Raw genomic sequence first — 144,179 nt, 5'->3', positions numbered from 1 at the left:
AGGAAGAGAAGGCTCTGGCACAGGTGGCGTCAGGGAAGTGAGAAGCAGGGGACCCTTCTCCAGCAGACCCCAAATGAAGATTAGGTGAGGGATGATGCGGGTTAGGGAACGCTCCGAGTCAAAATCATTCTGAGATTTAAAAAGGCTTATGTGACTAAGAATGATGGTGCTGTTCTGAGAAATAGAGAAATCAATAAGTGATTTATTTGGGGGGGGAGGAGAAAACTTCAGTTCCCGAAAGGTTGGCTAAAAGAGATAAATTGAAGGTGAAGGTACGTTGTGAGCTGCAGTGTGTGCTCGGATGTGGGCTGTTGTTTGCTTTTCAAGTTGCAGTGGGCTATCGCATGTAGTGAAGTGTCGAATTGAGGTGACCCTAAGAAATCAAAGGAAAGTTGGGACCACCTTCAACCCAGAATTCCTCCAAAGAGGAATTCTTTCTCCCAAGGCACACCTGGTTGTCTTCCTGCAGTATTCTGCCGGTGGACTCAGCATATCTAGCAGGCGGAAAGACCCTGGCCTGCTTTGAGTGGTGTGGACATTCCTGAGCCAGGAGCAGTATTGACAGTTACATGAATATCTGCAGAATAGGAAGTAAGTGCTTCCTCAAAGAACATGAGCAGTGTGTGCAGAGGTGGAGGTCGCTGTGGAGCGGCAAACCCAGTAAAACTTGAAGAGTTATTTACGTACAGGAAGTAGTCAGGGCAGATGGCAGCAACTTGGGCAGACTTATGTGAAGATACAGGTGCATTAATAAAAAAATCTGTGCAGAACCATGCATGTGGTATGGGTCTCTAATCTTAGCACTTGGGAGGTGGAGATTGGAGGATGGTAGATTGGAGGCCAACCAACTTCATAGAAAGATCCAGTCTTTCTCTCTCTCTCTCTCTCTCTCTCTCTCTCTCTCTCTCTCACACACACACACACACACACACACACACACACACTGCCTCATCTAGATTCTTCCATAAATGTAGAGGGGAGAGAAATTCCAAGCCCCTTCTCATCTTTTATCTGAGGGTCCATTTGAATTGTAACTTTACCAGACACCGTGGAGAGGCAGGCAGACTGAGTTCAGGTGAGTGGTTACCAACCAACGCAAGTTAGGCCAGACAGAAGCACCCGGCCTGTGAGTCCACATAATTTAGTCTGCATAGCACACGCAGCTGCTCTTTATGTAAGGGCCTTGGATGACCAGCTCCAACCTGAGTGAACACTTTGATAGTTTTATTGCACAGTCCTAAGAACCCCGAAGACACTCAATAAATGTTAATTGGAAGAGTGAATGTGCCATTACCTGGTGCAGTAACATTTTCTAAAACAGTCTGCTCTGGCTTCTCATTATTCAGGACAGAGGTTGCTATAAAATCCCTGAGTGCCTTTTGTAGAATTAAATGTTTTAAGACACTTTTGTCACAGTAATGTAGAATTTTTTTTAACCCACCACTCATAAAATTAGACATTTAAACCCAACTTGTAGGACTCTCTTCCCCTCATACCTTGCATGTGATTGTCTAGGTGAAGTGGGTGTCAGTGCTGCATTCTTGGGTCATTGAGCATCTGTCATCCTTCCAGATTCCACCGTAGTGTTGCTCCTTTCAGAAGCCTTTGTTGAACCCTGCCTCTCCCCCTCGTGGTCTCCTGCATACTGCTTTATCCTCTTGGATCACCATCCCTCAGCTCTAGGCAAATGGCTCTCAAGCAGGGATGAAGTTTGCAGTCTTTGTTGACCAGTGTGTTTAGGAGCTTCCTACACCACAGATGCTCAGGAATGTGTAAATGCATGAATGCAACGTGTGAGTTGAACGACTCACTTATTTGTGTGTGTGTGTGATTTTTCTTGTAGGTTTATTGTTTCCTTTAGCTTGACACTCACATTTGCATGTTGGAATATTGGATCTGAAGGAGGACTGTCTGGCTGCTCAGGTGTTTTCTTAAATTTTCCTAAATGTTGTATGAATGTTTTCTCAGTTGGTCACTAACAACTTCCTTAAGAAAGAGGCTGAAAAATACCACTGACTTAAAAGTAAACCTCTAGGCTAAAACCTTGTGGTTTGGGGGCCAGATGAGGAATCATTTTTTTCCCATCAAAGACGATATTTAATAGTTACTATTAATGAGGTACTGTGGGTTGGGTGTTTGACCAGATGCCTTGCAGTTGCTTTCTTATTTCGTTCTCACAGCAGGCCTAGGAAGGAGGTGTTATCTGCTATCTGACTATTTGAGCAGTTAGGTGGCTTGCTTGACCTGAAGCTCACTCTCTCTGGAGATTGCCAAGCTGGCAGCACTCGTCTGAGTAGCTGAGGAATAGAAATAAACGTCAACTTGACTCTCTTTGTTCATCTAGGATCATTTGGGGATGGAATCTGGGACCTCCTACAATCGAGGCATAGGTCTCCCACTTGAAATATGTCCTTAGCCCTAAAATGACTTTCGTTGGTTTAAGATGAAGTGGCTATGTTAAAAAAAAAAAAAAAAAAGATGATGGGAAAGATGTAGAGAAGCCCTCCAGGTCTATAGCTGACCTAAAGATGAATTCTGCCTTAAAATTCTAGCCATATTCCTGTGATCCTATTGCTTCCAGGGAATAAAGGCTGCCTGTAGAGGGAGGTTGTACCCCTGGGGACAAAACTCAGACATAGCAGCGGCGTGTTTCTGAGCCATTTAGGGAGATCCCGTGGACATGTTGGGGCAATCCCAGTTACATTGGGAGCCCCAGAAGTCCTGTGGTACTTAAACCTGTTTTCAGGATGAGACTGTGTTGAGGCTGCCTGTTCTTCCCATGGTGAAGAAGGCGTGTGCAGGCACAGGAACATCCCCCACTTGAAGGCGCTTTCAAGAGTCTACCGTATCCCATCTTTGGATTTCCCCCAGACTCATGGATACCAAGTTAAACAGCTCTTGAAAAGCCAGGATCCAGAAGAAAGCTAATAGTCAGGGTTGAGTATTGACCAGGAAATCCATTACTGAGCATTTCCCACTTGTCAGCCCCTTTTGGAAAGCATGTTCCAGCCAGTCCCTCTCCAAGAGAAGCACCACGAATCCTGTTTTCACCTGTGGAGAATGAGGTTAAGAAAAGGCGTTGTGTCCAGCTGACGAATGGCAAAATGGAATGAATGAAGAACCAGAGCAGTGTGTCTGGGACTGTGTGCTGCTGCCTCTGTGTTCACGTGGCCCACAATGGAGAACAGGACTTGGGCTGGAGACCTCTGAGCTTCTGACGGTTCTCCCTCAGCCCCCACAGCCCTGCACAAAGTAGGTTGAGTGTCTATTTCACTAGAATAGGTTCGGTAGGAGTAGTCAATTTCTGGGGCTAGAAAAATCTCAGCTCACTCCACTTGCCTTGTTAACTTTCTCACACAGAGAGACGGTAATATTATTGAAGGCGGGACTTCTGCTTTGGTCATGCTAGGTTAAATTCCTGCCGCATTGCTGGGTGGTGTTTACATGTTCATTGAAAATTCTAACTCAGTAGGTACTCATCAGCCGAAATGTCCACAGAGTCTCCATGTGATCTTTGCGCAGATACCTGTGCTCACTCTAACACAGACATAGGTCCTGAACTTGTAGCACTTGCAGTTATTTATATCTTGCCAGGAAGAACCGTACATAATTTAAATATCATGTACATTTTATGAAAGAAAAAGTAGAAATAAATTTATCGTGCTGGGCTGTGAGTGATGGGTCATGCCTGTAATTCCAGCACTTAGAGGGGTCGGCAGGAAGATGCCTGGACTGCAGGGTAAAAGCAGTCTCAAACACACACAGGCGCACAGGCACACACACACGCACACACACACGCACACACACACAGGCACACACACACAGGTGCGCACACACACACACACACACACACACACACACACAGAGGCACACACACATACTTCTACAGAAGTTTCTCAGTCCCTGGCAGGTTCAGAATTCCAGTCTCTGCTCCTTTAGCCTATCCTTTTCATTCCCCAAGATGTCCAGGATGCTCAGGTTTCCAGACATCTTGACAGAATCAGGGGAACACAGAGCAGAACAGTTCATAAGCCTTGGCTTTGCAGATGAGAAGGTGTGAGTAGCCAAATGAGAGCCACAGATGGAGAGTTACCTGTCTTAGTCCAGTGTGTGCAGTAGACCATTGCTCATTAACCACACACGGCTTCCGATTTGCTTGAGACGGTATCACTGTGCTCTTTATGTTCTGGGCCCTCTTTGCTGCATATCCGGCAAAGAACCTTTGCTCAGAAAGCAAAGTTGTCACCATTCTCTGTTCTCTCTCCCCGAACATAGCCCAGTGGCTGTGTTTTTGTCTTGGTTACTCTGTACTTCCCACCGCTCACCCACCTCCCTGCTTCAGGACATTCTCCCAGGTTTTTCTGTGTACATGTTGTCTGTGTAGCACCGGTGAATAGCGATAGAAGGATCTGTGAGCGTCACCATATTGGTAATTGTACATTCTACATGAAAACAAGGGACATTTTAGTATATTTTATTTGGCCCAATACAGTAACCTGCATCCAAGCCTTTCCATATCCAACCAATATAACAGAGTAGACATTCTTTTCATTTCCACTCTAAGGTCTTGGAAATTTGATGTGTATCTCCTACTGAGACCAGCCACCTTTCAGTGCTTCCCAGCCACGTGTGGCTAGCAGACCCATGGAAGAAGGTGGCAGGCTTGGACTCCAACTCCTCAGGAAGAATCCACGACCATCTCCTCCCTCCCTCTCACCAGCCAGTGCAAACCTTGGTGGTTGGCTCCCATCGGAGGTGGACAAAGCCTTCTCTGCTCTCTAACCTCGGCCTGAGAGTGGGGCATGGGTATCTGGTCATCTTTCTGTGCCCAGTGAAGTCCAGAGGTTGATAGGCACACGGTGAGCACTCAGTATGGGGCAAATGAATTAACGAATGACAGAAGGTTATTAGGAATACCATGAGCTGAAGGGAGGGCATACAGAGGCACACTTCCCCAGTGTTCTCCCCTGTCTCAGTCTCCCATTTGCACCTCCTAGCCCTACCTGGAGCCCAAGAACCTAATTGGGCCAGACTGCATGGATACAGGCCTCCATATTCACAGGGCCAGAGCTCTGCCCAAACACTGCACTGAACCTGTACACGACTTGTACAACTTTGGCTTCGCATCTTTATATCCAACACTAAGGAACCTAGAAGCAGCCTAACACATTGTATTGTAATAGTATTGTAGCAGAGTGAGGAAGCAAACAACAGGACAGACCAAACACAATAGCTCAGCCATCGAACAAGCCTTGTGGAGAGATCACCAAAAGGCCAGCTGACATACAGAACATTAACTTTTAATGTCCAGGGAAGGGAAAGGCTGCAGCAGGGAGCTGTTAAAGTCATCATGATGAGCTTGCTGAATTTCCAGGCGTTTCAGAGTCAGCTCTGCTTGTCCTGAGAGAACAGGAGATTTATATAAATCCTGAGTAAATTTGCTTTTTGCAATACAGTCGTTAAATGTTTGCATGTCCTTCTAAACAACTGTGCATATTTTGCTAGTCTACCTCCAGTGAGAAATCCCATTTGAAATAATTCGTATAACAAAGATTGGCACCCCCATACTAATCACAATTCATATAAAATCAGAGTTGGAAATTGGGAGAAAATATTAGGGCGTGAGCTGCTAAGTCATAGAAACATTTTTTTTTTCACTTATGCACATCCTTGTAAGTCATTAAAAGTGAGTGTGACACTCCTCTCATTCAACCATTAGAGGGAATTTGTATGCCAAGTGTCTGCTAGTTCAGCTGTCTAGATCATCTGTAATTTTACAGCTCGAAACTCTTATTAGTCCATTAATTTATTCTTTGCAACAGGCATGGTTTAATTGAATTTTCTGGTCAAATTGCCTTCCACTTGAATTAAAAAGACGTTCTTTTGTGTCTATGCCAATCCTAGAATTGGAACTCCTGGTCACTGTCCCTGAGCTCAAGGCAAGTGCTCTACCAATGGAGCCGCAGCTCTGCTTCTGACTTTTGGTTGGTTAATTGGAGATAAATGTCCCATGGACTTTCCTGCTTGGGTTGGCTTTGCACTCAGATCTCCTGAGTAACATGGCTGGCATGAGACAGCAGCACTTAGCTATATAAACTTATATTTTTGTAGGTCCTGAGCCCTGAACACGGTCTGAGAGCTATTGCTGAGCTTTTCTGCTCAAGGCTAGCACTCTATCACTTTGAGCAACAGCGCCACTTCTGGTTTTCTGGTGGTTAATTGGAGATAAAAGTCTTGTGGAATTTCCTGCCTGGGCTGGCTTTGAGCTGTGATCCTCATACCTCAACCTCCTGTGTAGCTACAGTTACAGGCATGAGCCACCAGCACCCAGCTATAAACATTTTTTTAAGGCAAACGAGGCAATCAGAATCCTGTTAGACAGGACAAATGAGTCTGATTTCATCAGGGCGCCTAGAGAGTGCACTGGAATAGAGCATGGAATTAGGTCTAACCTCAGTTGGCCATTGGTGACCAATTTTGACCTGAAGAGCTCATTGGCCTGCTTGGGAATTTTTTTTTCTGATTATGTATAAGAAAAGTAAATCTCGCTGTCTCATGCTATGTATTAGAGGGATGAATGATGTTGGGAGAAAGTTTGAACAATTCCTCAATTTTCTGGAACAGTTTGAGGGGTGAGATGCTTGCCAATATTTTTTTTTTACAAAGTATATTTGTTAAAGCCAGAAAAGAAGCTAACATCCTTTGGTAAATAAATGAATATTACTCATGCTGAACTAACTTGAGGATCTTGTCTTTAGTAAGATAAGGATGGTTCAACCTAGACAAAGCTTCATGTCTGTTGGCTTCAGTTGGGACAAGGCTGCTTTCATTTGGATCGCTTAAAAAAAAAAAAGAACTCATGTTTTTCTGCAGCTAAAATATACTTCTTCAAACACGATGGCTCTGGTGTGCTGTGTTGGTGTAATTGAAAACCTAAAAAAAGGCTGAGAGCTACTTTTGAATTGGCTCAGTGAACTTGGACTGGATTTGTCAAAGTGGTGAAAGGTTTAAAGGAATTTTCATAAATGAGGCCTCCAAGCTGTGTTTTAACCATAGAATTCCAATCACTCCAAGGCCCGAGAGAACAGCGCCTTCGAGAAAGCGGCCGTGTCAGGATGGAAATAAATGATTCATTTTCAGTCCTTGAGTTTCTGCAGACGTAAGCACACTCAGCCACTGATAATCATAATTTAGCAAAACTGTAGTGCACTAAAAATACAATTGAAAACTCCAATCTCTAATTAAGTTGAGTATTCACAGATTAACATGGTTATGAATCTTGGGCATTGGATGTAGTACAATGTTTACTCATGTTGCTAGGAAATAGAGCAGAGCTTTTCAAAATGTGCAGATTGATTTGGTGAGAAGGGAGACAAGCTTTTCCCAGCAAGGGACTTGATCACTGCTTTTTTTCTTTGAGGATGTTTGTAGATGTATCTCCTGTAGCAGGTTCTCTGTATTCAAAGCCATTGTTTGCAATGGGTGGGCAGGTGTACTCAAGTCAGTGCTCCATCAGAGGACATTAGAACTCCTTCATGAAATATGCATCACGAAGTATTTGGGGGAGGTGGTGCTGGGGCTCAAATGGTGATCTGCCAGCCTTGAGTAGAAGAACCAAGTGGCAATAAGAGGACCTAAGTTCAAGTCCCAATTTTAGAGCAAAAAAAAGGGGGGGGGGCTTGGGAGAGTAGAGAGAGGGAAAGAGTTGGGGATTGGGTTTTAGTGAAATAAAAATTTCCATTTGTTAGAATTAACAAGAAAATAGATAGCTCTTTGACATCTAATTGTCTTGCGGATAATCAGTGGTTTTTCCTTCTTGCTGCTACTGGGAAACTGTCAGATTACTATAGAAATTTGATCCAGTTTTATGCAGTTTTCCAGAACCATTGAAACTTGTGTCTAGGAAGCAGCTCTGCTCTGCTTTCCTTTCTTCTCATCCTGCTCTTGGCAACCCTCCCTGCGTGATTCATTGTACACTAGGGTGTTTTGTAAAACTATCATCAAATGCAAAGCTGGTGTTGGTACATCATGAGAGAGAGAGGGGCTATGCCAGCTCATTTGCCTGACCCTGAGAAAGCTGTGAGATTGTGGCGTGCTATTTCAATCAAGATCGGTCATGAAAAAATGTCCTGCCCAAATTTAAAAGCAGAACTAAGAAAAGATGCGCCAGGACAACTTCCTGTTTGATCTATGTTGAGGTCATAGAGGGACTGCTATTTCAACGCAGGGCCCCTCCCTAAGAGAGGAGTGCAAAATGCTGAGGGGCTCGAGGAAGGGAGTTGGGGTGCTCAGTGCATAGTCCAGGAGCAGGACCGTGGCCATGCTCCAGCTCAGGTGCGGGTGACCTTGCTCAGCCACACTTGCGTGGAGGATTATTGAGCCAGTCGCTACTTGCGGTAAGAAGTGTTTTCTCAAGTCTCTGCAAGTGTCTAGCACAGCGTCTGGTAGTCGCTATATTCTTATATATGGACTGAGCGAATGAATCTTTCAGATTGTCTTACACATAAGCATGTTCAGATCTAAGATGGAAGGTTCACGGAATTACAGTTAATAGGGCTGAGGAGCGGTGGTTACAGAATACAGTGTGCTACTTGTATCATTGTTATTCGGAAAAACCAAGCCATCTGGTGGACGTTGTCACTCCCGCTAGCTATCAGGGGTTTAGGGTGAGCTTTGATAGAGCTTGTGACATGAAGACAGAATGGCCGGGGAAAGTAACATAAAGGCTGGATACTGGTAGTTCATGCCTGTAATCCTGGCTATTCAGGAGACTGAGATGGAAGGATAAAGTTGAAGCCAGCCCAAGATGACAAATCCAGTGGACTCATATCCATTTAACGAGCAAAAATCTGGACGTGTAGGTGCGACTCAAGGTGTAGAACACCAGTCTTAAGGGAGCAAAACTAAGGGATAACATGAGCCCCAAACAAAATGAAAACCTGCCGCACCAACGCCAAGCTTCTTGGGGTGTTTATTCTAGTCATTTCCATTCTCCCACACTCCACACAGCCTGGGCAGGGCAGGAGGTATGACCACAGGCAGGCATTGATCATCCTGCTTTTAAGCTTCAGCTTGAACCTTAGAGCAGGACCTAGCCTGACTGTTAGCGCCAAGTGTGACTCAGGCCTGGCTTGTTAAACCACATTTTAATACGTTTTATTCCTCATTAACAAGTATTTATCATATATCCGAGGTGAGTTTTAGTGCTCGGCATACATCAGGAATCACAGATCAGAGCCACCCCACTTTCTCTGCCGGGTCTGCGTGCTGAGGTACCTGCAGGGCCTACAGGATGGGTTGAGGAGCTCCTCTGTCCTCTGCTTCTGCTTAGCTCTTGGCCCATGGGAGACTTGAGCAAGACGTTAGCCAATGAGTGTGAATTACTCATTACCCGGACACACCTGCACCTATACTGTAGGCCACAGCTCCTGGCAGTAGTGGCCGCTCCAAGGCTACTCTGGATTCTGAGGATTGTCACTCTTCTAGACACTGGGGGCTGATAGCTAACTGCTCCCTGAAGTCTTAATATTTAGGTCCCACACTGTCTTTTATAGTTTCTATAAACATTGCTTATAAACACCTTTGCAAATGTACTTTATTAAACTGTGTTCAAATTACATCTGAGTGTACTACCTGTTTCCTCATGGGAGCCTGAATAACACAAGCAATTAACTGTTTTAAAAGGCACTGTGCGCTGGGCCCTGGTGGCTCAGGCCTATAATCCTTGCTGCTCAGGAGACTGAGATTTGAGGATCGTGGTTGGAAGCCAGTTTGGGCAGGAGAGTCTGTGAGATTCTTATCTCCAATTAACCACCAAAAAGAAAAGGCAGAAAGTGGATCTGTGGCTCAAGTGGTAGAGCACCAGCCTTGATGGCAAAGCTAAGAGAAAGTGGCCAGGCCCTGAGGCCAAGAAGGACTTTCATTAGATAAAATTTAATATAATAATTGGCTGTGAATATACATCCCACAAGGGGTACATACATAACCACGGGGTACATACCGGGAAGTGCACTGTTGGGTGATTCAGTTCTTGTGTGACTGTCATAAAGCATACTTCAAATGGCTACACAGGCAGTGTAATGTTCTGGGACTACTGTTGTATACACAGTCCATGGCGATTGAAGCACCGGAAAGCGGCTATAACTGCGATATTATCATCTTTAGGTAGTGTGAGTACATGTGTGCACGTTTACATATTTGTGTGTGTGTGTGTGTGTGTGTGTGTGTGAGTGTGTACTGGAGATGGAACCCAGGACTTGTACACAGTAGGCAACTACAGTAACTACAGTACTGAATTGCTGTTCCACTGAGCTACACTCCAATCTCACCTCTTCTTTTCCTTTTAACAAAGTATTTGATTTGTTGCTTGTTTTTTTTAAGTGGAGGAAAATGACTTGTCTTGCAGAGGAGAAAAGAATAATAGAGTTCAAGGACCGAGATCATACAGTGCTCCAATGGCAGAACTGAAATACAAAGTAAGGATTTTCAACCTTATTTCTTAGCACAGCTATAACGTATCTGGAAGAAAAAGTTGTGGCTTAGTGAATTACAAAATAACCTACTAGGGATAATTGTGGAGACACATCAGTGACCACTCAATAAATAATCATGAGGTTGAATCATAAACAGTGTAGCGTCTTCAACTTCATTACTGTAAAGACGGAGGCTAAAAAGCTTATCACATTTTTATCTTCTTAGTAGTAGTTTCAAGATAGATGACCCTGAGGGCTGACTTTTTATTTTTTACAAGCTCCTAGAGGTCAATCTGTTTATTTTTAATCATCCCAGCATTCTTATGGTTGTGGAGTGTGTTATTTTACCTAAACTGTTTTTCTAGCCTCTTTCTTTTATTCTTGAGCCACACAAAGTAGCGATCTTTAATGTCATCCCATCCATAATGTGTAATATCCTTGTTAGCTTGTCAAGAATGAAAACTAAAAAGAATTCCTATATTAGTAGCCAGTTTGAAAGATAAAACCTAGTACAATCTCTTTCCATTTGATAATACATTTGTCATCATTATTGAAAGTTCAGACTGTGTGGATGCATCTTTTAGTGTCTTGGGAAAATTGTCCATGTTATTCTCCAACAATCTAGAATAAAAAGGAAATTTCAGAAATGTCTTTGTTACAATTAAGGACAGTCTAGGGAGAAATAGCAATTTAAAAGGTCTTTTGATGTCAGTCCAAATAAGGATTTATGGATTGCCCCTTCTGAGCAAGCTGAGCAGGCAGACATGAGTACCTATTGCCAGGTGACCACATGCTTCTAGAAGCATTATTTTCAGTTAAACATTTGAATCGCTTTTTTTTCCTCTTTTTGCACTAGCATTTTCTTTAAGAGCAGTCTCTGGTCAGGTCTTTCTGTCTTCATACAAAATATGTTTTCATGTATTAAAAACTGAACTGAGCAATGTTCTCAACTATTATTGTCCTTGAAATTATCCTTTTGAAAACAATTTGCAGTGCTGGGAATGAAAGCACCCAGCCTTGCGTATTCTAAGCACGGAGCTACAGTACCATCCCACAGCCCAGGCCCATAATGACCTTCCAGTTGACCTTGTAAGACTTCTCCCAGAGGCAGCCAACCCTCTGCTCCTGTTTAGATTCCATCCTAGTGTTGGCCTTGAAACATCTTTACGAAGAATAATTGCTATGTTCACAGTAATGATCACTCTTAAGTGATTGATAGCACTGTTTCCTCATCTGTCGTGTTGGCACAAATACCAGTAGTGTGAGAAGAAAAGAAAGTTCTTCGTGGATCACACTGAAAACATGACATTATGCCCAGGACCGTGTGTGACTGCTTGCCAAACAGTAGTCATAGTTTCTTTAAAGTAGAGTGATGGATGCTATTTGCAGATGGAGGATGCATTACTTCCCTCATTCTATAAACATGCTTTGGGATATTTCTGGCATGGTGTGGATGCAGTCTTCTCCTTCTAAAACTATCAAATGGAAAAGTTAAAATATTAATAGTAAGGGAATGGATTGTGATCTATAGTATGAAGCTGGGAGGTTGTTGGGTGACCAAAGTGTCCCCCACAAAAGTAACATTTGATTTAAAGGCCAAGTGAGTGTTCACCAGACAGGAAATTGAGGAGAGACTATTAGGGGCTGACAGAACTTGGAAATCCCATTTTGATGTAATTTCAAAGTAAGGCAAATGGGATAGAGTTGCGTGAGACAAAGCCAAAAGGTTCATTGGCTATTGTAACCAAAGTCTGATCTGTTTCCCACTGTGGAAGAAAGGAGTTCATCGATCTTTTTCAATGGACAGTACTGATAAATAACCCTCCATAGATTGTGTCATCCATTCTCAAGGTGTATGCTGCTGCTTCTGTTGGTTTTATTTCTAGTCTAGGCTAGAGATCCTGTTAGTCTTCTGGCCATCAGCATCTTAATGTTTTATCCATTCTCATAATGTCTGTACCCTCAGAGAAAATTCATCACCTTTACTTCAAAATCTTGGCTCTATCTCAGTTTCTTACTGTAGTAAATGGCCTCAGTTTTCAAAGAAATTACCTAGCTAGGTGAGGTGGTTCATGCTTAGAATCCCAGCTACCCAGGAGGCTGAGACTTGAATGATTGCACTGGAAGGCCAATCTGTGTTAAAAAAAAAAAAGTCTTCGAGACTCCATCAGCAAAAAGTTGAACTGGAGGTATGGCGTAAGTGGTAGAGCACCAACTATAATCACAAGGCTCTCAAGTTCAATCCCTGATACTGGGAACAAAAATTATGCATAATACTTTGTTGTGCACACCCTGTGTCTCCCAGCATCCTGAGAATCACATATCTGGCTATGTGTATTAAATTGCTCTCAACCTTCCAATCTCCTTCCCATCCCCAGTTCTAGTGCCTTTATTGAGACAACTGTCACTTACCCCTCTGCTGACTGTAGGAACATCTTCACAAATTGGGTTCTTTTACTTCTTTCTTGTACAACTTCTACTATTGATCAGTGGTTTTGCTGTGTAAAATATTAGCAGCTTGGATGGTAATAGCATGAAAAAAAACCCCAGAGGACATATTATGAGACAGTAAACTGACATAGATGCTGAACATTATAAAGGTTCATGTAAAATTATTAGTTATTACATTAGGTCCAAACCAAATGTGCTAGTAAAAATAATATAAAATATGTATAATATATAAATATATATAAAAGTAGCAAAAATAACAGTATGCTGTACACTGGGAATTTGGTTGTTTTTTTTTTTTACTTTCTCTCTCTTTCTCAAAGCTGGTATTGGAACTTAAACTCAGGACCTCGTGTTCCTGCTTAGCTTTTTCTACTCAAAGTTGGCACTCTACTATTTGAACCACATCTCCACTTCCTGCTCTTTTGCCGGTTAATTGGAGAGCAGAGTCTCATGGACTTGCATACTTGGGCTGGTTTTGAACCGAAATCCTTGGCTCTCGGCCTCAGTAGCTAGGACTATAAGCATAGTCCAGTGATTGAGAATTGTTTTTAATTACAAAATGAAGCTGCCAGTGGAAGGACCATAAATTAGCGATCCATCAGCAGTCACTTGTTAGTGGAGGGTAACCGTTGGAAGTGTGGGCCCTGGAAACAGAGCCAGTCTTAGCTTGTTAAGTCCACATTCACCAAACACCACTTGATGCTTCTAAATAACAGGCCGTTACTTGGTAAGCTTCCAGAGGCTGCAGAGTCCAAGCTCCAACAGCAGCGCATTCAGCTTACAGAGAGGACATACTTCTGGCTCCGACAGCACATGCGTGCTGTGCCCTCATATGCTGAAAGACGGCCAGCAGCCCCTTGGAGCCTCTTAGGACGCGAATCCCAGGGCCCTTTCTTAATGCCACTCAACTGGAGGCTTCAACAAAGGAATTGGAGGGGACACAGATGTTCCTTTAAATTGTTTCCTAACAACTAACAAGAATTAAAGAACGACAGGCACCTGTAGTGTTAACCTTGCCATACCTTTTGTTTATGGTTTTGTTACCTTTTTTTTGTTTTTGTTTTGCCAATCCTGGGGCTTGAACTCTACCACTTGAGCCACAGCGCCACTTCTGGTTTTTCTATGTGTGGTTCTGGGGAATCGAACTCAGGGCTTCACGCATGTGAGGTAAGCACTCTACCACTAAGCCACATTCCCAGCACCTGTTTATGTTTTTATCTTATTTTCCTTCTTGGTTCTGTGATGGATCTAGACTCAACCCCTACTCTTCTCTCTGCACTTTACCTTACTTGTAAGATTTTCTAGTCATGGCTCTCACCGCAACTTCACATAATATTTGGCTTGTTTATTGTATATGTTCTCACCAAAATAACAGCTGGCAAGTGTACAGCTTTCCTTTGTTCAATGCTGTATTCTTGAAACCTTGCAAAGTCCTTGGCTTGTAGCAGAAGTCCAGTAACTATTCGTTGTGTGAATAAGTGGACAGATGTAAGTGCTTAGTAGAGATTATCCTAAGCAGATGTGCTATCATCTGAGTGGCTTTTTTGTAAATATTGTTCAATCATCATTATAATTTAATAATTCTTCACTGAAAACACAAAACAAAATGTTGGAAATATAAAGATATATCAGCAGAAAATCCGCGGGTCACTCTCCAACACTTTGGTATGTTTTCTTGCTTTGTGTATTTCATACCATGATTCTGCATACTTGGATATATTATTTTGTATGCTGTGGGTTTGATAAAATATTCAATCATCAGCATGGTTTTATATTTTTACAAAAATATGATGGTTTGTATTTAAAAGCAATGGGTTAAATATGAATTTCTCTGCACCCTTCAGAATAGCAGAAATGCCAAAACACAAGGAAAAATAAAACCTACATCTGGAATGGACAAATCATTGGCAATCACCCCAGAGCACAAAGCTTGTAGCACACCTGCCAAGTTTGAACAGTTTAGATACAGGTGAGGGAGGATGTAAGAACCTACACTTACCTCTTTGGACCTTGAGCAAAACACTGTTTTCTTTCAAATTAAGTTCACTGCTATGAGAGACATCTCCAGTGTCCTCTAATTTATGTGTCCAGACCCAGAGCTGTGGCTCGACTGGAGAAGCCACTGGAGGAACTGTAAACATCCAAGTGTCACCATGTAAAGACCGGCAGGATGGAACTGGGGAAAGCATTCTGGTGTGCCATTCTAATCTCCTCTCCTTTGCTGTCAGGCTGGGGAGCTGAAAGGGAGGTGGAGAAAAGACGCTATCAGGCAGAACCGATGCCTAGCTGGGCATGTTAGACTGAGCACTGCAAGGAGCCGGGACCAAAAGCAAGGGCTTCCTGGAAGACCTAGCCAGGCTCTAGGGATATACATCACTTCTTTCCGACTTAACACAGTAAGACACTAATAGTATTCAGTGAACTGAAAGAGTGAACACTTTCTGACTAATCTATTTGGTGGAGAGACCCAGCCACTACCGAGAAAATAAGCCATTAAGATTAGAAGGAAGAACGAAATAGCTGAGCTTGTGCAAACTTGGTGTAGTTTAGAGAAAGAGGTTACCGTGCAGTGCAGAGTCATAAATCAGAGATGAAGCGACGTGGCACAAAAGCGGCATGTGTGTCTGCAACTGGGAAACGGGCTTCGCAGCAAAAGGTGAAGCTGAGCTTTTCAAATTGCTGAACTGTCACTGTTTATTTATGAGCCAAGATAAAACTCATTTTTAGATAAATGACTAAATTGAAATACTATAATGTGGACCATTCAAGTGCTGTTATGGTTAAAAAATGTGACTATAAAAACGTCACATTATTACAGAACCTATTTGTTGGCTAGGTGTTTTCCGAGTTCTATCTACTGTGTTTATTGATTCCCACTAGGCTTTTACTGCCTGTTCTGCACAGCCAATATGCAGTATGTAATGTCGAAGTGGAAACCAGCCCTTTCCACCTCACAGAGTCCCCCAAGTCTCAGAACCTTAAGCCACGGTTGACGCCGATGCTGATGGCACTCGATGAAGTAGAACTAAAGGTATGTTGTTGGAAAGATAACACATTTGCAGGAGAGCAAGTGGGCTTCTTAAAAATCGAGTTCATATTGAACTTGAAACTACATCGTCTAGCCATTGTACCAATTTCCCTTGAGCGTTAAAGCTATCAACATGAATTTAGTGAATACTTTTTTCCCCCCTAATTTGTTAGAAAGATGTGGCCACCACAGCTGCTCTTAACAAAAGGATCCAAGGTATGACTTGCTATCTAACCTATTTAAGAACCAACAGTGGCGGCAGATTACCCAGCAGGGAACTTTTGTTTTATGTGCCTTGAGCATTGTGCATTCAATGTTAGTAAATTACAATTTTTTATCTGAATGTGTATGCTGGCACTGGGGCTTGAACTCAGGTCCTAGGCATTGGTCTTGCTCAAGGCTGACACTCTACCACTTGAGCTACACCTCCACTCCTGGCTTTTTGGTCTTTTCTACAAAAGACTCCCTGGGATCTTTTCTGTTGGGGTTGGTTTTGAACCTTGTTAGATGTTACCCTCCTGAGTAGCTAGGATTATAGGTGTGAGCCACCAGCACCCTGCAACATGTTACATTTAGAGTAGTTAAGCCGCAAAGTGGGTTGAAATGTTTGGAGATGGACTGTTAAGTTACCAGAAGTTTGGGAGAAATGGAATATACCCTGTAGTAGAGCTGGAAGAGATTAAAGCCTTAAGAAAGAGTAGATCATTTGGGAAGACTTAAGTTTTTGTGAAGAAAAGTGAATCAAGAGAATGAATCAACATCAAGCTGACAGCATGGTACAGGGGTGCTCAAGTTCTCCAACCGGGTTAGAAGCAGCACTGGAAATGGAGTGACAAGCTGATAATACTACTGCTTCCATAGACATAAATGCCACACACATGCATGGCTGTATGATATTTGCACGTGCTAATTTATATTCACAACAACCTGGTGAGGTAGGATTATTAACCTCTCCATTATGTAGTTGGAGGGGAAAAAGCCTAGGAAGTGTTAAGGTGACTTGCCCAAGTCACAGAGCTAGCAAGAAGAGATTTAGACCCAGGGAACTTCAGGTCCATTTCTGTACTCTTGATGATTCTACTGTTGAGTCCTTTTGCAGATTTAGGTAACAATAATTTTTTTTAATATATAAGAGAATAAATTGCCTGTTGGGTCATTGTTCAAGGTTAACGTCTGAATGATTCCTACTAAGAGGCTGGGCAGGGGCTGGGAAGGTGTCTCAGTGGTAGAGTGCTTGCCTTGCATGCATGAGGCCCTGGGTTCGATTCCTCAGCACCACATAAGCAAAAAGAAAAAAGCCAGAAGTGGTGCTGTGGTAGAGCGCTAGCCTTGAGCTGAAGAGCTGAGGGATAGCACCCAAGGCCAGAGTTTAGGCCCCACGACCGAACCACACCCCCCCCCAAAAAGAGGCTGGGCACAGTTCACGCCTGTCATCCTAGCTACCCAGGAGGCTGAGATTTGGGGATCACATCAAAGCTAGCCTGGGCAGAAAGTTTATGTGACTCTTATCTCTAATTAACCATCAGAAAACTAAACTAGAACTGGAACTATGGTCAAGTGATAGAGTGCTAGCTATAAGTGAAAAAGCTAAGGGGCAGTGCTCAGGCATGTACCCCCCCCCCACACACACACAAGGCATCACTGTGAGTGGATGGTAAAAGCAGGTGAAGAAGCTATGGGAGGGAGCCATAAGGTAAGTGTAAAAAATATTTAATGACAAACCCTAGCCTGGGACCACTGGATTCATTTATTGATTCACTCAATTATTCAGACTCTGTTTGAATCAAGCTTTTTGCATAGGAATAGAGTATAATATAGTTACATACTAGTTATTGAGAATGGGGGAGGTATAGCTTGTGTGTGTTGCCAGATGAATGGGTGATAGTGTGAAGTACTTAAATGTTCTTCATTTAGTATTTGAAACTTCCATGCAACGTTCATCCCATTGTTCTGATTCTGAAGTAGACACATCAGAGCTGTTAAGGGATTTACTTGAGATCAGTGATTGAAATAGACATACCCAAACCTGGCCATGTCCCCTGTTGCTAGTCCTAGACCTTGAACATTCGCTAGAAATTTTCTGCTTTAAAGATAACTGTTGCCTCAGTTGCAACAGTGTTTTCTCAGCCAGTACTTTGTCTTCATGGATCTCTGAAATTGGACATTTAAAATGAAAGTTGAGGGCAGCTGAGCACATTGGACCCTTGCTGCACCCTCTGTTTTCTCCCGTGTTAGCTGGACTGGCCGCACTACTGGAAGTGTGTCAGGTGCGAATCAGGAGAATGGTGAATTCCAGGTGATCCTGAGCTACATAGGGAAAACCTGCGCCTTGGTCTTTGTTTTTAAGAACAGAGATGAAGAAAATGTGTCATTCTGGAAGGGTTTCGGCCTTGTACTTCTTCTTTAAGTAGAATTTTATGATCTCTAAGTGATTGTTGAAAAGGTTTATCAATTCAGCACGATGCATCGAACTATGATGATCACCATTCCCTCCCAGACCCAGTCCCACTCATCTCCTCCATTTTCCTAGCTGTTTTCAATCTGCCCTGTCTTTCTAGAATGAGTGGAGAATAAAGTCTATGATTCATGGTGTGGTAGGGAGTAGAGGTGAGCATGGGTTACTGATTACCGCTCTGTGGAAGGTGAAACCGTGAGTATACCCATGTCCTAAGTACAGCCTCCAAGTGAGCCTCTATCATAATTCTCTAATTTATGATGAGGTTATTGTGGAAGCAGTAGAAAGAAATCATTTGACTGGCCATTAAGAACAATGTAAATATGTACTCTAAGTATGTCACCTAAGTGAATTTGAACTGAATTTAAAGCTCATTGGAATCTGAGTAATCTCTAGAATGCCTAAGTTTGGTTTCTTTCTGAGATACTCACTGAGTCTTCCCTCCCTTGCCCATGAATGGTGTTAGCCAAGAGACCCAGAATCCCTTTACTCTGTTCTGGTGGCATTCCTCTGGCTAATTGTAAACAAGGTTCTTTTGTTCCTTTGTTTATTTTGACAGGATACTGATAACATCAGATTTTTAAAAAATGTATTTTATCTTCTATAATTAAAAAGAGGAATAAGTTGTGATATGTTCAGTTGCCTATTTGTTGACAGAAAAAGTAAAAATGTCAGGTAATTTCAGGCTGAAGTGTTTTAATGTCTTTTTCTCAAGCAGATACTGCTTTTTCGTGTCTTTTGTTCAGCTCCAATGTTAAGTTAATGGAAGATTTGGAGATCAGTCGGAATGCACAGCTATTTCTGCATGATTGATACAATGTCCCATGTATATCATATGACTGCATTATAAATTATTTGGGCCTTTCATATTAAAAACAGATGATAATATGTTTTCCATCTGAAATACAGAAAGAGGGATTCTGATATATACAGATATAAGGATTTTAAAGTATTGAGCACGTACACTTACATGCATATTTATTTTTAAAAGTTCTACCAACTTAAAAAAATTCATCTCCAGGAAATGGAAACAAGAAAAAAAATATATGTGCATGATTTATCAGTACTAACTTGAGTGTCTATAAATTGAGGCTGTAAAGCCTAAGAATTTATTTAAATCAGTTACTCATCATTTAACAAGATTTATGCATGTGCATCAAGTTAAGGCAGCCTTCTGAGTTCTCTTTGACTATGTGAAATGAGAAATCAAGTATTATCATAGTATCTTGAGAATTTGTGGTGATTGAATGAAGACTTACGGGTTTCATTGTGTTTGAAATCCCCACAAGTTTTGTCTGTCATTCGAGGCTGCTGGCCGAGGTCTAAATGCCAACTGGTCTAAACATGTCAGCTCGTGGCAAGCTTCAGTCCGCTCACCCTGCTTGTAGGCCAGGGATCCCACAGTCTTCTGCATCCAGGGGACTGTGCAGACTGGCACGTTGAAGGATAGAAGAGGCAGGCCTCTGGCGAGGGTCACTTGGAACTTAGTGCTAGTTTCTCTGCATGGCCTTGTTTTCAGAAGGAGAAAAAAAATACGGATATTTTGCTGAAAGGTCCCAATTTCTTGAAAACCCATTGGTCAAGTCAGTTCTTTTTGTGGGCTACATATGGCTTATTGTCCCCATTCCTACCAAAGTCAATGAGAGACCAGAGCCCCGGATGCTCTTCTGTTTTATAACATGCAAGTTGTCAATATATTTTGGGCAGAAAATTATTTCTTGTAACAGAATCTGCAAGTCAGGATCAAAACTAACCTTGCATCCATTTGTTTTCTTCTTCAAGTACAGTAACTCTCTAGGTTCATGGTTCAAGCTGTGTCTATCATTTATCAAACAGGAGAGGAAGTGACTGGGTTCTTATTTGTTATCTTTCCTCTTATTATTGATTGGCCTCAAACTGGATACTGATTTTCCTCTTTTCCACTTACATCTCAGCATGAGACTTCTTGTCTTGATTCAGAACTTTGTGATCAGTTTCTATGTGATTATTTGTCTGGGCTATTCTTGAAAGTTTCTGTAACATTTTAAACAGAAAATGTAAGTGCTGTTTATAGAACACAAGCTGCAGGTGTGAAGCATCTCCTGTGATTTCTCAAGTTGTTTTCCCATTCAGCTGATGATGACTTGTAGAACTGAAGTCTGGGAACTAAGCATTAATGTTAGCCTATTGAACACAAGTTTTCTTCCTTTATAAGTCTCTTTTCCAGGGCAGAGGGAAAAGATGAATGAAAATGGAAAATAAATGCATGTAGATGCGCAGGGGGTTAATTCTTTTTATTAATATCAGACTCAATGCAACTTGAAGACAATATAATAATCTGTAAAATATGGAATACCAACAAGAAGCCAAACAACCATTACCTTTTTCTTTTCAAGAGTACAATGTGTTATAGTCATCAGGAACTCATAAATTGCCTTGCAAGCACGTTAGAAAAAGACACTGTATGAAACCTGGACTGGACACTGGAAAGAGATTTTTTTCCCTTAATACTCTTGAGATATTTTTTTCCATGTGTTGATTTCATTTTGGTTGTTGGGCAGAGGATGTGGGAATTCGCTCTGCTTCTTAAACGTGTGTTAGATGAGGAGAGGTCAGAATGCAGTGGCATAGTCTTGAATCGTCAGAGACAGATGTAAATGACACCGTGCAGTTCCATAGCCTGGTTGGGTGTGTGCACACCGAGACCTGCCACCTTTCCCCCTCATTTTACTAAGCTGTCTGGTAAGAATTACTGAGTGGAAGGTGGAAATGTATGGAAACAAGTGACACAATATTCTAGCGTCCTCGGCACACACCTCTTTCCTTTCTCCACCAGGAAAGCTTCAGTTCCCTTCTCTCGTCAACAGTCCTAGGAATTTCCAAGTGAAGTAAGCCAGACCCAAAGAAACAGGCCCCATGGTTTCCCTCATCTGTAATAATTATCATATGTCTAGGACAGTCCTAGCAGAGGATCACAATAGCTCAATAGCTACGTACATATGACCACATAAAATGATGCTAATTGAAATGATTTCCATGATATGGAAAACAAGAGGATTTTTTGGTGGTGGTTTTGTTTTTCTTTTGTGTACCATTTGGAGTTGTATCTTTTTCTTTTTTTTCTCTCCTCTGGTTTATTCTTCATGGTCACAATCTCTGATTTTGGTACCCTTTGTCTTGTTTATAATTTTATCTGATTTGGGGAAGGGAATCCCAGAAATGGTGGGACAAAGGGTGAACCAATGCAACAGTGATACTCACTAGACACTGTGTAAGAAAGGAACTTAACAAGGTGAGGGAGAGGGAAGTTGGGGGAGACAACACAGGAAAAAAGAGGAGGGGTAACCCTGCTTGAAAAGAAGCATCCTCAGTACCTGACTTATGTAACTGTAACCCCTCTGTACATCACCTTTACAGTAAACTAAAAAATAAATAAATAAAATCCATTAGATACCAGTGGTTTATCCTGTCATCATAACTACTCCGGAGGCTGAGATCTGAGGATCATGATTTGGAATCAACCCAAGCAGAAGAGTCTGTGAGACTCTTCACCAAAAAAAAGTAGAAAGAGGAAGTATGCCTCAAGTAGTGGAGCACCAGCGTTGAATGCTAAAGCCAAGGGAGAATGTGAGACCATGAGTTCAAGCCCCAGTATTGGTGCCCCCCCACATCCATTAGGAGTTGGTGACACCTCAGAAGGAAATGAAAATAATGTAGTCAATCTGACCTTTAAGAAAACAATTTTGTCAATACCCAAAGTATTTCCCTTATACAGAAAAAAACCAGTTATTTCATGATCTCTTTTGTGAACATTTACATTATTCAACACAGGGGTGTATAGTAATTCCATGGAAAATATAAACGTTTACTGCCCTATCACCTACCTGTGTTTAGACAGATTTATTAGGCCCTTGCCCATAGTGAGTAGCATCTATTTATTAAGGTGATTTTTCAGCTTCAGACTTTTATAAATTAGCTTTAGTGTCTAAGAATTTAAGCTTAAATGGAATTAAGCATCCACACATTGAGGGAAGAAAAATGGTTTTTAATGCATTTCGGGAGCACCACCCCTCCTTGGCTTTCTAGCTTAAAAGCCTGATTTAGTAAGGAGAGACGTATTTAAAGTTAGCCTCTCTCATGCCAGAAATTCCTGCTTCACATCTTGGCTAAGCAGTGAGGATAATCAGCACCTTGTCTCTCTTAAAACTGACAGGGAACATGTTGAAAGTGTTGAAAGGCAAGTATACAGAGCTCACAGGTTGGACAGCCTCAATTCCCTGGCTTTGCGAGGGTTTGGAAATGTAAGTTGTGTTCAGGTGTCAGAGTAAAAGCACTGTGGTCAGTTAAATAAATCATGTACTTCAGTCACTAACGTTTTCTAGCTAATATATAAAAATCATACATGGCTGAAATATAAAAAATGTGTTCATACTGGTTTTTTTATATACTTTGTTTTGTTTACGCAAGGAATCAATTTGTTTCTCGGTTGGGTATGTTGATCAGCTGTCTTAGTGTATTAGAAAGTGTGTTGAAGATTTAGGTTTAATTCTTTGGAAATTAATCCACTTAAAGATGGCACTAGCCACCAGTCTAGGTTGAAAGGCAGAGGCTGCAGTACTGAGCCGCGGGGGCAGGGCAAGAATGGACCCGGCAACAACTCCTCTGTTCATTCCTGGAGAACCAGTGATTCCAGGACACGGAGGCTCCGGCGTGGTTCACGGGGTGAGAACTGCAGGCAATCCTGCAAGAAGAGGCTCAGCCTCTCCTCACGTCGATGCCTTTATAAAGACACAGACTTGACGGGCTCGTTTCCGTGCACCTGCGGCCAACCAGAGCCGCTAACACACCTGTCAGTCGTGAAGTAGACGTGCTTCCAGACATTGTCTCACTTAGTCCTCACCTAGTCCGAGGTGTGGACCTGTGACCAGTGTCCCTAACACATAGGGGAAGCAAAGGTCTCACACCGAGGGGAGGAGCCGCCCGTCCCTCTTCCCCGGGTGAGCTGTGAGGAAGGGACTCCATCCCCGCTGCCCCCCTTGCCTGTCTGCGGGTGCTACGTGTTCCCTGGCTCCCATTCCTTTTCCTTTGCTTGTTTTCCCTGTGACTGCAACAAGCAGACATTGCTCTTTTCCCAGAGTGTTGAAGATGTATCGGTCGTGTGGTGTGTGACGGATATTGCCTACGAACCACTCTCTCCATGTTTGTTTCAACTGAGAAACAAAGTGGAATGTCCTTTCCACTTCCCTTCCTCTTGCACGTGTTCTGGTTCTGGAAGCGATGCCAGGGCAGATGGCATCTTAAACAGTTTCAGCATATATGTTCATAAGTTAAATTTACGCCAAGCAGATTTCCCCCTGGCGATGAAAGCAACTTCAGTGCTGACACAGAGGTGCTTAGTCTCACACTAAATCCACTCGGTCTTTTACTTACCGCATACCTCAGTTACAGATCGTTCAGTGTTTGCTTGCAGAGTTGACTAGCCTCTTATTCACCAGAGTGTTCTTCTCCCTCTTCACCTCACTTTTCTTCTTAACAATTCTTACTGTCTGACGTCCTTTTTATTCGAATAAGAGCACGTCACTCAAGTTGGAATACAATTTTAAAATTTGAATGGTTAGAAATGGAGACTTGTGCCAGGTGCTGGTGACTCATACCTGTCACGCGGCTGAGATCTGAGGCTCACAGGTTGAAGTCAGCCCAAGCAGAGAAATCATGAAACCCTTTTCTCCAGTGAAGCAACAAAAAGCTGGAAGTTGAAGTGTGGCTTGAGTGGTAGCGCACCAGCCTTGATCGAGAAGGTCAGTTGAGAACGTGGCTCTGAGTTGAAGCCTCAGTACACACACACCCCGATTAGAGTGAATTATAGTTTCTGAATATGTGAAACAATAGCAGTTTTTTAATGGAAGTACTGAAATACTAGTAATTGCAGTAATTATGTGTTGGTTTAATGAATCAGTAAGAGTGTTCTGTACATAAACCTGCTCAGATGCTAAGTAGATGTCAGTGCTTTCTCTTAGGAAGAGAGGGTTTGGGACAGGCCAGCCATGCCTTTCTCTTCCTGACAGGGCTCTTCAGCTTTAGTCCTATAGAGTAGTTGGATTAGATCGTTTGTTGAGTTTGAGGGAAGGCTGACTACACTGTAGAATGCTTAACAGTATCTTTGACTTCTGAGCTTTAAGTGAGAGTAACAAAGTCCTTTCAGAAGTGACGGGTCAAAAATGTCTGCACTGTCTCTTAATGTCTGCACTGTCTCTCAACGTCTGCACTGTCTCTTAGAAACAAAATCATCCCAGGTTGAGGAGCCTTGTTTGGGGGTTCTTAACTAGATGATGAGGCACAATCGATGTCCGCATGTCAGTTCTGTGTGTCTAAGCTCTGGGGCTGAGTGTTGCCTCTTTCCTTTTCCTTTTAGACACCTCTGCCCACCTGTCATCTTCTCAAGCCTTCTAAGACTGCGCATTAAAAAAATAACAGAACCAGTGTCTGTCTTCCTCAGCCCAACCAGCCTTCACCTCCTCCAGAAGTTATAAATAGCATTATTATCCTCCATGAAAATGCAAGCTTCGTGAGAACAGGCCATCTTTCTTTTATTCGCAGCAGTAATCCCAGAGCATGGACCAAGGCCTGGCAAGTAATTTGCAATCCAGAAGTAATTGTTAACTAAATGACTCAATTATTTACTGATATTTTGCTGTAAAAAAAATGTAAGAGCGCACATATTAAAGATCACAAATGTAGCTGAAAATAATTGGTGGGGAGAATTTTTTTTTTATCAAAGAATAGCTTTAAATGTGGCTCATCTTCCTAATAGCTTTATAATTAATTATTCCATAATTGGGATTTAGCTTTTTCCCTCATTTTAGGTAATTCATTTTTACAGGCTATTTTTCATGTCCAGCAAACAATGGCTTCAGAAAGGAAGACGCTCAGTGTTGTGAGGAAATGAGGAATGAAGGCCGATGCTCAGCAGACCAGGCCCACGTGTCTATGTGCTTTACTGGGCGGTTAAGGGACAAGCACCGCCTCCTTTGCCGCTTTGAGTTTTACAACCAGCTCTACACACACACACACACACACACACACACAGCACACACACGCACATACACGCACACACGCACATGCACGCACACGTTTTGGTGGTGGTACTGGGGTTTGAACTCGGTGCCTTTGTTAGGCAGTTGCTCTACCACTTAAGCCACTCTGTAGTTCCCTTTGAGGTAGGATCTTGCTTTATCCTGAGGCTGGACTAAACTTGGGTGACCCTCCTCTTCGTGTTTCCGTGAGTCACTGGGATGACAGGCTTGTGCCATGGCACCCAGCCATGGGTCAAGATGGAATCCTGAGAACACTCCCTGCCCCAGGATTGCCTGGAACTGTGGTCTCTCAGCCCTATGTCCCAAGTAGCATGGATTACAGGCTTGCACCACCTTGCCTAGACTAATTATTTGTTTTTGTAAGTGTCTTCAAAATATACATTGTTGAAGGATTTGTCTTCAGTAAGAAATGCATGCTTCATATAAAGATGAAACACAAAATCCTTGGCTTAGTTACAAAGCTTAGGAGTAAAATTGTTAGATCCTGTAAGCTAGGTAAATAGTACAGATATACATCCCACCACCTGTGTTAGGTCTTGAAGAATTATGGGCATATTAGCCAGGAAGGTCAAGAATGCATCCTTTACAGCTATATACTGGATAGTACTAACATTTTATAGAACAAGGATGACCAGGCAGAGTGTGGTGGTTCACATCTATAATCCTGGCACTTAGAAGGCTGAGGAAGAGTCACATTTTGAAGCTAGCCTGGGATCCTTATCAAGTTCAAAGCCAGCTTGGGCTATAAATATCATGGGTTTGGGACCATAGTGGGATAGGTAAGTAAGACCCTGTCTCACATTTTTAAGTTAAAATAAAAAGCAAAAAGAGTAACCAGTAAGGCCACGGAGTTCTGCCAGAAACATGGGGCTGAAATAAGAAATAATGCTGGACCTTGGCGTGTTTTCCTTTCCCCCTTACTGCTTTTTGGCACATATGTAGAGAGGCCTTGGGAGGCTGAAGAAACCCTATGACTGGGGAATTGACGTTTTCTTATTAAACATTTGTTGCTGAACTGAAAGAACCAGTGAAAATTCTGGGTTCTTTCTGATTGGCTGTGTCTTGGAAAGGAACTGATAGCCACAATCTCAAAGGGCATTAGTGGTAGATGGTGCCTGCAACTCAGGTCCTCGTGATCTCTGTTAGCCCAGCCTTCCTCATGGTGTATACGACAGTTTCTCATCCCTTCTAGGTTTTCTGTGTAGGTTTATAATGATGATGATGGTATGAGTGGAGATGGGAGAGATTAAGGAAAAAAGTAGAGGGCTGTCATATCCCCAATTCTACCTTGATAGGATAACTCCTTGATCTATCAGTAGACACGTTAGGTTTCCATTAAGGGCAGACATCTTACTGTAGATAAGGTGAGAGTTATAAAGATGAACATGAACTGGCCCTCCCATCTAGGAAGGCAAGCTGTCTAGTGGTTTGCTTCCATGGGCTGGTCGAGTATAGTCCAAAGCCACAGATCTCTCAAGGAGTGCTAGACTCCAGGAAATCATGTTTCTGTGACTCTTAGATTCCAAACAGAAAGCTTACTCCAGAGTGGATTAGCTAGTAGCATTTTTACTATTCTTTAGAATTCATCTCTCAGGGATTTCTTTTTAAATTCCCAAATGTATTTTATCTTAGGTACATTAGTGTCATTGATGCATTAATTGATGCATTAACATCATTAAATGATCTTATAAGAAGGATTCCAGGGGTAGGTATGAAGGAATAGAGCTTGTCTTAAATAGCTGAAGATTTTTTCCCAAAGTCAAAAATTTAAAAAAAAAATGACTTAATTCAAGGGGAAGGAAGTTTGACCAATTAATTAGAACATGCCTGCTGCAAAGAGTGGACTCATGGACTGATAGCATTTTGGAGCTGTAAACCTATAGAGGATCTAGACAGCGGAATCAGTAGACACTTAGCATACATATTCCCTCTAATGGTTGACTAATAGGATTGTCACATTCATCTCTAATGACTTATTCAAATTCGGGTAAATGAAAGTAGGGTTGAAATTATCTGTTTGTAAGTCTTTTGACATTTCCAGTTCATAGTAGTAAAAGCCAAGAAGCCAATTTTAAATCCTTTTTCTGGCCACATAAAAGTAATGATTTTGACTACTGAGATATTTGAACTGTGAGGTTATGAGACGCTACTGATAGAGTGTAATGATGGATATAATGAAAGCACGGGATGGGGTAGGGCCTTGCTCTGTCACATTAACTATATCGCCAAATAATTAAAACAGAGTTTGAGGGAAGTGCTGCAGGAACGATTCCTAGATGGTGAGCTGATTTTTATCATTGCATTAGAGATAGCCCAGTGTTTTAATGCTGATGGAGCACAATGCATGGTACTTTGGTAGGAACTTCAAGAAGCCATTATTGTTTTCCTGGCTCCATGTTACACACAAACTATGTGAAAAAAAAATAGACTATGAATTTTTTTCTCTCATCCTTAATATGTTGCAGCTTCCTGGAAGGTCTGTGGGAGAAATGCTTCACAAAGCTTGCTGGGCTAAAGTGGCCGTCTTAGCATCTTTAGTGTGGGGAACATCTGTGCACCAGCTCTGCTTTCTTTGACCGGCTGTGGGTGTGCTTTGGGGAATCATTTCTTTCTCTCTTGACATGCTTCTGTGCTTAAAGCCAGACTGCAGAAATAACAATAGTATGTGCATATTTGTGTAAGTGTATGTGTATATGGTGTGTGTGTCCTCATGTGAAAAGCATGCTAAGCCCAAGAATGTGCTCTGTATCTCCAGATAATTTCAAAGTCATTCCACAGATATGTAGATGTGATTTTTTTCCCTTGCTCTCTTGATTAAGGTTTCCGTTTCTACAAATTCTTTCATTTTTTAATTACAGTAATTACATTACATTTTAATTACATTTTAAATAGCACTTTATTGAAATAAATCTAGGTCTTGTAGAATGCTAAGAAACAAAGAAGCATCTTATATTTGTTTGGGGCCTTTTTTGAGGGGGGGTTGGTTTGGTTTCATTCCATCTGAAATACACCCATGAAGCTTTACAAAGGGGAGAAATATTGTATCTGGGAAACATCCTGCGTTTTCTTCTGATGCCATTTTTGAATAACTCAAAAGTAGCATTTCCCCTCTTATTTCCCATTTTTACAGCCCTTTGTACATTAAACATTATCCAGCATGTTGTGAGAGAACCCAGCTATAGATATTTTATTTTTATCTCTTGAATCAAAAGTTGTTTTCCATGCTTAAAAAATGCTACCAGTAAGATCCTACTTAAATTTTGCTAAATTACTGGCATATGCCCCTTCATTATTCCCGATTTTTATGTTCACTAATTTTCATTCAAAATATTTTAACAATTAAGATAACAATTTGAAAATCATTAATCCCCAAGTACTTTATATATTGCCCTAACTGAAAAGAGCCACAGAAAAAAACTACTTATGAAATGTTTCGTCATCTTTGGAAAGCTCTTTGCTCATTGAGAGAAGGGTATATAAACCAATGTCACTTTGTGGAAATGGTCTAGACAATTACTGTTGCTTATTGCCTGTATGGTCTTGGATAGACAGCATGGCACCCTGTCCACATCATCATAGCCCCATAGTTAGTTATAAGATGAGTTGACTTAGAAGAGTATATATTTGGAGGTGTGACTCAAGTAGTAAAGTGCCAGATATGCACAAAAACACAAATATTCACTGGTGAAATTGCTACTTATTATTTTTTTTTGCCAGGCATGGTGCCTGAACTCTGGGCCTGGGCACTGTCCCTCAGCTCTTCAGCTCAAGGCTAGTGCTCTACCACTTGAGCCACAGCACCACTTCCAGCTTTTTCTGCTTATGTGGTGCTGAGGAATCGAACCCAGGGCCTCATGCATACAAGGCAAGCACTCTATCCACTGAGCCACCTTCCCAGCCCCAAATTGCTACTTATTAATGTAGTTTGTTTCTAAAAGCCACTCATGTTAATGTTTCTGTTCATCAGTTTGGAGCAATTATAATAAGATATTTTCAGCTGTGAATGAAAAAATACAATGTTATGTATATAATAAACACAACATCCCTGTAACAAAGCAAACTGATTTGCCAGAATTTTGTTAACAGAAGGTGATGTTGAGAAACTGCCTGAATCATATATAAATCCATTGATAATTGAGGAGTCAGCAGAATTAGACCAATGAACAATTGAAAATGAGAGAACAAAAACTGGTGAGGTCATCAGTAGATGTTCCGTGTGAGAATTACTTCAGAATCAAGGATAAGAGAAGCGCTTGGGAAAAGTGTGGACAGTTCTGGTCTCACCTGATCTGTTAATACAGTTTTGTATGAAAGAGCATGTTCTGAAAAAAAATCAACACTTGATTCAGTCTTTACTCACGGCGGCAATTGTATTTCAACTTTGTTTCTTATGACATACTATTTAATGACTTCGTTTAAGTTAATACACCAGTGTGATCTTGCTCACTACTTCAAGAAAAATTGTATTGACTGTTTCTTTGTTACCAATTAGTTTCTAAAGACCTTTGGAATGCAGCCACAACCCTGAGTTTTCAAGCACTATAAATTATGAATATAATGTGCCTCACTTGGCCGCTGTATTTAAGCCTCGGATTATTAATTTATCTCTTTTCAAGTTTAGAGCAGTGATTTTCAATTCTGGTCATATATTAAAATTACCTGAAAAGTCTGAAAATACTGTAGCACAGGCTTCCTCTAGCACAACTGAATCAAAATCTCTGGCTAAGTATGGCTGGAAATGAACAATTTTTAACGCCTTCCACCAAAGTTCACAACAGAGACAACATTTGCACCCTGTCCACACTGTTTTGATATGTTGAAAAACACCCAGGTTTTTAGGTTTTCCTTTTAATAAATCAACTTAAAAAATAACACACACAGATTGTCACTGGCAAAAAAAGATTTTTATTTTTATTTTTTTTGGTGCCAGTACTAGGGCTTGAACTCACGGCCTTGGGTGCTGTCCCTCAGGTCTTTTGTTCAAGACCTAGCACTCTGCTCCTTGGGCCACAACTCCATTTGTGACCTTTGTGATTCATTGGCGATAAACATTTCTCAGATTTCCTGCCTGAGATGGCTTCGAACTACAATGTGTAGATCTGAGTAGCTAGATGTATAGGCGTGAGCCACCAATGCTAGGCCAAGAAAGCGAAAAACCTTAAGCAAGATAGCTCATTTCTGTCTTTTGAACTAGGTATATCTCCCCTGCAACAAATGTTGGTTGTAATTACTTGCTAATTTGAGAAAACATCGTGTTGCTGTTGTGTATGCTGCAGAGAGAGGGTGAAGATTGGAACAAGGGCCTTCCTTACTCTTGCAACATCTTGTGCTTGTGAATCTCCTCCAATCTCCATCTCTTCTAATCTCTATCACATTGCACATCCTTCCTAATCACACAGACATACCGTTGGTAAGAAGTAAATGATGATTAATCAGCACATAATGCTTTGGACAAAGCTCCATGCTCCCTTGGCTGTTCAGGTCATATACCTATCGCACATGGACCATCCTGGTCAGTCAGAAGACCATCTCTGGACTGGTGTAGCTTGGCTTCCTTTTTAATGAACAGCTTCAGACCATTCCTCCCTTTATGCCTGTTATAACTCTCCCACATTGTATAAATGTCAATAAGGAAAAGGGGGATAATAGTGGAACGAAGCTCTTAATTTCACCTCAGTGTAATAAAAGTTTATGCAGATTTATTTCAAGAATTGCATTTTCTTGGCCATGTCACAATTTTACATGTGTAATAAGTAAAGCCTGGTCATGTCTAAGTGTATTAGTCCATCTGAGCCAAAAACATGTGTAGCATGTAAACAAGTTTGCCAGTCTTTACGTTCAGAGGAAGAACACACCAGAAATAACTTGTTTCACCTAATTATAGAAGATTCTGTCTCCATACAGCTCCCAGAATTAGTTTCGACGAATGGCCAGTTAAAACTTGGGTGATAATTATGAGTTTTCAATATTATCTTAGACACTACGTACTAAGTAGGAATTATAGTTTGGGTTCATGCATTTCTTGTGTGCACAAATAACACATCTCGAAGAATTTAGAAGGATTGGAGTTTTGCACGAATCAACATTGATTACTAGAAAAGCCTATAAATGACTTCTTTGGGTATTAACTCAGACTGGGACTCACACAGGACATGGCTGATCAACTTTACTTGCAAGCATTTGGGGCAACAATCACATTTTTGCTTGTATGTGTAGCAGAACCTAAAGGTGTGGGGAAATCATGAGACAGGTTTCCAAGTCACCGGCAGATCGCTTCCTAGCAAAGTCTGATGAAAAAGTAGGATCAGATGGAGAGATGGAATAGAGGAAGCAGAGAGATTTGAATATTCTTCGTGATAAAGTGAGAGACTAGACATGGGCTGTCTTTAAAACGGATTAGAATATCAAAGACGTTTTGCTAAAATGACATCTAGGCCATGCTCTTTTTGATAGTCTAGATTATATTTGATGTGCGTAGCATACATCAGTTATTATGACCACGATCAGATTTTACTCTGTGTATACCACGTAACATCTGATGTATAATCCTAGCATATGTATCTGTATATAATCTATATGATCTCCGCACTTTTCTAATTATTCAGCTCATTTAGTTTCTGATCTCTTGCTTATAAACTTATTACCCCTCTTTAGGCTCTTTCTGCCCTATTAAATTCTGTTTTGTAATGTATTCTCTCCTCATTTTACATCTTTCCCTTCTTAAAAGATGTGCTTCTTTGATTCCCAAAGAAAATTACAAAGACGAGCTGATTAAAGACATGTTTTCTTCCTTCTGGGGTGCTGCACACATAGCATAGCCAGTGAGCAGCTTTTCTTTGTTTTGCATTTAATGTCAGGAGGATCTAGCCAGGCCTCAACAAAGAGCAGTAATCAGCAACATGCAACATTTTCTGTCTGTGTCTGCTTCTAGCTTTAGCTAGGATGTTTGTGCTAACCTCATCTGGCACGGCTGGCTGCCTAACAAGTTTGGCCAGCTCTAACCAAGACCAAGTGAATTTGTACACAATGTGTCAGCCACATACCAGAAGACCAGATGATAGCCTTGCTGAGGAGGGGTTTGCCAGGAGAGCTCATCTCTTGGCTGCTCCAAACTCAGCCATGAATAGCTGTCCTCCAGGAGACAGGTCTTTGTCCCATTGGCATCATGGCTATCTTCAAAGCAATAAAATTGCGAGTGGTCAATTGTTTGTTTTCACAAATGGATTAAGATAGGAAGGGTGGTGGGCATTTTAGGTGAAAATCAGTTCTCTTTTTGTCTCTGGCCCTCTTATCAGACTTCAGCCAGAATCTCCCAGAAAATAATTCCCGGTGTTCCCAGTGCTGGTTATCAAAGGAGACCACCACAGCTTGCCGAATCAACTCAGAGGCCTTTACCAAGCTGCCAGCAAGTATGAAAAACCCCATGTTTCAAATTAAGCCTTTTTGTGTTTAAAATATCCAGTTTTCTTGCATATTATGGGAATCTCTATTAAACTCATTATTGGGGCTAAAATTTACTAGTTGGCCTAAGTTATTTTCTCTAATTGCTGAGTTTTCTACTCTTGCCAAAGAACAAATTGTAAATATGGAATTTTCATTAGTATTTACATGATTCTACTGTATCATAACTTTTCCTTAAGCACTGTGTGTGTGTGTGTGTGTGTGTGTGTGTGTGTGTGTGTGTGTGTGTGTGTGTGTGTGTGTGTGTGTGTGTGTGTGTGTGTGTGTGTGTGTGGTTTTAAATATGACTAGCAGTCTTTTTTTTTTTTGTGGTTCTCCAGTGCAAAAAAAGGTTCTTGGAGGGTTTTCAATGTTTTATGTTTTTAACCTATGGAAAATTTTAGATTTTTCTAGTCCACTATCAGTCCTGTGTACAAAGAGTCAGGCTTTTGAATCCTCACAGTTATAAAGACAAAAGAAAAATATTGTTAATAGTATGAACAAATAACACCACATGCGAATACAATTTGGAATCCATTCATATGACAGTTTGCTGCTGCTGTTATCTCCATGCAGATGAGTTAAAGGCAGTCGAAATCACCTTGTTTCTCAGACACATTTTGTATTATTCAAATGACATTCCATGACTCCTACTGAGTACATACATCAGAAACTGGAATCTTTTAACTATAACAGGTCTGGATTCATCACTGGCTTCCAGCCACTTGTTACCAGTAGATACAGAATTCTGTCAGGTCTACCTGCCAATGGTTCTGGTCATTCCTGTGAAGATATGATTGCCCTGAATGTTTTATCTATTGGGTGAATTCTTTACAGCAGTAGAATGTAAGATCTTGAAGGAATCAACAATTAGGCACAACAATGTGGATGTCTTCCAAAGATTATGTTGAGTAGGATATTTTTAAAGGTATAAGACCGCATCCTGTGTGGCTCCATTGACGTAAAATTAAGGGAAATCACTGTGTTAGATTGAGATTCACGTTGGCCTGTCTACCCTTCTGGAGAAGGAGGAGAGTGATTGAAATGAAGCATGAAGGAGGCAGCTTCCGTGTGTAGGAATTCATTGAGATGTGCAGTTAAAAATCGTATAATTCTTTTAACAAAAAGCTTGAAGTCGTAACAGTTCTGAGATACTTGGGGCGAGGGTACCGAGTCAACCGAGCAGGTACATGAGGACCTAAGAGTAGAAATAGGGTGGAGGGAAGCTAGTATAAGAAATCACAGGTCAAATAATTCTGTTGTGGAGCTGAGCAAAGCAGAGCTTGCCAGAGCTCGTGATTAGCCAAACTGGCACAGCTACTTGATGAGAGCACTCTGACTGGTGTGCTACATGTGCACCGAGCACACTTTTGTATGTCTCAGACGCAGCACCGAGTTCCTGACAGATTAGAAACCAGGCCCATGTAGCCAGACCCTGAGCACACTGGCTAACTCGTTCACACGACCTGTCGGTTCACACAGGAGTTCGTACTTCTTCCGTGTACATTCATCTTCCTATTTCAGAAAGGCAAGCGTTGTGTTTGGGGAAGGTGCCGACAGGACTGTCATTTCTTCCTGCTGCTGCTCGGCTGTTGCACTGGGTTCAAGGAGGAATGTCTTGAGGATTGAGTATCATTTGATACACTTTACGAGAGACCCGAGTCTTGCAGGGAGTTCCATGGGAACAGAGAGAACTCTTGGAGTGCTCCTGGGGGCTTGCAGGCTGGGGTGGGCAGCTTTCGGAGTGGGTAGGTTGAGTCACAGTGCTTGGCTCCCAGGGTTTTCATTTGATCAGCTCTCATCTGCATGTCAATGAGGGTTGAAGCCCAGGAAAGACATTCACTGGCTTGGGATGTTTATGCAGCTTTTCAGCAAGGGCAATCTAAAGGAACATTTGCCCTGGCTGAGCTGATTGTCTTGGAGCACTTACATAGTGAAGGAATCAGGTTCATAGTATGTGTCTCAAGTTATATGATATGTTCAGTGATCAGCCTAGTAGGAGTTTAAATCTGAGCAAAAGACTAATCAGAAACAGTAAATGAAACATGCCTTTTAAAACAGATCAATTGGCCTTTATTTTTATACCTTTTTGCTCCGATTAAAGCCAAGTCCAAATTCACTTTTTTCAGTATATCCGAACAATGCTTTCAATTGCCTTTTTAAGCCATATTAATTTCCAGTGGTACTTCCTTTCCTTTAGGACTAATTAAAAAAAAACATGTTTGTTTCTCTAGGCCTTATTCCCAAATCTGCAAGTACCAGGATATAAATTCTGATTTTTAAATTCCAAAAGACTTTAGGCTTTGAGATCATATAATCTTTAGCAGAAAAAAAATTTACACGAAGGGGGTACATGCATTTGTTCAAGTATCGTGCCAGAGGGCATTTCTACTAAATTCCTCGCAAAGACTTTCCTACTTCTTGTCCACATGTTGTATAACCAAAGACCTGACAAACATTTAGATTTGTTTCAGAGGACAAACATAGGAAATTCAAGCTAATTTCTTGTATTAATCTCTCATATATAAGATGACTCAATCATATAACTTGATTTTCAAGTTCTTTCTACAATACAGAACTGTAATATCATGTCCTGTTTTCCTTCTGAGTGAAGCTGAATTAACTCTACCGACAATGATACTCAATCTCAGATCTTATAAGACTAGTAAGTTATAAACTCACCATGTAAGGAAAATTACATCTAGTTCAACCTGACCTTTGAAAGCCTATGAAATAGACCATAAAATCCACCTTCCCATAAGCCCAACATTGTCAGGTTTCCTGCTGTACTGGAAACGTTGTGTCTTTGAGCATTGGATGAGGTAGGACCACATTATAGGAGAAAGTACATCTTTAAACACTAGAAAAGCATCCAGGATGGTAAAATCCCCATGCCAAGAAATAAGAAGAAATCAGATCAACAGAGGGAGCAGCTTATGTGTTCTCTCATCGCCATGTTCTTTATCAGGCCTGTTTTCACTAAGGGGAGCACAAGTTGAATTCCCTATGCTACACCACTGGTTTTACTACCTGCCTCTCTCCATGTAGTTGAATTTCAGTTCAGTGCAGGGATACTCCTATAACTGTGAAGTCCCTGAACACCTTTGCCAATGGACAAGTCAGGAAATGTACTCAACTTCAGAGGGAAACCCTAGGAAAAAACACCACATAGCCCAGACCCCAATTCTATAGCTATATTTAGTTATGGTTTAGAATAACTGCTTTTGAAGGTAGGTATCATTTATTCATGTTTAAATATATGTAGATGGTGTTTAATACGACACTGAAGCATAGTTTGGCAACAATATAGTGTTCTAACCACTGATTTTCTTTTTAAAGGATCATTATACTGCTTACACTGCTAATATGCCTAAAGTTAAACAGAATTCTTTTTTATCCAATTGCAATAATTTGGCACATTTTGCTTAAACTTTTTTTTATACCCACACCTGCACCTATGCCCACACACAGATGCTGGCATCCTTTCTAACATATTTGTAAGAGGCTTCTGGTTTGACTGTTTCTGGGAACTTGTGCCCCTTTCTCTTGGCTGCAAGGTCCGGGCCTGGCGGGCTGACACTGGGATAACTTGCAGGCTAGCCTCAGCCACTCTGTTCTATTCCTCTCACAGGTATGTTCAAGCCTGATGCTTCTGTCCTCATCGTGTTATGACTTGCAGTTGGGTCTTGATCCTGGTCCTTACACCACAATTAAATAATTGAGCAGGATACAAACAAGGGCAGCGAAATCAGTTTATTGAAATCCAAAGTCCACTCCCCAAGAAGAGTACAGGAGGAGACTGAGCCCGTGTTACAACCTCAGGAGTAACGCTCCTCTGTGCCTTTGTGCATGATGCAGGAAGATTGGGTGGAGCTGGACCAGTCTTTCCCTGGCATCAGCTCTGATGGCCAGGCATTGACAGGTGGAACTTGTGTAGCAGATGGAGGGGAAGGTTAAACCTGGCTGGACTTCATGGGATGAATGTGCATGTGGTTCCTCTTAGAGACTGTGTAGTCTCTAACTGGGGTCCTGGGCATTGCAGTGCTAAAAGGTCACTGTAAGTGCCCTGTCTCTGTCTCTTGTGCATGTGCACTGGGCGAGGGGTCTGCTTTGTTGGATGAGCATTGTGGTGATCATAACGTGGCACCTGTTAGGCCGGCCACAGGGATTGTATCGGGACTTTGTTTTGGAGGGGCCTTGCGGCCTTCCTCAGGCAGAAGCAGGTTCAGGGGTAGATCTGTCGGGTGGTCTTGCTAGTGGCTTGGCAGCCAAGGGTCTCCACTGCCTACCTGTCACCAGAGCAACCACGGACCCTGTGCTGTGTGCTTGCCCTCACATGATACATGGCGAGTCTGACCACAGTGTTGTTTGCACACAGCCCTGGAGCTGCTGGCCTGGACACATTGTACCTTTCCTCTCAAAACATTCCCATTCTCTGGCCCTGTGGCCCCTTGTTCTACCAAGCTCAGCCCCACGTGGGGATGTGCTCTCTGCCTTCATCCTTGTTGCCATATTGTTCATGGCTTGCTCTCTTCTGTTGCTTAGATCTCTGCTGTGAATTCAGCTCTAAAATGCCTCTGTGTGTGTGTGTGTGTGTGTGTGCACGCATGTGCGAGCATGCGTGCCGGCACCTGGATGTGAACTCAGGACCCTGGGCTGGCTCAGCTTGCTTACCCTCAGCTGGTGTTCTATCACTTGTGTCACATCTCCTGTCGGGCACTTTGCAGTTATTTTGGAAATGGACTCTCGGGGATTTCTCTTTGACTTTTGATCCTCTAGGACTCTGCCGCTTGATTAAACAGGGTCACAAACATGAGCTACTAGTGCCTGATTTAAGAGATCTTTCTTGGCCTTTCATATTTACCTCACCTTCACCAAGCTGATTTTGTTTTCATTTATCTAAGATCAAAAAGATTTTGTGTACTTACTTACATATTCCCTGATTCATCTATTAGAACTATATTGTCCCATACGGCACTCACTAGCCACTAGTAAGTAGCCAGTAACTACTTACACTTTAAGAAATTAAAATAAAATGGATAGTACTTGCCCACATTCTAAATGCTCAGTTATCTGTGACCATGTTGCTGGATAACACAGATGCAGAATATTCCCTTAAGCCAGAGAGTTCTACTGATCAGATCTGTGTTAAAATAATAAGAGTCCCCTGAGGGAAGAGGACCTATTGGTGGTTCACAGCTAGATGTGACATGGGGCATTCAGACAACATTGAATAGAATGAATGAGTAAAGGAAGAGAAACCTTCACGCTAATATTTGTCTTCAGTCCTTCCATATCCTAGAATAGACATATTTCGCGATTTAAAAAATTAAGTTTTTATTTTTAAATAAGAAAGCGGGAACTTGGGGAATATTTAATCGTTGTTGAGGGACATCTTCCTAATGCAGTCTTTCACCTTGTCTCCTTAGAATCTCTTTTCTGGGACTATGTATTTGAAATAAAAGCCCTTTTCCCCAGGCTCTGTTTGGGTTGATAAGCCCTTGCCTCCAGGTATCTCCATATGCACCAGCAACCACTGAGGCTTCAGTTCCCAAAGATTAGAAATATGAAATGCTTTGCCTGCGAGTTACTTGTGCTTTTTCTCAAAAAAAAAAAAAAAAGCTTTCCTGGTGAAAAAAACTCTACTTTTCTCAAGTGCCCTTACAGTGTATGACCTGACCGCCCTGTGTGGTGTGGGACTGGTGGATGCACTTTGCTCTAAGCTCTGTTGCTGAGTGTTGATTAAAAGCATTGCTTTTACTCCAGCTAACTTCAGAGCCAGTAAAGCCCTTATACATAGTTACTGTGAACTTTTGAACTCAAGAGAAACTTCTGTCTAGGAGTCACAAGAAGTAAGTAATCTTGCTCTGAGAATTCGTGTCTTCTCTGAGGCAAATCACAGAGATTAAAATGTGCAAGCTTGATTCTTGGCTTGATTCTTGGTTTCTTATAAGTAAAGGTTTAAAAAAATTATCTATGCCCTTTAAACATTATTCATAGAAGGTTCTTTAAAGAAGAGTTCTTCAAATTCCTAGATTAAAATACCATTCCATAAAGTAGATATGAAAATTATTTGGAAATAAGTTTCAGATACAGTAAGACAAATATTTAAACCCCAAATAATTTATTAAGTCATATTCTGAGGTTTGGTTTCTAGAAATGTTTAGATTTGAACTATCTAAATAGAGTGCTAAAGCATTTTTTTGGCTTTCATTATGTAAATTTCATTTTATTGAAAAGATGCTATACACAGTTACATGAGTAAGGCAATGAGTACACTTCTTGCCAAGCATTGTTTTAATTTTATTACTAAGTAGTTGTCACAATTCCATTAGTCAGGCTATAAGTACAATGCCCCTCATTCTCCCATTTCTCTCCCTCTCCCATCCTTACCCTCCCTCTAGTTACATGATTAAGTTTTTATATAGTGCACATTGAATTTGTTTTGGAATAGGGTTCATATCTGATACTCTATCATCTTGAGAAATGAGATTTCTGTATTATATACTTTGGAGACCTGTTATTGTTGGTGAACACTTATTTAATAGGAGATTACGAGAAATCTAATAGCCATTAGTGGAAAGGGGTATTCTTTTTATTTAATTGGAAAAGGTAAAGTGTGATTTGTCTCTAAAAGCTGAGTGATCGGCAGCCCGTGGATCTGTGTACTTTGAGATAAGAATGTTCTTCTCTCACATGTACTGCTACTCATAATTCAGGCGTCAGCCTCTCCAAGGAGGTTCCGAGTATGGACCATGCTGCAGCCCAGGGGCTGCTGGAAGTTAAGAACCTCATTAGGAGCCGGATGCGGGTGGCTTGTGCCTGTAATCCTAGCTCCTCAGGAGGCTGAAACCTAAGAACTGACGTTCAAAGCCAGGCTGAGCAGGAAAGTCCCTGAGACTCTTTATGTCCACCTTAAAACAGCCAGAAGTGGAGCTGTGGCTCAAGTTCATAGAGTTACTAGGCTTGAGCTAAAAAGTTCAGGGATGGCGCCCAGGCCTTGAGTTCAAACCCCAGGACCAGCGCAAGAACAAAACAAACAAAAGCGCCTCTCCTGCTGTCGGGGTTAATCAGCCCCACTAGGTTGGGGCTTTTTCACACAGCAATAGGAAGGCATTGGTTCAGGGAGCACTTGGAAGCACATCTGTTGATGTCAGCATTGTTTGGGGCTTGTTGACACCTAAATGTTTAGCAACATGACCAGCATGTCTACTGAGAGACTACCCCACCGCAAGCAAGTGCTTGGAAGAAGCTGACAAATGCTTCCGAGGTTTGGAACAGCACCAGTTGAACAGATAGCCTACAGCGTGCTGGGGCCGGGACTTTCCATCTTCCTGACAGACGGCACATTTCAGTTGCTTTCTGAGTGAGACTGGCGATGGGTACGGCGGGATTGGCCACGGAGATGAAAACCACCAGTCCCTGCGATGTCCAGGACCACACGGATCGTCCTGGCTCGGAGGTGGATCATAATCCTTTCTCCACCAGTCATTTGCTCTGAGAATTAATGAAGGCTACTTCACCCGTGCCTCAGTTTCCCTATCTCTAAACTGGTTTTTTTTTTCTTTTAGGGAGGTAAATGGGGATGCAGAAAGGCAGGGAGGAAGGGTAAATAAATGCAATCGTGCTATTCAGTATACACACTATGTGGAAAATGACCAAATGACCTGTGTAACTTGTGGGCAGGGATAGGAGGGGGAAACTAAGGAAAACAAAAGAAGGATTGACATTGTCCCAAAATAAAGGTACTCAGTGCCCTCTTTACAGCACCTTAATATTATTACTATTTTCTTAAAAGAGAAGTTAGTTATGCTAACTTGGCATAGGATACTTGCTCAAAAAGCGGTAATATCTCTTCTAGCTTTCCCCAGCTAGCTGGAACTCTAGCTGGGAAAGAGGTCAGCTCAACCTTTTTGGACTGCTTTACATGGCACAGTAGTTTTATTTTGTAATGTCTCTACGTGTACTCCATAAGAAATAAACGTAATTCTGTATGCTAAAGGTTCTTATTACCTATGAATAATCAGGAGAGGAAATCAAAAAACACTTAAAAAATGAAGCCAGTATAACTTGGAACCATGTTTAAGAGTGAAAAGTAAAATACTAAGCAAATAACCTGATTGTAATTCTCCCTGAAAAACTAAACTGAAAATAAGTCTATTGACCCCTAGGTTCAATAAAATTTCTATTAGATCTACAGAATGAATTGGCAAACAAGTGTTTCAACCAAATTGTACGTTTGTATTACATAATGTTTTTCATTTTGTTTGATTTCAGAGTACATAATCAGAGTCAATTTTGCAAAAAAGAAAAACTACTTTGGGTTTTATCAACTTATCCATGCATTACATGATGCAGTCACATGATGTATCTTATTTTGTTTGACTCAGAGTTCATAATCAGAGTCAATTTTGCGAAAAAAAGAAGAAAAATAATATTTTGGATTTTTAGCGACTTATCTAAACTCCCCTTTTTAACCTAAAATAGTCGAATCATTCTCTTCTGTAAAGTGCCAGTCACAACACCATTGCTGGTGAGATTTTCCTTTTGGCCTGATGTGTATTTAAGTTATTCAATTTCACTTTCTGACTTCATGGATTGTGTGTATTTTGCAAGCCTTTCAATTTCACCTCAATCCTAAGTGCATCTTATTTGTTTTGCATTAAGAGAAGGATTTGAAATTGTCCAGATCAATGAGATTCCAAACACACTGATTCAATGAATACAGAGAGAGAGAAAGAGATATGGAGGAGTGGGGAGGAGAGGAGAGATATCTGCTATTATGAAGAGGGATGGAAGGGGTATTTTTGATTTTTAACAACAGCCCATTCATGAATATTTTCATGTTATGATGACTTGTAGATCCTTATGCAGCATCAATACTGGGAAACTGACGAGCTAGGAGTCCCGGGGTAGAATTACTGTGACTCTCTGATGAAGAGCTACACGGTATCCTGCTGGTCCCCAGCATGATCTTTGCTCAGCATATTTGCTCATCCTGTCCCTGGGGCTTTGCAGCATAGCTTTCCATCAACACAATTGGATCCTCTGCCTCTCCACCGTCAGTTCCTAGGAGCAGCCCACAAATAGAAGAAAGGGGGGGAAGATAGTTCATGCCTGTAACAGCACAATCAACTTTTAGGCATCTATGAAATTGACCAGATAATTTTAATAAAAAGAAAAAGAAGAAACTGACTAGTAATCACTATGAAAGAAGGATCCTGGTAATTTTCTCCCCCTGGGCGAATGAATTCATTTAGGGGATCAAAAAAAGGGGACAGGGGAATAATATGTGTGAGCACTCTTACGTTCCAAAGCAAAATCTTGATTTCTAGCCATCACTGACCTGGCCATTGTGAATGATTCTACTTGTCTAATCAGTGGGTGCTATTCTAATCAAATGAGAATAGTAATAACATAATGTCATTTGCTTAGTGATTATTCCAGTCACCGTTCTAAGGACTTGGCTTATGTTATCTCATTTAACCTTTACAATACCCTCAAAGTATTTCCATCACACCTTAAAATGTCCAGTTTATGGATGTGAACAAAGCAGCCATCTCTTCTGTGCCCGTGGGTGCTGGTGCTGGATAGAAACCTGGCATGAGTTCAAGATGGATGTGGTGGTTGCCCATTGAAGTACAAAGGCCTAGAACCATGAAGATTATCATCTGGCTCAGCCAGTGGGGGAACATAGATAATTTCGGAATCAGAGTGATTTTTTTTATTGGAGTGCATTTTGACTCCAGGAATAGAACACATGGAAAGAATATTAGTGAAGAGTCACATTTTCCTTCCGTTAACTTCACAGCTATTCAGAGGAACTACAGGATTGACTTGAAGGGAAATATAGTAGGTTAGAAGGGGAAATTTAAGGCTTATCAGCAGAAATGGAATGTTTCAACCCAGAGAACTGAAAGGAATGTACACTCGTTACCAAGTTCAGAATCAGATCAACTAGGATCTGGTGGGAGGGCTGGTGAATGCCTGCATTTCCATAGATAACAAAAAGTGGTATAAGCCAAGAACTCAGAGTTTACTGGAATGAAGCAGAGGGTCCAATGCGTGTGAACTGGGCATGAACCATAGGTGAGGGGCTTTGGCAGTATCCCCTTTGTAATGATACGATAATGACAAACACATGCAAATGAACTAATGCAATGAAATATGTCCCAGCTTGCTTCATCTTGGGGGATGGAGTCATTGAAAGGATCTGTAAGGTATGTATGGCCTTAACATCCGGAATATGCCTCTTATTGACTGAAGAGTTTGATAAGCGTTCAAGCCCCACACAAAAGAAGTGGGCAACATAGATTGAGATTTCAGGTACCACGGCTCTGTTCTTTTGCTGATGTGGCGGTGCTCAGTGCCAGTCATTCCAGTAGCATATTACCTTGCAGGTTGGCAATGCTCTCAGGGAGGAGCTGGGTCTGGAAATGGCAGGCTCATTCCCCCGAGGCCTGTGTGCAGTGATGGATTGACAGGGTCTCTGTGGGTTGAGCTTTGCTACCTTTAAGAGTCAGTGTCAAACTAGAAGTAAACATAATAGGAAGGGAAGGAAGGAAGGAGGGCGGGAAGGAGGGAAGGAATGAAGGAGGGAAGGAAGGAAGGAAGAAATTTTTGCTTCCTATTAGAAGTAGAAGAGTGTTAGAAACTATAAAGAAGAGAAAATATTCTTAGTTAAATGGTGTGAAACTGAGAATATCCTTAAGAAAGGTCCCACATTCGATGAATATGAAAAGGCACCTATGTTCAACCTTTTATTGTTCCAGTACATTTGACATAGATACGATTTTAGACATTTAAACATTGCTGTACAGACAGATGGTATTTGCCATCATGTCTTTCGTGTACGTTATACAGTACTGTAACACGTGTCCTCTGCACAGAACATGCTTTGATCATGTTCACTCCCCTGACTTGCCCATGCTTATGCCTCTCCTCACATCCTTAGTGGTCCTCCTTTCAATTTCATTCTTTTTCCCCTCACCCCCTGCCACCTTTCACATATAAACAAAACATGGATACTGTGTTTAAGAGTCTAGCTTATTCCTCTCAAGATAATACGCTTTAGTTTCATATACTTTCCTAGAAATGTCATAATTTTGTTCTTCCTTTTGTCTCAATAAAAGTATGTAGAACATATTTTTATGCATTCATCCAACATACAAATAGAACCAACCAACCCAAATATCACTTGATTGTTTCAAAATTGACAAAAATCCAGTATCTTTTCATAATAAAAATCCCTGAAGAAACTAGAAATAGAAGGATCATATCTCAACATTGTATATTCTGTATCCAGCCAACTAAACCAACTGGAGAAAAGCTAAAGGCCTTTTCTCTAAAATCAGGATGAGACAAGGAGATCTACCCTCTCCATTCTTATTCAATAAAATGTTTGAAATCTTATCTCGAACAATTAGACAAGGGAAAGAAAAGATGTAGAAATAAGAAAGGAAGAAGTCAAATTAACCCAGCTCTTACTGTGGTTCTATACTCAAAATACCTACAACTCTATAAAACCTCTTAGATGTTTCGGCAAAGTAGCAGAATACGAAATGAAGGTACAACAAACCAGTAACCTTTCTATATGCCAGTAACTTGAGACTGTTCCCTAAGTCCATTCACAACAGCCTCAGAAACAGAAAAAAGAAAACCTGGGTATAAAGCACCATGTCTTCAGCTTGCTGATAATGAAAACATAAGTCCAGTGGGTATGCATGTTGTAGTAATGAAGCCATTGGGACCAAGAGCATTCTGAGAAGGAAATAGGTAGCTACCAACTTGGAGTTAAGTTGCTTTAAAGTCAGAACTTTTTCATTCATGTTACCATATTTTTCATAGAATTTCAAAGTTAAGCAGCAACAAAAAAAGCTTTACTCTTAAAGAAAGTTTTAGAAAAAAAGCCAGAGAAAACCTTTGAACCTTCTATCCAGCTTCCCCAGTAGTTAACACCTTGTACATTGGTACTATCAGGACTTGACTTTGGCACATTCCTATTTACTAGCTACAAATCCATAATGATTTCACCAATGTACATGTGTACAAATGTTTACACATTTTACATGTCATACTATAAAAGAAATTTCAATTCTTTAGACCCTGAAAATATGCCGAAGTTAAATGAGCAAACCCACCCGATAGACCTGTGTCTTTTCTCTGGCAGTGTCATTAGAAAGACCTTACGCGAGGCATCGACCTGCTTTCTCATCCTTTATAAGCTGATCCGAATGTGTTAGATGAAGCTGTAATTTTATAAGTAGCAGTATTCAGTGGCTAGTTCCACTGAAAGGGAACAGAATAATCACAAAAGAGGGACGCACAAAGCATTTGAGTCAGACAACCATCTGAATGTAAAATGAATCTCAGAAAAACTTACCATTACACTTCTACCTACCCCTAGTTTTCATCTCCTTGCTTGGTGACCACTCTGGTGCTCTGCCCCCGACCTTTGCCCATCTCTCTGGGTTTATTTAGTCCTGTGAAATGCACATCTCCCGCAATCCTCTGTCTGGACTCCTGGGAACCAGGGACCTTTCATTCTTTTAAAATTATAACTACTTTTATGCTATTTGTCCCCCAACTTCCGTATATCTTACAGTTACTTTCAAATGATTAAACCATATTTGAGATTCCATTCGATGGCCAAGAGTCCACACCGCTTCTCCAGTACAAGCAGAAAGTACCCGGGGTACCGTGTGCTTGATTTTTAGGAACCAAACCTTATCAAAAACAAGCTGTCATGTAGTGTTCACCCACTTTAAGCTTCCTCTAAGCACCATGATCATCTTTGTAGTCCTGCGTGTAACTAGACATTCACACATGCACAGGTAAATACACATATACATATGAACACATACACACACACACATGCCTATTTCTGTTACATTGTGTCCAAGAGGCTGCTTGTTAGAAAACGGAGGCAGTGCCGACAAGGCTGGCCAAATCATTTACAACCCATGCGTGATCACTCCAGATCTTCTGTATCTAGATTCCTAACCGAGTGTTGTTCTGACAGACTGGCTTAGAAAGTACCGCGTGTACAGACACAGGTTCCTTTCTTCCCATTTCAGCAGCCTTTCCCGGGCATAGCAGGGTCCAGGGTAGGAGGTGGTTTCTTGAGCAGACTGGTCAGCTGTAGTGAAGCCCTCCTCTCCCAGCTGTCCCTGATTCCGCCCAAGGCTTTCCTATTGGAGTTATTCCATTTCATGTGCAACAACGCAAGATACTTCCAGGGTCCTCATGCTTGTAGGCTTGTAAAGTGATGGTCTACTTCTCCAATTTCCTCATCCTCCTCTGCTACCAGTTTCTCCCTGTCATTGAATGCAGTATATCCACAAGTCAGAAGTTTCTCCTTTTACTCAAACTCTTGCCAGCCTGCTGCGTTTTGGAGCCACACAAAGCTGATGGTGTGTCCCGGACCAACTGGAACTGATCAGGTTACTCTTTCTTACTGGCTCTGATAATACCTCGTGGGGTTATTGTAAGGATTTCAAGAGATAACATATATGAAAGCTCTGACTCGGTGCCAGGCTACTCCATCTTTCTTCCTTTCTCCCACTCAAGTGGCCTGCAGCTCTGATCCACATTTCCCAGTGCTTAGCACGGTAATATAATCAGCAACATTAGTACGTCTAAAAGGCAATTACTATTTAATTGCTCTGGCCCAAGCCAGCTTGAAGTTCTTCTCCATTCACTTCTAATTTGAGGTTAGAGGTTTTACTCCTATCCCTGGCTGGTCACAAAATCACTGTCTCAGAAAGAATTGAAAATAACTTCAGGCAGCCATTGGTTACCAAGAAAGCATTTTGGTAATTCCTTCCATTACTCTATATGAAAATGCTAATATTCATTAGCTCTTGGCCAATAGACAAATCTCTCTGTGTGTGCGTTGTCCTGCTTGGTTAGGGCAGTGCAGCCTCAGGAAGTACATTCTCCTCCTGATCCTCATTAAAATAAATCACCGCCCTCTCATGGATGCAGATTTAGAATCAAACTTCAGGCCTCTCTTTTGAGAAGGCATTTATTTAGATTTCATCCTCAATTTAAAGGGGTAAATGCCTTTCCTCAGTCTGTGAGGTTTGTGGGACCGTGACAACACAATGAATGTTTTACTTCACTCCTTCCCAACCCAACACCACATAAGATAACAGCAGCCTCTAATCAGGAGTCCAGGGTTCTGAGATTTCCAATCAAAATCCTTAATATTAGAACCTTACAAGTGCCTTTGAGGAAATATAAATTGCCTTAAACCACACCAAAAACATTTATATCTGAACCACTTTCCGTGTGATTGTGAGTTTATTGAAGTAAATTTGAAATAACTTGTAGCTGTTTTGAGTGTTGGAAAATTGCCTGGGCCATATAATTCTCCTTTAGTTCTTTTTTGTTGTTGTTAAATCTTCTGCCAAAGTAAATGGAAGCTGTAGAACCTTTGAACTGCTCGGTTCTCAAGTGATCTCAGTGGTGTTGGACTGGCAGAGTCAATGTTTGGTTTTTAAAGGGAGATTTTTTTCATTCCCCTCAAGTGTCCACATCACTTACCTTCTTTGAGTGAGGCTGTGGTATTGCTTCCTGGGCTCTCTGGCTTGGGGCCATGTTGGTGTCTCTCAGCAGCAGGCTTTCTGCTAAAGAAGCTCCTAGCGTGGTAGTCAGAGGTTCTTGGGGCTAACATTCAGGCTCCTCAGCACACATCTAGCATCACAATTCAGGCAGCTCTGTTTTCCCTCTTCAAAAAAATCCCTTCTGAAATCATGTGGCTTGGAGTTCAACGCCAGCTCCTCCTGCTGGTAAGGGAAAGTGGTTTTTACTTCTCCATGCTCCATTGTCTTTGAACTGGAGATGGAAGACAGCACTGCCCTGTACCAGTGTAAGTCAGCATAAAATAGAGGAGATAATTGCAGCTCATGTTTATTGTGCTATTAGACTGTTCATGATAGCCAAGCTATTGATTCCAGAATCCAGCCAGGTGAGAAGCAGCTGATGAATGGATAAAGAAAATGTGGTTTAGAAATATAAGGGAGTAGTATTCAGCCATAAGGAAGAATGCAATTTTGTCATTAAGGTTAGTTGTTTTTAAAGGCAGACTGAGGAGGACAGGTATCAGATTTTTCTCTCATGTGCAGAATCTAGAATGAGATATATGACATAAAAGCCAAAAAGGGAACTGATGGGGGTGATCAAAGTATATTCTGTGCATATGTCAAAACAGAATAATGCAGTTAAGATTGTAGAAGGGGCTGGGAATGTGGCTCAATGGTAGCATGCTAGCCTTGAGCAAGAAAAAGCAGCTCAGGGACAGTGCCCAGGCCCTGAGTTTGAGCCCCAGGATTGAGGGAAAAAAAGATTGGAGAAAAACGTGAAGAAGAGAGTATAAGAAAGTAACAGAAGGAGGGGCTGGGAAGGGGGCTCAGTGGTAGAGCGCTTGCCTTGCCTGCATGAGGCCCTGGGTTCGATTCCTCAGCACCACATAAGCAGAAAAACAAATACCCCCCCCCCCTAAGAAAGTAACAGAAGGAGTGAATAGATCAAAGAGCAATATATACATGCATACAAATATCACAGCAGACCCCTTTGTGCTAGTAATAAAAAAAAATTCTTGCCACAAAAATAGCACTGCCTGCCCGGATTCTCTGTTTTTAAGTATTTTGCTCTAGTACCCACAGCCATATGGCTTATTAGGTTGAACTGCTTGTTTTTTTGCTTACTAATAAATTTTAAACTATAAATAGTATATCCTAGATAATATTATACATATGCATGGAGTATAATGTAATGTGCATACACTATTAGCATGGTGTTATGATTAGCAGGCAGTTGACACACTTTTTGTGTGTCAATTCTGGAGATGCAGTTCTCAGTAAAGAATTCTTCATCCTAGTGTCTTACATTTAACAAAATCTTCATCCGTTAAGCAAATATTCACAAAATTTTGTTTCTTTTATAGTTGCATATATCCTGTTTGTTATAACCTTCGAGAAAAATTCAGGCACATTTGTTTGCCTTTTTTTGCCATTAACCTGATCTCATACATGTGTCTATCTGGTCATTTTTTTTTGCTATAATTGTTACTATTTGAGCATATTTGAAACATGGGTCATTTCTTCATCCATAATTCTAAACTTAACTCTCCTGTTCAGGTGCACGCCATGGACTCCACATGGTTTGCGTGCATCTCCAGGAGTTTGTTCTCTAAATGACCATGTTGGGAAGTGGTGGAAGGACTAGAGCCCCACAGGAGCTAATCGGGTCACTGAGAGCTCTGCAGTCAGGAGCAACGAATGCCGAGTCCTCTGCAGCCCTGGGTCATTCTCATGAATGGGCTGTCTCAACAGAAAGAGCTGCCCTTCCGTGGGCACTCCCTCTGGTGACGCCGTCCCTCCATTCCACATGCACTCTCGCCACCGGGCCGCCATCTGCCACGAGCCCTGTGTGGGGCTGTGTGGATGCTGGCACTGCAGCCCTGAACGCCCCACACTAGGAGCCAAGCAAAAGTCTTTTCTCTGGAAAGTGCCCCTTGCCAGACATTTTGTTTTAGTAATGGAAAATGGACTAATGCAAGAAAAAAAAAAACATTAGTGCTAAGAAGTGGGGTCTTTGCTGTAACTTTAACTGAAAGTGTAAAATGGCTTTGAAACTGGCAGGCAGATGTGGGGAGAGCTTAAGCCTCTAGAGGAGGGCACCAGCGGCTCACGCCTGTCATCCTAGCTTCTCAGGAGGCTGAGAGCTGAGGATCATGGTTCAAAGCCAGCCTGGGCAGGAAAGTCTGTGAGACTTTTATTTCCAATAACCACTAAAAGTGCTGTAAGTGGAGCCATGGCTCAAATGGTAGAGTACTAGAGTGAAAAACCTCAGGGACTGTACTCAGTCTCTGAGTTCAAGCCCTAGGACTGATGTACAGAGAGAGAAAGAGAAAGAGAGGGAAGGAGGAGGAGGAAGAGGAGGAGGAGGACGATGATGACAATGACAACAACAATGCTAGAAGCAGGGAAAGATGCTGTGTGCAAAGGGATTCTGATGTGGCTCATCAGGCCGTAAGGCTAGAGAACTGGCCCCGGATGGAAAGGGTGGCACTGCTGGAAACTCAAGTGAAAGGCACCAAAGCTGCTGTTACCCTTGTTCCACTGAAAAATCCTGGCTGCGGCCTGGTGTTTTGCCTTGGAGCGGTGTGCAAAGTCTAATTTAAGAGTGCTCACCTGTGGTATTTGATGGAAGCGCCTCTGAGCAGCAAAGCATCATGCTATGACATGACAGCAAAGCATCATGCTGTGACATGACAGCAAAGCATCATGCTGTGACATGACAGCAAAGCATCATGCTGTGACATGACTATTGTTGAATACTTTTAGTTGCACATACGGGGAGCAAAAGGAAAACCTGGCCAGAGAAGGAGAGACAGAAAGTTAAGAGAACGGAGCTGGGAAGGTGGCTCAGTGGTAGAGTGCTTGCCTTGCATGCCTGAGGCCCTGGGTTCAATTCCTCAGCACCACATAAGCAAAAAGAAAAAAGCCGGAAGTGGCGCTGTGGCTCAAGTGGTAGAGCGCTAGCCTTGAGCTGAAGAGCTGAGAGACAGCGGCCAGGCCCAGAGTTCAGGCCCCACGACCGGACCCCAAAAAAAAAAAGTTAAGAGAACAGAATAAGGTCCTAGCTGAGCTTGCGAAGCAAGCCACTAGCACGTAGAAAACATGGCGATGAGGCAAGAGAACTGGGTGAAGGCATCAAGATTGTCTCCGAAGGCTGAGAGGCCACCCTTTCCTTCCTGGGTCTTCGATTTCATCATCAGAGGAATGAGAAAAACACCGAGGATTAAATGATACTAAATTTGCAAAGCAAAACAACAATCCAGTGCCTAGCTCAAGTGGGTGTTAGATAAATTCTGTCCACTATGAGTATGATTGTTGCATAATATTTGTGATCGCTATCATCATGACTACTATTGTCCTAAACACAGGACGTGCCTATTTGACTGTAACTGACACTGACTAAATGTTTCTAAAGTATGAGGATTCTAAGTTGGAAAGCTATCGTAGAATCCAATTAAGGCAAGCATGGTTAATAGCAAAGTATAACTTCCCAATTCTTGTCACCTTGCACCTTGGATTGGGGGTGTAGATTCCTACCTGCTTATAACAGTCATAAACCCCTTATTGCAGGCTTGCTACTTTTCTACTCCTCACAGAAAGGCGTGGTAAAGACTAAATACTGACTTTCTTAGGTAGCTAAAATACCAGTTATTTTCTTCTTGGTCTGATGGATTTTGGGGGGTGGGGGGACAGAATAATGTTGTGTTTAGAAACAGTATTCTCCCCCTACCCCCAAAAAAATTCCTGATTTGTATTATTTTTCCAATTTCTATGGCATACATATTCTCAGTATGACCAGTTGGAAGTTTCTCACATTGGCTCAAGCTAACTCCACGACACCATTAGATCACACTAAAGCACGTGCTTTGACAACACGGGGTAGTGTGGTTGTCAGCAACAACCACATACACAGTCACGTGTGCAACAGCAGCCCCATAAGATCGTATGAAGAAAGTAGTAGTGTGAGAACTGTCTTCATTTCTATAATGTTTGCACAGTAACAAAGGGTTCAGTGAGGCCTGTTCCATTTAGTGAACCTATTCCCATTATGAACTAATGCATACGAGTGCTTTACCTCCAGAATAGACTGTTAGGATATAGTTGGCAAATAGGATTCATCCAAAAAGCGAGTTAATGTCAGATACTTAAGCATTGCATTTTAATGTTTCTGCTTTGAGGCTGTTATTCTCCAATCATACTTAGAAGTCTTTTCTTGGCATCTCGTGCTCCAGGAGAGAAAGTCTGTCTGATCACTTCATACTTACTTACTTATACATACTTACTTCATATTTATAAAGGGAATCACTTCCTTCCTTGTTTCCCTCCTGCCCTTTTTCCTTCTCCTTCTTCCTCTTTCCCACTTTTTTCACAGGTATTTTCTATCATCTTCTTTTGTATTTCTAACAAGCCCAAGAGATCATCCAAAAAATACCCTAAACGAATGGACAAAATCCTTACATTGCTTTGCAGAAATGGTAGCGAAGGCTGGAGTCATAACTCAAGTAGAGTACCAGCCATGAGCAAGCGAGCTGAGCCAGAGCCTGAGCCCCGAGTTCAAACCGCAGTACCAGCAAAATAAGAAAAAAGACTGTACAAAGCTACAGAAACTAGAAACCCTTGCATACATCAACCATGCCATCACTCTCTCATCATTTTGTTGATTTTGAAACTTGACCGCGATCCAGACACCATTACCTTCTTTCCAACCTCTCTCCCCCTTTCCTGACTGTTGCGCAGTCCATCTTATTCCCCCCTCGGTACAGTGCTATAAATATATTGCTGGGAACCTTTAATCAGGCATTGATACTTAAGACTTTCCATCGTAGCCAAGTCCCTGGAGAGCCCAGAGCGGCGCTCTCCGGGGTGGCAGCTGTGTTCTCTGTGGCACTGCAACTAACGCTGTCTTGTCACACACCAGCTTTGCACGCTGGTGATACCCGGGGATGGTGTTTGTCAACCTGGTGGGTTAAAACAACAACCATCACAACAATAACAACAACAGGTCTTCTGGATCGCGACGACGTCTTCGGTTTTCTGCTCGAGAGCCTAATGACTTAAACGGAGTGGGGAAGGAAGATCCTGGCAGACTGACTGGGCATCCGCCATGAGGCTCTCCGCAGACATGCTCGAGATGACGGCCTGCACCATTCTCATCCTCGTCAGCTCCGTGGGAAATACGTGTCTGTTTTATTCGACGAGGCGCTGTGCCACTGGACATCCGCAGACATCGTTTCTTCTCATGTTCAGTCTTATCCTCGTCCACCTTATGAAGAACTTGGTGGTGAACATCATGAAAATCGTGTATTCCTCTGGGATCCCGGTGGACGAAGTCGGCTGCAAAGTCCTCCATTTCACGGCGGCCCTGACCACCTCCTTGGCCATCTGGTTCATGCTGCACTTCGCTTTGTTCTACCTCCGGAAGCTTTACCAAATGGTGCACCCCTCCAGTGAGGTTGTACCCCAGGCCCAGCAGAAACATTCCCTGGTGGGGATTTCTGCCCTCTGGGTGGCTGGTGTGGCTGTATACATCCCCATTTTAATTTATACAAGAAAACCAGAATACCCGAACACGGGAAACGATACAGACAGCTTGTCTATGCCCAGGATTTACATGGATTGCCTGATTCACTTTGGAGACAAGCAGGTAGAGTTTTACTATGGGAAAATATTTCTCGTTCTAGTTGATATTCTTCCTTTAGCCATCCTAGTCTTGGTATGTTTCTGGATGTCTTTCCTCCTCTCAGAGAAAAGGAAGATGACATACGGTGACATCTGGATTGGAGAGGACGACTCAGAAACGGAAGTCCTCCGAGGGGCCAAGTTCAGCGTTGTGTTAATGCTGCTCATCACGCCGCTGTGGGTTTCCCACTTCATCTTAGTGTATTTCTTGAAGGACGTGGCAGCCTGGGTCTGCATCCCAGCCATCCTCACCGCCCTCTCTTCGGGTTTCTCGGCTCTCAGTCCTTTCCTGTTCATGTTGGTTAATTACAAAATGAAGCTGGTGTCTCTCTGTGGTGCCAGACAGGAAAAACCTCCACCACAGCCTGCAGATGCCATTCTTTCTCCATATGCTTGATGGCAGAGAATTTGGTTCTAATTCCGCGAGGATGGGGCTAACGTCTACCCAGCCCTCATCAGTAGCTTCTGAAAGGACTTCTAGGTCATTGACTTCTTTCCAAACTAGACTTCTCAGGGAGATTAGAGAAGAAGATGTGAAAATATTAAGTTGTTGAAAATATTAACTTGAAAAAAAAATTAGTTATCACAGTGTTTGTTATTTAGGATAATACCAAGCTTTTTAATGTAGACATTCTAAGCATAGTATGGATAGGAACTCAACTTAAGAGCACTATACTAAGCAATTTATTCAATGTATTGCTTGGGGAAAAAAGCCAACATATTGTTGAAACTGAGGACAGTGCTTCCTAGGTAAATTCCTCAAGATGCCTTGAACTGTCTTGTGTTCTCATCATTTGTTTTTCTTGATACGTGTCCACACATATCAGAGGCGCTTTCAATAGGTGTGAAGTGTTCAGTGTTTGCCATCTTAATCCCAGCACATCAGATAAGCTGGAAGCACATTTTGCTCAACTGCTTTCCTCTCAGTGTCTTTAGCAAATTTGGACTAGATAAGAGCATTAAAATATTTCCACTTGCTAAATTGTACTCTGTGTGTATGCATAGATGTGCAGATATTTGGTTACTACAGACCCATAGTCCACTAAAATTGCCTAATCACTTACGTGTATATCAAGTAATATCTTCTCACAAGAAAAGTACATTTATTTGATAGAGAACTTATTACTTGTTTTGGCTATCACACTGTATATTCACAAATTATTAAAAAAATTATAAATTCTTACAATAACTTGGTTTCTGGTTAAATTTAATTTAAAAAAGCACATTATAATTCTAATGAAAAACACATAGCCAGGTTATTTTTCACAATCTGCTACCATTCGGACTGCTTTGGATATAGTGAATAATTATTTTAAGTATCTATGCATACATTTATATATGCATTGAATTTTAGCCTAATTCTTATCACACTCTTGTACCTTTTCAATGTCCTTCTAAGGTAATAAACCCAGGATTGATGATACCATAAACCTAGTGAATAGCTCTCTTGAAATTGACATCCTTGCTTTCAAAATGCTGTATCAAAAATTATAAATCTGGATCTCATTTATAGAAAAGATTTAGAATATCCTTGTTGCCATGAAGTACTGCAGAGAAAGGGAAATTTACAATAACTTAATCTCAAATTCTATAGGGTTTTGTGAGCCAACGTCTGTCCCTTATACAGTATAGGGAATGAAAGGAGAAGAGGAAAACAAAAACAGACTTAAGGCCTGAGATTTCCGGGTGGTCTTCATGGGAAAAGCTCAGCCCTGTCTGTGGAGGTAGTTTAATCAGAAGGGCAGTAGGCATGGATCCTGTATAATGCAGTTAACATCTGGGTTCAGAGGATGTGGGGAAGAGGCTGCCGTCATTTCATTAGATGCAGCTGTAACCAGAGCGGGAACTAGCCATTGATCTTAGGTAGTGGTCCAGAAGAATCGGCGCTCGGGAACTTCTTAGAAATGCTGAGTCTTGGATCCCACCTGAGACCTGTTGAATCAGAAACTCCAAGTTGAGCCCAGAAATCTGTTTTAATGAGCCTTCTGAGTGAGTCGCATGCACAGTGAAGTTTGAGAACCACTAGTGGAGGGTTGGTCCAAAGTTTATTCCCCACAAATGATCAAAATAAAGCCAGGATAACTGACTCAAGATGTTGTGTCCAGTGTGCTCTGTGCCTCTTGCTGCAATGTCTACTTCTCTCAAAAATGGCAATCAGGATCGCCATCTGTGTTCCATACATTCTCAACAACAATTGCCAAACAAATAAATCTACTCCAGAAACGAACCAACTTGTTCAAAATCAGGAAAAAAGCATGACCACTTCAGGTGAGCCAAAAATTTGGAACTTGAATTTGGATAGGTTGCTGTACGTAACCAAGGATCCATTCCCAGAGTGTCCCGTAGCTCCTTTTCAGAAGCCAGAGCAAGACACAGAGTTGGCTGATGTTCATGTTCAGCCTCTCAGTACTAGAAGCGTTTCCCTTTCCCTTTCCAGGTTTTTTCCTTTTGTTTGGAGCTCATTAGCTCATAGTTTTGTCCTTGTGGAATTGATAGCACATATGCTCACTGAATGAACAATGTTCTTGTTCTCTTTTAAAAATGACTTGCATGAATTGTTGCTCAACTCTTTTTTCCCCCCTTCTCCTTAACCTCTGTGTCTCATTCAAGTTTCTGATGGGAATCTACACAGCAGATGAATGAGGCTAAGGGAGCATCAATAGAGATGGGCCCTGGTAGGTTTCTGGAGAGGAGGAAAAGGGAGTCAGGCCTGAGGTAAGGGCCTTGCAAAACTGTAGACTTCTTGGCCATCTAGCCCGCCTTCCCAGTGCAGTGTTTATGTTCCTCAGAGGCACCTCCAGGCTTCAAGCTGAATAATGTCTTGCTGAGGTTGTTTGGAGTTGGAAAGCATCCTATCCCATTAAGCCCATTTAGAATAGCATTATAAAGAAGTATTTTCTGAGACTGACATCTCTGAAAGTTTCTCCAAGAACTGTCCTTGAAGTTTCATCCTGATGTGCTGCGTCTTGAGATTCTTGAGAGAAAATAGAGTTTGGTCTTTCTTCAAGTTAGATATTTCCTTAACAGTGCTACATAAGACAAGAGTTCCCAGCTGTTGGATATCTTGGCTTCCTTACTCTGTCTTAGTACAGTCCAGGTGTCCTTCCTAAGAAATGGCACCCAGAACTAAACACAGCCGAAGTTTGTTTTATATTGTGTGTGTTTGTTTCTGTGTGTTTTTTCTGACTTTACATTTTTTATCTTCCCTTGAACAGCTGCTATGAGCATGGATTCTTTCTTTCAAAAAAAATTTAACTGTTAAACTCATCTCTTAAATCACACATAGACACAAAGACAGATTAAAAGTATTAAAAAAAAAAAAAAACAACCCTAGGTCTGAATTCTAAGATTTTTTCCAAGCTGTAAAGTTCTAATGTAAGTTAAGTTCATTCTGATGTCTGAATGCATGAAATGACCCCCAGATCCTTTAGAAAGATTTAAAACTAAAAATTGGGGCTCAAAACAACAAACAGAACAGTCCTTAAGAGGGACCCTGTTCCTAGCACAAAGGGTCCTACTATAGTGCTTTGTTCACTGCCTTTTAAATAAGACATAAGAAAAACTGATCATAGTCCAATTTATTCTTGAAGATGAGCTATTATGCCAACTGACTATAGAGTATACTTTTCAAGGATTGATCCAAAAAAATGTATGGATCAGGTAGTTGGGAACATGAACATCAATACATTTTCCTTTAATGATGGTGATCATGTCTACATTTCTTGCTGGGAAGAATAATTTGTCTGGAGTTTTGCTATGTGAATACCCAAAGCAATAAACTCAGAGATGATACTATCCATGGATCTCTGATGCAAATGGGTTAAAGACAATTTCATACTTTGGAGCAGTCTGAGGTGAAACAGAACAGCTGTACACCATTAGCAGGAAATGATTTGTGTTTAGTGGCTTAGTTGCCACTTATTAGTAAACAATCTTGACCACAGTATTACTGTATTAAGTAGTATGGACGTACATGCACTACCACCAGTGATGCATACCTTCTGTCCCCTTCACAAAGTTCTAATAAAATCAGATTAAATATATCAAAGACGATTTGAAAAAAGAAAACATTAACACAGATACACAATTACTTTGCCAATGCCGTTTTGACCAACTGAAATAAAGATACTAGCTACAGGTCTGTGGTTCTCCTCTAATTCTAGCTTCTCTGCAGGCTGAGATCTGTGAATCCAAGTTAAAAGGCAGACTGGGCAGAGACTCTTGTCTCCAATTTATCAGCAAAAGCTAGAAATGGAGATGTAGTTCAATTGGTAGAGTGTCCGCTTTGAGAAAAAAAAAAAGGTACTGAAATTAAAGTAAAAAATTCTGGTGATGTGTCAACCAGGCAAAGCTTTGGTTTCCTTAGCTGCATCATGGAGTGTATGAAGAGATTTGTCTCCTAGGGTCTTTGTGAGTCCAAGTGAGCGTGTAAGTGTATATTAAAGCCCCAAGTCCCACATACTGTGATTTATTCAGATTTTTCTGATCTTTTTTTCCACTGCCAGGAGGAAATGTATCCCTTTTCCAGAGTTGCAGACAGGCTTATCATATTTCATTGAAGTCTCCTGTTTTAGATAAAATATTCACTTGTATTTTTCCCAAACATCCTAGAAAACTTGGTATGATAAACAAATGTGCTCTGGTTACACTGTGGCTTCAGAAATAGTCTGTCTTTTTTTGTGGTTTTGGGGTGTCAGTCCTGGGGCTTGAACTTAAGGCTTGGGCACTGTCCCTGAGTTTTGTGCTCAAGGCTAGCCCTCTACCGCTTGAACCACAGCTCAACATTCTGATTTTTGGTGGCTAATTGTAGATAAGAGTCTCATGGACTTTGCTGGCTTTGAGCCGTGATCCTCAGATCTCAGACTGTTGAGTAACTAGGATTACAGGTGGGGGCCACTGGTGCCTGGCTTGGAAATGCTCTCTTGATCACCCTGCTCTGTCGTTCCTAGCCCTTACCCTTCAAAATACAGCAATAGATGCTGAATCAGTTGCGTGCCTGCGTGCCTGCGTGCGTGCACGTGCATGTGCGTGTGTGCGCGTGCGTGCATGCATGTGTGTGAAATCCTCCAGATTTTCCCCTCCAGGGCTTTGAGCATGCTGCGAGTGCTCCTGGAACCTGGCCTCCTGCTCTGTGACCCTCTTGCCACTCACATGCGCCTCCTTCAGCTCTCTTTCACCAGGCCCACCGGCCTCCTCTCCAGGGCCTGCACTGGGTGTGTGGGGTCCTGTGTATTGAAGTCTTAGCTTGGCTTCTAGCTGGTCACGTTGGAAGCACATGAGGGTTTTATTCAGCACGCCTCTCCAGCCTGTTCTGTGAGTCAGGAAGTGGAAAGGCTCCGTGGAGCTGGGCTGTCTCCATCTTCTTCCTTTATGCACACTCCCTGGCTTTCCTCCAGTTGCCTTTCTCGTGTAGAAATTTCTGGCCCCTCTCGTTTTTCTGCTTCAAGGCTAGGCATTTAGCAGCTGCCGTCTTCTGGCCACTGTTGAGTCAAACAGCCAAAGGAACGGAATCCAACATTTGGAATGAGTTGCTTCCTTGCCAACCAAGCTACCAGGGACGACATTTCCACCCCAGCCTTCCAATTCTTGGTTCGTAATTTCTTTTGAGTTCTTAGGTTGAAGCAAGCCCAGCATCCCTTTCAGACTGAACATGTGTCGCAGTGTAAATGTGGCGGTGGTGTGTGGAGGGAGAAGGTGTGGGAAGTGACTGGGGTCACCCCACCAATGTTGGTGAATTAAAGAGGACAGCAATAAGTTGAAATTCAGCTGAAATTCAGCAAATCCGTTGAAGTTACCTCATCACCAGACTTACTGTGCTCATGTATTTTGACAAGCTCAGCTTATTTTTAATTATTGGGCTTCATAGGATACTGGTAAATGCAAGAAGAGTGACTTTGGCAGGAAAAGAGAAGTGTGTGTAACGTTAGCTTTTAGAATCAGTCTATACTGACTCCTTGTAAAAACAGAGTGAGGCAATACGTTTTAAGAGAATTTCAGCAGAGCAACGAATGTGGTATGTGACTATAGACACAAATCAATGAGCCTTTTATGACCCCAGCACGCTAGAATGTGTACATTAAAGGGAAGATAGCTTCCCAAAGAAATTTTGTTGGCTACTCCAGGCATTTTCCAGTGATCTTGCCAGATTTTTTGAAGTCTTTATTTGGAATGATTTTTTTTCACAGTCTGTTTTCAAGTTACAACACAAAGACAAATTTAAATATCACTTACAAATCATCATAGAAGGGTGAAGCTATTTTTCAAACTATAATCCTTGAAAAAAAAAAACTGTGCCTGTCCTGGGGCTTGAACTCAGGGCTTTGTGCTTTTGCTTGGCTTCTTTGCTCAAGACTGGTGCTCTACCATGTAAGCCAAACCTCCACTCTAGCTTTTGGCTGGGTTATTGGAAACAAGAGTCTCTTGATTTGTCTGCCTGGCCTGGCTTCGATCAATGATCCTCAGGTCTTAGCCTTTTGTGTTAAGCCACCAGCACCTGACAAAAACATGGTACTTTTTGTTAACCTGTTTGACCCTGATTTACTTTGAGCTGTTTCTCAATTGAGTTTTCCCTTGAAGGAAGCTGGGAGCCATATGTGAAGACATGCGTGCAGAGGTGTACAGCATTAGCAGGTGTACAGCATTAGCCCTCTCGAGAGAGGACTTCTGCACTTGGCAGACTCCGGGTCTGTTGCTTTCGCCTTCATTTTAATCTTTCCAAGCCAAGCATCAGTGTGAAGCTGGGATAAGCTTTCTTCCAGAGCCTTAGGCTATCCAAAGGAACATCACACCTGCGCCTAGCACACAGGTGCCAGACGCCTGGCTTGTGTCCCACATGCTAATATTCGTCTTTCTCTCCCTATCATTCTTCCTACCCAAGTCAGGAGAGCTAGACTAGTAAAACAGGCTTCCTTTACCTTTCTCTTGTCTTTTACCTCTTGCTCAACTTGAATCTTCTTTCTTCACTTCAAAAAGAAATTGTAACACATAACAGACATATCACTTAACTGAATGACACATTACATGAGCCAGTGCAGGGGAGAAAAAGAGTAAGAGCCCAGATAAGCTTGAAATCACACGATTTCAGTCAGTCGCCTACAATGGGCAGATCGTGAGAAGACTTTGACAAAGAAGAGTTGCAGTGTAGACGAAAGCCTCAGGAAAGCTCCCAGAACCTGGACCGACTCTCTACAGCTTTTAGGGGTGAAGCCTAGGGCCAGGGATGGGATAAACATACACATGATCAGGCCTTGAGCCCTGAAATCCCACTTTCTGGACTGCAGGCTGACGCGTCCCGTTCTAGGAGCTGGAATGGGATTGGCCCACTCTTGGCCTGAGATGGGGAGGCCCTCTCCTCTCAAGTGGGGGGCTTTGGGGCTCGTGCCCAGGCTCTGACTTCCTCCCTCCGCACAGCAGGGCAGTGGTACCATGTCACAGCAGAGCAAGACCCTCCATCCCCCCCCGCTGTAAAGCAAAGGGGACGGAATTCTCACCTCGTAACACTTCATTGTGTTTATAAAGGCTTTTTTTCTTCTAGTCCTAAGAGATTAAAAAAAATGAAGATAACCTAGAAGCACAAAATTGTGACATTTGTAAGAAGTTTTTATTTTGTTGTTCTTGTGTTATGAGAATGGAAAATGAACTTGAGATACATTTGGTCTCTGAAGACAAATGAAATCCATGTTTTGATCAGGGGACACCAATTAAACACGGGAAGGACTGGTGTTATCCATGTAGAGGTGGTACTGATTGTTTCACACTGAATGCCTTCCAAGAGTCAACTACTCAATGCCCCGGCTCAGCAGTAGGACTGGGGTCCCTAGCGCAGGGGCAGATGCTTCCTGGACAGGTAGGAACAGCTGCCACACAGCCCTACCCATCTGCTGTCGGACGAAGACGTTGCCAGAACGACGGATATTTCTTCAAGCAAAGCCAGAGATTGAGACTTCTGTGTCTACAAGTTGGCAACTGATTTGACTTTGAAACTACGACTAAGGCCAAAGTAATCACATCTGTGGGCCAGACTCAGCCCGTGGGTCTCCAGTGTGTGCCTGGCGTAGCTGGACTTGGGTAGAACGCAGGTGTCATCCACGGAAGGAGGGGATTCCTTGGTTTCCACTGCAGATTGATGGGCGGTTGCAGAAGAGCAACACGAGAAAAATGACCAAAGATCGGTCTGGCTTCCTCCTGCTGTCGATGCTCTGCAGCAGCTGCCCTACCCTGACCTCCTCCTCTGCCTGTCACCCTCGCTTCTGGGAGGGGAGTTACCGCCGGGCCAGGTGCCCCACGGAAGGACAGATGCGAAGGGGAGGCGTAGTAATGACCACGGAGACGACTGAGGATTGGCTCCTCGTAAAGCACCAGCTGGAAATGTAGCCAGAGCTGGTGAACCGTGGGGACTTCTTTACTCGGCGACAATGTAAACACCGTGAAAATGACACCTTGAAAGGGAGAGGCATTGAAGCCAGACACAAGAGCCATGCTAGAGACGGAAAAATAAAACCACCTTAAAGCAGATGGCTGTCTACCAAAGCCTACAAGGGAGTAATGGAAAGTTCCAGATGCCAGAAGACCTTAGTTTGAGACTGGTTCATCTGACCGATGTAGACATGAGCAGTGGCTGACATCGTTCTCATTGACCCCAAGGAGTAATACAAAGGCTTTCTACTTTGTTGTCTTGACCTAATACCCCACTGGCTAGGTTCTGTTAAGCATGGCTTCACTGCAGTGAATATTGCCCTCTCTGTTTTCATAACATCTCAAATAGGGATTCGATGATTGATTTGATAGTTAAGAAACATTCACCTACACTTGGTCTTCGTATATATTTCAAGATTCACTTATTCCCCAACTCCAACCTATGTTTTGTGGATGTCTTCTGCCTTAAAATTCCATGTTCCTTGTGATTCTGAATGCATCACTTACTTTTTTTTTTGTGGGTTGTGGGACTTGAACTCTAGGCCTGGGCATTGTCCCTGCACTCTTCAGCTCAAGGTGGGCGCTCTACTGCTTGACCCACAGTGCCACTTCTGGTTTTCTAGTGGTTTATTGGAGATAACAGTCTCACAGACTTTCCTGCCTGGGCTGGCTTTGAACTGTGAACCTCAGATCTCAGCTTCCTGGGTAGCTAGGATGACAGGCGTGAGCCACCAGCGCCTGGCTACTTACTCCTTTTTTGCTTTTGCTTTCTTTCAGCTCCAAAAGAATAAACTTACAAAAACAGAAAACAATCTACTTAATTTAATTGTCTGTTTTCTCTTTCCCAGAGGCACATATCATTTTTGCATAATTATAATTATAGTAGGCAAAGAGCCTATCCAAGAAAAGATTAGGATGCTACTTCTGTGCTCTTTGTCTCAACACCCTGCATCATTTTGGGCTGTTAACCAAGCCCAGGAGATAGTCTGTAGATCAGCTCACCACAGGAGATGGGTTCGGTGAAAAGAAGTTGGGTTGGAAGTCAATCTGTTAACTGAAGAACTAGAATCCAAACAATATGTATTGTCTCCGAACCCATCAGACTGAGATAAAGTTCTGTTGAGTAGTTTACAAGAATGAATGTGTATGTGAGGATTAGAGAGAAAGTAACTCTGTGTGTGTGTGTATGTGTGTGTGCGTGTGTACACACATACGCGCACATGTTTGGTCCTGGGACTTGAACTCAGAGCGCTGTTCCTGGGCTTTTGCACTTAAGACTAGCACTCTACCACTTGGGCCACAGCTCCACTTTCAACTTTTTGGTGGTGAATTACAGATAAGATATGAGAGTCTTATGGACTTTCCTGCCAGGGCTGACTTCAAACTGCAATCCTCAGATATCAGCCTCCTGAGGAGGATTACAGTGCATCATACCTGTAATCTAGCTCCTCAGGAGACAAACATCTGAGGATTGAAGCTCAAAACTAGGCTGTGAAAGCAAATACAAGAGAACCTTATCTCCAAAGAACTAGGAAAATGCTGGAAAAGCTGAAGTGGCTTAAGTGACAGAGCACTAGCCTTGAGTGACAAGACAAGGCTTTGACTTAAAGCTTCAGGAGTGGCATTAAGAAAAAAGTTTTTGCACATATAAAATGATTTTCCTCCTCCTCCTCTCCTCCTCCTCTTCCTCCTCCTTCTTCTTCTTCCTCTTCTTCTCCTTTTTTGTCAGTCATGGGGCTTAAACTCTGGGCCTGGGTGCTGTCCCTGAGCTCTTCAGCTCAAGGCTGCTGCTTAACTACTTAAGTCACGGTGCCAATTCTGGTTTTCTGGTGGTTAATTGGAGATAAGAGTCTCACGGATTGGGCTGGCTTTGAACCGCGATCCTTAGATCTCAGCCTCCTGAGTAACTAGGATTACAAGCGTGAGCCACCAGTGCCCAGCGACTTTCTTCTTTTAAAACTTACTGTGAATTAATTCAGCAGTGATACTCACTAGACACTATGTTAGAAACAAAGACTATAGCTCAGGGGGAGGGGGTTTGGTAGGCAAAAGTTGGGAGAAAACCAGGGAAGAAGTGGCACTGTTCACAAAGAAATGTACTCATTACCTGACCTATGTAACTGTAATCCTTCTGTAATGACTTCTACAGTAAACAGAAATAAAGGAAAAACTTACTATGATTTCAGAAGAGCTTTATCAATGTATCATAAATGACAAATGTCATTTGAGCTTGGAGAAACATCGTAGTGGTTTCTTGGGTGGACTTTCTAAGACTATGTAAAAGCAATACATTCCTCTGTGAGGGGAAGGAGAGGAAGGATGACAAATGAAATTAGGTGATAGATTCCAGGATGATACTTTTTCTGTTCATCAACATTATGCCATTTTGTGGCTTAAAATGAGGCGCAGCTCGAGAAACAGAAGCAATGCGTTTAGCATGAGAGCGTCCCTCACCGCGCTCGCTTAAAATGAGGCGCAGCTCGAGAAACAGAAGCAATGCGTTTAGCATGAGAGCGTCCCTCACCGCGCTCGCTCTTACAGTAGGAAGCCTGTTTCCATCAGCCTAAATGTCATTTCATCTTCCAGTGATGTCTCGTCTCTGTTCAGCAAGGTTACAGAACCAAAGTAGGGCAAAGTGAGCTTCAGAAACTCAGGCCGGTTGCATAAGACAGTTTTTATAATAAGAAAGACCTGTTGCAGGAAATGGGCTATTCTTCCCTTAAGTGGAGCCAGAGGATAATTACACCCCAAGGTGCTGCCTGGAGAAAGATAGCCCTGCTCTTAGCTCTGTAGGTGAGGCTGGCCTGCCCATGGGCAGGAGATGAAGGAGGAAGAGGCATTTATCACCAGGATGTGCTTAAGGGATTACCACAGGGAGTCTTGAGGCAAGTGCTAACTGAGGATCTGTGGACCAGTCACATAGCACTGATGACAGAGGTAATTGTGCTCAGCTCTGGTGGTTCACACCTGTAATCCTAGCTTCTCAGGAGGCTGAGATCTGCCAGCCTGGGCAGGAAAGTCTATGGGACTTGTATCTGTGGTTAATACCAAAAAGCTGGAAGTAGAGCTATGGCCCATCAGTCACAAGCAGAAGAGCTAAGGGACAGCTCCCAGTCCCTGAGATCTAGTCCAGAACAAGCAAGCAAGCATGCACACACACAGTATGTGTGAGGGATTAAAGTACTATGGTTCAAATATTTAAATATGAACTTAGACCCACCTCTCCTCTCCTCTCTTTCTCCCAATTTCTTGTTTTCTAGGGTTGAATTAGAGATTGTGCTATGAATTCCAAAGTAGCTGTTACCTTGATTTGCTGATATGTTTTGTACCTACCTGCCGGGTGCTATGGAGATCTAGCATGCACAAAACCCAAGGATATGCCCACAGTGTCCTATGATTTCTCGGCTGTCTCCCATTCTCTGAAGCCTAAACTTTTACCCAAGGTGTGATCAGAGCTGGGTGTGGGCTGCAGTGAACCCCAGTATTTGTCATGAGGGGAAATTCTAACCCAAGTTTCTACTATGGCAAAGACAAGCAGAGACACAGATCAAGTAAAGCAGAGAATTACCGGGGCAGAGCTGTGCTTCTGGAAGCCCCGGCTAGGGGCTTTGGAGAGAGGAAATGTTCTCCCATGCAACACCACCATCATTTTCTGTTTTGTTTGCGTACAGGGAATATTTCTAATTTTAAACAATTAACCTTTTTGCCTTTCTTTTTTTTCTTCTGTCTTGTCTAGGAAATTATAAGCATTTAAGCTTACCCAAAATGTGCAAAGAAGAATAATGGAAGCCCCTGAATACCTTGATTTGGATGAAATTGACTTCAGTGATGACATATCTGTAAGTATTACTGATTACGAGCAATGTTTTGGGAGGGCTTCTGCCTTTGTCCTCGAGCTGGTTTTGCTTTTGTACTGTATATCCAAACCCTTCAAACTACATTTATGACTTCAAACTGAGAGTGATGCTGTGCTTCACAGTGTGGTTTGTGGGTCTCTGAGCCAAGAACTGAATGCCGCTTGATTGTCTGTGACCTGGGGAGAACAAGGTTGTGCTGAGTCTCCCATTCCTAATAGTTCCAGGGTGCCAGAATGACTGATTCTGGCCTAGATCTGATGTATGCACACAATTACCCCTATTTTTTTTTAATACGGTTGCTGCTCTACAGTAACAGGTACTCTCTCCATTTAAAAGAACAGACTGAAGCCAACTTGGCATTTTTATTCATCAATAACAACTAAAGGGAACTTATCCACTCACTTTGGCTGGCATATTGCGGAAGGATGATGCATTGATCCCCGCTGACCGGCTGACCTCTGAAGTGTTGCCTAATTCTGCAAGTCTGGGCCGAGTAGTCTCTGAGCTCCCGTAAGGCTCAGAGCTGCTATGTCCGGGTTCACTTACAGCCCTCTCAGAGTGCCTTTCTCTGTGTTCCTTGCTTAGAGCTTCATGTGATTGATCCTGTTGCCCCACAACAGTTCTGCTGGTATCTAGCACTCTAGCAACACTGGCCTCTCACTAAATACCTGCGTAACTTTCCTCCCTGGAAGCTCACAGTTCCTGGCCTCATCTTCTCCCGGTCTCTCAGGGTCTACAGCTTTTGTGTCAGGACTGTAAAATGTCCCCCAAACAATGAGCTGAATCACTCTAGAAGCAGTTTTGTACCTCTCCTCCTCACCTGGACATAAACTATGTATACTATACCTGAAGTTAGATTACTGAGATAGTGTGGACGAATCTCCTGCTTTGTATAATCTTGGATGAGCTTTTTTTTTTTGTACTAGACACATGTAAGTTTACCCTCTCATCTTCCCAACAATTTTTCCTTGTCCTCCTTCAGACTAATGTCAGGTGAGGCTCTTGCTTTGCATGAGGTCTGTCTGTCTGTCTCTCTGTCATTCTGCTTTACTTGTGAAAGGATTCAGAGCACTGCCCCTGCCCCTCGCTTGTTTTGGTTTGAGTGGAGACAGGCCAAGGCAGTGGATGGCGGTGTGGGGTTCGTGGAAGGGATGGAAGGTGTGGAAAGGGAAACTTGGGTTGTGAGGGGAGTAGGGGGTCTCCGAGGGTTGAGGACAAGGTTGGGTCTGGAAAACACAGCCTTGAAGGCACTGCCTGGGTTCTTTGCTTGTTCTGATCTTCGCTGGCTGGATGATTTGGGGCAAGCGCGTTAACTGTACCTCTCTGAGATACTCACCTAGTCTTTAAGACTGTTTGGAGAATTGAGTGAAGTAATAACATATGTGAAACACTTAGCTTGGCACACAGTAAGTTACTCTTCAGAATGGTAGCTTTTGTTATCATTTCAATGGATAATATAATAATATTTATATGACCATTGGTGAAGAAAGAACTCAAGGGAAAAGACCAGGCATAATGTCAAGATTTTTTTTTAGTATAACAGAGCAGTTGTATTTGCAAAAGGATCAGCTGGCAGCAGCCCATAATTTTGATGAATTAGGAAGCTCTACTGGAGAGATAAAAATATGTTAAGCAATAACTGGAGCTATTTAGCAAATTAGGTACAGAATTATGCAAGAGCTGAGCTTCTACATTTTGACCTCTCTGAAGCCTAAGTAAGGATGTTCATCTGTAAGACTATAACTGTACTCAAACCAAACTTTAAATAGGTTTCTGTTGTCTGGATTTTTAACTTGCATCATGATCAGGTTTTAAATCACATAGAATTGATAAAAACAATAATAATGGTTAACATCTGTTGAGCATGTGCTATAGGCTGGATATTATCTGCCCATTTGACAGATGGGCAGGCTGAAGCAGGACACCTTAGAGAAATAGTCAAGGGTCAGCCAGCCAGTCGGAGCACTCACCTCCAGAATAGATACGCATTGCTGCAATCCTTGACTACACCTCCAAGATGAATTTAGTTCATCGCTAGAGTTCCCATCAGGGGTGATTTTGCCTGTCCCCCACCCCTACTCCAGGAAGGTTTCTACCTAGAGGCATTTTTTAATTGTCATACTAGGAAGGTGCTACTGGCTGCTCACTGGAGGCACCAGAGATGTTTCTAGAACATCCTTGAATGGACAAGACAGTCTACCACAGTAAAGAATTGTCTAGGTTTACTCTAGCATTAAATTCGGGTCTTTGTAATGCCCTTGTTTACTTTGACAACCTCTAAGGCATATGGATTGTTTTACCTTAATTCAGTATGATCTAGGTTTAACATCTGAAACATGCCAGGATTCTGCTGCTTTACTTAATGATTTCATGCAGAATAAGTGACCATATCCTCATTAATAGGGGGAAGAGTATTCTCAGCCTGTTTACAAAACCTAGGAGCAATGAATGTTACAGCTGCTCTAAGGACTAAACTGGGGATTATTCAAATGTTAAAACTGAAAAATAAGCTGGTTTTCAGGGGGCAAACTCACTGGTATAAAAGGAAATGCAGTTTCGCATGAACAATGTGCTGTTATTTTTAGGCTTCTGTAGACCTCCCTGTCTGCTGGCACTTTTGTCTCTTTTTTTTTCCTGGTTCAGTGGCAGGAGTGGGGAGAACAGAACACATTGCGTTTGAAAAAGATGCTTACAAAACCCATACCTGGGTTTAAAACCCCTCTTTTTACTCTCACACCCTAGTAACCTTATTACCTACTTTCATCGTTTTTCCTTCCGTCCTCAGCCTGGTTCTTGTCTTAATGAAAGCACAAGCTGTATATTGGTATTTAAAAAAATAGAACTTCTTTTGTCTCCTCGCCCCGCCCCCCAAAAAAAACCCAGAGGCAACCAAGTTATTGTGAAGTTTTCCAGACTGGAAAATAATGTGCATTCCTTGCAAAATGCAGAGTTTAACCCTACATTCTTGTAAGCTGCCATCCCAAAGAGCAGTGTGTTGTGCAGTTACTACAAGAGTGGAGGGGAAGATGGCGAATCTCAGAAACACGAAGGCCCAGCAGAGGGCTTTTCTATCACTGCAAGTTGGTTCACAGATTTTTCCCTGTGGACTCTAGATCACTTTGTCACTAAAATGCAAAACCCAAAACCCTCTGGGATTCTTGGGAACCATCATGTATTCATTTTATTAAGAAAAGCCAGTTTTGGAAGTGGCGCTGTGGCTCAAGTGGTAGTGCGCTAGCCTTGAGCTGAAGAGCTGAGGGACAGTGCCCAGGCCCAGAGTTCAAGCCCCACAACCAACAAAAACAAAAGAAAAGAAAAAAGAAAAAAAAAAAAAGAAAGGCCAGTTTTGCTGGGTGCTGATGGCTCATACCTATAATCCTAGCTGCTCAGGAGGCTGAGATCTGAGGATCATGGTTTGAAGCCCGCGTGGGCAAGAAAGTCTGTGAGGCTCTTATCTTCAGTTAACCAACCAAAAGCTAAAGGTAGAGCTGTGGCTTAACTGGTAGAGCACCAGTCTTGAGTGAAAAAGCTAAACGACAACATTCAGTTTCTGCGTTCAATTCCCAGTACTGGCAAAAAAAAAAACACAAAACAAACACACAAAAACCCCTGACAGGTCACTTTGCTGCTCTTGAATAGTATCATGCACAGGACTGAGTAAACAAAGCGGAGGCGGAGCTGCAGGTCCGTGGGACAACTTGGCTCCCAGCTGCCATCCGTGAAGTGCTGGTCATGTCACATGCTGAACTGAACTTGGTTATCACGTCTCACCTCCACTCTGACAGAAGGGTTCTATGTTCACTCCATTTTACAGAAGAGAAAACCGGGGCTTAGAGGGAAGCACAACTCTCATAAGGTTACAGATAGGTAAGTGCCAGGCTCAGAGCTTGAGTAAAGAACGCTTTGACCACCTCACCTCCCACCAGCCCCAGCTGGCGTGGAAGTGGTTGTAATTTGCTTCTTGGCAGGAAGGCTCTGGCTCATTAGAAAGAAATATAGTAAAACCAGATAGAGAAAAGAAATAGTTAAATCCCAATATTATAACAATAAGCTGGTCAATTTTTCAAATAAAAACAAGTAAAGTCAATTAAAATGAACTTAAAACTCTTAATTATACCACATCTCAACTTTCTCTTCTGCAATGGTAATAGTCACCTTTACTTACAGCCCCAGACATGACATTAATTGCATTGGTATTACAATGCAATCGCTTTCCAGGGAGCTCTTAAAATCATTAAAAACTGTGAACAGGTTCTCTCAAATATTAACCATAAACAATATATCATAAGAAAGAATTTTATTTTTTAAATCATCTTGGAAGCAACCAGGCATCATCCTGGAAGATAAGACAAGAAACCAGAACAGAAATCAAATGCGGTTTGATGGTTTGGGGCATAGGGTTGATTCTGATCATGTTCGTCAGTTCCTCCCAGTTGGTGAAAAGTAATTTAACTCAAGCACAGTAGAAGAGATAACTTAAAGTGTGGTCCGCCCATGTCTGTTCTGGGGCCGGCCGCGGGTGCCAACCAAGCAAGTCATCTGCGAGCTCGTAGATGTGGAAGGGAAGAGTGTCCCAGGAAGGGCCTGTGCCAAGTGCGCCTCCTGTGTGGTGGGAAAGAAACTGGAAAGAACTTTTGAGAGAAAAAGGAGCAAGGCCCAGGGAGCCGGGAGGGGGAGCAGGATTTAAGGAATTTGAGAAAGAACTAGTCAGTGTTAGCACCTAGGATTGGAAGGATTGGAAACTGTCCACCGGCTTTTTCTGGCTAAGCCCTTTCTCCTGCCTATAAAAGACCCACAGGAAAGCGGTGGAGCTTGGAGCTCTGCGGGAGAAGGCAGAGCTCTGGAGGGGAGAGGCCAGAGACGGAGCAGGGAAGGGCTTTAACAAGAGCAGGAAAGCCCATGGTGGGATGGAGAACACTCCGACATGGCCGGAGCACTTCTTTGCTTTGACAGGATCCCTGGAGACAACCAATTCTGAAGAGAGGGGCAGAGGAGGAGGGAAGGGGAAGTTGTTGGGAGAAGATTGTGAGGAGATGAAGAAGGGGCGGGGAGCGAGCGTGCAGAAGTGGACAGCGGGGCCCACAGCACCAGAGGTCCATCAAGTCAGGACGCCCTTCCTGAGTCGTTGAAGGGCAGGATGCTAGAAACGGATTCATCTCTGAAGGCGCCACTAGCTGCACGGCTTCTTTCGCTGTCTACTTCGCGTGGGTCCATCATCGGCGGTGTTTTACTGTGTGCCTGTCGAGATGTTGGCCTGCCTGTTGGAAAGCTCCATGAGAAATGATGGATTTCTGGATAGCTCTTGGAGTGGATGACTCCAGTGTTTCTTTGAGAAACTTAACAGGGCCTTCATCTTGGAAGTCTCTCGCTTGGAAAGGTACATGAGATAGTCTTCTTTCCTTTCTGTGGCTCATGACCATTTGAGTCATGTCTGCCGGTTCTCCCAGCTGGCTCCAGGTTTCGGGACTAAGTGCCAGAGCCTCCAGACCTGGAACATGTCTAGGGTGTCCGGAGACCCCCAGGAGCACAGTGTGGAAATCACGCCCTGTCATTATAGATCCTGTGCGTGTTCAGTGTTCTGCATGGCAGGCTGACAGACCTGGCCGGGGGCCGGCTGAGGAGAGCATCTTGCGTTGTATGGACTGTGTGGCTTGTGAAGGAAGCTGTGTTTAGACCCGGCCCTCCGCCACCAACTCTCTTGGGTGAGGAAAGAAGAACGAGGAGTCAGATAACGTGCTGGGGTGTGCTGAGCCCTCTTCCCTTCCCTTCCCTTCCCTTCCCTCCCCTCCCCTCCCCTCCCCTCCCCTCCCCTCTCCTCCCCTCCCCTCCCCTCCCCTTCCCTTCCCAGCTCTGCCCCTCCCTTCCCTTCCTTTCCCAGCTCTGCCCCTCCCTTCCCAGCTCTTTCTATCTGACATCTTGATCTTGGGAGCTTAGGATCCTGACAGAAATCAAGGTGAGGAGGGAGGGCACTCGACACACTCGTGGAAAACAGGTTAGGGAGAAGAGGCAAAAGGCTTACTTAACAGGACTTAACAGTTTGCAAAATGGCTTCACCTTCCTTATCTCATGTAATTATCTCTATTGTATAGATAAGAAAACTGGGCACTGAAGACATGAAATGATTTCTTTACCTAGAGCCACAGAGCTACAACTTAGATCCAGGTCTCTGGCTCCTCCTTTGTCCTTTATATAAAAGGCGAAGGCATCAGCAAGTCCTCCTGCTAGAATTACATTAGTGTTGTTTCCTTTTAAGCACACCACGATTACATTGCTAGATTTTAAATTACAGTCTACTGAAAGAGTGTTCCATAAATACAAACTAATCACTTAAGTCATTTAATTCAGCTTAATTCGTTTAATTCAGCTTAGTAACTTCCTAGTTTCTTATGTAAATAAAATATTGTCCACCTACACAGGAACCAATCAAAATGTTTATATAAACATATAGAAGAAATGTAATAGGCTAGATTCTGTAGTAGAAGGAAATACTGCCCAGCAGCGATCTTTCAGCTACCTTCCACATTAGAATCTCCTGAATGGAACCATATTCGGATTTCCTAACTCAGTAGCTCTGGGATGGCTCCCAAGAATTTGAATTCCCAGCACATTCCTGGATGATGTTGATCCACTGCTCCAAGGACCACAGATGGGAAATCTGAAGTGTCAGAGATGATACTGTAGAAATGTTCCCCAGGCAAAGTTTGAAGAATTCAAAGGAGTTTACCTATTGAACTGGGCTGGATATCATTGTAGGCAGGTGGAAGGTATACATAAAGATATACGCAGGCAGGGGGACCTCAAGGTATTTGTTATTATGCAATCAAAGAGAAGGGCATAAAAGGGAGAAAGGTATGAGCTCCTTCCAAGCTAGGCCACGCAGGCTTTGTCCCATAGGCTTTTCTGAGCCACTAAAGGATTTGCAACAAAAGAGGAACTTATGTCAAATCTGCATTTTATAAAGTGAATTATTCTAGTGTCAATGTGAGGACTTGGAAGAAATTCCCATGTTTTTACTTAGCCATGAAAAAGCTCCTTTGAACATCTATAGCACCAGGAGCAGGATGTAGTAAAATGTATGCACATGTGGGTGCAGTCCTTCAAACAGTTAATCAGTCCTATGTGCATCATCTGTACACAAATCAAAGATATTTTTCCTCTTCATTGCTTATGGGAGCCAACACTCCCAGAAAAGGAACAACCAGAAGACAAGGTGGTATTCACTGAGGGCTGGAAAGAAAAAGGTCGGTTAGAATGAACGGTCAGCCAGGGCTGGGTGGAGAAAACAAAACACAAGCTGGCCTATTTGTGTGGCTTGAGAAAAACCTTGCAGCACAGGTGAACTCAGAGTCAAAGAACAAAAGAATCAGTACACTTTGGCCGCACTGGGACATGGAGAAGCTGGAGGACTACTCAGCCTTTCATGGTAGGCTTCCTCCTGAGATGTGGTAGAGAAAAGTGAGGGAATTCCTCTTGATTCTACAGGCATCACCTCTTGAGCTATTAGATAAAAGGAATGTATTAGAGTACTGTCGTGAAAAGGGAGTACAATATAAAGCTTTTCAAGTAGCTGCAGGTCCTCTTTTCTCATCACCAAGGATAATAGGAACCAAGGGAACTAACTGCACCTTTTCATTGGGAGGCCCAAGGCGGGACAGAGGCACTGGGCTTTGGTTCTGATAGGCTGAAGCAACAGTACTTGCTGCTGGCTGGTGTCCTGGGAATGAGGTAAGGTGGCACTCTGACAGCTCTGTATAAAAGGCCATCTGTCCTGTAAATTGGGTGGAAGGTCTTTTATTCCAGCTTCCAGATGGTAGAATCTTGCAAAGGAGGCTTCCTGGGTCACGTGCTTATTCCCAAGTCTTCAAATAAGAAAACGAGTTTCCAGAATGTTTTCTGGCTTATTTCCTATGCATTTCCTCACATGACAGCTTGCTCTGCTCTATGGCCATTCCTTAAGGCTTACCTTCTGTCCTGATAAAGTGTTCCTACTTATTGAAACAAATTGACACATTGCTCCTTTCTTTTTTGGTGCCTTTACAAATAATGATGGATTTGCCCAGAGACTGGGTTTCTGTTGAATGGGGGCATTCCATATTTTTTTGGTGGGTCGTGGGGCTTGAACTCTGGGCTTGGGCACTGTCCCTCAGCTCTTCAGCTCAAGGTAGCGCTCTACCACTTGAGCCACAGCACCACTTCCGTTTTTTTCTGCTTATGTGGTGTTGAGGAATTGAACCCAGGGCCTTATGCATGGGAGGCAAGCACTCTACCACTGAGCCACCTTCCCAGCCCATTCCATACATCCTTAAATGTATTTACAAGTGTCATTTCCTGACCAACACATCATCTTTACCTTTCGCCACTCTACTTCTATTCCCAGGAGCAACACGTAACTTTGTCTTAAAGGTGATTTTGTTCCTTTACATGCCTATGATTCGAAAAGTCCAAGGATCTCTTTATAAAAGAGGTGCGGATCCCAACGGCATGCTCATGGTTCAGGCCCGGGTGCCGCTCAGCAGGCAACCCTGCTCCATTCCCTCAGGCCGCAGGGAGCCGTGCGGCTCAAACACAAACCTCATCCAAGGAAACCTCTGGACCTCTGTGGTCAAATGCCAAGACTTGAAAGTATGCTGAACAAATCAGAGACCCTCGTGTGTCTGCCTTTGGATTGGGAGTAGAATATATGCTCTGGAAATTATAGGTAACCGCCGACCCATTTAAATCAGCTGTATCTCCAGCCAACGCTGCCAGCTTTATGGCATCTATCATGAACTATATTGAAACACCCTCTGAAATTGCCTTTCTAAAATTGGGCCTTGGAAGAAAAGTGGGGGTTGGGGGAGAAAAGGAGGGAGGATTAGACTTTGCCAAAGGGTGTATACAACAACCAAAACAAGAGTCCCCGATTTTAATTGAATGACGGACTGTGTAATTATTTAACATGTACCAGCTGGTCTCAAGAAGCTACCGGATCCCTTAGAGAGCTTGTACGTGGCTAGAAGCGTGACGTCACTTAGTGGTACCAAGAAAGATGCCTTTTTCACCTGTGTCCTCCCTGACCTTGCAAGGACATAATGTGGAAGGAAAAGTCAGCTGCGGTTCATTTTGGGTTTGAGAGACAGCCATCCCTCTCTCTGCCCAGGCAGTGGATTTCCTAGAGCACCTGTAGTCTCTGAGGAATGGCCCAGAAAAACAGAACGGTATTGCATCAGATAGGTAAAGGTAATTTCTCTAATTAGTCAGGAGAGATCTGATTTAGTTTTTCACTCAGGAACACTGGACACGGGTGTGTGCCGTGCAGTTTGGCAAGCTGACAGTAGCTTCTTCCACCCCCACGCTGGCCCCGCTGGGCCGCTGTTCTGTGGCTGCAAGGCGAAGCTTCATCTATCATCTATCGATGCTAAGACCGCTCCAGAACCTTCGTATTGAAAAACGCGTTCTAATTACACAGCCCTCTTCTGCGATGCTGGAGTAATCCTAATGTCTATTCTCTTTTCATTTTTCTTTTCGAGTAAATATTTTCTCAATCCCTGCCCACCCCCCAAAAGAAACAATTTGCATTGGAGAAGAAGTAATTCATGATACATGCTTATTTATTTAGACGTAGAGAGAAAAGTGGTTTTTTTTCCCTTTAACCAAACCGCGTTTTGCCAATTAAAATATGAGCATGATTGAAGACAGTCCCTGACTTTGCCTTCGATTAAAGAAAGAGCTCATCCTATTTAGTCTTAAAACACCCTTCTCGAAAGAAAGATTGATCGGTATCAAATGTAGTTCCCATAAATCATCGCTATTGATTTTACATTTGTTTGAGCTCTTCGGATTTTGTGCCACCTGGTGTCATAATTTGTTATCCTGAGAGCCAGTCCCCGAATTGGCACTGGGACACTGAAAGGTGCTTTCTCTCCTTTCAAACTAATCTATACACGAAACAGATGAGCTTTCAAACACAGACCCCGGTTCCCCTCCCTGGTGATGTCATCACCCTGGTATTTCCTGTGGAGCCTCCAGGGGCCCATGCAGTAAAACCAGCCTCCGGGGGTGACCAGTGGGGGGCTTTTGCAGTCAGTGAGCATCCCTGCAATCATACCCCCTCACTTACCTGGAGCTGCAGAAGCTCAGTGCTCCCTTGGTTGACTTTGACGCATAAAACTGGCCCTTAGGGTTCTATTATGCCAAGACCTTGGCCATCTTCAGTGAATGCTCAAGGCCAGATCGTTCCAACTTTCCCCAGAGAGACGGAACTGTGCTGCCTCACACCCGCACCATGTTCAAGGTCTCTGTGACTGCCTCAATGCTCATAGGCAGGCTGCCAGACTGCTGGAGTCCCACAGGGTGGTGAGCTAGCCTTCTTTTTGGTGTGCCTTTTGGCTGGCGATTGGAGCGCGAGCTTTCCTGCTATTTATTTTTTTTAGATGTTTCAGTAGTTGTACCAAAGGGGTTTCCAGTCAAGATGTCGGATTCTGAGTGAGCGGCATCTGCATCAGCGTTCCTGCCCCCCTCATCCAGTGCTCCCCGTTTTGAGTTGTTGCTTTACAGCCTTTCTCCTCTGGTTTTTTTCTCATTCAGTATTCAGTCACGTCGCTCAAGACCATCCCCGAGCTCTGCCGACGATGTGATTCCCAAAATGAAGACAGACCAGGTAGGTGTGGCCCCTCCTTCTCCCTGCGCTGAGCTGAGTGGGAAGGTCCCCCGGGACAGGGGGGTCCCCGCACACTGGCCCCCCCGCGTTCTGTGCCCTTTTCCCTTTCTGATGTCTCTCTCCGTGGACTCCACCTCCCCACCACCCTCACCCACCAAAGCCGGCCAGGCCCGGGGAGTGCTCACCAGGGAGGCCCTGGCTCTGTACAGCAGCGGGTAGGCCTTGGCATGGCCAAACCACAGTGTATGCAGCAATTTACAGAAAAACCGAGAAACCATTGGTGACAACACATAATGACACAGGCGCCAATGGGGGAAAAAAAAAGCTTTCCTGGAGGCTTTGATTGCCCATCTGGCAGGAGTAGCTCGAGGACAGGGCTGTGACACGTGCGGCCCGACAGATCTGCAGCCAGGCACACGGAGACAGCCAGGAGCAGCGGCTGCACACGCAGCTCAACAGGGGAAACCCGAAACCAGCTGCCTGACCTTTCCTCCTTCTGCCCGCGCCCCTCCCCCAGCCGGAAGAAGAAACAAGAGGGACATCCAGGGTTGTCTTTCCGTCCATAAATCAAACTGAACCTCTACGTGTTTCTCTCTGTGGTGAGCAAAAAGAAAGAAAAATAAGGAAGGATGCTGGCAGGAATGATTCCCTCAGATGAAACTATGAAATGATGTTTTATTTTTTTTCTCTCCAAGTAATCACTCTAAGGTGTCTTCATTAACCTTGCCCAAAACTGAACCCCTTCTGCTGATAGTCACATGACCCTGAGATGGCGAGCTGGCGGGAGGATTAACATAGTGGTCTAGGTTTCTAGCTGGAAGGGCGTTGCCGCACTGATGCACCTTTCTCTGGAATGCTTGTTTGCTTTTGGTATTTTGCTTAGATGTGACAAGAAGAAGCAGTCTTCCTAGGTTTGTTGATTTTGTGGGTTATGCGTAAGGGTGAAAGTAAGACAACCATGTTGAGGTCAGCGCTGTCACAGAAGATGGTTTCAGGCTCAAATAGAAGTGTGTGTGTGTATCTGTATCTCTGTGTGTATATGTTAGTACTGGGGTTTGAATCCAGGGCCTGGGTGCTGTCCATTAGCTTTTTTAGCTCAAAGCTGGCATTCTTCTACTTGAGCCACATCTCCATTCCAGCTTTTTGCTGAATACTTGGAGATAAGAGTGTCTCCAATTTATCTACCTGAGCTGGCTTCCAACCTCAGTCCTCAGATATCAGCCTCCTAAGTAGCAAGGATTATAGGCGTAAGCCACCAGCACCCAGTGTACACTTCCTTTTTTTTTCTGAATTGAATACTTCAAAATGCTTCTGTTTCCACTGAGTGTAAGAGGGGATTTCTGCAGTGTCCTTTCGGGATTTCTCTCTCAAGGTGGTATATTTTTCCAGAGCTGAAGTACTAACTCTGCTCCGTTACCCAGACTACACTCTGCCACAAAGCTACCAGCCTGAAGACCTGGGTTCAGATTAGAATTCAGCCATTGCTCACCAACATGACTTTGAGTCTGCAACTAGTTATCTCTAAAATAAATAAAACATTTCTGCCACACACACCAATTAGGTTCTGTACTGGAGGGCACCTTCAAAATATCAGATTTTCTTTCTTTCTTTTTTTAATTGGGGGTATAGAGCAAGAGAGAAAACAATCATAAGAAATATCTCATACACTCTGAGGAAGTAGGTGCCATTATGTGCTAGGTACTGTGGCGGGCACTTTCCTTACATTACTCAGTGAATCCTAACACCCCTGTGAGCCAGGTTCTTTCAGGTTGCTTATATTATAGATAAGCAAAGGGAAAAACAGAGACTTTAAGTGTCTCACTCAGAACCTTACAGTGATTATGTGATAGAGCTGCATCTCAGACTATGAGGAGCCCTGTGCTCTACATATACTACCTCTCAGCTAGTGGACGTAGTAGTAGTAGTGGTTGCTATTTAACTTTGGGACATTATCCTTTTAAAGCTTTTAAAATCAGCAAACAGTCCCCCTACATAGACACACACCTGCCTCAGTTAAATAGCTACTCTGACTGAGTTAATGAGAATAAACAGCAATTTTGACAATTATTTTTCCTGGGTCTGTCTGGAGTATTCCATTCTTTTCACATCTGCAGGTCTAAGCACTTCTGCAGTAGCATGGTTAGACTTTTCTTCTGTGGTGGAGGAGGTCAGGATCAAGTTAAGAATCTTTTGAACTTTACACAGAGCAAGAATCCAGTGTTCAAGGTGATTAACAATAATTAGATAGGACAAGAATCTGGAGTACGAGGGAAAGACTAACACCTCTTGAAGGAGTCACACATAGAACTCCAAGTGGAGGGACCATTCGTGGGCTGAGAAACTCAAACAGATCCAGTCATCCTAGAGAGCTGGGCCTTACCTGCTGCATGCCTGAAATCCAGCCACTGGAGAGGTAGATTAGGAAGAGGGCTCAGCCTGAGCCATAGCATAGCAAGATCCTATGGGAACCAGTGAGCCAGGTGTAAGGTTGTTTGCTTGTGATCCTAGCTACGTGGGAAGCAGAGGCAGGAGGTTCTCGTTTACCTAGGAAAACAGTGGAGACCCTTTCTGAAAAATAACTAAAGTGGAAAAGGTGGGAGCATGACTTAAGTGGTGGAAGGAAGGAAAAAAGAAAGGAAGGAAAGGAGGGAAGGAGAAAGGAAGGGAGAGAGGAAAAGAGACAGGAGAGGAGGAGAGAGAAAGAAAGAGAAAAGGAAGGAAGGACAGAAAGAAAAGAAAAGGAAGGAAGGAAGGAAGGAAGGAAGGAAGGGGAAGAAAAGAGAAGGGAAGGGGGAGGAAAAGAAGGAAGAAAGGAGGGAAGGGAGGGAAGGAAAGGAGGAGATCTGGTTTATAAAGCTCTGGTGCAAGGTCTTTGAAGGTGGCTGGGTCTCTTCTCAGTCCAAGTTCAAGCAGAGGTGACTGTGACTCCCAGCCCTGGGGTCGTCGGCTGTACTGCATCACCCCCGTGATGTCCTAGGCCATCCATAACGGGTAACTATGCTGGTGGCCCTTAACTGTCTACTCCCTGGTCTCAGACTTTCCCTGTAACTGTTCCTCTAGACAAAGGACACCGAAGCACACACCCTGCCCCGGCCTGGAGCTCAGCAGGTACTACGGAGGTTTCTGAGCCATTTCTTAAGACAGTCATCTTACCAGGCAGGGTTCCAGATACTCGATCAGCTTCCTTATCTTCACATTATTCTCTGAGGGAATATTATCACCGGGCCCATTTTGCTGATAAAGAAACTGAGGCTTATGGAGAGTAAATATTTTTTCCAGAGTGTGGGGGCTAGAAGTGGATCTGACATCAGCTCAGCTGTGTCCCGGGACCCTGTGAATATGAATTGATGGGCTCCAAGAAGCTGGTAGCCAGGAATATAAGGGAAGGATTTGAAAATGAGGGAGTTGTGTGTGAAGTGTTTGCACACACTCTCTGCTTCTTGCACGAATGTTCATTCAGCTCTATGGTCCTCTCCAAATGAGGGTAAAAATGCATTGTGGCAACATCTGGTAGACAAATCAAAACATGCTCAAGTCAATTGACCTAAAGTTTCTTAAGTCAATTACATGTTCAAATCCACATTTGTTTTTGCTCACCATGTTTTAAATGCCTTGTGATTCTTTCAAAATATGTATCTGCTAAACTCATGAAGAAATTGTCTTTTTTTAAAAGGCAAATAAATATTAATGCAGTTTTGTATCAGAATTTAGATGGCAACGAGGTTAGACAATTCAATTCTGTGACAGTAAATAACGCTGTGCTATGTGTGGGGGAGGGGAGGGTGTTGTACATGAGCCGGTACTGGGGTATAAACTCGGGGCCATGGTGGTGTCACTTAGCATTTTTGCTCAAGGCTGGAGCTCTACCACTTGAACCACATTACCACTTCTGGCTTCTTGCTAATTGATTGGAGAGACGAGTTTCTCAGACCTTCCTGCTTGGGCTGTCTTTGAACCACTATCATCAGATCTCAGCCTCCTGAGTAGCTAGGATTACAGGCGTGAGCCACCAGTACCCAGACAGTGATACCTTTGAAGATGTATTCTGAAAGAAGTCTAATAATCAGATAGCATGTTACTTGTATGACAATGAGTGGAAATACCATATTTTTTTAAACTTGGTATCTTGTGAAAGTTATTCTGTATATATAATTAAAAGTATTCCAAATACGGTCTGCTTTTAGAACTTACACATGCAAATTTTTGTGACAAACCCTAAACTGATGAAAACAAACACTTATACTTGAAGATTCTCAAGGAGCTCAGCCATCACTTAAAATAATAAATTGGCATGAAATTTATCCTATTGACATTGTTGTAACATCCATAGTTGGTGATACTAAATATAAAAGCCTGTTTCTCATTTGTCTTAAGGTTTAATGCTAAGAGCATCACAGTGAATGTTGCTTTGGCCATTTAACCTGGCAAGAGTGCTGGTTAAGCCACCCCTGGTCATTCTCCACTGAATAGGTGGAGACCAGTCAACCCCATATCAACCCCATACAGCCAAGATGCACACACATGGCGGAATCCAGCTCCTGATAACAGTAATGGTTTGCAAACCGTAAAACATTCAGATGAGGATATTTGTCCTGCAAAGCAGTTATTTTTATTTCTTTAGCAAAATATAGCGGTGATGTAATCCATTGTTTTCAAAGTAGATAAACCTACAGTTAACTATGCTGTCAAAACAAAATTGCTTGATTGTTTTTTTCTTTTTAGTTTTTTCCTACCTGTACTTTTGATGTGGTTGTAATGGTGATGAGTGGCTAACTTCATCTCCTGGTTTTTATTATGCTGTGCTTCTGCTGTAGGATACATACGGCCATCTTTCTTTTTATGGGGGTGGGGGGAAGGGTAATGGAGGAAGGCATGGAAATGGAAAGAATTATATTAAGTGACGTTAGCCAGACCCAGAGAAACAGAGCTTGCATAGTTTCTCTCATTTGTGGTGCCCATAAATGTGTGTACCTATAAACATATAAGTAAACCCACTGAGTATATGCAAGGGGTAACAAATGAATTCACTGAAGTATAGTAGACTCTCTGGAGAGCTCAGACAGGACAATTCTTTAGAAAGACTAAGTCAACGCCCCACAAAATCAGTACCAGGAAATGGGTACTTACAAGCGTGGGGGGGGGGTTGTGGGGCCAGAGGGAGAGGGGTAGATACATGAAAGGGGGAAGTGACAAAAATGCAGTTAAGAAGTCATTGTGCATACCACAGAATTAAGAAAAGTAAGGGAAGGGGTGAAAATGCTGTAGGGGTCACAAAGATCAAGATGTTGTATGCTTAAGCTGCTTTGTTTAATGACAAAGAATCCGTACAGAGCCTAAAAGAACTAAGAAAAGGGAAAGGGCAGGTTGGAGGGATGGGGAGAATGTTGGAAAATGTGTCTCTGATCAAGCCTCCACCTTGGCTGAGCTGCCTCTTGCTCTGTGGTAGAAGGCGCCTTGGCTGCCTTGGTGCTCTGGTGCTGTCCTTGCTGGTAAATTAGCCGTGAAGAACAGCACCACCTGCAGCCTGACGTGGGAAGCGGTGTCTGCAGCCCCCAGCCTGCTCACAAGCTGTGCGTTGCTCCTGGTCTCTGCTTGATGAGTCTTTTCAGGGTGGTGTATACGTCTTTCTACAATTCCACACTGCAGAGGGAGAGAGGAGGGAAGGAAGGAAAGAGGGAGGAAGGGAGGGAGGGAGAAAGGGAGAGAAGAAAGGAGGGAAAGAGAGAGGAAGGAAGGAAGGAAGGAAAGCAGGCAGGCCTAGTGAATGGCCTGGAGTGACTCAAAACTTAGTCCTGTGCTAAAGTGTTGCTAATGTCAAAGTGAAGGTCAGTGTCCTTTAGAGCTGACAGGAAACTCTGAAAGCATATGCGTATCAGACCCACCAGACGCCATTCTGTGAAGACTGTGCTTTTGAAACCTGAAGGCTTAAAGTTGTCAAAATATTGAGTCTGACTTCATGATCGAATATGCGTCTTTACTAAAAAAAAAAAAAACAAAACAACTTTTCTGTCCAGAGTTGCAGGACGTCAGTATTTCACTGAGGAATTTTCACAGAATGAAGGAATGGACATAGGCAGGCCGCAGAGTTAACTGAGTGGATGTGCGCTGCTCAGAGCGGCCACTGCTCGACATCCACTTGAGAGACAGGATGGTTAGAGCCCAAATCAATGGCTCTTTTTCCATAAGCATCTGAAGACCCTAAGGTGGCTAGACCAGTGACTGACTGTCTTATAAGAATAGAGTCCTCTATACTTTCCCCTCAGTCTCAAGATACCCTCAATAAAAGAAGCTGTGTCATCAATAAGATGGACAGGCAAGCAACCCCATGGGCCAGTCCAGAAATACGTATTCCTTACACAGATTCACTCTGCTGACATAATGCCCTGACACAACCCTGCAATTCCAGAGTTTACGGAATCTTTTCTTGGATAAGGTTACAGTCAGATCTCTTAGGAGAGTGCAGGGAGCAACCAGGAAGTGGTCCTCACTCCGACTTGTGCTCTATTGCTGCTATCATAAGGTGGAGGAAGCCGTCTGTCACCACTTTCCAATGAGCCTAGGTGTTTGCAGTAAGTAGGTCTACTATAGATTTCACCTTAGCTAGAATAAAGGAAACTCAGGACGGTAAGTGTTGACAGACCTCATCTTTCATCCTGTCTATCCGTTTGGTGTAGAAATGAATGGAAAGAAAACATTTGGAGAACAAAGAAGGTGTGTCCTAGAGGTGCACCGTGTGGCTGTGTGCATGAAAAGCAGTTGCATCCAAAGTTGGCCCCTTAGTGTCTCATGGAAAGTAGAATTCATTTGGCTTCACATAACCCCTTTCTCTTTTTGATGTCTCAAGCAAAAATTCGAATGTGGACCCGCAATTCTATATTTAGAAGTAAATTAAACAGGAGTTTAAGAAGCCAGCATTGACGTTTAGTCTTAAAAGTTTGGTCCACCATTGCTACAGCAAACTGTCCATTATCTTCTTAAGAAAATACTAATTTATCAGGCCCAAGAGCCAACGAGTTGTTGTGTGTCAGCGATCAACTTCGCCTCAAAATTATAAATTTGTGAGGATCTGGTCAAATACATGAGTCCAGAAAAAATCATAGTGTTTCATGGTGAGTCAGATGGATTTTTGAAGCCCCGTTATTTATAGGCTTTTCATACAATCATAGAAATGTAAAAGTTGGATCAAATCTGAGTACTTATATCATCTCACCTCTATTTTGCAGATGAAGAAACGGAACCTTATTACTTCTTGTAGGAAATGGATGAAAGTACTTTGCAGTTTCATATTCAAAATGCCTGAATGCCTTATAGCTTACTAGCACTGTCTTTGAAATGTTCAGCAGCCTCAGTGGGGCAAAGCTGATTTGTTGGGTTAAAACTCTTATTAATTTACTGCATTTAGCATTTGATATTTGATCTGGAATAGGACTTCCTTTCCCCTTCCTCCTCCATAAATCAGGAGTATTCTGCCCTTTTTCTATGAGTCACAGTAGCCCCAGCAGGGGTACGCACGCCACATGTGGGAAAATATTATTTTAGGAACACCAGTCTACCCGAGGGATCTGATCCGATCTGGTTCTGAGTAATAAAGTCACTTACCTGAAGAGGGAGAACTCAGGATGGGACAGGGGATTCCCCAGAAGCAAGGAAAGTTTTCTGCAGGCTGTGGGGAGAGAAGGCTTTCGTATGACCTAGTGAGTTCCCAGAAGATACAGAAAACGGTCCATGTTAACAGTGATTGAGGATGCGTTTGAGGGAAGGTGCCTGAGGGATGTGGGACCCGGGTGGAGGAAACAGCATGGTCGATGGTGCCTCGGAGGTGAATTGTCTGAGAGACTGCATCAGTGTTCCCGTGGTCGTCTGGTCCACTATCAAGAGGAAGCTGCTCACGGGAGATGGTGCGCGTGTCCAGGAAGAAGGGGAGGACAAGAAGCAGACACGATGAGTAGAGCTAGACTCGTGGATTGGAACACGGGGCCCGTGGCAGAACCTAGCAGGCCCTCGCTCCTCACAGGTGCCTGTGGACACACGCTGGGTTCGGATGGGTGCTGACTTCAGAAGCACTCCAAATGCCAGCTCGCTTCAAAGACATTAATGCGGCCTAGAAATCAGCAGCAACTATGTCCACTTACTTTACTGGCCAATCTAGAAATTTTGGTCAGATGAACAGACTCAACGTATTAGGCCTGCTGTCTTTATTTTTAATTTTATTTTCAAGGTGATGTACAGAGGGGTTACAGTTACCCAAGAAAGGTAATGAGTGCATTTGTCAAACATGGTTACCCTCCCCCTTGTTTTCTCCCACTTTCCCTTCCCTCCTAAGTTGTACAGATCATTTCCAGCACAGCGTCTGGTGAGTATCGCTGTTGCATGGGTTCACCTTTGTCCTTTGTCTCACCATTTTGTGATTCCCCTTCCCTTCCCTAGTTCAGATAAGAAGACACAGAGTACCAAAATCAACAACAGTGACAACAGGGAATAAACCAAAGATGGAGAGAGGGAGGGGAGCAAAAGAAAGAAGAAAGAACTTCTCAAAGTACATTTTTAAACGACAGCAACAAAGAAAACCCTCTTGTTTCCATCTCTTGGAGTTCATTTAGATCATCATCATTTTATGTGGTCATGTGTACATAGCTATTGAGCTATTGTGATCCTCTGCTGGGACTATCCTAGACACATAGTAATGATTACAAATGAGGGAAACCATGGAGCCTCTGTTTCATTGGATATGGCTTACTTCATTTAGTATGATTTTTTCCAAGTCTTTCCATTTCCTTATGAATGGGGCCAATACCATTCTTTCTGATGGAAGCATAGAATTCCATTGTGAATAGCCCACATTTTCTTGATGCATTCATCTACTGAGGGGCATCTGGGTTGGTTCCGTGTCTTAGCTTTGGTAAATAATAGCCATGATTACTTTTTGTAAGATGTTAAAATGAAGCCATTCAAACCCAAGAGGCATCAAGAACTGAGTTAAGTAGTCTTCTTAATGCTTTGAGGGACAAAGAGAAATTTAGGTAGAGGTCCTGGTCTCCTGCTGCCTACAGATCTAAGACAAAAGTTTCAGGGATTTAACTTTTGTGTATAAAGAATTTTCTCATAATCGCAAGAAAGCAGATCTTGCCTCAAAAAACTTCCTAGTAGCATTATTATTTTGAAACTATATTCTATAGACAACAGTTAATTTCTAGCATTGAGATAGAACAGTATAAGTGAAATTTTTAGTAAACATAAGAATTGGAAATGAAGCCAGGCACTGTGGCTCACACTTGTATTCTTAACTATACAGGAGGCTGAGATCTGAGGCTCTAGATTCAAAGTCAGTCTGGGCAAAAAAGTCTGTAAGACACTCTCAATTAACTAGCAAAAATCTGGAAGTAGAAGTGTGACTTGAATGGTAAAACAAGCCTTGAGTGGAAAAAAAAAAACAAACAAATGTGAGAAAAGGCCCTTAGTTCAAGCTGTAGTACTGTCACAAGAAGGAAGGAAAGAAGGAAGGACGGAAGGAAGGAAGGAAGGGAAGGAGAGAAGGAAGGAGAGAAGGAAGGAAGGAAGGAGAGAAGGAAGGAAGGAAAGGGAAGAGGGAAGGAAGGAAGGAAAGGGAGGGAGGGAGGAAGGAACAAGGAAAGGGAGGAGAGAGATGGGGAAGGGAGAGAAGGAAGGAAGGAAGGAAGGACAGAAGGAAGGATTGGAAGTGACATTCTGCCCATTAAGCAACTGCTCCTTTTATTCTTGTGCATTTGTCCAGCTTAGGGGAAATAAACTAATTGAATTTTTCTTTCAACTGTAGCATAAAGTTTTTTCCTATCCAAGTATATAATGTTAGTAAATAACTGGAGCATTCTCACTAAAACCCATTAATAAATTTTTTTCATTAGCAGTATTTTCTTGGCACTCAAGACTCAGAATTCACTCTGCACAGATTTCACTCTGAGCCTCAAAAAGAATCCTAGGTTTGAATAAGGGGAAGGCCAACAGTCTAAATACTGACCCTTCTTCTTCAGTTTCCAGATCCTTCTGTAGAAAGAAGTGTTTTTGTAAGACTCAGAATCCATTTCCATAGAGCATTCTTAATGGCTCCTGTCAGAACAAAACAGCTGGGCGACATATGGTATCCATTTCCCTGTATCACTTGGAAAAAATTTCGCATGTAAATAAAGCCAACATAAAAGAGTAGCCCTTTGAACCCATGGCCTTATACAACACATAAATATATCAGTACAGTGCACTCCTTGTATTGACCCAGCAAGTCATGTGGCTTGAAAAATCTTTTAAATAAATTCAGAGATGCACATTTCTTAGAATTGCCAGAAAAAAAAATCAGAGTAATTGGCCAGCTATTAGCAAACATTGTATTTACACTAAGTATGCCTCTCAGAAATGTCTGTGAATATACATTTTTCTGCCATTTTTAAAGGTTCTCAGAAGGCAGATGAATAAAATTGAAAGCATCTTTACACCTTCTATGTCCACTTCCTCTCTCTGCTGTTAGATGTAAGTGAACATACAGGATTTCTTTGTATAGGGGTTGTTTATTTATTTATGGCTGATACTAGGTCTTAGACCCAGAGCACTGTCCCTTAGATTTTTTTGCTCAAGGCTGGCATTCTACCTCTTGAGCCATAACTCCATTTCCAGCTTTCTTGTGGTTAATTGAAGGTAAGAGTCTCACAGACTTTCTTGCCTGGGCTGCCTTCAAGCCTGAATCTCAGCCTCCTGAGTAGCTAGGATTACAAGCATGAGCCGGGGGCGCCAGCCTAACCATCTGTTCTTAAGGAAAAAAAAAAGAACATCTCTGCAGACATTTCTGGCAGACATTAATTCTTCATAGCTTCACATTTCAGAAAGAAAAGAACATATGAAAGATAGAAAACTTAAATTTATAAGGGACCAACAGGAATGAGTCTTTGCCTCAGCATAATGACATTTCATGAATAACTAAATCTAATCTTTTCTGGTGATTGTCACTCCTCTAAATATATTAGCCAGACTTTTGTCCCCTGTGAGATTAAGCTGTAAATCCCGCAGAGGGATTCACCTTACGCATTTAAAAAAAATTTAATGAGTGGCGCAAATGGGGACTCAAGTTTGTAATTGCTGGATATGTTAATTGCCTGCTCTGAGCCAACCACTATGTTCAACTCTGTAAATCAGCCAATAAGAGGAGTACAGCAGTCTGAAGCCAGCTAGATACTGTTGTTCTCTTCTGGACTGTTTCTTTTTTTTTCTTGCTTTCTTGCTTTCCTTTTTTTTTTGCCAGTCCTAGGGCCCTGAGCTTCATCTGCTCAAGCTAGCACTCTACCACTTGAGCCACTTCTGGCTTTTTCTGAATATGTGGTACAGAAGAATCGAACCCAGGACTTCATGCATGCTAGCTAGGCAAGCACTCTACCACCAAGCCACATTCCCAGCCCAAGCAGCCCTCCCTCCACAGCAGACCCCTTGAAAGTGAATGCCAACTTCTTGTCCATTTGGGAGATAAAGCTCACAATTAGGTAATGTTCGGGTTCAGAATACTTACATCTCACCGCCTTCTCTTGGTTCCAGAGCTCTTCAGTCCTAGAACAGATCCCAGTGACAAGACTTAGTACTTCAATGCAGGGAACTTTAACAAGGAGCCTTTCCCATACCCCAGCTAGGGACCGTTGGAGAAGTTACACATCTGCACATTCACTCTTGTCCCTGGTTCTTGCTCTTGGTTGTGCCAATAGCAAAGACCATACGTGGACACTTCTGGAGCCTTCCTTTGTGCTGTTGTTCTAAAGAGGCACATGGTTGGTCTCCAGTTGGAAGGAATGCCCTGAAACCTCACCTCTTTGATGGGGAGTGGTACAATTAAGCGGAGGACATGACGAGTGGGAATTATACATCAGTGAACTTAAGGTGTCCCAGCAGGAAGTTGGAATGGGGTGCTTCGTCCTGGATGGGTTGAGTTCACCATGCCTTGTCTCTCGTGGCTCAGCAAATCCCTGACCACCTCATTCCTTTCTGTTCCTTCCCTAACCTCCTAAAGGAAAACTAGTGGGTCACTCACATTGTACAGTTCACGTTTGGATCACTTAGTCTATCTTTACAGGAGATCTCTTAAACCTTACAGCTGTGGGCGTGCATGTGTGCGTATTCCTAAATTACTTTGGAGGCTTACTTAACACGGATAATCCTCTAATGTTGTTCTTCAGGGTGATGGCAAGTGTTTAAATATTTCTAGAACTATTGTGAGGAAAGAAACTTAATTATCTGTCTGCACTGTCTTGTATTTTTGTTTGAATTCAAGTCCTCATGCTTATGGGCTGATGCCCTCCTACTTGAGCCACGCTTCCAGGCTGGCTGTATGGTGGTTATTTTAGAGGTGGAGTTTTGCAGACTTTCCTGCCCAGGTTGGTGTTGAACCATGATTCTCCAGATCTTAGTCTTCTAAGAAGCTGGATGACAAGCATGAGCTACCAGCACCTGGCTTGAATTGCTTTTCTTTAACTTTCTGCTCTTACCATGATCACCACTACACTGGGCTGTGAGTCCCTGTGTCCTGACTTGCTTTTATCATTCACTGTCTCCAGTGGTAAGTACGAATCCCGTGTTCTGTGGACATGCATTCTCTTCTGGTTGCTCCTTCCTTCACACAGGGTCTTAATCTGAGCTTAACTTGAATGGACCGCGTCTGCCTGCATGGTCCTCATACCAGTGTAATAATCTCCTCTTTTAACTTTTCTTTTTAAACCCAGTTTCTAGCTCTGGCTGGAGCTGTAGCGTCTCCACTCTCATCACAAACACACAAAAGCCCACAGGAATCGCTGACATATACAGCAAGTTCCGCCCTGTGAAGCGCGTGTCCCCACTGAAACATCAGCCCGAGACTCTGGAGAACACTGAAAACGATGACCAAAAGAATCACAAAGTAGAGTACCAGAAAGGGGGCGGCCCAGACCCACCCGAGCAGCTCAGGCCCGATGATGGAGGTAGAGGCTTGCCGCCGGGCAAGGGTGCCGATCCTGGCAGTGGCCTGGACGAGCTGGAGCATTACGACCTGGACATGGATGAGATTCTGGATGTGCCTTACATTAAGTCTACCCAACAGCTGGCCTCGTTTACCAAGGCGACTTCAGAAAAAAGAATTCTGGGGTTGTGTACCACCCTCAATGGTCTTCCTGGCAAAGCCTGCTCTACGGGAGGCAATGAGAACTCACCGCCCAACACCGCACCGCTGTGTGTCCTCTCTCCCGTGAAAAGCCCTCACCTGAGAAAAGCATCTGCAGTGCTCTTGGAGAAACACAAGCCCTCCGTGGAGGAATCTAGCAGCTCGCCTCCTCTGCCTCCATGTGGCTCTGCCTGCGAGCCGGAAAGCCAGAGTAAAGACTTCTTAAACAAATCCTTCAGCGACCCACTGGGCCGAAAAATGGAAAAGACAATGACAGACTGCCAGCTCAGGTCATTTCACCTGCCGTCCTCCACCACAGAACCCAGGCTGGAGGAGCAGGTCAACGGCCTGGCCTGGCCCAGCTCCCAAGGCTCTGAAGACAGGACTGAGCACTTGAAAAAAGTCAAGAGCATCCTGAACATTGTGAAAGAAGGACAGATATCTCTCCTGGTAAGTACACACACACACACACACACACACAACACACACACACACACACAGAGTCTAGGGACTATATTTATAACACCATAACAATTTCTGTTGTTGTTAAGCTTCCTGAGGTTTTAATGGGGAACCTCTGATGGTGTTGTCTTTGTCTGGGCCAGCCCTGGGCTTCTCACTCAGGGCTCTTGAGCTCCACCTTGCTTTTTGCTCTCAAGGCTGGTCTTCTTCCACTTGAGTCATACCTCCACTTCTAGATTGTGCTGGTTAAGTGGAGGAATGTCTCACCGACTTTCCTGCCCAGGCTAGCTTTGAACCTTGATCGTCAGAGCTCATCAAGCTTCCGAGGTTTTGGTTTTGTTTATTTTTGTGCCAGTCCTCGGATTTGAATTCAAAGTCTGGGCATTGTCCCTGAGCTTTTTCTTTCTTTCTTTCTTCCCTCTCTGAAGGTTATCATTCTGCCACTTGAGCTCCACTTCCAGCTTTTTGGGAGGATACTTGAGATAAGAGTCTCACTGACTTTCCTATCTGGGCTGGCTTTGAACCACCATCCTCAGATCTTGGCTTCCTGAGTAGCTAGGATTACAGGTGTGAACCACTGGTATCTGGCTTACTTTTGAATTTTAAAATAAAAATTTCCGAAGTTATGACAGAGAAAACAAATAACTACTGAAGCAGTGTTATTTCATTTTAGCTCTTCTTGCATTCAACTAGGATAAAGACATTTAATCTGAAAGAGCTAGCAGAGCCTGGCACTTCTTTGAAACTTGAATGTTCATGTCATTTTTCCCCCTCTCTCCAAATGGTGCCCAATGCCCTCGCTCAGTCAGCTGCGGGGACATCAGTTCCTTGCTCATGGTGGACCTGCCAGATAAATGAACAGAGAGTCTCTGTCCTGGCCTGATCATTATTCAGAAGAGTTGGAGCAGGCTGCTTGAAAAACATTTGCAGATAGAAGCTTACCCTCGAGCTTGCTTGCCCTCTGACCCCATGAAGTTTTTACTTAGTTCCAGCTCTGCCTATCTAGGGAGCATGGAGAAGCATTTCCAAAGACTCCAGCAGACGCAGAGGATGGTGGTGTAAGAAAAGTTGTTTCTGCTCAGGCTCAGAGAGAGCTCAACTGAAATAGCTCTCCATCTGCTGCATTGTTCTTTTCTGGCTTCCAGCCGCGGATCAAACAGTAGCCAGCCTGGACTCACACGATGATGCTAATTAAATCTCATTCAAGACAATCATTGCATCTTGGTAATGTGATTCCACTTAGTGGAAAGCCGTAGAGGAAGTGCAGTGTGCTTGGTCCATTACCACAAATATTATTTAACAGGACAATATGATTGAATTTGCGTTTTTATTTCTCCTGAAAGTAGCTTTTCCGTTTTTCCTGGCACGTTCCTCTAATTCTCTGTGATTCATTCTATTCTTCCTTTTTTCTTCTTGGAGCAACTCAGGAGTGAACTTAGAGCTGCCTGCTTGCTAAATAAGCACTCTTCTACTCAAGCCTCCAGTCTTTTTGGTTACGGTTGCTTTGGGGGATAAGATGACCTGTACCACCATCACACTGACACCCTCAACTGTGGCTGGAATGATAGTTTTGTTTTGTTCCATTGGATGAGTGTGTCATAAATCCCACCCCGCCCCTAGCTTTCCTCCAATCAGACCTCCAGATCTCTGCCTCCCAAGTAGCTAGGATTTCAGAATGAACTACCAGAGCCCAGATTTTTCCTCTCCCATTTGTTTTCGTATTTCCCAAATGCTGACACCATTCAGTTCCCCCCCAACAGTCTGTGCCAACCACTTCATCCACAAGGGGTTCCATTGGTGAGAAACCCAAAGGCCACGTGACCGCCCCCCACACTGCCCCTCAGAAGTTATCAGTGTCTGCTCAGAGCGTGGGCAGCAGCCGTCCTGGTGAAGTTAGCAGTCAGAGCCAGCAGTCCGCCATTCCCAGCAAACAGTTGAAACAAGTTGCTCATTAACAGATCTGCAGCAGGGAATGAAACAGCTCCAGCGCTCAGGGGCTGGACAGTCAGTGGGGGCCAACAGACAGCGAGGCTGCCAGGCACCCCAAAAGTCACTACCGTTACTTGGAAAGTCCACTTGAAGCCTCCACAGCATAATGAGCTTCATGCCCTAGCCCTGATGCTCTGTCTTGTAGGAAGGTCAGTCTCTTGAGAACTCTTGTTCTAAAGCATATTACAACAGGGAATTATAGCAAGGGACACTGGTGTTCTACGTCTTCATACTGCCACCGAAGTTTCTGTAAACTCATTTCTCCCTTCCAGATCCAAGACCCGCCTGGGTCTTGTTTTCCTTGATTGATGTAAGTGTTCTGATCTTCCTCTCTGTCCAGCCACACCTCGCTGCAGACAATCTAGACAAAATTCACGATGACAGTGGCAACAACCTGCTCCACATCGCCGCGTCGCAGGGCCACGCGGAGTGCCTGCAGCACCTCACCTCTCTGATGGGGGAAGATTGCCTCAGCGAACGCAACGTGGACGAGTTGACGCCAGCAGGCCTGGCCATCAAGGTAACGGCTGGGACCCTGGCCTTCTGGTGTTTCGGTTGGGGGAGTTTTGTTGTTGTTGCTTAAGAGCTATGGTGAGCTCAATGTTGGAAGGGAGAGAGGAGAGCGATGGATCAAGCAAACTGCAAGTGAACTTTCTAAGAGGAATGGAAGAGTCGCCATTTTAGGCACGAGCCACTTTGACCTCAGAGTGGTTCTTTGAGACTGCATTCATTCCAGTTTCTTGGCCAGCAAAGAGAAAGGAAAGTCATGTATTTCATTGCCGAGAACTGTTGTCATTCGTGGCAGCTGCAGTGAGATTCTTACACACACTTGGATCTACAGAGTTTGTCATTTTTTCCTAATGAGCATGACAGGGACAGGTGAAGGGATGGTGAGTTTGAAGGGATGACAGCACCCAGAAGGATTCCAGCTCATAAAGTAGGCTTTTAGTGGATAGATCCGAAGGTTAAATATCCTCAGTATCAAGACTTGGGTAGACTATGAATCTGGATTTTGCATTCAGCTCTTATAAAGCACAAGATGCTAGCTGTCAACCACACACACACACACACACTCACACACAATGCCAACTTGGACAGAGTTAAAAGTTAGAAAGCAAGGTGCAAGGAAACAGACTTTTACAGCACTGCAGCGAAAGACAGCACATCCCTAGAGGATAGCAAGCTAAAACTATTTGTAAGATCTTTAGCAAATAAATGTAGAATTCAGTTATATTCACTGAAAGGCCAGAGTGAAGGTCAGGGAAAGATACTACAACTTGCATTTCATATGTATTTTGCTTTATGTAATAACTGTGCCTTCTAAAAATTGCGTAATCATATTTTTAATAAGTGAAATTATATTGCTACTAGAATATCAAAGGGAACTTCCTAGCTAAAAAGACCTACTTGTGAACTCATTAAAGAACATGCTAGCCAGATGAGGTATGTGTACCTGTAATCTCAGGACTTGGTAGATGGAGGAAGGAAGTTTGAGCGTTCGAGGCCGATTTGGGCTACATAGGAAGTTTCAGCCCTACTCTGGGCTACGTATAAGGTTCTGTCTCAAAAAAAAAAGTTTAAAAATCAGTATCTGTCTTGTTCCTAATATATCTTCTAAACAAACCTAAGTTTTTGAAACTTTATTTTGCTTACCAGTCAGTAAAGTTTTCCTATGTTTAGACTATGATCTATTTTATTTGATTTTGTTTTGAAGTGTGACTTCAAACATAGCATAGAAAATCATTTTTTATTAAGCAAAAAACCTGAGCCTGAAATTGATAGCTCAGCACAATAGCACTAGCTCCTCAGGAGACGGAGGTCTGAGGATCTCTGTTTTAAAACCAGCAGGGACAGAAAAGTCCTTGAGATTCTTACCTCCAATGAACTAACAAAAAAGCTAGACTAGAGGTGTGGAGCACATGGTAGAGTGTCAGCCTTGAACAAAAGGGTCAGATGAGCAGGAGCACTAGTACACAGAAATATTAAAAAGAAAGTGAGCAATCGGTGTGTGTGGTAGATGGCATCTTCTTGTGGCTGTTTTCCATGGCCTGTCAAATTAACAGCCCAGCCTGCAGCAGCCATGGTGGAGAAGAGAAAAAACACAATGTGAGCGATGTGTACTGACTCTACCAGCAGCTGTGTTAGGTGCTGACCCTGTGAATAAGAGACAGTACCTATCTATTCTTTTCTTTCTTTTTTTGCCAGGCCTGGGCCTGGATGCTGCCCTGAGCTTCATTTGTTCAAGACTGGTGCTCTACCACTTGAGCCACAGCTCCATTTACTGGCTTTTTTTGATAATTTATTGGAGAAAAGTCTCCTAGACTTTCCTACCTGAGCTGGCTTTGCTTTGTGATCCTCAGATCTCAGCTTCCTGAATAGCTGGGATTACAGGCATGAGCTACAGGCTCCCAGTCTAAAAGATAGAACCTGTTCTTAAAGACCTGAGAGTCCCGTGAAAAGGGAAGTTTTGTTAGTTATCAGAGTTCCAGTGCCAGATGGTCTCGTCCTGTGACGACGTCCTGTAGGGCCATGGGGGTTGGGTTAGATATGGTTATCAGTGAGCATCTAACGATGACAAAAAGTCTTACCATGCCAGTGAATGTTGACATTAGCCATGATGTTTTGCTGTTCATAAAATACAGTCCTCATTTTCCTGATTAGTGGTCCATTATTGAATATTCCCCAACTATATAATTGGATGGAAACACATTTTTTTCTTATCCTTTCTGCCAGAACTGAGGCTTGAACTCAGGGCCTAAGTACTGTCCTTAGCTTTTTCACTCAAGGGTGTCACTGACACTGAGCCACAGCTCTATTTCCAGCGTTTTGCTCATTTGTTGAAAATAAGAACCTCGCAGACTTTTCTGCCTGGGCTGGCTTTGAACCCAGATCTTCAGATCTCAGCCTCCTGAGTAGCTAGGATTACAAGCTTGGCCACTGGTGCCCAGCATTTGTTTCTTAATTTATAAAGTGTAGTGATTGCTTGAATGGATTAAAAAAAAATCTCTGAATAGGAATGTACATAAGAAACAGTGATCATTAAGCCAAACCCCCATAGAAACTCCTTTTGCTGTTTGCATGTATGACATGTCAGTCATTCTCAAGGTTCTGTGGTTAGCATGATACTGACCTCGTAAAGCAGTCTCAAAACATAAACACCATTTTTTGTTTTAATTTATTTGAATGCAAAGCACTTGTCAAACTCATAAAACACAAGAACTCTAGGCAATGATTTGAGAGGTCGCAATCTTCTTCTGTTCTGATATCGAATCTAGAATTTGTAAAAGCAGTATAAGCCCAAATATTTCAGACCAAGTCCCACCCCTTTCTCAGTGTGTCCTGATGCCCTTCCTGCCTCAGTGTGCTTGCTGCACTTGGCTAGGTCTTGGTGAGGTTGATAAGACCTTCGGAAGTCAGGTTAGAACTTCATCTGGCGCACCGGCAACAGCTGATAGTGCTGCACTTTGTTACACAGTTCTGAGAGCCTTGCTGTTGTTGAGGACAAACGTGTGGCTCAAACAGGCAGAAAATTTGGAAACTTATGACTTGGATGACATGAAGCAGAGTCGGAGATAAAGTATCAAACACAGATACGACCTCAGAAAATGGGTTGAAGGGTCATGCCAGCATGAGTATCCGCCCCCCCTTAACTCCTCCCCACAGTAAATTGTGCCATTTAGATGAGACGTTATTAAGTGCTTTCTAGGGAAAGCAGCTAATTGCTTCGCAATTCAGGACAGTCTCAGGCTCCTTTTGGAAACAGCAAAGCCAACGGAAAGGAAGAGGTCAAAAGCTCTCTGCTATCTACCATGGAAGCAGCTGAAGGAATTATTTTCAGACCTAGAGAGATAGGGGGAAAGTTAACCTTAGTTCTTTTTTCATATCTCACTCAGTCATTCTGATTAAACCCAGAGGCAGTGTGTTAGTCAGGTGATAGGGTGACTTCAGACACCAAAGCCTACTGACATTTCTTGTTAGCATATACATGAGTGAGCCTTGGCCCAAGACTGGCAAGTTCAAGACTGCTTCTTTGTTGGTATTTCTATTTATGGCAAGGGAAACTGGTTTCAGACTCAGAGTAGTGAGATATTTTCTGTGACCTTTTAAGCAGCACCCAACTCACCAGACCTTAGCATCCTTCTAAGAGCATTCCACTCTGCAGAAGCAAAGTACATCTTGTCAAGGGTACAGGAAACATTCCTCAGGATGCATTACATAAAATAATCTCAATAAATAAACAGGATTGAAATACAAAGCTGTGTCTTTTGATTATAATAGAAGACTAGTAGATATCAGTAATCATTATTAATCAATAGTCATGCAACATGGCCTCTTAATACAAACAATAAGTGTGGTAAACAGAGACTGCTGTTTGCATAATACAGTAAACTCTTTGTTTTTTGGTTTTGGGGGGAGCACCGGTCCTGGGACTTGAACTTAAGGCCTGGGCGCTGTCCCTGAGCTTCTTTTGCTCAAAGTTACCATTCTACCATTTGAGCCACAGATCCACTTTTGGCTTTTTTTTTTTTTTGGTGTAGTTTATTGGAGATAAGAGTCTCTCAGGATTGTCTGCTCTGACTGGCTTTGAACTGCAATCCTCAGATCTCAGCCTTCTGAATATCTAGGGTTACAGGCGTGAACCACCAGCACCAGCCAAAACTCTTCCTTATAAAAAGAAAATGTGGGATATTCAAAAGTGTGCACAATTGACACATACTAATTAATATGTCAGAACCAGTCACAAAGGATATGAGAATATATCTGGAGACAAAGGAAAATGAAAACATAGCATATTAATACTTACAGGTGCGGCTAAAGCCCTGCATAGAAAGAGATTCTCCTCAGGAAACTGGAAAAGGAAGAACTAACTAATTCCAAAGCAAGCAGAAAACAGGAAATAAACATTACAATGGAAATAAATGAGAGTAGAAAAATACCAAAATATCAGCAAAATTGGGGGGGGTGGAAAGATAATGAGGAGACCTCTTTAATTGAATTGGTCTAATGGTGGGGAGAGAAACAATGAAGAAGGTGGAAGAAGAGGACAGGAGGAGAGAGAGAGAGAGAGAGACACGGGCAGGGGTAAGTGGGAAAGGAATGGTTACTGGAGCCTGAGCTGTAGGGGCTGAGCAGAAAGGATTGGCCAACTGTTGATCTTTGTCTAGTGAAGGGATTCAACTGCTCAGTGGCAACACCATAGAGGAGGTCAGAGCTAGCCCAGACATGAAAGTCCATGAGCCTCTTAGCTCCAATTAATCACAGAAAAAGCCAGAAATGGTGCTGTGGCTTAAGTGGTAGAGCACTAGCCTTGAGTACAGAGGAGCTCAGGGACCATGCCTAGGCCCAGAGTTCAAGCCCCGGGTCTGAAAAAAAAAAGTTGTGGGTGTTTTAACTTTTTGTATCAATAGTATCATTATCAATGACAGTTCTTTCAGAAGGATATTTTCCCTGTACAATTTTTTTAATATTTTATAGACTAAGACATCACTGGTTGCTTGATGAAAAAAATATTTCATTAACAAATAGGAAACCATTGTATTTGGGGGTCAGATAAACCGTTGCTTTGTCACATAAACTTGAATCACAGATAACTGATCAATTAACCCCACTGGTTGTCTTGGACATGAGTGCACATGGAAAGTTTGACAGCTTCTTATAAACCCAGATGTACACATACCAGATAGCCCAGAAATTCCAGTTGTGGGGTTTTGTCCAAGGGAAATGAAAACGTAAATTCACAAAGAATTTATTAAAACTGTATTCATAATAATATCCCCCAAATAAAAACAACCCAAATGCCTATCAGCAGATTATTATCAGTTGGATAAATAAATTGTAAAGTGATATAAGAAAGTGCTTCTCAGCAATAAAAAGGGTATAAGCCACTGATCCAAGCAATAGCTTGGCTGAATCTTTGTAGCGTCATGTTTCTTCTACACAAAAGTGCATATCTCATCTATAGTAGCAGAAATCTTCACAGTGGCTGCCTGGGGCAGAGATGAGAAGGATGAAACTTTTGGGAGTGATAAAAAAAAGTAGTCTCTATCTTAATTAGGGGTCTAGTTGCAAGAGTGTGACTTACAAACGATTTAGTAGACAGTATGCAAATAATACCTTTATTTATTTATTTCTACAGTCTAGGGATAGATTCCACCATCTTATGCATGCCAGGAAGGCACTTTAACATCGGGCTACCCCTGCCACAATAGTGATTTTTTTAAAGAGCTGATTTAAATTATTTAAAAATTTTAAAAGGCTGGGTGCCGGTGACTCACACCTGTAATCCTAGCCGCTCCACCACCTAGGAGGTAGAGACTGAAAGGATTGTGGTTCAAGTCCAGTCCAAACAACCTCATTTCAACAGGGGAAAAAAAAAAGAGTGTGCATGTTATAGTCAAAAGTGTAAATAAAATAGGATTGCAGTCCAGGCTTAGCTAGGCACAAAGTAAGATCTTATCTCAAAGATAGCCAGAGCCAAAAAGGCTCAACAGGGGTCAGATGGTAGAGGGTCTGCCTAGTAAGCCCAAAGCTCTGAGTTCAAATCCCAGTGCTGCAAACATTAAAACTGTAAAACTGTACTTCAATAAAAATTCTGCGATTGATTTTGAGCCAGAACCACAGGTCCTGACTATTACAGAGACTTTGTTTGTATGGTAAATAAACCAGATATAAAAGCCAAAATTCCTATAACTTTCCTTGGTAAAAATTTTAATCTTAAGATATTGTTTCAAATCTAAATTTTACATTGGATTTCTTGCTCTTTTTCTTCGTTTTCTACAATCTAGAATGGTCAGTTGGAGTGTGTACGCTGGATGGTGAGTGAAACAGAAGCCATCGCAGAATTAAGTTGTTCTAAGGATTTCCCAAGCCTCATTCATTATGCGGGTTGCTACGGCCAGGTATGGAAGTTTTAAGTACCTTCCTTTTGTGGGCTATACAATCTATTTCATTTTTTATGATCTGTTAACCAAGATCGAGACATAAGAATCTATCAAAAACATATCCAGTGGCTCGTGCATGCATTCCTAGCTGCTCAGGCCTGGAGAACCATGGTTCAAAGCCAGTGTGAGCAGAAAAGTCTTCAAGATTTTTATTTCCAAGTGACTAGCACAAAGCTAAAGTAGAGGTATGGCTTGAGAGGTTAAGTGGGGCTGGTGAGAAGCAAACTGAGAAAAGATAGATAGATGATAGATAGATAGATAGATAGATAGATAGATAGATAGATAGATAGATAGATAGATAGAGCTATGTCTCCAAAGATACATAAGCAATGATATTTGCCGTAGCATTTTCTTAATGAAGAAGACTTTTAAATCCAAATATTGTAAGATAGAATAGTGAATAAACAAGGAAGCTGTATCCATATGGTAGAAATTTATGAAAAGTGCTCATTACATAAAATCAATTAAGATATGATGCAAATTATCCCTGAAACTTGAAATCAGCTTTTCATTTTAGAGAGATGGAAAATAAATAGGGGTTAGAAGCACAGTTCAGACATGAAACACCTGCGTAGTAATAACAAGGCCCTGGGTTCAAAATTGAAAGAAAAAAATTAGAAAGCCTGATAGAGAAAATTCCACTGCAGCATGCTCAGAATTGTTTTCACTTATGGTAGAATTACAACTGGCTTTTCCTCCTGTACTCTCCAAGGCTTGTGTAATAGTTTTAACACTTATCTAGAGTAAAAAAGGACATACTTATCAAACCCAAAGTAAAAGGAAAATCTTCCTAAAACATGACTCAAAAAAGTCTTGCTGGAGGGAAGATGGGCATGCATTCTGACTAGATGACTTACATAGTTAGTTTCCACACTAGAAAACCCCAGAATTATTCATGAATGCACACACATCACACTCCATTATATTTCCACCCCCCTCCTTTTGACAATAATGTATGCTTTCTAAACACTAGAGCAACCAAAGCGCATTCAGTCTGAAAAAGCAATAAAGTCAGCACAGCATCAAAAGAGATCTAATCATAGTTGTTTGTGACACAAAAATTGTTTCTCCTACCTATGACAGTGCCCTCTTTGGCTTCAAAAACTTTCCCAGTGGCCCTAAGTTATATTTGAGGAAGAGAACATACTGTACTTTCTCAAGAGTGGCAGTCTCACATTCAAAGAACAGAGGCTGAAAAATTACCATTGCTAGCTGGGTACTGGTGGCTCATGCCTGTAGTCCCAGGTACTTAGGAGGTGAGATCTGAGGATCATAGTTTGAAGCCAATCAAAGCAGAAAAGTCTATTAGATTCTTATCTCAAATTTACCACCAAAAAGCTAGAAGTGGAACTTTGGCTCAAGTGGGTAGAACTCTGGCCTTGAACACTAAAGCTCAGAGGCAGCACCCAGGCCCTAAATTCAAGCCTCAAGACCAGCACAAAAATAAATAAATGAATTACCACTATTTCTTTAATGGGAGTTATGCTACATGATTACTTTGTACCAAAGTAACTTCATTTTATATACTTAAAACCTCTCTCTCTCTTTATATATATATATAATATATACATATGTATATATATACACACAAGATTTATTTTATTATATGTAGTTTATATCTTAGCTTTATTTATATTACATATAATGTATATAACTACATATATGCACACAAGCTATAAACTCCATACCGTGGATGTGTGTGTGTGTGTGTGTGTGTGTGTGTGTGTGTGTGTGTGTGTGTGTGTGTGTATCTATCACCTGATTTCAAAACAATCCCTAGTCTGAAGGGACTGAAGAAAGAATATTCAATTACTTACATGTGGCTTTGTGTCCAGGAAGAGTAAAGGCTAGCTCAAAGCCCAGGTCCTCTGACATCACAGTCAGGTTCTGTTTTGTCCCCAGTGATACAGATGATTTGTGCTCACTGTTACAGTGGTAGCAGTGATCAAGCTGAGGGTGTGTGTGTGTGTGTGTATGTGTGTGTGTGTGTGTGTGTGTGTGTTTTCACACACTCACCAATATTAGGGCACTAGCTTAAGGCCCAGACATATAATCCCTTAGGTTTTTCACTCAAAGCCGGTGCTCTACCACTTGAACCACAGCTCTGCTTCCAGCTTTTTGGTGGTTAATTGGAGATAAGAGTTTTATGGATTTTCCTGCCTGGTCTGGCTTCGAATTGTGATCCTCAGATCTCAGCCTCCTGAGTAACTAGGATTACAGGCGTGAGCCTCACCCTGCAGACTTTAATTTTTTACAGTTGTATCTAGCAATAAATACCTTGTGAAACTCAGAGCTCTTCATATCACATGTGGAAGTGAACAACTACACAACCTATGAAATGAAGGAGAATGAAGAACATGTAAAATTTGTCCCTGCACTATTTCACTCTTTTCTTCAAGTAGTGTACTTTCTAACCCCATCTGCAATGTCCAAAACCAAACAATAGTTCATCAGCATACTGGCAGAGGGGAGAACAGAAATTTCAGTTCAGATCATCACAAGAATTTGATGACTGCCAATCTATGTAAATCATTTTCAGACTCATAGGAATAATGGGTTAACATCACTGATGGTTGCTTATTTCAACCCTAACAAAGACTTTCAGGTATCCATACCTGTCACCATGATGGCCAGGGGAAAGTAGGAAAGGACTGCAGACCTGTCCAGAGACCCTAAGTAAATAACAGGCTTTCCACAGTCTTTGTCACTTGTATACCCCAGTTTCTTTATTCAAATCACACAGCAGGTTTCTTGTTACTTTTCAGCTGTTTGGCTAGAACAGAAGAAAGCACTCCTTGCGGGACTGGCTGGGTGACAAGGTGGTTTTCTTGGGTGAGCTAAGGGAAAGCGACCTCCTTGAAGAACTATGTCAAACATTTGTTTCATGCATCTACTCCCCATCCCAAGGTTGCTATTTCAACCCAGTCAGCACTTGTATGACCTGAAATACAGTCCTCAGGGGCAGTGCAGCAGCACTGTTGGGGGAGCATTCCTAGCCCGGTGGGAGATGGAGGAGGAAGCCCTTTAGATCTGGGAGTTCTTGTCCAGCCACTTACATAACAGATGCCCTGCAGAGGCATGGGACTTGGAGCCCTTGCAAGGCTAATATTTGCACAAGGAAGACGCTGTCTAGAGGTTTCGTGATGGATTCGGCACATGCACATTGTTCTACATGCGGCATGCACTGGAGTGTGCTCTGGTTTTGACCTCTGCAAAGGATACTATGAGGACAATTCATCTCAGCTCATTTTAGTCGTCCTTTACCCCTCCTGTCGTTTCTTAAAGTTTGAGCTCCATTTGATTCGCAATTTGTGTCTCTTTTCTTATAAATTTTACCTTTAGAGTCCAGTACAGTGGCCGTTAGCTTTCAGAGGCCTCCCAGACTGATGGACACATTTTGGGGGGGAGGGTGACAGGCATTGATTTCCTTCATCTTGACACTTTTGAAGTCTCAGAGCGTGCAATTATGTCACTGACTGATTGCACCTCTCAGAACTAGCCACAGGGAGCTAGAAGGCAATCTTAGGGACACACAAAGAAGGAGCTGGGGTGTCCTAGAAGGAGTATTGTTGGCACTACAATGGAGACCAGTAGCTGCTGATTCAAAGCCGCTGCTGTGCTCTGAGGCTCCAGTCACACTCCCCTATTCCCCCTCCCCCACAGAGTTCCCTCTCCCCACCTGGGCATTGAACCACCTTGATCTGCTTTGGTCCAAGGACCTTGGTAACATTCAGCATCAAACCTGGGATTCCTTTTCTTTACCTATCCATTCACATGACTTGAGGTGAAGACATTCATCTACAAACACAAACCCCGGCACGATGCTGAGCTGACCGACAGTACCTTTGCCCGCCCTGGCTATTCTCCATCTTCGAAAAGGCATTAAAAAAAATCAAGTCTTCAGCAATTCCTGGCAATGGTTCTGAGAAGTGGCAGGCATGCCGAGAGGGATTTTTGAACACGCTGCTGACATTCTGTGATTTACTCTGAAAACAATGAATCCCTCCTGGACTTTCCTGTTTGGGTGACTTTAGTGTTTCATTGTCATGAAGCAGAAAGAACTAGATGATCTGAAAGGGCTCTGATTGCAGATGAAAGATGAAGAGAAAACCCTTTCATATATTGTTTGTGATATATTCCAGACCGGCCTCGAACTCACAATCCTCCTGCTTCAGCGGTACATCACTAATAACTGAAAAACCTTTAGTTAACATGAGTATCACTCTACTTTCCAAAATACTAATCTTACTTTTTTCTTTTCTCTCTTGTTTCTGAGTGGGTGCCGGCATGGTACTAAAAGCTTGAATTCAGGGCCTGGACACTATCCCTTAGCAGTGTTGCTCCAGGCTGGCACTCTGCCACTTAAGTCGCAGCTCCTCTTTGGGCTTCTTGGTGGTTAATCATAGGAAAGAATCGCACAACTTCCTTGCCCAAGGTGGCTCTGAACTGTGTTCTTAGATCTCAGCTTCATCAATAGCTAGGATTACAGATGTGCATCACAAGTGTCCAGCTTCCCAAGTACCAAGAAGCACTACGGACACAAAGTTCACCCCCAAGACTGACAAGCAGTTAATGGTGATTTCTGCACCAAGTGAGTGTGTCCCATAGAGATAGCCATTTGGGAACCAGTGGTTGAGTGTTCATCTTGGGAGGAGGCGGAAGACAGGAAACAGATGCATGAAGAACATGGGGCCCTAACTCAGGCTACCTGGGACTCAACCGTGTCCCTACCAAGTACCATCTTGGTGGCATAGGTGCGTTCATTTAAAAAGAGGAGGGGAAAGAAGGTCTCTGACCATCCTTCCTTACCAGGATTTTCAGAGGACTGTGTCAGAAAAAAAAGACACATTGCCCAGCCCAATTCAGGCACTGGACAGATGTTGCTGTTAGGATTATTGAAGGTCTTTCAATATGTTGTTTTATTGCTATTGGTATTATTTATTTACTTATTTCACCATGAGTAAACCATACGAGAAACTTGCCAAAGAATTATGTAGATCTCAACCTGTTTAATCAGCCCTCCCATGAATTTTTTTCTCCACATCTCAGCATCTCTGGATACTACATTCATCATACAATAAGTGACATTATGAATTTATTGCTGACTTTTTTCACATTTTAACATCTCAAAAACCGCAGTGAACCTTAAAATTGATGGCATAATAGACTTGATGATCTATGACTTCAAACAAAGCAGACTCCTTCAGGAGTTACAATTATACCACAGACTCTGGAGAGCTTATTGATACCAGCAATAACTGTGACATACTTTTCAATTAATTTTTTATTAGACTTTGTACAGCAAGTCTCATAAATTGCATGTATTAATGTCCCCTTTAAACAACTTGCATTGCTTTGGGAGCACATAAAACACAACATTAGACAAGTTATCATGGAAGTAGACCTGTGCCAGGAGTAGAGCACCAAAGCTCAGCGACAGTGCTCAGGCCCCAACTTCAATCCCCAGGACTGGCACACGCATAAAACAAGCTACCATATGTTCAGAAAATCTCCAGGAGAAGAAATTGGTACATGAAGGAAGCTCTTAGTAGACACAAGTGGATGGATGGTGGGCAGATGAAATTCAAATTGAAGAGGCTATTCTATGACACAGAGATGCATCGTGTGATTATGTCAGTTCTCTGAAAGCAGTATTTGTGGGGAAATGGAGTAAACATGAGCGAGAAAGAGAGAGAGAGACAGAGACAGAGAGAGACAGAGAAACAAACAAAATCAGAGAGAAGGACAGACAGAATGCAAGAAAGAGCTAACAGCTCCAGAGCAGGTACCCACCATTGCATAACTATCTAATATATATAGAATAGATGTCTAATACATGCACATGTTGGTAAGGGCCTTCTTAGTTGAAGAAAATGGTGGTGTGTTTTGACCTCCTTATGAGGTGTTTGAAGTAATAAGTCACTGTTTTAATTGTAATATTCTGCATGTCCACAGGTATGTTCTCTAGAAACAGAATAGAATTTCTCTGAAAGTGAGGCTAAGAATGTTTTTAGAGATACCAGCCATCTTCATGCCCACCCCAGAAATCCTGTGTGGGTTTTTAGAAGGTCTGGTGTATAGTTAGACAATCCCTTTTGTTAATACTTCGCTGTACAGTATAATAGGGAAGATACTTGTAATTTGCATATATCTCAGTGGACAAGACAATTGTATATCTTCTTATAAAAGAACTGAATTTGAGGAACTGGGTGAATACTTGTTTTTGTTTAATGATCAAAATGTGAGTCTTTTTTAACGTAATTCTTGCATATGGAATTGTTAATGTCTACTGGAATTATTGCTCACCATTTTTAAACAACAATGAAAAAAAGAAGTTATTCTCATAATACAGACTCATCCTGGCACGGAGGGCTCTCACGAGCTGGAGCAACTCTTTCTTGACTCATCAGGATCCCACGTGTCTTGTACGCTCAGATTTCCAGCCCAGATGAAGGTGTCAGACTTTCCTCCACAAACTCTTAGTCTTATGAAATGTGGTGTTACATTGCCTACAACCCCATTACTAAAATTCAGCACATTATGATTTGGGGTGTGCAATGCACATCTCCCCTGTAACAATGAGGTCTGAAAACACATGAAAATTGGCATGGTCAGAAAGTATAGCTACAACATTTCCTCTCAGCTTTACTTGATAAAGAAGCTAGTAGAAATTAGAATAATTTCTAATTAAATGTATTTTTTTAAAAAAAAACAGGAGAGTAGCAGAAACACCAGCATACAGTTTCCAGGGTGGAATGTAACATTTAAAAAAAAACAATTGTCCTTAAGTTTTCCAGTTTATAAGGTAAAGCTGTTGAAGTTGAATGATGCTGTCGAAACGCTGCCAGTGCAAACTTGTGAGTTAATATCATGGAACAAACTGAGTCAACTCAAGTTTGGAAATAACTCCTTGAGGACTGTTGTGTATGTTGAGAACTTCTGCCCTTACTCGCAGAAACGCAACAGCCGGCTCTCTGGTACTGTCCATGTCTTAGCCATCAGCTACAAACCAATTGGTTATGTCTTTTATCCTGAGACACTGCTACTCCTTGAATTTTTTTTAAGAATTAAAACTATATAGCATAATCATCTGTTCCCAAGTAAAAAAGAGTAAGGCAGAATGTTTCCCCTGCTTAGTCCGAAAAGTTGAGGATATATGGTTTTATCTCAAGCCCAGGAAAACATTACCTGCTCTGGTCCCAATAACAAACCTGGTCTAGATTTCCCAGATTTTGCCCCTGACGGAGACTAACAGAACAGGTCAGAGTCTCCACACCAGGCTCCAGGCTTTACTGCCCCTCGTTCTGGGGGGATACGCGGGGCCTTCCCTTTCTCCAGGGGCTGTGTGCCCTTAGCAGCTGACAGTCTTCTTTGCCAGGTGCATTCCTGGGATGTCGGAGGCATTGATTACATTGTTGTTGTTTTTTCTCTTCTTGCTCTTTAGGGGTCTGATTTCTTGCTTACTCATTTGGAAAAAGTGTGGTGCAAATATCTCCCTCCCCTGCCCCCATGTCTCAGATACCTTCAGAAACCGTGCCCTGCTCCCTTGCATAGTAAGGGGCGAACTGTTAAAAGACTTGGTTATTCTTTGGCCAACATTCCTTTAACAGATTAGTTGGCATGTTCTGAAGATGAAGGCAAATTTAATCCAGAAAAGCATAAAAGTTCATGACCAGTCTGAGCAAATAACTTAGGGGGAAAAAAATCCTTTGAAAGAAAGAAGTTCAGGGCTGTTTCAAACACAGGATCATCTTTTTAAATGTCACATTCCACCCTCTAAACTTCATGCTGTTGTTTTTACCACTCTCTGGATTTTTTAAAAATTATATTTAATTCTTCTATTTTAAAACAATGAAATCCCATCCCCCTGCTTTTTACAAAGGCCAAACATAACATGAAAATACCACAGAATGCTCAGTGGGTAAAAGGCAAACATTGTGATGAGACACTGACTTAGCTGTAGAAAGGTTTGTGTTCAGAGTCACTGGGAAGCAGAAAACAACTTTACCTTTAAAACACTGCCAACATTTGGTCAGAGAAAAACAAAAGGTCTCAGGTTTCCGTGAGATCCTTTATACTTAACAACTTAAGGAACTGCTTCTTTTTGTTAAGTCTGAATGGGGCGGGGGTATGTGGGGCATAGTTTAAGATTTAAAAATAGAAGCTAGGTTATCTCGATATTCCAAGGTTTTCAAGGTTACAGGCAGTTTCTCACAATAATAAAAAAACGCTGTCTTGAGAGAGTCCTGTAATCAAAAGACCTGGTGTCTGTTCCCAGCCTGGGAGCTACTTAGCTATGTCTTGAAAGCACTCAGACTTTCTACAGTCTGGTCTCCCGTTAAATAAGGAATAGAACAAGAACATTTTCAAGGTAGTTTCCTGCTGTTAAAAGGCTCCACTATGAACCAGGCACCAGTGGCTCATGCCTATAATCCTAACTACTCTCAGGAGTCTCAGGTCTAAGGGATGGAGGTTTGAAGCTGCTTGAGCAGATAAATCCAAGAGATTTCTTATCCCCAGTTAGCCAGCAAAAGGCCAGACTTGGAGGTATGGTTCAAGTGGGAGAGTACTAGCCTTGAGTGGAAAAAGTTAAGCAAGAGCATCATGCCAAATTGCAGTACCAGCCTTAATGCACTGGCGTGCACTCATGCACACACACACACACACACACACACACACGCATGCACGCACGCAATATCCTCCATTATCATTGACTTTTTCAGTGCATCCTGGGAATTTCCTTCTGACATGGTAAGCTTACTTGTAGATATTCTTCACAAGTTATAGTACTGACTTTCCTTGGTTTTACATTTGATTTCTGTGCCTAGTATTCTGCTAATTCCAATGTTTTTGTGTTTACAGGAGAAGATTCTTCTGTGGCTTCTTCAGTTCATGCAAGAGCAAGGCATCTCACTGGACGAAGTGGACCAGGACGGGAACAGCGCGGTTCACGTGGCCTCCCAGCACGGCTACCTCGGGTGCATACAGGTATGGGCCTGCTGCTGTGCACGCAGAAAGCAATCACATACACGTGCAAACTGCATCCACCGGGAGAATGTACGCATTGAATTGGCTTCTGTATTACAACAAGCAATGAAGAATTGTAACGGTATCTTTATGTTTCAAAAACTCTACAAAATGTAAGCATATACAGCCCTAACAGTGTCTCCTGGATATCAGAAGGTGTTGAAAGAGATTTGTTCTAGAGATTTGCTCAGTTGGCAGAGTGCTATAGACAATGAGTACAAGCTCAGGTACCAAGTTCGAGTCCCCGTGCAGACCAAAAAAGAAAAGAAAAGGGACTTGTTCTGCTCTCTCAACATTACTGTAAATCATGTGTCAAGGGAAGGTGGACATTAACCTCCATATTCTAAAGACAGCAGGGAAAGCACTATCAGACACCTTGTCTCTCAAGTGGTACACCATTCTTTATTAGCCCCTGTGCTCCAACACCCCACTTCTTCCTGCGGTATATGAAAAAGTAGGACAGATTTTCCAGGGCTAGATCTAGAAGTTCTTCATAGCAGAGAGAAACAGACCAGAGAGAAACAGTGCTATGGTTTCCTGTGTTCTCTATAGAAGGGCCTTGTCTTACGGCTCAGAATCGGAGCATTTAGGTACACGGATCCTCTTAGACCTTTGGCAGAAGAGGCCGCCATGGCTGGCCCATCATTCTACCCAAAATTCAAGTAACACCATGCATCTGGCGGCTTGCCCTTGAATTTCTTCATCTTCTAAGTATGCAACGATGTTGAAAGATTGTAGAGTCACAAGAAGGAGAGGGAAGCTGGCGCCCCTGGCCGCAGCCACATGGGAGGAAATCCAAGAGTGCAGGAAGGCAGTCTTCCTGAAGAGGGGATGGTGTCTCCTCTGCCAGCTGACCGCTGGCTGTGTATGGTATACAGCTGAGCCAAACCAGATGCCACGGCCAGCTGGGGGGCGGGGGGAGTGCGCCTGGAACTGGTCTTCTGAAAGTTTGAGGTCTGAACCTAAAAACCATGTGGACCCCTGGTTCCTTTCTCTGGGACAGAGGAAAGAGAAGGAGGAGGAAGGGTAGGCAGCTGGGGAACTAGAGCGCACAGACAGGGAAGCATTGAACAGCAAACAGTTGAAACTGAGGTTGGGCCTAGAATTTCATTGACTTTTAAAATGGTTTTGCAGGACTATGGACTGCACCCAGGGCCTTTGTTAACATGCTAGGCAAGCACTCTACCACCAAGCTACAACCTCAGCTCTGGGATTTTATTTTTGACAGTAAATCATAGTTACCAGAACCAGACCAATCAAATCATTCATATTACTGAAAACAGCATTATGAATTTGTTCCTACATCTCAGGGAAAGGAAAACAGACAACATCTAGTTGAAGTCTGTGACTCAGAGAAAATTCTTCCACCTCAATGATTTCATACAGTCCAATATGTGATGTATATATAACATATTACATGTTTCCCAGCTTCATATTTTGACTTACGTATGTGTTGTTTTCTGTATGGCAAGTGCTGCATGCTTATTTATCCAATAGTCACCCATTGAGGTCCTACTATGTGCAGGTGGACTAACTGCAACAGAAAACTGGGCAGTGAAAAGCAGGTGAGCAGGAAGAGAGGAAGAACAGAACAGGAGAATCTAAGGCAGAATCAAAAACATGAAATACAAGAGACTCCTAAAAACAAAGCAGAGATGACAGCAAGAAGCTGCTGGAAATGTTTGCTCACACAATTCTACTCTGAGGAGAGCTCACACGAGAGGAAATGCTCACAGAGCCTGAACAGCTTCCCATTTTTGTGGGCAAACCAAGCATCTTCTCATTTCAGGCACCATTTTTCACAAGGAGTGATAAGAAATTGCAAAGTATAGATATGAGAGAGGCATAATTTCCTATCAGAATCTGCAGAACGGTGTAAAGAGAGAACATTATTTTAGAGGGGGAGGCAGGAAGGAGGGTTAGCAAGTGGCATTGCAGAGCCAGTTCCTACAGCGCAAGCAAATAGAAATGGTAAACAGGAGTCCATTCCCCCCATCCTACAGGCATCTCTGACTTTACAAAAGTTCTTTGGGAATCCAAGCATCAAAAGGGGGAAAAAAATGTCTCACCACAAACATTGCACGAAAGTGAATTCAGTAATGTGTGTGGTGCATTTCAGAAAGGAAAGGAATTCTTAGACACAGCAATCTAGCTCTCTTCCCAGCCTCCTCCTCTGTAAGCAGCAGGTGGGAACTGATAGTGGTTGGGCTGGCTCATCAGACCCTGAACAGAGACACCTGTCATCAGCCTCGGAAGGTCTCTGGCAGCTCTCGGTTGTATGTGTTGGTATTCCACCCTTCCCCCAATACCATAGTTCTGGAAACTGGCTCTGGGAAATGAAGACAAGTCCTATTCAACATTCTGTTACAGGGGAGAATTCTAATAGTAGAAGTTCTTGGAATGACCAACATACAGTCTAACAAAACGAGTACCAGGAAGCTAAAACTGGAGGTGTCAAAGGGGGATGAGGTTAGGAGGAGGGGAAGACAAATGGAGAGAGGAAAGATGGGAGAATGCAGTCACAATATTCAGTGTACGTATGTGAAGATGGAACCAGGGACACTGAGGGGATGGGGTGGGGGTTGGGAGAGATGGGGAAGTACGACAGAAGGTATGACATTGATCAAGATGCATTGCACTCACAAACTGACCTGTTGATTTGTGCCTGTAAGTCTACAAGTAAATCCAATCGATAGTAAAAGACAAAAAATTACACTTGGACATGACAAATTAAACATTCGCAAAGGAGGATATTCTTAGGAGAGGATCACAAGGGCTCAATTGCTATATGCATAGGATCATATGAAATGATTCGCGTCAAAATGAATTCCAAGAAATGGAAGCAACAGGTTTTTTATTTTACTATTTGTGGGGTTTTTTTTCTGTTTTTCCCCTGTTGTCCCTGTTTCTGATTTCTGTACCTTTTGTCTCATCTGATTTGGAGAGGGGCGGGGAAGCACAGAAATGGTGGGTTACAGGGTGAGCCAATTCAGCAGTGGGACTCACTAGACACTGTTGAAAATCAGCTATACAACTTGGGGGTGGGAAAGGGAGGGTAAAACTTGGAGAAAGTGAGGGAAGAAAAAGAAATGTACTCTTTATCTGACTTAGGTAACTGCCACCCCTCATTCATCACTTTTACAATACATTTTTTAAAAAACTTAACAATAGCTCTACAACAGAGCTATTTAAAGATAATAAAAACAACCATTGAATAAGCAAATACACAAGGTGCCATTACAGTCATGTTTAGAAGGAGGCTGTGATATAACCACGTCCTTCTGCTTTTTCTGACAGACGTTGGTTGAGTATGGAGCAAATGTCACCATGCAGAACCACGCCGGGGAGAAGCCCTCCCAGAGTGCTGAGCGGCACGGCCACACCCTGTGCTCCCGGTACCTGGTGGTGGTGGAGACCTGCATGTCACTGGCTTCGCAGGTGGTGAAGTTAACCAAGCAGCTCAAGGAGTAAGTGGTGTGCGGGGGCCCGGGAGGGAACGAAGCCGGACCTGTCATCCGCAGTGGTTAGGTGGCAGCCAAGGGAGCTGAATCCCTAGGAGCTGCCTCTGGTCCTCCCCAATCCTAGCTGTCCACAGGCAGTGTTTGGGCTCACCACGCCGCCATCTTTGCCAAGGCAAACCACAAAGTACATAACAGGCTCCCTGAAAGGGAATGAGGAGAGGGCCTCTGCTGGGTTCTGAGGGCCAGACCGCAGAACGCAGCACCCGACAGACCACACGGGCATCGTCTCTGACCTTTGCTCCAGGAAAACTTAACAAGCATGGCAGAGAGAAAAAGGCTAGAGATGGGCCCGCTTCTCAGCTCTCTCAGCAAGAGAAATATATAGGACACTCGTGGCTCATTCCTGTATTATTACTTATTCACACGGCTGAGAGCTAAAGGATCACATTTCTAAGCCAGCCCAGGCAGAAGAGTCTTCAAGACCCTGTCTCCAATTAGCCAGCAAAAATCTGGGCTGGAGGTATGGCTCAAATGGTGGAGTGTTAGATGTGAACGAGCAAGCTGAGCTAGTGTGAGACCTGGAGTTTAAGCTCCTTAGGATGGCAGAAGACAAAGAATCAGGAAGAAGAGGAGGAGGAAGAAGAAAGAAAGGGAGAAGCCGGGCGCCGGTGGCTCACACCTGTAATCCTAGCTATTCAGGAGGCTGAGATCTGAGGATCACGGTTCAAAGCCAGCCTGGGCAGGAAAGTCTGTGAAACTCTTATCTCCAATAAACCACCAGAAAACCGGAAATGGCGCTGTGGCTCAAGTGGTAGAGCACTTGCCTTGATCTGAAGAGCGCAGGGACAGTGCTCAAGCCTAGAGTTCAAGCCCCACGACCAACAAAAAATAAAAAGAAAAGAAAGAAAGAAAAAGAAAAAAATATATATCTATTGCAATTACAGATAAGTAAATGGTCCTCATCTCCAGCAAGTTTATTTTTTAAATCAAGCTGATGCTTAATGAACGCTCCCTCTGAATATACAAGTGTTCACTCGTAAATGAACTGACATTAGAAAGTCAATTCTTTCTTTGATCTGATTATGACACCAATGCCCATTGCATACTAGAAAGCATTTCTGGGGGACTGCCAGCAATGAGAGTTCAGGTGGGTAGAAGCTACGTTAAGGAGCTAATTAGTGCCCAGCTGAGGGACCAAGGCTAGCAAAGCCTTCGAGTATCGCACCTACCAAATAACCATTGCCATAATGCAGAGACTACCAAAAATCAGAATCCGTATTCAAAGAAAGATTGATAGATTAGAAGGAAAAAAACCTTAAAAATTAATTTTAGATGGAAAATATAATCTTTTAAAATCTAAATGTATATATGTATGTACAGCATGCATGTATGTGTAATAGTGAAATATGCACAAACTATTATATAGTATATGTGGTATAGCTTAGTGGATGCACACATGCATATACATACACACACACATACACACACATCCTAAATACAGCTCATTTCAATAAAACAATGGCCAGGAGAGGTAGGAGGCCTAAATTTGTTGTTAGTCTATATCATACAACAATATGGCAGGGTCTTAGGCTCTTGGGAAGCCTCCCTTATTGCTCTGTTTCTACTTTCTTGCCTCTCCCCCTTCCAATAGCTAAAATAATCTCTCTAAGCAATCTAGACTTCCTAGAAAATAAAACTTTTAAGACTTAAAACATTTAAAGTAACCAGGCACTGGTGACTCATACCTGTAATCCTAGCTACTTAGGAGGCTGAGATCTGAGGATCATGGCTCAAAGAAACTGTCAGACTCAACAGCCTAACATATGTACTCTTCTGAACCTTTAAGGAAACATTTGCTGGATCCTAATACTTTAGACAACTTCAGTTTTCAATAGATCAGTCATCAGGATGAGATTAAATAAGATCTTAGACTTGTCTAAGGAATGAAATGTTAGGAATAAAAATGCTGCTGAGAAAAACAAAGAGTGCTGGGGCTTATGAGAAATATTCTCAGAATCTAACAGGATTAGATTTAGACAGACATGGTAATCCCCTGCAAGAAGTGCTAGGCTTCATCTCTAACCTGTATCTAAGATACCCTTGTTATCTTAAGAATACTTGTAACTCTTCATTTTGCTTTATGTCTTGGCGTGGGGCGGGGGGCCCTGAACTCTGGGCCTGGGCACTCCCTCAGCTCAAGGCTAGCACTCTACCACTTGAGCCACAGCATCACTTCTGGCTTTTTATCTGCTTATGTGGTGCTGAGGAATGGATCCCAGGGCCTCCTGCATTCAAGGCAAACTCTCTGCCACTGAGCCACCTTCCCAGCTCCATGAAATCTTGATGCTAACTGTAGATTAGTTCCCTATTGCTGCCACAAATTACCACAAAATGAGTGGTTTAAAATAGCACCAAGAATTTTGTCACTTTTGCAGGTCCGCCTTGCTCTCAGGAAGCTCTAGGATGGCTGCTCTGCTCATTCAGGTTACAGACAGAACCTGCAGCTGAGGAGAGGGGTTCACAGTCATCCTCTGTGGCTCACAGGCCTCTTCTCCCATTGACCCCCTCCCCCCCCCCCCGCTCCCCCACACCCCCCTTCCCGCCCGGCCGCTTCCAGCCCCTCCCTACTTCTGATCTCTTCCCACTACAGGGACACACGTGACTAGATTGGTTTCACTCCCATGATCTATTTTAACTTTTCCTATTTCAAGATGAGCTGATGGGTAGCTGCCTTCGTTTGTCATGCAGTGGTACCCTGTAACCACTTCTAGAGTTGATGGTGTAAATGGACATGTTGGGGAAACCACACTATCACTGCCAAGTCCAGTAAAGGCCGCTTCTTCCCGGAAAGGAAGAATCAGCTTGATTCGCATATTGCAACTTCTGTATTATGTGCACTTCCTGCAGCCTGTGGTACTTTGTCTTTTCCTTAACTTCAAAGCACATTCTAATATACATACTCTTACATCCAGGGAAAATGCACTGTTACCATTCATTGTTTTCTCCTTTTATAAGAAAATACCAAGTTAGTTCATTGTTAATCTAAGCAGAAATCATGTTTGTTTTGGCCTATTTCTGATCAGTAAATTGATATAATTACTTAAAATTCAATTGAGAAAGAGTATTATTTGGAAATACATCCTCCAGCGTATTTCCTGTTCATATAGAGTTAAAAATAGAAAAGTAGGGAAGAAGAGAGTTTTCTTTAAAATGAGATTATACTATATATAGCATTTTACTTATTTTTACTTATATATTAAAGTAAGATATATATATATGTCAATTTTTGTATGTCCATGGATACTCAGATAAATTATTATTTTAATAGGTGTCTTTATAGAAATAATTACACTTTGTTTACTAGTCTTATGAAGAACAAGTCGCTCAGAGTTCATGGATATTGTTTCCTTTGGAAATTTTCTGAACTATGAGTATGAAGATTGACGCATTTCAAGCCTTTTGCCTACTGCATTATCATGAAAATAGTAGTTGATAGCCATACCATACACTGGAGAATGTATGTTCTGATTGTCTTCTTCAGGCAGACAGTGGAACGAGTTACACTACAGAAACAACTCCAACAGCTTCTAGAAGCCCAGAAATCAGAGAGCAAATCACTTCCTTCCACACCCAGGTAATACCACTCAGGTTGGTAGAAGAAACTCTTTAAGCCTTTAAGAAACCTTTAAACCTTCTTCTGGATTCCTTTCAATGTCTTTTAAGACCATGATGTAGGAAGCATTCTTTTTATACAAAGAAGAATAAAAATGAAATATCACAGGAACTGTGCTCATCTCTGCCTCTGCTACTGACTTCTTCCACAAACAGATGTGCAGTGGGCATTAGGATAATTAGGATGTATAGGTTGATAAGGTATTTATTGTAAATGAAATCAAAAAAGCTCATGTCAAATTGATGGGCTGGTGGCACATACCTGCGATCCTAGCACTTGGAAGCCTGAGGCAAGAGGTGTGCAAGTTCAAGACCAGTCTGTACTACATAGTTCCAGGGCACCCTGAGCCTGCTCCCTAGGGAGACCCTGGTGCAGGAGGGGGAAAAGTAGCGAAATGAAATACACAAATTTAGTAGTCATCAGCTATGAAGCATGCAGTACTTTAGCTACATTTGACACAATGGAGTATTTGCATGCAGGCGGTTTGGAGAGCCGTGACTGCATGCTTACTTGAGTAATGCTAGCTGCCGTGCCATGGCTGAGTGATGTGAACGCGGTGGGCCACCATCTCACTTATCCATCTTCCTTCCAGCTCGCCCCCTTCACCAGCTTCCAGGACGGCCCAGTGGAAGGCTGCTGACGAAGAGTCTCCAGCCAGAAGCAAGCCAGCAGTGCAAGAGGGAGTTCAGGTTCTCGGAGGCCTGTCCTCAGCGAGCCGGCCCAGACCCAAAGCAAAAGACGAAGACTCTGATAAGATCCTACGGCAGCTGCTGGGGAAAGAAATCTCAGAGAATGTCTGCACCCAGGAGAAGCTGTCTTTGGAATTCCAGGATGCACAGGCCGCCTCTAAAAATTCAAAAAAGATCCCTGTAGAGAAGAGGGAATTAAAGCTCGCCAGACTAAGGCAGCTGATGCAGCGGTCACTGAGTGAGTCAGACACAGACTCCAACCACTCCGAGGACCCCAAGAACACCCCTGTGAGAAAGGGAGACAGGCCCCGGCCCCAGCCCATTGTGGAGAGCGTGGAGAGCGTGGACAGTTCCGAAAGCCTGCACCTGATGATAAAGAAACACTCGGTGGCCTCAGGACGCCGGTTTCATTTCAGCACCAAGGCCTCCAAATCCCTGGACGGCCACAGCCCGTCTCCCACCTCCGAGAGCAGCGAGCCAGATGTGGAATCCCAGTGTCCGGCTGCGGGGAGCACTCCCCCTAGCCAGCCCTCTGGGGAGCACCCCCAGTCCAGCCCCGACAGCACGGCTGCCCAGAAAGTCGCCACGAGCCCCAAGAGCGCCCTCAAATCTCCATCCTCCAAACGCAGGACATCTCAGAACTCGAAACTCAGGGTGACTTTTGAGGAGCCTCTGGTGCAGATGGAGCAGACGGGCCCCGAACTAAATGGAGAGAAAGAAAAGGAGACGGGCAGGGCCCTCCAGCGGAGCTCCGCGGCTGGTGAATCAGGGGAGTCACTGAAAAGGCCTTTTGGAACCTTCCGGTCCATCATGGAGACGTTGAGCGGCAACCAGAACAACAATAACAACTATCAGGCAGCCCACCAGCTGAAGACCTCCACGCTGCCCTTGCCCTCACTTGGAAGGAAGGCACCAGACGCCAAGGGAGACCCTGCAAGCAATGCCAGCAAGGCAAAGAATAAGGCAGTGAGTTCTATTTAGAGAATACCCTTGCATAACCCTTGGTCACACGCTTCCTGAAGTGTCACACATCACTGACGGGTGTGGCCGTGGAGGGAATCTGCAGAAGTAGTCCACAAGCGTATGCAGAAAGCCAAATTCATACGGTTCCACTGAAACATGTTAGTGTAGAGAACCCCTTCCTCTTCCCTTGGAAAATCCTCTAAGAGAGGCAGAATCATAAGAGATGAGTTCCCCTCAATGGCTTGATCTTTAGACATCAGGGGCTGGGTGGTCTTAGTACACAGTGCAACCACCAGTGAATACAAAATCAAGCCCTGCCTTGGCACTGATTCGGCCTTGGCAAGAGAGTTGGTTGTCTTCTTGGGACCAGATAGCTTATGTACAGGCCCAATGTTAAAAGCACATAAATAGAAACTTCATCTCTAGAGACTTTTCGTTGCTTCAACTTTGGAGTGACCTTTGAAATGAACATTGGCCGTTTTTAACCCAGACCTCTAAGTGTTGATTGGGGGCTAAATAGAGGTGAAGAGCTTTCTGGTACCCAGGGGATGGGCGCGTGTGACATATGCTCTAGTTTATGATTGCATTTATGGGGAACCACATGCCCTCTAATCTGGGATTTGCATCCAGCAAATAAGAGATACAAACATTTCTCTGAAGCAGTGTTGTCTGCATATCCTGTGCTAGTCGCATCATGAAAACGCAGTGTAAAAGCCAAAATGCAAAACTCTCTGTTGAAAGAAATAGCTGAAATCCTCCATCATCCTTGCTAGATAAAACACTCACCTGGTCGGGTGCTGGTTGCTCATGCCTGTAATCCTAGCTACTCTGGAGGCTGAGATCTGAGTTCAAAGCCAGCCACGGCAGGAAAGTCCATGAGACTCTTTTCTCCAATAAACCACTAGAAAACTGGAAGTGGCTCTGTGGCTCAAGTGGTAGAGCGCTCACCTTGAGCTGAAGAGCACAGGGACAGCGCCCAAGCCCAGAGTTCAAGCCCCACAACTGACAAAACACACACACACACACACACACACACACACACACACACACACACACACTCACTCACTCACTCACCCTCACCAAAGTGTCTGAATCTCCATAGTTTATTATTTGCTATAATGTTAAAAAAAATCCCAGTAAAATGAAGTCTAAAAACTACCTAAATTCGTTATCCAAGTCAAGTTTTAGAACCTTCTTGACTGCATTTTTAAATTACACATCAATTTCCTCTGTAAATGTTCCTTGTTATAAAACTTCAGCATCTATATCCAATTTTCAACTCAACGTCTTTGTTTTGAAATCTAGAAAAGGCACACTTGTGGTTAAGTGCCCAGACCTTCTGTGTTAAATATGTTTAAACTTAAAACTGCCATATGTCAAATTTTTATGAGTAACTTAATAGGTTCTGTGGGTCAGTAGCAAAAGAAGAATCGTACCCCGCCCCTGGTTTCGCATGCTCCTTAAAGTGGGTCCTAAGCTGCTCTTCTCTGGTCTGTTGCTAGCATGCCTCACGTTTTCTGAGACTTGTGCACGTGCTGAGCTTGTTGCATGTTTTCCGATGATTTTTAATTGCGCCTCTTTAGGAGATGTACGGCAGCTGCTTCAATCTTTCTTCTAACATGCTGGTTGAAGAGCATCTGCGTAACTCTGCACGGTACGTGAGGCTCCAAGATTTATTGTGCCACATTATTCTTCCTTTGCTTGAAATGCATGAGATTGCAAATTGTGGAACTGTAGCACTCTCGGCAGATGTGACACTATGGAAGCAAAAGAAAGTTGGGATTCTTTCTCCAAATAGAAGTAGTCGATGGTAATTAGCTCTTTGGAAAATAGGGACTTTGTTCCAGCCTTAGAAGAATCAGCTTAGTTCCCAGTATTACTGTGTTTCTTATTTGAGTTTAACTCTCCATCTTTTTTCTAAATGGAACAAAGTACCCAGTGGGCATTGAGATTAAGTGTTTTGTGAGCCTCTGATTGGAATCAGAGCGAGGGTCAGAGCTGGAGCAGTCTCGGTTCTGATTGCTGGCGGAATGGTTCTTCTGTCCCTTCCTGCTGATCTCAGAAGTGAGGTCTCACTACACTGGAACTTCCCCAGCTTCACACGATGAGCTTTAATTTGGGTCCAGAAACCAATCTGGAAGACCCAACAGAACAAGTATCTTTCTTAAACAAAAATTTACCGCTCACATGCATGGAGTATATGTGCACAAGGAGAGAGGACACTGCCACCAGTGACTGGGACATCTCCGTGGCAGCGTCCTTCTGCAGCCAGGGTGTGTCCTGTGCTGACTGGGCGGGCGGGCCGGCGGGCAGGCGGGAGGACCGGCAAGAGAGCAAGCCAGCCAGGGGGAGTTGATGCCCTCAGTGATGCTTGACTGGGGTTTTTTGAGAAAAGGTAAACCCCAAATTCATCTTAAAAAGAAATCATTCTTTTTAAATCATTTGAACAGTTGAATAAACAATTGAATTACATAAATGATGGCATGTTATCCATCACTCTTCCAGAATCCTCCAGAGAAACACAGACAGACAGACAGTGTGTGCTGTACGTGTGTGTGTGTGTGTGTGTGTGTGTGTGTGTGTAAATTTCAGTTCAGAATACTAAGGTGAAAGAAACTAGGGCATCTCCTCACCTCCCATCCCCAAATCAAATGTAATCTGTTTTAGGCCTGTAATGGGCTGGAGGGAAGCTAAGATTTAGCCACACTAATGAGAACGTTGGAGGAAGAGCTTTGGCAGTCATTCAGCATTTACTGGTCCCCAGTGGTCTGCTGGGGTCTGCTGTGCTGTGGTGTGAGGCAGCCACCACCAGGCTGCTTCAGCCATTCTGAGCAGAGAACCAGCCAGCGCCGGAGCCCAAGCCAGGGGGACGGAACAGGACTAGGAAGAAATATCCCCAGCCCTCCCTGGCATTGGAGCTAGCCCGCCCGTGTTTCCCTCAACCAAATCTCCCCATTTCCGGGTTGAACGTGCCCTCTGATGCCTGGAAAATTCTGATGTTGTCCTTAGACCACACCCAAGGCAAGGAAGCACAAAGACTTGGCAAGTCTGGGAAGCAGGAAGGAGGGGGCCTCTCACTCCGCCAGGCTTCCACAGCAATTGCAAGCAGGACAGTAGCAGGATGGGTTCTCTTGCCGGAAATACTTTATCCCTTGAAGGGAACAAAGCTGAGCGATTCTACTCTCCTCACTCCGCTCTACATTAACCTATCTTTTATGACAGTTGTAGATCGGCATGTGTTTTCCATAAGAAGTGGAAGAGATTCTTAGATCTTTCTTTGCTTCCTTCCTACCTTCCTTCTATCCTTTCTTCCTGCCTTCCTGCTTGCCTGCCTGCCTTCTTTCCTCCCATTCTTTCTTCCTGCCTCCCTGCCTCTCTTCCTTCCTTCCTGACTGCCTTTCCTTCTCCCTTCCTTCCTTCCTTCCTTCCTTCCTTCCTTCCTTCCTTCCTTCCTTCCTTCCTTCCTCTTTTTTGTTATTGTTTGTTTTGTTTTTGCCAGTCCTGGGGCTTGAACTCAGGGCCTGGGCACCGTCCCTGAGCTTCTTTTGCTCAAGGCTAGCGCTCTACCACTTGAGCCACAGCGCCACTTCCGGCTTTTTCTGTTTATGTGGTGCTGAGGAATCGAACCCAGGGCTTCATGCATGTTAGGCAAGCGCTCTACCACTGAGCCACCTTCCCAGCCCCTTCCTTTTTGTTCTCTTTCATTCACTTCCATTCTTTATTTTCTTTCTTCTCCTTGTCTTTCCTCTTCCTCCTTCCTTCTCCCTTCTTCCTTCTTCATATTGAAGAGAAAATATTGTTCTGTTACTCAGAACCGCTCAAAGGCAGGTAGAACAAACGTGATCCATTCCTTAGATAAATCATAGATGGTTAGGTGCTGGTGGTTCACCCTATAATCCTAACTGAGATCTGAGGATTGTGGTTGAAGCCAGACCAAGCAGGAAAACCCATGTCAAAAAACCAAGACTGTCAAAAAAGCCAAAAGTGGAGCTGTGGCTCAAGAAGTAGAGTGCTAGCCTGAAAGAAAAAAAAAAGCAAAAAAGCTCAGAGATCATGCCCAGACCTTGAGTTCAAGCCCCAAGACCAGCAAAACAAAGCAAAACAAAACATAAACCAAGGTGAATTTTTCTAATTAAAATGAAGATTTCTTAAAGAACTTAAGACAAGAGTGGAATATTGGTGTGAAAAATAACTCTAGTGCCTGCCCCATTTTGCCAAGGAAGGAACCCAAGCAGTCATCTGCGGATGATCACTTCAAATCTTGGCCCAAGATTTGCTTGGCTAGCAGGTGGCTCCTTTCTAGGTGGCCGGCTCGGCCTTGGGAGGGGTCGGAGCTTCTGAACGTCCGGTCGAGGCCCTGGGGAAATGGGTGGGACGGTGGGTCTCAGGGTATGGATGCTCTGGAATCACATTCTAGTTTCTACAATTTTTGAAAAAACAGAGACAATGAATGCAACATTTTAGAGAGCGTCTGCTCTGTGGAGGGGTTTCTGCTTGCTATTTATTTTTCTAACCGACACAGCGTGATAGCATAGAGTCTAAATTTCTTCTTAACACCATTTAAAATTAGATTCAGCCTTATTATTTTGAACAGCTTTTCCCACTATGTTTCACCTGCAGAAGATGGTTTGGTTTATAACAAGCAGATTTATCTGAACTTTCTCCTGCAAAGGATAAGTTGGTTTCAAGTTATTAGAACGCAAAGGAAATATTAGCCATGAATCGTCTTAATACACCAATGAAGCATTCATCTCTCCAGAGTTTCAATGTGTCTGAAAACTATAACGTGGGAGGTGAATGTTGATCCAGATACCCACAGGTAGAGCGTGGTAACACCAGCTACCTCTTCCCCACCCCCAACCCCTCACCCTCTCTGACTGCACAGCACTCCTACTGTCTGAGTGGTTATCAGCAGGTAAACCCTGACCCAAGCACCAGCACTAGGAGAGACTCCTTAAAAGTCTATTAAACAATAATCGCTATTATTAAGGGTTTCTTGTCAAATGAGTTAGTTACAGTAGAATCACATGCCCAGAGCCAAAAGCCCAAACTTTCCATAGACTTCAAAGTTACTCTAAAGCTACTTCACAGAGAGTAATGTGGTGAACCCATGGTGGCCAGACACAGCAGTTCTGTGGCAGTGGTCCCCTGCTGGGCCCCATAGAAGTTACAGAGCCAAACCGGCCTTGGAATCGGCCATCCCAACAGAATAGCCTCTTCTTTCCAGCAAGCTAATCCTGCCTTAGGAGAGCCAGGAAACCTGAGAATAAATGATTTAGTTCTTCATCTCTGCCTACCTTGCCTCTCTTTCCAAAAGCCCACTTACAAGTTGTATCCTTCCAAGGACTGGCCATCGCTGGGGACATCTTCGTGGGTTTCAAAGAGCATGTCCTAAGAGGGTTGGCAAGGCGAAAGACAGCCCCGGAAAAGTTGGGAAGATGCCACCTTCAAAACAACAGCGTGAGAGTATGGCTCAAAAGCATTTGCTAGCAAGTGTGAGAACCTTGGGTTCAATCCTCAGCACACACACACACACACGCACACACATAACGCGCGCACACACACACACACACACATAATGCGCACACACACACCCCAGAGGCTGACTTACCAATAAACTCTAGGATGGAGTTTTCATTTCTTTATATGGTCGTTCGTTTATTTATTTATGGATGTATTAATTTGTTTGTGCCAGTCCTGGGGCTTGAACAACTCAGAGTGTGGGAGCTTTCCCTTAGCTTTTTTTTTTTGCACTCTACCCCTTGAGCTGCAACTCCATTTCTAGCTTTTTTTGCTGGCTTATTGGAGACAAAAATCTCAGCTTCGTCTCTCCGAGCTGGCTTTGAATCTCATCTTCAGATCTTAGCATCCTGAACAGCTAGGATTACAGGCCTAGGTTGGGGGGGGGGTAGCGGGGAGGGGTTAAGGAAAAATAATAGTGGTAGTTTAATATGCACCATACAGAGACTTTGCCGAAAAGCCTTCTGATACTTTCCGTCAGACTCTTCCTTGCTTGGCTGAGAGCTGTGCAGGGACGCATTGTCCCTGGACCACATCCTTGGGTTTTGCTGAACCCGAATCAGGCCTGATCCCTGGACTCGGGAGGTCATAATCAAAGAGAATTTTTAAAAAAGACAGTTAAAACACCAGAAATGAAAGCACCCTGTGCCGCGACCCCACATAGCTTCACTGAACCCCATTTGAACTCCCAGTGTCTCTGTTGGTGCCTGGCACATAGGTGAACCTCAAAAATATTCGCAGAGAAGCAGAGCTACAGGGAGAGAGAGGATAAAGAGGAGTAACAGGGGCAGTTCTGGGCCTGTTACCCCAGAGCCGCACCGCGCTGCCTGCCGCAGGCCTGTGGGGTGGTGGCGCCTAACTCCCTCTGGTGAATCTGGCTCACGACTACATTTTCATACTTTCAACCAAAATCCTTTCTTAAAAACAGATCACCTGCATACGGGGCTTTCAGTGAAACTAACGGAGGTCAGAGGGCCAGCAAGCTCTTTCTTCGGCCAACAGTGGAAGCACATTCGTTGCAAGCTGTGGGCGCTCTGCGTCTGCGTGGTGGAACCAAACGCTGTGGCTGGCCGAGTCAGTGTTTTTAGTTACTTGGGGGGGAAAAAAATCTGTTATATGATTTTAAGCCTTTTCTCTTTTTCAATTTTGGTCACTCAGAGTGTGCTCTCATATCCAAAAATGAACGCCAGGAGAGCAAGTTATCAGAATGATTCAGGCCAGAATTATCCTAGGACTTTTAGTGCTTCAAATACTGGTAACTCAGGACTTGACGATCAAAAGGTTCAGGCAAGTTGGGACTGCTCTGATATTATTCCGTTGTGAGGTGCTGTTTTACTTGTTTGGATTCGGCTCTCTCTGATCATCCAGGTTGTATCCTGCAGAAAGCGTATGCTTTTGAGGGCTTTTGTTTTTGTTTTTGTTTTGGTGGCATCAAAATTTGAACTCAGGGCCTTGTGCTGTTACACAGTCACTCTTACACTTCAGTCACTCCGCCAGACCCTTTGTATGGCCTTGTTCAAGCGCAGGGCAGCCTGGATTGCAATCCTCCTATTTATACTTCTGGTTTTTTGCTGGGATTACAGGCAGATGCAACTGTGCGCAGCCACTGACTGAGATGTAGGCTCCTGAACATTCATGCTCAGGCTGGCTTTGGAGCTGGATTCCTAGAGTTGTGCATGCTAAGTAGCTAGGATTACAGGCTTGACCCATGTCACGCCGATTTGTCACACAGCACCGCCTGTATTAAAACAGAAATGTCCCATCAAGTATTATCTGTAGAATGCAACCTATGCTTTCTTTTGAATTCTTTATTTATAATAGACTTTTTTTTAAGTCAAGATGATGTGACACATATGAGTAACACTCGCATTGTAATAAAAGCTGGCTGTCCCCAGTCCGTTTTATCCCTTCTCCTACTCCTCGGACTCCATCCCTTGCTTTCGCTTCCACTATCTTCTCCAGTATTCTTTATGTCTAGATAACATGCTCGTGGACATTTTCAGTTTCAGATAACATCCTCATTATCTCTTGGCATCCTGCTACAGAAGATAAAGATAACCACAGCATTCCAGATGCTTTCTAAATATTTACTGGTTTAATCTTCACAACGACAAACGCCACAGATACTATTATTACCCAAATTCTGAACACTAGAAATGGGGCGTAAGATGATCGTGTGCTTACATGAGATGACCCTGCAGTGATGGTTACAAACTGTGGAGCCAGGATTTAGATTTGATCAGTCTGGCTCCAGACGCTATATTCTTAAGAGAGAACCACCAACGACACCTAGCTCTCTAGCATTCAATCCCCTCTTTCACTTTCAGCTAAATCATTTGAGATTTGGGTCAGGCCTTAGTGTTCATTATTGTTCTTGCTCTTAAATATTAATCACAATGGTTTGGTGTGACCCAGTAAATGACATGTCTCTTCTCATATGGTTAAATTTTCCCCTGAGAATAATTACTCTATTTTCTTAGATTACAACATGCTAATCAGACACTTTTTGCTTAAGACAAAGCCCATCTTTGGTTGCATTCAGACAATTTGATTGTCTTACTTTCTCTCTTTTGGAGAGACCTGCTCCTCTGCCTTTAGGCGTTTGTCCACACACCAGTCTACACTCTCCTGACCACCCTGGCTTCCCCAGAGTTCCTTTGGCTGCTCACCTATGTAGACACTACCGGCTGAACCTGTCTGCCTTTTCCTTTTCTCTGTCTTTGCTTGATTACTTATTTGTGATTAGGCAGACATGTCTTCACACCAAGGAAGATGGTAAGTAATGAGGTTTTTGTGATCTTGTAGACCTAGAATATCTTAAATTTGCTGGATTAGGGGTGTTTAGCTGTGTGTGGAGTACTATAAAGAATTCTCTGGGATTCTTTTTTTTTTTTCCTTCGGTTGTGGGACTTGAACTCAGGGCCTGGGCAATTGGACTTTTGTGTTGAGGCTAGTGCTTTACCACTTTGAGCAACAGCTCTATTTCCAGTTTTCTGTTGGTTGATTGGAGATAAGAGTCTCACAGATTTTCCTACCTGGGCCAACCTCCAACCACAATCCTCACATCTCAGTCTCCAAAGTAGCTTGAATACATTGCTTCATTTTCTTTTACTTATGTCTGTAGAAAAAGCCTAGATCTTTTCAGATCATTGACACTTTAGGTGCTTTTATGATTCTTGTTTTTCTTTCTACTATTTTGACTTCTTGATTCTTGGCTATGATATGAGTCTGTTTTCATTCCTGTGATGGTTATTTAAAAAAATGCTTCATATAATTTTTTTAATCTTTTATCCTCCAATTTCTCTGTTTGGGTCTATGATTATTAACCAGCATATGAAAAAGATACAAGTAGGTAAAACTACAGGAAGGGGAAACTAGCTTAATACTTGTGAATTTTTCATGTTCTACTCAGTTACCATGTGACCAAACACAAGGCATTCTTCTCAGACTTTTAAGATTCAAGCTTACTAGAGGGTAAAGAGTATCAGAAGTGATGCCAATGTGAGTAAAATATAAAACCCTCTTGCATCTGCTCATCACCTGACATTGCTTTGATCGCAGTCACCTGACTATAGATTGCCTTGATCGCAGGCACCTGACTATAGATTGCCTTGCTCAAGTCAGTATGGTTGAAGAATTACTTCTGGAGCCAAATTCAAATGTGTTCAGACAGCATGTTGCTGCATGAGTAGTTTATTGCTTAAAGAATAGTTCTTATGACATAACGTCTTGTACATCTCATTGTTGCAATGGGTCCACCTGTATCCCTAGTTAAACGATTTGTTTTTGCCCTTCCCCTCCACAAAGTATACGAACATCAAATACAGTGAAAGCAGGGGTTATACCATGGGGGAAGGACATACAAAGCAACAAAGAAATAATCTTATAAATGTGTTAGAAACAATCGCATGAAAGAAAAAATTTGAATATTTATCTTGGGGTTCATTCCTCTAACATCAACTTATCTGACCTTTTCTGCTTGACTCAGACATAAACTAGTTATTGCAAATAAGGGAAACCATGGGACCTATGTTTCTTTGGACCTGGCTTACTTCATTTAATATAATTTTTTCCAAGTCTTTCCATTTCCTAACAAATGGGGCAATGTCATTCTTTCTGATGGAGGCATAGAATTCCATTATGTATATATACCACATTTTCTTGATCCATTCATCTACTGAGGGGCATCTGGGTTGGTTCCATATCTTAGCTATGGTAAATAATGCTGCAATAAACATAGTTGTGCTGGTAGCTTTAGTGTGGTCTTGTTTGTGATCATTTGGGTAAATGCCCAAAAGTGGGATTGCTGGGTCATGGGGAGCTCTATGTGGAGTCTTTTGAGGAACCTCCATACTACTTTCCAAAGTGGTTGAACAAGTTTACACTTACATCTTTGGGGGGGAGGATCAAGTGGGGGGAGGGGGGGAGTATGGGAAGGGGAAACAAAGAGGAGGCAACAATGCTTGATAAGAAATGTACTCATTATCTTACCCATGTAATTGTAACTCCTCTGTATGGTATTTTCACAATAAAAAATAAAATTAAAAATTAAAAAAAAGAAAATGACTTGCCTTTAGGAATGAGGTATGCTTCTGTATGGTTTGAGGATGGATAATTTTCATTTGGAGTGAGCTGTTTAGGGACGTGGCCTGATGCCTTGATCATCATTGTATAATTTGAGCCTGTGTTTTCTCCTCTTTCTTAGGCATAATGACACCTACAGAAAAATGAAGAAATCCAGAAGCATAAAGCACATTGCTGAGCCAGAGTCCAAAGAACTCTTCTTGTAAATCACTTTCCTAATGTCCTCACTGTTGCCCATTGGACTTCACTGGAAATTACTGGACAACCCACTGTGGAAATAGAACCATGAGCACCACATTCACCAGCAACACATATCAGGATGCCTTAAATGTATATATCGTATGAAACCATAATAAGATACATTTGTGGGTGATATCTGTGTGTATATGTATATATATATGGATGGATATATATATATATATATATATATATATATATACATAGATATAAAACTTGGTTCCTGAAAGATGCTGTTTAAGAGCATGGTTGGGCAAATGTATGCTTTTAAATATTGGATTGATTCAAGCTATGTGAAGGATGTTTGCCAAACCACTGACGCCATTTCTATTCCGTCAGTTGCATGAGTGTTTGCTAATGGTGGTAGAACTTCTCTTTCCCCAGAACACAGGCAGCTTTGGCTCAGCTCTTCAGTGACACCAGGTCAGTGGTATTGTCAAGAATGTTTTTTCTGTCATTTCTACTTTTTTGTATAAGAGAAATAAAATGATGTTAACAGCCACCTATAAGCTCGGGGCACCTACTTTCTAATAAATGCAGGATGTTCTGATTTCTAAAGGGCTTTGGAAGTATTTTGATGGCTGATATTTGGTTTCAAGAACAAACTTACCCGTTTAGCTGTTTTCCCCTAGGGGGTCAAATAAAACATTCTATATTTTATTAAGTACTAACGGACCAGACAAGTATGTAAAGTAAGCCAATCCTTCTGCCTTCTCAGATCTCAGCGTTGACATGGGAAAATGCTAATGACGACCAAGTCTTTCGTCCCCTCCTTGGGTCCCTCTTTTTTCTCTCTCTAGCACATTATGAGGCTTGCCTAATCCCGTCAGGAGACAGCGTGGAGCCCAGGCTCATTCCAGCCTTATTTTTCTTGCCGCCCTTTCCATCCATGCAAGTAGTAAGTTCCAGAAGGTTTCATCTTATCATATAAAAATGCATTTCTGCTGAAACTTCAAGAGTTTTATTTGCAGAGTGTTGGCAGGGCCTATAAAAGGCCTGTCAAGTTCTAGTTTCAAAGAAGAATACAGGACAGGGTGCTATATACTGTTACAGTGACTAGCAAGGTTATTGAAACCCGACAGGGACAGTTCTGTGTCCTGGTATGAATAACTGAATCTAGAGGTGACTTTCCTTCCCTACGCAGGTCACTTGGGCATGCTGAGATACAAGGAGGTAGAAAGAAAGGACTTAATAGGTACCAGAAACTACTATATGATCATCACTAGAGGTTTTATAGAGTGGAAATGAGAACTTCAGGAAAGTTTTGTATACATTTGCTTGTTTTTTCTATCGCCCTGTTGAGCGGGCCTCCACACCGTGTTGTGTTAGTGCACTGTGCACAGGAGCTTGAGCTTTGGTCCTTGCTCCACTTCTGGACAGCTCTTTGATTGTGGGCATTGTCTCTATAAGAAATCTGGAAGAGCTTGACCTACATACTCATCTAGGAAATGGATTCCAGCCAACTTTCATCAAGCAACGTGTGTGTGTGTGTGTGTGTGTGTGTATGTGAATTTTCAGTCAGCTTCTTGTGTCCTGGCTCCGGTGCTGAGGTGCTGTTTTCGGGTTTGATGTCACAGGTAGTTGCACATGCCTTGCGTTGCCTCTTTGTTGAGTGAGATGCCCTGTGTCTGATTTGGGCTCCACGGCCTCATCTGCCCCCTTTTACTGTTTCCTCACAATCCTTAATGGAGAGCATGTGGCAAGCACATAGGAAATGTAGATTCTTGTACTTTCTGCCCGGAGCAGAGGAGGGACTGGGAATCACACAGTGAGGCACCCTTGGGACACAGCCAAGAGTAGGGCCTGTAAAGAACCAGGGACCGGAGAGCGCCGTGTCTGGCCCCCAGAGCTCTATTTCCTTCTGAAACTCTGTTTTCACTTGAGAAAGACAAGGATGTGGGCCTTAGGAAATCAGTTTTGAAGCAAGACAGAGAAACTTGTCAAGCAGAGAAAACTTCCAGAAAACTGCCAATTCAACTCTTCGGTGCAGGTGCCATTTTTAGCGCCTAGAGCACTAGGTACAAAAAGAAGCAGAGAATGAAATAGGGAAGACAGAGAGGTTGAGCAGCTTCAGGTCAGCAGACTGTAAGACAGCGTTTCTATGTTTCTAAAGTCCATGATGTTGCTGGGACTCTAAAAATGTGTGTGGCTCTTTGGTCACGCACAGGCATACCCGTACTGTTCAAATTCTTCCCGATGTGAGTAAATTAGGGTTCTTTGACTTTAGTCAAGATGATGACTGTATTTCTTACAACTCCATTTTGTGTAGCATTTTCCAGGTGAAAACACCAAGTCTTATTTTTCTATGGGAATCAGGAGACATTTACATACTCACGGAAGAGTGGGTTTCCTTTTCGTAAAGAGCGCTTTGGGGCCCCAGCTCCAAGCCTTCCCATTGAGCTAGTAAAATGAGTGCAGCGCTATCTGCATGCCTAATTACACGGAGCAGAGTAGGAAACCCGGTTCTATCGTAAAAGCAAAAACACGATCACAACATCTGTCAGCATCTTGTAAAGATTGGCTCCTTTTATGACTCTAAAAGGACTTGTATTGCCAGAGTTCAGCACATCAAATTAATAATGTTTCATAGAAAAGATAACGAAATACCAGACCATCAGCACCATAAGATGGATGTTGAGGAAGTTAAATAAGAACGAGGAATTCATTGCAAGAGTCAGTACTGTCCTCTTAGAAAAAGTGGAGTTCACTATGTCTGCCGCCCATGACCCCCCTGTGGATAGGCCTGCCTTTATGCTCTGTGTTATTACTGGTATTCTTTCCTCATTATTCTTTTTTAAATTGTATTTTTATTACCTTTAAGTGGTGGTTCAGAGGGATTACCATTCCAGAAAGCAGTTCGTAAGCACAATGCATCCTGGTCAGTGTAACTCCTCTCATCCTTCTTCCCTCTCCCTTTCCTCCCTTTCCCTAGTTTCATAGGATAGGCATTAAATATTGTGACCGCATCCCCCATTTCATCCCTTTATTTGGCATAAACAGTATATATCAGTATGAACACTTGATTCCTGTCTCCTAATGAGACTCTAAAGTTCTTATCTCAGTATGATCTCGGTAGCACCTCTATTAGATGGTGGTTAGTAAAAAGATAACAATTTTCCATACTCTTAAATCTGGCCTCCAGAGGCCTCTGCCCCCGGCTTTCTGTGGGTATTTTCCTTAGCTGAAGAGAGCAAGAGCCTGGCTCTTGCCCCAAAGCACACACCCTCCCTGGGCATCCTGGAGCCGGTGACTCCTCACTGTGGATGACCTTATACCCGCCCTTTGCTCAACTCTGGACAACTCCACAAGTCCCATTCCGCACTAGAGCAAACCTTCCACTTCCAGTTCCCTTCCCTTCCAAGGCACTGATCCTGAGAGCCATTGACAGTCAACTGTCAATCTCCAGGTCAGGCCCAAGCTATGACATCAGTCACATGTTTAAGACTTCACATCCCAAGGAAATTTGCTTCGTTGTATTTGATACTTAAACTGACTTCTACGTCAGAGGACCTTTCCTTAAGACCACGTTTCACCCCCCTTATAGTGGTTTTTCTCTTAACATTATTGGGACACATTCGAATCAATTTCAGATACATACATGGAATTTGGACCATTTTATTATTATGAAGGCCCAGGATCAAATCAAACTGCATGTGCTAAGGGAGAACTATTTAGACAAATTTCATCAACAATGTAGCCCAGGTTACGTTCCAGTAATGTAACATTCTAGTAATGATGTCAGTGTAGTAGCCTGTGGTCATTATTTTTGAAACATACATTACCAGGACCCTTCCACAGGCTCCAGGCCCAGATGTAACCCATTAACCTATTTCATTGCTGACTTGGGATATATCCTGAATCTCCATAGAACTATCATCTCTGCACCATGGCATTCATCAAAAATCAATATAAAACATAGCCATGTAGAAAAATGTTTCCATATATTTTGTAAAGCTTATTGAAACCATCATGTGTTTAAAAAAAAACAATCATTCAATAAAGGGCCATAAAATAAATTCCTCTTAGAGTTCGTGCTATGGGGGAAATCAGCCTCTAGAGGCAAGCTAGCGTGCTTCTTGTTATTAGCTAATAAGAACCTTATATAACTTTTTGTCTTGCTTACCACAGTGGGGAAGAAAATCAAGTTTCCATTCAATCACAGTAGCAGTCCTTAGACTAGAATAGAATATCGGTTTTTCCGCGTCCTTCTTTTGTTCTTACGTGTGTGTGTGTGTGTGTGTGTGTGTGTGTGTGTGTGTGTGTGTGTGTATACCTGGCCTTAAACTCAGGCTGTATGTTCTTGTGTGACTTTTTTCGTCTAAGACTGGCACTCTGCCCCTTGAGTCACAGCTTCACATGAGGCTTTTCGCTGAATTGGAGATACGTGTCTCATGGTCTTTGCTGCCACATTTTTGCTGTTTTCAAGCCTTGATCCTCAGTTCTCAGCCTCCCAAATAAGTAGGATTACAGGTGAGAGCCAGCAGTGCCTGCAGTTCCCTACCACCTTTTACTCATTGATGTGTACCTGTGTCTTCTCTCACCAGCTACCTCTAGACCTTCTGAAAATAAGTAGGTTGAAATAACTATAAAGGTCCCCATTATTTTTCTCAGTTTCCCCTGACAATCCTGCTGATTCATTTAATTTAACAGATGTTGAAACCCACACTTGTTACATGCAAAATAATATTAATTCAACATGTAGGACTATTGTTGCCCTCAAATTGCTAAACTGTCTATGGAGGATGGAGAAAGTATGTACATGCAGGCATAAAGTGTGGGGGTGTTGGGGGTCACTTCGTCCTTCGCTATTCTCCAAATTTATATTAATTTAGTACAAAGAGCACACAAGCAATTCCTGGCTGTTCTCTCTTGTTGGGTTTGTTTATTTTACACTTATCTGGATTTAAAGAGACATACTGTCAAAAGTTTTTACTAATCATCTTTCAGTAGTTGCACAAAGGATCTTCAGCTCAACATGGAAAGAGACATGCCTTTAACAACACTCAAACTTTTACCGAACTTAAAACAGTGAGTACAGAGCAGGTACAGAAAGAAAATATCAAGTGAGGTTGAGAAGCTTGACCTTTGCTGGCTCATGGGAAGGATTTCTGTTGCTGTTATAGCAATCACCAAACCCGGTAAAGGATCTACAAAGGAAACCGTTCTAGGTATAGCCTTTCTCGCTGGATTCCTGGGCTCCTGGCTACAACTGCCCCATTGAGCTGTATCTGCCCACACGTATCTATGATCGAAAAACAAACCTGCCACTTCCCATCCACCACAATTGCCAGACGGAGTGAAGCCTGCAGCAGAAAACACTCATTACATTACAGAGAGACAAGAAGAGAGCAGCATCCCCAGGTCAGGCGAAGCTATTGTGCGTCCCAGGCGCCAACACTGACAAGCAGGAGAAGGCGCACCTCTGATTTTAGGACCATTTTGCTGGAATTTATGTTGGCCCAGTGGACACGGGATGCTTTATTCGACTCTCACTCAGCCTCTTTCCAGACACATTTACAAGGCTGAGCTTCCTCTTCCACACTTCCTTTGTTTCCCAGACTCTCCACGAACCGTGAGCACACAGCCTGTTCTCTATAAACTGTTCAGTAACAAGGCTTCTTATTGGCTGCCCAATTAAGTAAATATCTTTGCCTGGAGGACACTCAGTTAAAATAACATTGAGGTCTGTCCCCAAGCCCACAAAAGAGAAGAAAATTTCAAACTAGTGCTGACAATTTCCTACATTGTGCAATGTGAATTGCAGATGAGTTTCAAGTACGTATTAGCACTTTACCAGACAGGAGTTCAGACCCCTCTAGCCCCCTAAATTTGCAGCTTTGGTGGATGTTAGTTTCTGGAAGAGTGTCCTGCGAGAAACCATTGGCAATGAAAACTCTAACAGCTCTGCTTGCACGCCTCCATTTTCATCCAACTTGCTCCAAGGTCTGAAACTCCCATAATGCCCGGCAGTTCTTCCTCCAGGGCCCGAGTTTCCTTGGGTTTGCCTTCTCAGAAAGCCACCCTCCCCCCCCCCCCACGTTTGGACAGACTCACTTGACCATGAAAAGAACCCAGACCAGCACAAAAGGAAAGGAAGAAGGGTATCATCAGTTCTAGAAGCAGAGAGCAGTTGCTAAAAGACTGAATAACTCTTCAAATGTAAGACTTGGCACTTCATTTTTAACCATAAAAAGAACTAAAATGTATCTCCTCATAAAGCTGTGTTTTATTGCTACGTATGTGGTTCAATAAGGTGAAAATCACTTTAAAAAAGCTAATAAATACCTCATATTTCTTCACCCGTGGAATAAGCATGAAGCACAAATTTCTGGTGTTCATGCATTATCTTTTTGATAGTTGTTTAATAAAAAAAAATTCGAGGCTCTAAAGCAACCAACACAGACAGTTCTTCATGACAAATTTGTGGCCAATAGCAAAATCAGACCACTAGCAACAGAGCGCTTTGGATGAATTTACTATTGTATAGCTCAATCTGCGATCTACTTAAGGTTCAGCTCTCCACCCACTAGTCCCCACTTGGGAGTTACCTGGTTTATTCCCATACCAGTGTGTGATATCCAATATGGCTTGTTAATATAACATACCCTATTTTCTTGGTGTGTGTAGGGGATACACTTCAGATTGATACAAGGTTTGTGTGTGACTCACATAAACTGGTATAAAAGGCTGCTTTGAAGCCTCTTCATACTGGTCTTGGGAAAACATTAAAAATGCCCTGAAGGGTAGAAGAAATTGCATTGAACAATATAATGTCAACAAACGACAGGATTTGAACATCAAGCACTTTCATCTAAACATGCCCTTCTCTCCTTCCACTTGGCAATGGGTTTGGTTTTTGCAGAGTAATAAACTCTAGCACTCTGGTTGACCTGGGAAGTGTTTAAGAAATCAAATCCCAGTGCCTGAAGCAGCATGACCTTTAATGTGGGCTCCAGAACCCCAGAAAACCATACAATGAGAAATATAATCAGAAAAGAGAGCAGAAGTGTCTGTCTCAACTATCAAGTCTTAGCGGGTTTTTTTTTAAAGAAGTACACAGAAACTCTAGGCCAGAATGAATAACCTTAAATCTGTTTAAACAGATGGCCAGTGCTTACTGATTCATGAACAGCAAATGAATATAATGAAAGCACAGCCCAAGCCAGCATGAATAAGAAAATCCTATTTCTACACTACTGGGACATTAGAAACTTGGGATGCATTCTGTCACATAGACAGTCTCAGGGTCGTTTTGCCGTCAAAACCAACTCCCGATAGCCAAAAGTGATTTCCAAATAAACCCTCTACTTAAGATTCTTAAGAACTACAAAGGACTCCGAATTTTACAAAAGCCATAATAATTTTTATTAAAACTCTCTCCTCTGTCACCCTCATGCCAATACAAGACCTCTCAACTCACAATTGCCCATAATGTCTCTAGATTCATCATTGTCTATCCTATGTCATTTGTCTTTTCTGTAGCATGTTTTATGTAGACTGATTTTACTTCTCCCTGCCAGAGAAAAATCTGTACTTAGGATGAAAAAGAAGCAGGAAATTGATCTGGTAATTACAGAATTCTCTCTGCTGGGCAGGATAGGGCACTAGATGGCAAACATCCCAGAAGTGTCGTTTGATCCCAACACACATACTTAACTATGCTGTGGAAAACTGCTATTAAAAACTACCAGGAGCAGGCACAGATGGCTCATTCCTGTATTCCTTGCTACTAAGAAGGCTGAGATCTGAGGCTCACAGTTCAAAGCCAGCCCGGGCAAAAATGTCTATGAGAGTCTCCAATAAAGTCAGAAGTGCAGCCTTAAGCAAAATAAAAAGGCTAAGGAACAGCACCTAGACCCAATGTCAGCATCAAAGAATAAAAGAAAGAAAGAGTAAAAGAAAAGAGAGAGAGAGAGGAAAGAAGGAAGGAAGGAACGAACTAATGAACGAAGGAGAAAGAAAGAAAAAGAAAGAAGGAAGGAAGGAAAGAAAGAAAGAAAAGAAAGAAAGAAAGAAAGGAAAAGAAAGAAAGAAAGAGGGAAAAAGAGAAAGGAAAAAAGAAAAAAAAGGAAAAACTAACTGTCATAGCTATAACTGTAATGGACCCTTCAAACTGAGAAATGGAAAAACAGAGATATGTGTCTAGATCATGTTTGCATAGTTCTATAGTTGTAGAGATAGACTAGAAATAATGTTTGACTATAAAGCTTACATCTACAAAAGCACGGGGAAGATCTCTATTATGCTTCTGAAAGGACTCCATTTCCAGTAGGAGTATAACTCTGGTTACCAAATGGAGGTCTAGAATTTCTCGGAGAAGGAAATGGCAGGAGCTGCAGCAACACCGCAGTCTGGCATAGAGGAACCATGCCTAAATGTAAACTCCGTTGTCCATTGGTTTGGAATCACGAATTGGAGCTTGTCTATATCTATACCTGACTAGCATTTATCTTCTCCTAGGTCTATCCTACACACTTAGGAATTACAGGAACAAATGCCTGGAAGAATCAAGCTGTGTTTTAACCCAGTGGCGGCAGCTAGGTGAGAGAGATGGCAAAACAGAAAGAGCGTGTCTTAACCAAGCAAGACTAATGACTCCATCCACACCAGTTCTTATCACATGGCCAGGGCAGCCAGATGACCCATTTTCCTTGCCCCTGAACAATTTCAGGACCAAAGTTAGCCTGGCCCCAAGATGGACCTCTGGATCCTGGGCCATTCGACTTCACCTTTCTACAGAAGAATGAAACATCATAGTTGGGTTACTCAACCTGGGCCCCGGGCAGAAGCCCATGGTACCTACCACCCATCACCGAGGCCCACAGGGCTCAGCCAGTGAGGAATATTCACTGGGTCCTTCCAGGACACAATCCCAACCCCGCAGGCCCCCATTGTCCTGGTTGTCACCTGTGACGTGAGATCTGGGAAACTTTGCTAAACGGGAATTCGAATGAGGCGATGATCACATAGCTCATGCTCCAACAGCAGACACACGGGGGACTTGGCTGCCTGGTCCAAGTAACATCGGCTGCATTGGGAGCCACTCTGTCCCCATCCCCTCAGATCCTTCCACGTCCCCTGTCCTGGCAGAGAGGAGAGCTGGTGCTCTGCCCTTCACACCCCTTTCTTGCCCTCTTAGCATCAGTTGTCTTTGGATAACAGATGGGACAGAAGGGTGGCCAGTGGCACCAGGCCTGCTGTTTCCTCTTCGCATCCTAAGCAAGCGCCCCCCAGTTCCAGAGAAGACCTCAGCACGGCTGCAGCTGCTGCCCGCAGAGGAGCAGGCATGGAGAAGGGAAGGAGGGCCGGACAGCAGCCAGGCCTGTGAAATCCGAGGGAGAAGAAAACTCCATCCTCATGAGCAAGCCTTGAACCGTAACTGGAGCCACCGCTGGAAAATGGTGACCTGTATTTTAAAAATATACCCATCACCCAGGAACAAAGCGGGTGGACGCAGGGCCAGTGGACCTCACCGTGTGGGAGGTAAGACAGGTGTGCACTCCGACAGCAGCTGGTGGGAGCCAGCTAGCATAGTTCATAGGGCTGTGTGCCCGGTGTGCTCAGCAGAGGCCTCTGTCCAGCTCCAGAAGGAAGTGTGCAAACAGCCATGAGCCTCTCTGCTTGGACTTCCATGCAGGCAGCCAGCACCACATTGGCCAGTGCTGAGGAGGGCACGGCGAGCTGGAAGCATGCAGGGAAACTTCCTGGAGATGAGGAAAGCTGTCCTCCTCGGGGAAATGGCAGACCATGTTCAGGGATACTTCCCTGATCATCTCTCCTTTCTTCCCTGTTTCTGTAGGTAGTAAAAAAAAAGTCTCTTAATAGACGTGGTTCTCAAAAACATAATAATAGTAAGATAATAGTCCTAAATAAATTTATGAAATATACTTGAAGCTATAGAAGAAAGGCAATCTTTGCCAGAAAAAGAAATACTTAAAATTGATTCTAGGTTGAAAGGAGTGACACTGATGATGATGCATTGTATTCATCCACTGCCTTGTTAAAGGGCACCTCCTTTGTACAGCTACGTAAAGATCATAAAATAAGATGATGGATTCTAAAAGATAGAGCTTAAGCAATCTTGTTACATTACGGATAGCCAATAAACGTTAGTGAATAAAGGAAAAAAATGAGAAAGTAAGTTTGAGCAAAATAAAAATCATTTGCCACAGACAGCATAAAATATCCACAATGAATAGTTCTGGTAATGATTTATATATATATATGCTTGTACTGGGGCTTGAACTTGGGGCCTTGATGTCTTATTTGGCTTTCCTGCTCGCATCTGGTGATTTATCACTTGAGCCATACCTCTGATGATCTATATAAAGCAATTCTTACTTATAAGAACACAGCAAGTAGATACGTGTTTATGAAATAAAAAAATAAAAACAAAGCAATCCTTCCTAAAATATGGCAAAATATTTCATCATGTCAAAATATTCCCAAAAGAAGATACACACATGGTTAATAGACACTTGAAAGAAATACTTACTATCTTTAGTTGCCAGGGGGAATTGTGAGGGAACACTGCAGTCAACATAGGGTGCTGTAGACACCCATGGAACTCCCTTACGTTTCTGGGGAAGGACAAAATGACAACCTTGTTAGAAATCTGGCGACTTGTTGCCATGTGAACTACACACTTATATGATCCAGCAGTTCCACTGTTAGGTGAGTATTCAACAGAAGCCAAAGCATATATCCACAGACAGGTCCCTGGCAGCTTTCATATAGGGTTACAAAACTAGATGAAGCCCAAATACCCATTAATAGGTGAATGATCAACAAGTCTTCCTACATTCATTCACATAATGGCAATAAAAGGAAACACACTATTGATCAATATACCATAGATTAATCTCAAAAAAAAATCCTTGTGCTGAGCCAAAGGAGCCTATCTGAAGGAATACATACTATGTGATTCATCTCTGCATTTTAAGAACAGACAAGAAAAATCTATGCTGAAGGAAACAAGAACAGTGGGTGTCTAGTGTGTAGATTGGGTCCGTGGGGGTGGATCACCAAGGATGATGTTATTATCATGGTGTTGGAAATGTTCCGTGTCCTGAACTGGGGTTGTTACTACTCAGATGGAGAGAGAGACAGAGACAGAGAGCATAGATAGATACTTTAAACTCATCAAACTGTCAAAATGGATGCAATCTACTGATTGCCTGTAAACTTCTACTGAATGAAGTTGATTTCTTAAAATACTTTGTAAAGAATGTTCTACTTCTGCCCCAGTGCTGTTCAAGGCCTCTGGTGTGCCGCAGCTGAGGTGGAGGCTCGTAGGCCTCTCGGGAGGGGTCCATGTATCCCCCAAAGATCTAAAAATCCTCCAAAGAGCTCAGGTCTGGCTTTGCATCACCATAAAGTCCCTGTGCCCTGTCCCCCAAATACTGGCCTTACTTCTCCTTTACCACAAGGCAAAGGGCAAATTGTGCTGTGGCCACTCACTCACAGCTGTACTAGATCTGGCCCATTAGCTGAAACTCAGTTTCCCCTTCTGTGAGGTACCATTAACCCTACTTTTTAAATTACTACCTTTTTCCAACTTTAAGCAGCTTACAAGACAAAGATGTCACATCATTTATCCACTAGGTTATGAGGGCTCTAGACAAACAAGAAGAAAGTTTCTGGAATCTTTTCCCCATCCGTGATCCAAAGAGTCTCCAGACCAGATTGTGCATGTGCAGGGAGCAATTCCACTCTTTGTGATGTTGTGTCAGAGAAGTAGAGTCTTGAGCTTTATTTTTTTCCCCTGAGACCCAGGATTAAGGATGAAAATCCTTTCATGGTAAAATAAGAAAGATCTCTGTTCTGGTTCCAGGTCAAGATGACTAAGGAATTCTTACTGCTTTAACTGTGTTGCTAAATCACAAGTCTATTGTCTGTAGTCTGTGCCACAAAACCTTAAAAACTGCAGTGGGTAGAAAATCCCTTTGTCTGAAAACCATTACTTGCTGGTTTCATCTGATTAGGAAAAATGTCAATACTTGTGCCTCCGAAGTTATGAATTCAAGATGTGTGTGAGGCTTTTGACATGTAGATAGTCATGACTCTTCCCTGAGACCGCTCCTAAGAACATGGACGTGTGTGTGTGTGTGTGTGTGTGTGTGTGTGTGTGTGTGTGAACTCTATTGTTCATTGTAGATCCTCAAAGACCAGGTATGACATTAGATCATTTTCTTTTCTAAACTGCAACTTTTCTTTAGACCTTGTAGGCCTTTTAATATAAATGTTGGAATCAATTGAGCTACAGTAGAGCAGTTGATGAGAGCTCATGGGATTGAGCACCAGCCAGCTCAGTGAGGAAGAAGCAAGATAAATCTCTGTGCAGATCAGTGGAGCAGTCAGAGAGAGACCAAAGCATAGAAGGCAGATGGCAGCTGGAAGAAATTCGATAGCTGGAGTGCTCTAAATGGGGTGAAAGTAGGCTCAGAAAGAATGGGGTGGTTTGGAATGCAAAATGCAAGCTTGACCTCCTCAGCAGCTTTACTGGGGAGGGGGTGTAGGAGAGGAGAGGAGGAGGGGCTGGTGACAGCTGTTAACTCTCAGTCCTCTCTACCTTCTTTGCCAACAGGGCTACTTGGGAAAGCAAAGAACACATCTGCTGTGACTCAATGTGATTTTGGTGGTGGTGGTGGGGCTTGAACTCTGGGCCTGGGGGCTTTTGCACTCAAGGCTAGTACTCTACCACTTTGAGCCACAGCACCACTTCTGGTTTTCTGGGGGTTACTTAGAGTCTCATGGACTTTCCTGCCTGGGCTGGCTTTGAACTGTGATCTTCAGATCTGAGCTTCCTGAGTAGCTAGGATGACAGGGGTGAGCCACCGGGCACCGGCTCAATGTGATTTTCACTAGTGAAACACTGAAAATCATTTTTACGTCCTCTTGACTCTTTCCAGTAGAGGTGAGGCAGAATCGACAACAGGCTCATCGCGCGCCCACACATCCCATCTGGTCTCCAGGCATTTCCTCATGCAGGGTCTCAGGAATTCGGATAGGATGCGCTCTCTATTTTATGAAATGGATAAGATTTCTAGGATTTTTTAAGATTTAAAAATGAGCTCCTTTTTTTCATTTGTAGATTGAGTAGGGTAATTCATTATGTAACTTAGCTACTTTGCAATGGTCTTGCAATGGTATCCTAGTATTTGTTCCAGTTTCCACCCTCCAAACAAAACAGTGCAATAACTCTCCTGATTCTTTTTCTTTTGATCTATGTCTATCCTGATTTAATTAAATGTATGTAAATAAAGTTTAAAAAAAAAATGCCGGGCACCGGTGGCTCACACCTGTCATCCTAGCTACTCAGGAGGCTGAGATCTGAGGATCGCGGTTCAAAGCCAGCCCGGGCAGGAAAGTCCATGAGACTCTTATCTCCAATAAACCACTAGAAAACCTGAAGTGGCACTGTGGCTCAAGTGGTGGAGCACTCGCCTTGAGCTGAAGAGCGCAGGAACAGCGCCCAGGCCCAGAGTTCAAGCCCCACAGCCGACCAAAAAAAAAATGTAGAACTTAGGAAGACATTGGAAATTGTTGAGTTTCAACTCTTTTTTTGAAGGATCAGAAAGATCTAGAGATATGACCTCACGTACACTTGAAGTACACTTGCACACGTTTTTCTTTTTCTTTCCTCATTTTTTTTTTGGTACCAAGGGTTGGATTTAGGGTCTTCTAGACAGGTGCCCTACCTCTTGAGTCACTCTGCCAGCTCTTTTTTACCTTCACTGCTTTTTTTTTTTTTTGGCCAGTCCTGGGGCCTGAACTCAGGGTCTGGGCACTGTCCCTGAGCTGCTTTTGCTCAAGACTACTACTATACCACTTGAGCCACAGCGCCACTTCTAGCCTTTTCTCTTTATGTGGTACTGAGGAATCGAACCCAGGGCTTCATGCATGTGAGGCAAGCACTCTACCACTAAGCCACATTCCCAGCCCCTTTCACTGCTTTTTGAAAATAGCAAAGAGCATGTGTACCCAGGCCAACCTGGACTGTGATCCACCTGTTTGCATTTCCCATATAGCTAAAATGACAGGTGTACCTCACCATGCCTGGTTATTAATTGAGATGAAATCTCAAGTTTGTACCCAAGCTGGACTCAAACTATAATCCTCCTGATCTCTGTGTAGCAAGGATTATAAACATGAACCATAAGCTCCAAGCAATTTTTTTTCTCTTTTTTTCATAAAAGAGGAAAAGAGTGGTATTCTACAACCTGAGTTACTGCCCGAGCTCCATGAATTTTTCTTAATGTGGGGCTGTAAGTTTTCTAAGCCATGATTCACTATCCTAGTAAGTCCTCATATTGTATCTAAATTTACTTCTTTGGGACTCCAGAGATACAACACCAGTGACATGTAAATGAAGGGAGAAATGAACTAGACAGAGATCTAGAAACAGTATTCCAGACCAAAAGAGAGCTCTGGAGAGGGGAAGAGGAAAGAGAAGCGCGGAGCATGGAGTCAGAGGGGAATGAAGGGGAGGAGTCGAGAGCACAAATGCAAAGCTGCAGAAGTGGCGACGAGTTTGGCCTACTGCATTGTAGCAGATATATAAAATGAATGAGGTAGAGTGATAGGAGCTGGAGTCAGAAATAAGCCAGGCGAGCACACGGAGGGGTGTAGAGACCTGGGGACTTGGAGGGAATGCAGAGATTTTCTAGGTCACGGATATACAGTTGTCCCACCTCCGCCACGTTCCACAGAGCATTGTAAAGTCACTCCAGAACTCCAAGTCTACCCTTACCATATCACATGGGCTCTGTTACAATGCGCTATGAAGTTGATCATAAAATAGAAGCAGGCTCAAGAGAGATGAGAAATCCCCCAAAGAAACTGGATGACTAATACAATTCCAAAAGGAAATCTCCTGGGAGATTTGACTGGAAGTTTTTAACCATGAAAAACGTTGATAAGGCCCATATGGAATATCTCTATGTGACCCCTACATGCCTCTTCTAAGTCAATATTGGTGATATACATCTGTAAAAAGAAGCTTCTGGAAGTTTAGTCACTCATGAACAACTCCCTTGAGTCTTCCAGGCATGGCTAGCAAAGAGCCCCAGGTTTACAGAGCAGGGGACCCGCCACAGCCCGAGTCCAGCTTTACCATCCAATAGAGATCCAGGGGCCGGCCAGCTGAGCAGAGTCAATCAGAGACATAGCATCTGTTATCTGGGGTTTCCGCCCAGACCACAGATCACAGATTATACCACTGCACTATGAATAGGTTCTGCTCACCACCATGTAGACAACCCAAGGGGACCATGGAAACACATTACTCCCTGCCCAGGACTGCCCAAGGCAAATTGGAAGCTAGTCAGCAGTCAGTTAATCATCTTCTGGGTAGCAGGGAGCCTGGCAGATTGCTATTTACTAAGAGCCAGTGATAATTTTAATCTACTGGTATTTCCTTATAATGCCAAAGAAAAATTCCTAGACAATTACAAAAAATAAAAATAGCTTTGCGTTTTACATGCTATACATCTTTATTTGGAGCATTCACTAATAGAAAAATATCCTCCTCTCCTTACCTATACTAATAGATGTTAAGCAAACATGCAAAGATGTTATCAGCTTGCAGAAAAAGTATTCCCTCTGCACAGACTTCTGAGCCCAGGCCATCTGTGGTCTTGTTTTCTCAGATGAGCCAGGATCAAGAAGTTCCCTCTCCCCCAAACGGATCTAAGGCCATCACTGGGCAAAATCCAATAGTGCTTCCCAGCAGGTAAGGTAGGGGGTTTGACTGGATTTTTTTCACATAAGAGAGAGGGACTAATGAGAGATTCAGTTATGAATCTCTGAGTCTATAAGAGGAACTTGAGGATCAACACAAGAAAGTCCAGCTGTATAGGTAGTGATTTACAACCTTGCATGGAGTGGCGTGGCCACAGGCTCAGGTGGGATGTGTTTGGGGCATTGCTTCCTGTGGGAGGATGGCCTGGTCTTTCCCTAAGTAAGCCCTGGAGATGCAAAATGCTCCCTACACAGGCCAGCTTCACACGCCTGTGTTCTAAAAACTGCTTAAGACACAAAGGAGCAATGAGGTGTGTTAGCTCTACAAAATAGTGATTTTTGCTGCTGTGAAGAAGCAATGAGTTTTTTTTTATTATTATTTTCTATATTATTTTGATCGTTCAAGAAGCAGGGAAAAAAATTCTAGCAATTTCAGCGTTCATGTTCAGTAGAATGTTGTCTGATGAGTGTCTCTTAGAAATATTTAAATTGTTTGCTAAACCAGGGCCTCTGTTTCTACTCAATTAGACATTTCATGTGTCTCTCCATGTATACCCTGAATAGTCTGAGCTCTGTGGAACTCCACATTCCGAAACCACTGTCTTTTCATGCCGTTTATAATTTAACCTACTTAACATAGACTATCCCATAGAATTGTTCTTCCCCTTCTTCCTTCCTCCCTCCTTTTCTTCCCTCTCTGCCTCCCTTCCTCCTTTCCTCTTCCTCTTTCTCTCCCTCCCTTCCTCTCTCCCTCCTTTCCTTCCTCCTCTCCTTCCATCTTTCTTTCTTCCTCCCTCTTTCCTTCTTCTTTCCCCTTTCTCTTTTCTTTCCTTTTCCCTTCCTTCCTCTCTCTCTGTATATAACACCGTGCACTTATATGCGGCTTACTCCAGCAATGTTTTTGTTTTTTGTTTTGTTTTTGTCAGTCGTGGGGCTTGAACTCTGGGCCTAGGCGCTGTCCCTGAGCTCTTCAGCTGAAGGCGAGCGCTCTACCCCTTGAGCCACAGCGCCAGTTCCTCCAGCAATTTTTTTTTAATTTTCCATTTTTGATTCTAGTTATTGTGTCCTGGTTCTGTACTATCAATGAGTCACGGAGAAGAACAGGTCTTAGAGAAAACAGGAGAGACAATGGAAGACATGGAGAGAACAATGGACCGAGGAAGGATGGGATGGGAAAGGGAGGGAGGGAGGGGAAAGGAAGGAGGAAGGGATGGTGAGAGGGAGGGAAGGAGAATGAGAATAAATAATAAATAAGAATAAATATAATTACAGAACATTTTAAATCGTGTGTGTGTGGGAGGGGGGTGTGTGTGTGTGCGTGTGCGTGTGTGTGTGTGTGTGTGTGCGTGTGCGTGTGTGTACTGAAACTTGAACATGGGGCCTTGCACTCTGCTTAGGTTTTTGTTCATGGCAGGTGCTACCACTTAAGCCCACTTCCGGCTTTTGGCTACTTTGTGGGGGGTAAGAAAAATTTGGAGGGTGTGTCTGCCAGGCTGCTTTCCGATCTGGATCCTCACATCTCAGCCTCCCAAGAGTCTAAGCTCGCAGGTGTGAGCCCCCAGCACCTGCGGAGCCCAGTGCTCCAGTGGTTCACCTCTGCTCTGCATCCTGGATCCCGGAGACTGGGGGATTCAGATGGAGCTCCCGAAGCCTTTTCGGA

At 43.0% G+C, this 144,179-nt stretch overlaps 2 protein-coding genes across 3 annotated transcripts; both read left to right on the top strand.

The window, feature by feature from the left end:
- Nucleotides 1-52,608: 52,608 nt before the first annotated feature.
- LOC122103696 lies at nucleotides 52,609-53,580 on the top strand. The gene has a single exon (XM_042674287.1). It carries the CDS (start codon nucleotides 52,609-52,611, stop codon nucleotides 53,578-53,580), a length of 972 nt encoding a protein of 323 aa, XP_042530221.1.
- Nucleotides 53,581-65,339: 11,759 nt separating this feature from the next.
- On the top strand, nucleotides 65,340-127,336 carry LOC122103781 (synuclein alpha interacting protein). Of its 2 annotated transcripts, XM_042674434.1 has the most exons (11): nucleotides 65,340-65,437; nucleotides 76,022-76,094; nucleotides 88,820-89,682; nucleotides 92,024-92,203; nucleotides 98,469-98,582; nucleotides 107,487-107,612; nucleotides 110,949-111,118; nucleotides 114,654-114,746; nucleotides 115,378-116,440; nucleotides 118,021-118,091; nucleotides 126,663-127,336. In XM_042674434.1, exons 1-11 carry the CDS (start codon nucleotides 65,381-65,383, stop codon nucleotides 126,745-126,747), a joined length of 2,895 nt encoding a protein of 964 aa, XP_042530368.1. In that variant the 5' UTR covers nucleotides 65,340-65,380; the 3' UTR covers nucleotides 126,748-127,336. The 2 variants fall into 2 exon arrangements, with proteins under 2 accessions (XP_042530368.1, XP_042530367.1); XM_042674433.1 differs by lacking the exon at nucleotides 118,021-118,091 and having other exon boundaries at nucleotides 126,663-126,752.
- Nucleotides 127,337-144,179: the final 16,843 nt, after the last annotated feature.

This window comes from Dipodomys spectabilis, unplaced genomic scaffold (genome assembly GCF_019054845.1).
Source record: "Dipodomys spectabilis isolate Male_0828 unplaced genomic scaffold, ASM1905484v1 ptg000019l, whole genome shotgun sequence".
Lineage (NCBI taxonomy): Eukaryota > Metazoa > Chordata > Mammalia > Rodentia > Heteromyidae > Dipodomys > Dipodomys spectabilis.
Note: the sequence above shows the minus strand (reverse complement) of the source record. Positions and strands in the feature narration are given on the sequence as shown.

Excerpts from the sequence above, each read along its gene's own strand:
- LOC122103696 (XM_042674287.1), top strand. The coding sequence starts at position 52,609 with ATGAGGCTCTCCGCAGACATGCTCGAGATGACGGCCTGCACCATTCTC.
- LOC122103781 (XM_042674434.1), top strand. The coding sequence starts at position 65,381 with ATGGAAGCCCCTGAATACCTTGATTTGGATGAAATTGACTTCAGTGAT. Across the intron at positions 114,747-115,377 it reads TCACTTCCTTCCACACCCAG|CTCGCCCCCTTCACCAGCTT; the intron begins GTAATACCACTC and ends TCTTCCTTCCAG. Across the intron at positions 118,092-126,662 it reads CATCTGCGTAACTCTGCACG|GCATAATGACACCTACAGAA; the intron begins GTACGTGAGGCT and ends CCTCTTTCTTAG.